The 135,790-nt window shown below is 44.4% G+C and overlaps 1 protein-coding gene across 4 annotated transcripts; it reads left to right on the top strand.

Moving 5' to 3' along the window:
- Positions 1–42,665: 42,665 nt before the first annotated feature.
- Positions 42,666–134,867, top strand: LOC143211045 (uncharacterized). Of its 4 annotated transcripts, none has more exons than XM_076428450.1 (8): positions 42,666–44,910; positions 46,494–46,550; positions 68,583–68,624; positions 103,029–103,119; positions 103,936–104,059; positions 133,090–133,264; positions 133,729–133,980; positions 134,696–134,867. In XM_076428450.1, exons 1-8 carry the CDS (start codon positions 44,445–44,447, stop codon positions 134,857–134,859), a joined length of 1,371 nt encoding a protein of 456 aa, XP_076284565.1. In that variant the 5' UTR covers positions 42,666–44,444; the 3' UTR covers positions 134,860–134,867. The 4 variants fall into 4 exon arrangements, with proteins under 4 accessions (XP_076284565.1, XP_076284567.1, XP_076284564.1 ...); XM_076428452.1 differs by having other exon boundaries at positions 103,930–104,059; positions 133,804–133,980; XM_076428449.1 differs by having other exon boundaries at positions 103,930–104,059.
- The last annotated feature ends 923 nt before the right edge of the window (positions 134,868–135,790 follow it).

Genomic DNA, 135,790 nt, shown 5'->3' with positions numbered 1-135,790 from the left:
GAGCGAAAGAGAGAGAGAGAGTCCCCCAAGCTGCCAGGAACCGCGGAAAAGAAGGCAACGTTCCCGCTTCTGGAAACGCGAAGACACAGCCTCACTGTTCCTTGATAGGTGACGCTAGTTAGGGTGCTTCTTTCGTCGCCGAGAAGGGTGAAAGATACCCTCCGGTGCCCGACGACTCTTGTTCTAGCGTTACACCCGAGGAAATTCTCCGTTAACGAGGTAGAAGACCGCCTTCGCGGAGGAAAATGGGAAACGAAGTTGCAAATTGGGGTTTGAAATTTCGTTAGCGCCGGTAATTGAGCCTTCCTGACGATCGGCGCGGGAACAACGGGGAGCTACGGACTCTGACGTGTCAGCTACGGATTAATACGTTTCTATAGAAAAACGTATTTAATTTAATCGTATGATTGCCTACAGAGTAGTGGTCATAGAGAAGACCTTGTTGTGGAGAGGAGAGATTTACTCTAGACAGGATATTCAAATCTATACGAAGGGTGGGCGATTTTGTGTAACTATGTAGCGAATTGCAATGTCATTAATACATCTTTAGCGATTGTAATAAGGTAGAATTTGTCTGTTAAGTGTAGCGGAGAAAGCTGATTTTACTTACATCGACATTTTAGAATTAATATTGGTTAAGATAGAATCTAATGTTGTGGGTAGTATGATACTACAATAGATTTATTAGTTGATGATTCTTGTATACTTTGTGAGACGTGTCGATATGTTAGTTAATTTTATTTATTGGGTTGGCAAGAAAGTAATTTCAGTATTTTAAGGTGAAATGAAACCCAATTTTGGGAAAATTTCCAAGTCTTATGAGCGCGGAATTATGAAGCTACGAGAAAGATGGACAATATTTTACTGATTAAAGTTGATTGCTTGAATAGAAAAATTGGGTTTCATTTCACACCTTAAAATACCGAAATTATTTTCTTGCCAACCCAGTTTCTGCAACAACCATATGTATACATGATCGTAGAAAGATTGTTCAGCCAGTGTAATAAATAGACTGCGGATTTTATGCATTTATGACAAAAATGGGTACGCACAATTTAAAGCAGGGGGCATGTTAAAAGTATTTAAGGACACCAATGCGTTACTTTCAGCCTAATAGGATAATTCGCAGAAGAATACCATTTTTATTTAGTCCTGTGTCTTGCAGTCGATGCAAAAAATTTTTTATTCTGCATAAAGATCCGCAGTCTAGTAATAAATGTCCATCGGACGACACAAGCCTTTGTCGCAGCTATTACCTAAAGAATGCCCGAGTATTCATAACGATTACGATCCCCGAATCCCCCGAACTCGTGTCGCGTGTTCACAATAAGATCTTCGCGTCGAACAGAATAAAATACAATCCGCATGGAGCAGCAACCATCATGGGCCAGCCGAAATAACAAGACTCCGGTTACAGCATCAAACACGACATCGTCGGAGATCGGGTATCGACAAAATTGTCACTCGTGGCCGACAGAGGAGACTCTATTTTGTCGCCTGGTGCGAAACGTTTGGTCGGCGAACAAAGGGGACGATATAAACGTCCGATAGCCGGGCACACCGGAAACCGAGCGAGCGAGCGATCTCGCGCTTTGTGTTGGCCGGGCCGCGGAGGGCACACGTGAAAAAACACACCGTGGCGGAGACAATTTCGAATTTGAAAATGTCCCACAAACACGATGGGTCAAGCCGCGGGCTCTCATTGTCGGCCACGAGAAGAAGCGGGGAGGCTCGAGGATTGAAGGGCACCGTGAAAAGGCTCGCTGACAAGTCCCCCGGGCTCCGTTTTGCCTCGGGTTCTTCTCAAATTTCAAAACTCGATTCTTCGACAAATTAGCTCGGACATTGAGGAGGTGGCAGACCCCTGACGGACCCGTTTCCATTCGATTATTCGCGTCCGTGGGACGTTGGCCGCACGTTTTTACGCGTCGGATCGCGAACACCGCTCGCCGCGTCTCTCCGTCTCCTCCACTTTCTGCCTCCGCTGTCCTCGAGCGGATCGATTGAAAAGGGACCGGGGAACAGCGTGTCCCGTCCTCTTACCGGAGACAGTATCTTTGTGCATACTGATGGCGACTCAAAGCGAGTTCTCGCAGTTTCGGATCATTGCGAACTCGAGACTGTTTTGGTTTCCCGACTCAATTTCGCTTAAGCTCCCTCTGCAGAGTATAACGAACGTGGGACCCAGTAAGTCGTACTTCTTACAACGCCGAAAGGTGAACGTCGGAGGAGGAGGAGAACGAAACCGTGAGCGGAAGAAGGATGAAAGTTCACTTTCCGGGACTGATACGTGATCTCGAGCGACGCGTATGACGAGTATCGACGATCGTGTTAAGCCGCGGCGTGTCGACGAGAAAATTGGAAAATCTCATATCCAGAGGGCTGCTAGGCCACTTCCGGTAAGAACGTTTTTCAACTCGATTCATGGTCGCTCCATTACCGTGAGCCAGATTGCACGTCTCCGAGGCGAGAGGGATCATAGTCGCCGGAGAATACAGGAGGGGTATAGGTTCAATCGCGACATCGACGAAAGTTGGAAATTGAATATCGGAATGAAGCCTGTCGGCCGTTAATTGCAGTATCAAGCTGTCCCTCTAACTGGCAATCTAGGAGGATCGAGTCCAGGCCCGAAGGAAGTCGAGCATTATCGCTAGTTGGCACGACGAGCACAATTAACAGCCCATCTGGAATAAATAGTGGAGCCGGAATAAATTCCAAGACGTCCGGTCCTCAGTCTTCGCTAATGATTCCCCCCACCCGCTTCCTTTATCAAATATTCCTCGGAGGAAATAAAAAAACAAACGAATGGACGACGATTGTCTGAACGTTTCGTCGCAGAGGATCCGGCCGTTCTCGCGCGAAATTGGTCTCGGAACGAGCGAGCATAAATTTTCGAAACGAAATCATTGTGGTCGCCAGCAATTAAATCAGCGGACCGAGCACGCGTGCCTGTGTACGCGTAGTTTTCTTCTATTTCTTCTTCTTCTTCTTCTTCTTCCTCCTGTTCCACCGTGTTCGTCGTCGTGCTCCTTCTTTTTTTTACTTTTTTACGCGACTACGTACAATTCGTTACACTCGCGCGCATTATGCGACGCAAATAAGCATATAAATAATGAAGTCGGCGATGCGCGACAATTTAATTACAACGTTCACGCGGATTTCTTCCCCCGAACTTACGTGTTCCCGGACTGGAACCGTGCAGGTTCCATCAGTAATTACGACAAAGACGCACAAGTGCTGCTAATGAACTCTTCATTCAGGGCCCGGACTACAAAATAATTTACATCCTCGGCCGGATGGGATGGAATTACTATCACAATAAAGCTTCTCGCCGCGCGCGCGCGGCGGCGGCGGTGAACCGAATCCCGTCGTTCGTCCGCGAATCCAAGCTGCTTTTTGAATAAATATTCGCCGCTGGACTAATTGGATGAAACGAACTTCCAACCGAGAGAAATCTCCGCCGGAGACCCGTTGTTTAGATTCCGTAAGAAAATGTTCGTTGCGTTTCTATCTACAAACATAAAACCTCGTGAAATCTTCCATTTCTCGATCAAAATATAATTCTACACGGTCTATTTTAGCGGAAGAACATTTTCTGTTTCTAATACCACGACGATATTTTCCTGATGCCACTGTTATTCTTGATTTGTAAGCGTTGTTTAGCTTATAGGAGCGAAAATGCGATTGAAACGTGGCGATATAGGTTCATGTTTTTCAACGTTTGCTGAATTAGCATGGGGATCTTTGTAATTTGTCGAGTTAGAGAGAATGCGAATACTACTTAAACTGTTCGGTGGGCGAGCAGGCCTACGTGCCGACGGATCACGGCTCCCGTCGCGCGGCAAGCGATTCCTCGGCCGAACGTTTGCGCGCTCTTCTACTATTTCTCTTCGTTCAGCTACTTTAAACGGAGTGTGAAAACTCTATCGGAAGCAGAACAATTAATATACCTAGTTATGATAAATATAACATAATTGTTTTAATGAGAATGGAATCGCTGAAGCTGGATTATTGATAGAAACGATTTCATCCCTCTCGTTTCAACACACCTAATTCCAATATTCATTCAATAACGATATTATTGAACGACACTTTCGAACAACCTCCTGCATGATTGTGTAACCAATGTCAATTGTTAAAATATATGTAAATATTCTGTTTTCAAGACTGTTTTCAACTCAATTCAACCATGTACTTTGCCACGTAGTCAGTAGATCGCGGATTTCATGCATTTATGGCAACAGTGAGTAGGTGAAATGCAAAATAGTGAAGACATTAAAAGAATTTCAAAATTTCTGCCCAATATAATGATTAAGAACGGGAATAAATTTTGACTGCAAAGCCCTTCGTTGTCTAGTAATTAGTACTCTCATCAAATCGTGAGTATTTCGGGCAAATCGATTCGCCAAACCAGCGCGAGTGTTTCCTTGGGCGAGTTCGTGTAAAGTTTATTCGATTTCCAGAGTTTCCGGGGAAAAACCCCGCACGTAACGATTTCCAGGACAAATTCAGCCACCAATCGAATTTCGAAAGTTTGATGGGCCTCCGTCGAGGCGACCTTTCTCGAAGTGCTCCGAAATTTTCATATTTACGACGTATTCCATTATGCGGCGGCGAGTTCCGGGCGGAGGCATCCCGCATTGAAATGCCGCTGGACAAAAGTTGTGTGTCGTCGCGGACGTGTCCAAATATTGTCGAGCGCAGATGTCCCGGCCGGCTTTTTACAATAAGAAACGTCCATTCAGGCCGCGTTACGCTCCAACTTTTCGAAACGTCGCGGAAAATATTTTGCTGGGAACCATTCCCCCGAGTTTTGATTGAGCAAAACTGTTAATAATGGACAGGCCAGAATCCTCCTCCACAGAAAAATCAAACATTCCATGGAAACTAAATGAAGGAACCGATCGAACTGGTAAATAGACGAAATCATTTCCGTGCACTTGATTCAAGTGAGTTTGGACAACAAAGTATTAGTAACATACAGATAAAAACCCTCGATTGCAAACGAGGAATTCTATAGAACTGTACAGAACGTTAAAGTAATGTGAAGTTGTCTCGACTTTTCCCTAATTCGTCTTCGTTCCTCTGTACAAACAGAGTCCAAAACCAATGAGAACCTGCACGACCATAAACCAGAGAGTAAACGATCGGAGCGCGAATTGTCGGCAGCTGCACGACCACCCGAGATTCCGAAAAAGGATCCCAGGGTCAAGAAAACAAACCGATCAGCCTACCGATTAGAGAAGCAGTCCTCGATAACCCACGGGAGAATCCGGAGAACCATGGGAAAGAAGCCGGTGGTCTATCGTCTACTAGACCGAGCGTGGAGCGCAGAAGAAGAGGAGGAGCGAATAAAAGATGAAAACCAAGCAGAAAGACAAAACAAACGCAACAAAAAGATGAGAGAAAGACGAAAAAAAAAAAAAAGAAACGGAAAGACATACCGATGGAAGGATCCTCGTATCAGGCGTCGATCGTTGTGCCCCGTTCCCCCCTCATCCGTGCAAAGAAAAGAGATAAACTGTCGTGGTGGGAAGGGTGGAGGGGAGAGAGGGATGAGACGGTGAGGAGAAAAACGAGAGAGGCGATCGGTAGGAAGAAAAAGTGAATAATCCGGCGTGTAAACTGTGCGTAACCTGACGCCACGCGCTGGTGGCAAAAAACTAAACGCAGAAAAGGCCCGAACTATTTCGAAAACCATAGCCTGCCACACGGTCACCCTCTCTCCCCCCCCGTATTGCGGCCCCACGGTCCCCTCCCCCGCTGGCTCTGCACCCCTTATCCCTGAGGCACACGTGCCCTCTCTCTCTTTTTCTCTCTCGCGTCGCGTCGGGTCCCCCCCCCCTATCGGTTGCCTCGGCGCTCGAATTGGTATTATGGTCGCAGCTCTCTCGAACCACGGTGTGCCGATGCAGTTCGATTCACCCCGCTACACGCCCCGTATATTTGCACATTTTCGTTCGATGCACTCGCGGTCCCATGAGTACGCGTCTCCAGCGGCCGTCTGCGTGCGTGTGCATCGATACAGATGCGGTAATGCAACGAGAAGGGGTGGAGAGGCGGCTACGGCGGGGCCGAGGGGGGGCGGTGAAGTGGTAAATTTCGAGCGAAAGGGTGACACGCGAGAGGGGCAGCGGAGGCGAAAGGAGTTTGGGAGGTTGCAAAGGCAGAGAGAAGAGAAGGAACGGTGTGGAAACACAACAGTAGGAAGGGAGAGGATGAAGGTGGAAAGAGAGACGGAGGAGAGAGGGAGAGAGAAAGGAAATCGGCGCGGAGAGCGAGGGGACAGAGGCGGACGGAGAAAGAGAGAAGGATACGCGTCTGCAAAGGAGAAATCATTAAAAAAATCCGAAAACAAAGGAGAGGGGGCGTGCCTCGAGCCAAGATGGCCGTGCTACTGGCGGCCCGGAGGCAGGAGCTTTTAATTAATGCAAAAAAAGCGAGGGGTGCGAGGCGTGACGGGGGGTAGCAGCGGCACAAGGGAGTCGGAGGAGTCGAGGAGCGCGCGGCGCCTCCCGATTTCTCCAGCCCTCTGCCTCCCTCGGTTTTTGCCCACCCGCCCACCGATGCAAAACCGATGCGGTTTTTCGCGTAAAAAAAATGTCCCAAAGTACCGATTGCTCGATGCACCGTGCAACCGACGAGATACACAGACACGACGCCGCGTCGCGTCGCGTCGTGCTGCGGCGATCGACCTGGCCAGGGCAGCCCCGCGCTCTCCCTGCGATAATAATCTCGCGCGCGGAACGACCGCACCTTTTTGCGCCGACTGTACCGTAATGGGGTAGATGTGTGCTTTGTGTGCACCAGCCCTTCGGGAGCGCCCGCGACGACCGGGTGGGGGGATATCCAAACAGGAGGTAGGGACATTCGTAATAACTCCGGGGGTAGAGTTTCTGTGACGGGAGAGACGCCCTATAATGGATGAAAATTTTTCGTGTAAACTCCCCGTGTATTCACCGAAACCACCCTTAAATCGTTCGACGATCATCGGGGAAAAATAGCAACCGCGCAACTTTCTTCGAGATTATCGTACAGATCGAACTGCTTCGTCCGGCGGATGTGTCCCTTCGTATGAAGGTACCCTTACGTCCGCGCAAAAATCAACATGGCAGTTGCACGCAGAGATGGCGGCCGCGGGCCGACGCGACTCCCCGTCTCGTTTCTTCCGTCCCCGCAATGCCGCCTCCAGGAAACACGATTATCCAATTTAAATGCGAAGCCGCGGGTTCACAGGCCCGCGAAACCATGTCCAGGGACCCGGTCGGATGCAAATTGCTGCTAAATAACCAGCTAACGAGTCGACTTACGCCGAATTTCTTCGGCGAACCGGTGACTTTCCGCTGCGAATCCGGACCTCGCGGAACCATCAATTCCCATAGAATCCACGGCCTAATGTCGTCGAGGGTGTTTCCTTCCGCTCACGGGGATAGAAGCCAAAGATTATCCCCTGTCGGAGCTTTTTTTGTTATGCATGAGCCAGAGATAAACGTTCTCCAGAAGGGTGGGCGAATGTTTACCGCGGATGATGGCGGAGATGAGAGGCGGGAAGCTTTAGGGGTCGAGTTTCTGCTTTTAGAAGCGATAATTTTTCCAGGGAAAATATATTTTTACCGAGACCCGAGCGCTGCTTTCAGAAACGATAAAATTATTTGTTGTGTCAAAGGCAGTAGCAACATCAGAAAATTATAATAACGCCAACAAAACATGTGCGAAAGGAAACAGTTCTTTTTAGTAGAAAATATCCTTTCAGAAAATTTCTTGATGATCTCATACGAGACGATCGGATTTTAATTCTTTAGTTTGTAGTACATTTATTATTTGAATATTGGATTGTTCTACTGTTTAACCCTCGCAAGACTAAATTCTATCAAATAGTTACGCTTCAATTTTTTCTTACATATTTTTCTAGTTGATTCTTTGAGATCAAGATTAACCTTCTTTTTGGATCTAATATAAATACCTAATGATTTGAATCAGCTACCGGAAAATTAGAATTTTGGTGGAAAGTCTGTAAGTCTGAGTCAAGGGCTGGACCCAAGTACCGCCATCCGTGGGTAAATTGTGGCTTCTGTAATGTGCATAAAATATTTTTCCTTTCATATGGATTGAGAATATACGATTTCAATCTTGAGTACTCATTCGTAAGCTCACTTTCCACCACACCCTTAACCCTGCAGTGATTTCCTGGGATCTACCATGACACCGACAAAAATTTCTGCACACTAATTTTTGCTGCTACATTGCTCAATTGCGAATATAAAGTCTATTTAACTTCTTTGAAACAACTCGGAGTTGTGGTCTAAAATACCTAAAACTATCTTAGTAAATTTTTACGGAATTTTCCGCAGTCTGAGTAATCGTGGTACCACTCAAGGTCTACGAAAATCATGTGACAATTCTATAAAATAATCCGAAGAAAAATTCCGAAAAATAATTCCGATATATCCAGAACCACTTTTCTGTAATAAGTCGTTTCAAAGTCGCTGCTGATAGGTGTATTCTAAGCCGAATAAAATCATAAAAATTTCATCGCGTAGCAGATTTGTATAAGAATAAACATTCTATTAGTTAACAAAAGTCGAACGACGAGGAACTGCTTGGAGATTCGCAAAATGGTTTCGAGGAAGCTCGCGAATATGCGTCTGAACGAGAAACCATGTCTCCCTCGGAGGCGTTCCGCCGTCCTCCATCTTTCTTTCCTTCCGGAGGAGAACGCGTTCGCCGTATTACGACCCTCGGCCCTCGTACTCACTATATCGCTGTACCGGGGGTTGTTTTCACGTGACCATGTTCAATTACTTACCGTACGTCGAGATCGACAAGGGAAAGGCGATGAAATTCCGGGTTCGAAGGCGGCTGCGTTGAGGGTTGCTAGACCGGGGCCATTAGTAGAAAAATATTTTCCAAGGGGCCGTTTCGAGTGGCACCAGCGTAAACCCTTTAGAGCTGCAACAAACCGACGGGGGTTATAAATGACTTACGTATCCAGACTCGAGGGCTTAATGGCAAAATGGCGACACGCGGAAGACGCGCCGACACGTCTTATCCCTTCGATGGCGGGTCCATCTAAACCCGCAGTTGAACAAATTTTTATTTTCTAATAGCCAATTCAAAAATCACCAGCTATTTTTTGATTAACAATCAAAAAAGTGGATTCCAAAATATGTAAGCAGAAGTTGATGTGTAAGAATTTGAGTGGACCTAGCCATGGCTGCCATAAAATGTGGCAGCCTAAATGAACGATATGTTTGTGCACTTTTTTACTTGTACAGCTTGTTGTACAGACACTCCAACAATTCAACAGTATGAAATCTGTCGGTATCGTTATTTTAAATATCGATTCTTCCAGCGAAGTATGTAGGAAAGTCCAAACTCTTCATGAAAGGACCTTTCAATGTCCAACCAAGCATATTGTTTGTCTTCTGTATAAAAACTAACAGCGTATTACTCAAATCATCTTATCAATAGATATACTTATGTTTGTTGTTTATTATAGTCCATCGAGTGTATCGCTACGGTGTAGAAAATCAGATATTATAAAATAAATAAATTCTACCCAAGAACAAAATGAATAAAATCGTATTAGACCAACTTTCTTCGACTTGCAAGGCGGATAACCATTGGGTACCAGAATATTATGCAGCAGGGTCTGCAAAAGTTGATATTGTTGAGCATGGAAGATGGAAGCTGAGAACGAAACAGGTTTCTCGAAGGGCGAGAACGACCAGCTATATTTTAGCATAAATTAGAAGCGAAGTGTGTGTATGCACTTTATTTCGATCGCAGGCTTTTAACTCTTCTACCCGCAAGGGAGCCATCTTCGGAGACCGCAAAGGGTTGGAGGAACGTATGCATAAACGGCGGCGATCACACGCGGCGAAGGTCGCGCGTTCTCAAGATGGCGACCGTGGAAGGGCTCGACGCTTTCGGAGGGCGCAGCGACGCCCTCGGGGAAGGATAATCGAATGCAAAAGCTGGGTGCGCTTCAGCGTGGCTCTGTCACCGATGAAAATTTCAAAGTGCATCGGCGCAATTGTTGCAGATACCATTAAACCTTAAACCCGATGGCTTCCACCGTTCTTTCTCCTCTCTCTCTCCCCACCCATCCCCCCTCCGCTCGGTCCCAGAAATAATAACGACACCGCGTACTTAACATATGCGCATAAATCTATTATTAAAATTCCCGTCCTTTGTGACCGGAGCCGTGTCTCGACATTTTTATTTCGCAGCCCGTACATATGGAGCCTTCCGTAGAATCCGTGGAGCGCATTAAACCGCCCGCGCCATCCATATGCCATCCGTTGCGACTCTAATCATAGCTATTATCGCGAACACGACACGACACCCCCGATTCCACCCCTCCTTTTAACCCGCCGTTCCATTATTCTCGCAACACGCGAACGTATAACGTTAATGACCCGAGGCGCGTTACCACGGGGAAGAAAAATCATGACCGATCCAGGTCCTCATGTATACGTATTACATCCCCAGCCGCCAGTTCAGTTTTGTCCCTTTTTCTTGCGTTTACGCGCAATATTGCGGAGGTCGATGATTTACCGAACGTCGAGGAGAAACTGCGGTCGCGAATTTTCCGAGGGGTACGTGGAAATCGATCGCGGAACTAACCGTCGCCATCGAGGAAGACGCGAATCGAAACTGTCGATACCTAGCACCTTGCACGAGTTCAAATTCAGCGTCATACCAACCTGAAATGGTTCTATCACTCGGAGAATTATCGAATTTCTATACTTCGATTTTTAGAACAGTCATCTTCCCCAGTTTCCCCTCGGGAACTTTCATCCCTATTTTAAAATTCTATCTTCAGAAGCTTTTATCGTACTAACTGCCCAGAACAAAGTCTCGGGAACTTCGTAGAATCGCTGACAGTCCGATTGTTCAAATTAAAAACGAAATTACTCGGTTCCGAAGAAGATATTCTAGACCTGTGGCTGCCTACTGTATGTTCTGAAATCGAGATCATACTCGAGGTTAGGTACCAACCGGCGAAGCTCGGGGCTTTCACGGTTATTAGGGATTACCGTGCAAGCTCTCTCTCGAATTTTTCAGCTGGATCAAGAATGTCGCAAGATAATCCTCGCCGGTCGAGCGAGGAAGTACATCGACTTCATCTCCGGGACTGCGTATCGCCGGTAAATCGAGAAAGCATCCTGTGACATCGTGAGGACAGGCTGCGCTGGTCCATGGTGGCAGAACGGTAGGGGGATGAGTGGTAGGAAATGTTGGTTCGCGGGATATCGAAGAGTACAACACACAATTTTCCTCGAACCACTAGCTCGCTACAAAAGATGTCTTCTGGTTCTGACAAGCATTCAGCGGAAAAGGCTGGCCGTGGAGGGTTAGGTGGAAGAGTTCCTTGCGGAAGCGAAAGGACATCGGTGGTATAGAGGTGCAGGAGGACAGCACCTTCACATTCCTCGGACGAGGGCACTTGACAATGGCCGGGACGAAACGACTTTTCCGCGTCGGACCTTTGACAACGGCGGGGCTCTCGTTTCTCCCGTATATATACCGCATCTCCCGCGCTCGTTTTATTCTCGACTCTCTCGCAGCCCACCCCATTGGTCTTTTATTCCAGCGGCGGGACTCGTTCGCGAAATTGCTGATAGAAATTTTAGCAATTTCCCAAATGGTCCCTTTCTTGTCGAGAAATCGAGCGGTCAATTAAAAGGGACGACCAGCTTTCCATCCTTTCCGCTCTCTTCTCCCCTTCCAACCCCTGAAAACGGAGGCTGGAGGTCTGCTCTCCTCCTCGGGACGAGCAGTTATAGGCGAAGTTATTCGTCTTCGATCCAATCCCTCCGATTTTTACTACCGCTGAAAGGAATATCCGTTACTTCGAGAATCCAAGCTGCGAGAATAACGAGGGATCTAGGCGTCCCTCCTCTCGATGCGACGATACAGTCGACAAAATTGATTCGCTCGCACCTACCACTGGTATTTATTTGATGTGACTGCGCTCTGCACGCAGCTTCCAATCCCATTGCGATGCCGAAAGTTGTTCGGCTGAATAAAGCTTAAATCTTAATACAGAGATTTCAGACTTTTTTCCATAGCTATCATATGTATAGTTTCTGGTATCGAGGCCGTTGAATGTAAGCTGTGCCCTTCCGAAATCAAATCAGGGGACACGTTGATACTCATCCCTGATGGTGCGATGATTCTTCAGTTAGGGAAACAATTCCAAAAGGACCGTCTCCGACAGTGGACACAACATTTCCAGCCCATCTTCTATTTCCATCTTCCTACACAGTAAAATGATAAGCAGTAAAATGATACATCAGTATATTTCAGTCAGTTCTGTCCTCCAAAAATGGGGAGCCATGTTTCTTGCGAGGCACGAACCTCGATCGCCAAGTTAGTAGAATTGAACGTCGAATAATAGGTGTGTACTCCGAAGGATCTTTAAACAATTTAGAAAGTAGTAGAATGTCGCCGAAGCTTGGATTTGGAATAGAAGGCCACGCATGACCAACGCAGATGATTTTCGGCCCCGTCAAAGGCGCAGGGAAGAAAACTTGATAAGGGTGGAAGGAGCCGGCCGGTAATAGCTTTACTGTTTGCAGCCAACGGAGCATACGGCCATTTTCTATCAAGAGTTAGCTCGTTAACGTTTAAGCGTAATTGCATCACTCTAAACCCGGTGTGCCCCGAGGGGGGTCGTAGTCGCCGGGCAAAGTCGCGTGAGTCATTTTGATTGGATCCAGAAATTAAGGGTTGGTAAAATGGCGCCCGCCACGAAACTGCCTGTGGCTACCATCCGGCCCACGACAATGCCCGTCAAGTATGAACGAGCGTCTTTGCAACTTTTCTAATTGCGATCTTGCTAGCGAGCGAGCGAGCGCCGAAGTCGCCGACACGGTCTCATCGTTTTTAATTTATGATTGTCGTTGATTTCGCCGACACCGTTCCCATCGATATTTTCCCAGGCTCCGTGCTGGCCGTCGGGGATAATTGTGCAATAATTACGGATTTCAAGGACGATCGGGCGTTTCCCAAAGGCAATTCGTCGGCGCGCGATAGCCGCTCGATTGATCACTTTATTCGGAATTGAATCGGACGCGCTCAGTCGAAAAACGTAATGGTCACTGAGGGGCTAGTTTTATAAGGTCTAGCGCGAGGAAACTGATGCTAGCAGTGGTAGCAACCCCACGAGAAACTAGCGAAGACTAATAACAAAACCTCACTCGCAACAAAACTGGTTGAGCAACCAAAGACTTCACAATAATTTACAACCTCGTGATATATGATTTATTAAATTTTCCAAAAGATGTAGTATGCCGAGACAGAAATTTCTTAAGTTTAAGTTGAATTTATGGTGCAAGTGGTTTCACAGACTTGGCTGCTCAAGTCATGCGGCTTGATGTTACATTATAAATAATTTTTTTCAAAATGCTGAAACTCGAAATTCCAGTAAGAAGTCCAAAAGAGGACGGGATATTTTCACAGGAAGGGAGAAAATGGCAGGCGGCAAATCAATTGAATTTATCTCGATCTTGTTCCGTTGCTGAACAATCGAATACCGCCTAATTCTCGAATCTAATGAGGTCGATAGCAAATTGTTAATAAAATGAGCGACTGGCGGGGGCGGAGAGGGGGGCCGAGGGAACAGCATGAAACGCAGCAAGACGTCGTCGTCGTCGAGGACTCGGTATCGCCGAGATATCCTGGCATTTTATCTCATTCGATTATCGGCATGCGGACTTTCGCGGCGTTATCGAATTTATTATCAATTTTCGACGAAACGGCAATTTCCCGTGGCAACGAAGCCACGACGGTGGCGGTTGCCAGTGATTCCCACCCTTTTTGCAACCAGGGGACTCCATTTCTATCTCCAGTCGACCGGAAGTCTCGCGCGAATGACTGCTCAGCCATTTCCGCACCAAGAAGAAATCAAATGAGGGAAGGATGGAACCCGCCGGGTATTGAGATGGGGGTGATGTTAGGGTGACGTGCTAAAAAGATAGGTACGGGGGGAGGGATAAGGGTCCCCTTCGGCGCTTCTCCGGCGTACCCTTCCAATAATTTTCGAGAATGTTTCACCGTTTCGTGTCCCCTCACCTCTGCACTTACTTACCCCCTTCTCTTCGGGCCGCCGTGACGCGTTACGTGTCCGGTAAAGCGAGAAATCCTTTTTCTGATCGTTAAGGATAAACGGCGGGTCGCGTCCCTCCGCGGAGGTGACGTTCTCCATGCGGCGGGATCGAGAAGGGACGAGGGAATTGCGATCTCTTGACGACAACACATCAGGCTCTTAGGGGCGCGTACAGTCAGCAGTTTTTTTATTTTGATCCCCGCTCGCCTTGTCAAATTATTGTGACCCTGGGCAGGCCAGCTTAGTGTCTCCTAGCGTGGCAGCAATGTCGTTCACTGAAGAAAATTGTGGACCTTGCAATAGATCAGCCATTGAAACTTTCACCATCTGAAAATTCCGACCACTTTCTAATTGATTCTTTTTTTGCAAAATTGTATTGGGTAAGTTACAGAAGCTCAATCGAACAGAAAACCTCAACAGAAAATACACTGTGCTGAGTCTGAGGAATTTTTCAAACTTGATTACACAAGATTGTTGGGGTGATGTTCTTTTTCATGAAAAATATGAAAACGACTAGATCATCAGCAGACTCTGGTGAAATCTGTAACATCGTACAATGTACAACATTGATCATACAGAATGACACCGACGATCAGACATTAGATTGCACATTCGAGTTTGCGCATACCATTGTGTTCAGCATAAAAGTGAGTAATCTCTCATTGACGTTTTCTGGCTGGGCCCAATATTAAAGTCTGCCTTTATGTTCACTCGTTCCTAAAAAGTTGTAACTTGTGTGTTTAAGGGAAACCAAAATGGTCCATTAACCAAATGGTCAACTGAACCCTCATGTTTAGTTTTGTAGAAGCTCCTCGTTCTGTATAATAAATCTCTTCTGAGATTTTCTCAATAAAAAAAAAGATCATTGTGGTTCACCTGTTTATGATGGTATTTGATTATCTATGAAAAGAAAACCATATTATATAGATGCGGTTTTTTCCTGTCATCCTCGCCTGTAATTTGGTGTTTAAAAATATTCTAAAGTTGCTGAGCATGTAACCAAGGCTGAAGGAAATTACACGACAACTATTAGTCTTCAAAGATCTGTATACATAGATTAAAATGCTCAGGCTATACAGAAGTATCCATATACAGTAGGACCTCGATTAACCGGATCTCGCTTATAAACAAATATGCATTTAAATATAATTATATTATGAAGAGAAATAAATTTTGAAGAATATGAAATTTATTTTGCAATATAATGTACATCTTAATTATATCCCTCACGATCAAGCCGGTCCTCGAATCGAGGTCCTACTGTAAATAAAAATATTAATGCTCGTCCATATATAAAAAATAAAATATGACTGAGATATGATCATAAAAAAAAATAATATTAAATATGTTTTACCGATATGGTGTCTGTTCCCATTGTTGACGTAAAAAAAATGTTAAACATTCGGATATTCGAAAGGTCGAAGGAACTTTCTGATTTTTCCGAATTTTAAGGAACTCGTTGGCGTTTATTTTCATTTGCGTATTCGTTTTCGACGAGGGAAATTCGAGTGACGATTGCACGCATCACTTGCTTCCTCGTTTCCCGTCGAACACAATACGAGCACAGTTGTCCAACTGGGATATCCTCGTGTGATAACAAGCTGCGAATAAGCTACTCTGCACCAACTTTAACGAGAATATCACCGGGAACGTGTTTAATAAAAGTGATTACAACTGGCCGAGAAGTTAAGTTGCTGCTCGTTCATTTCTGCTTAAATTCCATTAAGGAACTTCGCGAGGTGCGGAGTTTCCGCGGAATTGCTTTATTTGCTGGAAGTGTCATCTATGTACAGAAAGGTCTGCAATCTCATACAATTAAAAACGAGAAGCATCTTCCGTTCGAAAATAAATACACAGGCTTTCATGCTTTCAATCGCTTGTCGCTGGCTTCTTGGTAAGCATTATACCAAAGCCATAATGACAAATGGAAATCAAACCACAACCATAGCAATGAAATTCAATTTTTCCGAAATACATGTATTATCAAAATTAGAAATGATAAACGTTCATTTGAAAATAAATGAGTAAATTGATAGAAGTGAATGCAACTACAATAGTTTGCTTACACAGTTACCTTACAATTACACTACAAGCAATGAAACTTACTGGACAATTGCAACGTCTCCTGATTTTAATTTTCTGATCTGAAGGAAATGATTGGTGACCGTTCTAAACAACTTTTAGAATCCTTCGTACATATTAATCATTCCTACCAGCCTCACACTAGTCAACAGAGCACACCGCACACGGAATAGTAATGATCAACTGCTAAGGAACAATTATTTCTGGAACTTCCATCGCTGAAATCACGAGCGTTTGAACTAATCAGGAAAAGTAGAAGCGAAATCTGCTCCGTTCTCCAGGATAATGGAGCTCGCCGTAGTTCCCGTGGAATTACGCTAAAACAGGCAACCAACACGTTGTCGTGTCGCTACAAAGAAGAGCGTTCCATTCGTGAGAAGCATCGGATCGCGCGTATTCCAAGCAGGCATCAAGAAAAGGCGGAAGAGAAGCCATCCAGCGTGAGCGATCATTGAACTCAATCACGATCGATGCAAAGCCCCGGAGCGGCCCGTTGAATAACGATCCGCCACGGTTCCGCGACAGACCGAAAAGAGAGAGGGGAAGGGGAGAGAGAGACAGAGAGAGAGCGAGAACGAAAAACGAGAGAAGCGAAAAAAGGAAAAAGGGAAACACAGGAAAAGGGCGCCCGGACAAAATACCTTCCTAATCCATTATCGCGGGAAGCGCGCGTTCCGCCTAGGTTCCGTCGTGGCCGTCAGATCGGCCGTAGCTATCCTCTCGGTCGCATCTTGTGTGCATCGTCTCATCGTCTCGGGTATCGGGTACCGTCACGAAGAATCCGCCGCCCCCATCCCCCATCCGACTCGCTACCCCCCGCCCGGTGCATTTCTCGCTATCTAGCGCGAGTTACGAACTACCATGAGAGGAAAATGAGAATGCGAATGGTCGACGGACGGTTCCGCGTATACAGGTGGATAAGTACGCGTGAATGACACACACGTGAGCGGAAAGGGGTGGGTTTCCGCGTGAGCACGAAAGACGGAAGGTGGCTCCGGGGTGGGGATAACGTCGAGGGGTGGTGGGTTGCAAAGGGGACAGCGAGTAGAAGGATAGATGGCGTGGCGAGGGGTGGTGACGGGACGCGAGGGGTTGGTGACCGAAGGGAAGCCGGACGGGGAGGGGTGAGTCTGTGTGGTGGTTGTATACGCGATGTGTGCGCGACGGCTTGTAGCCGGGGAATAGGAATAGGAATATTCATATTCCTGGTGTTGGCACAGCCTGCGGGATATATATTCAGGGGCGAGTCACAAGCCCGCCCGCGGAAAAAAAGTCGACAATGCACCGAGGGGTTGCGATTTAAATGCAGTCCGCGGCGATTGGCGAAGCCGCGGGGTGGTGGGCGTGGCCGTCGTGCCTTATGATTTTATATGTAGCCTCTTGATAGCTCCGGTTGCCCTCCCTTCACCACCACCCCCCGTCCCCCGTCGTCCCCTTCCCGTACAATGTCGACCATCCCCGGCCACCCTCTCCGCCCCGCTGGCAAACCTCTTCCTCCCCCTCGCACCCCCCGCCCGTTACCCTCACACCCCCCCCCCCAAACCCCACCCACCGGCTGCATCCGCGTTCGAATGCATAAAATACACGTAAGTGCGAACGCTCTCTGTCCTCCTCCGACGTTTCTTCTTTCGATCTCACTTGGCTTGAGTGTAACGCGCGTAATAGATGAAGAAAAGAGCGGGAGCCACCCTCGGCAAGTCCACGAGAGGGAAAATGGAAAAATATTTTTCCATTTCACCCTTGCGATTCTGCACTTCGTCCCTTTCCTTTCCCTCCTTCCTTCCTTCCTTCCTATCTACCTTCATTTCTTCTTTTCCTCCCTTCCTTCCTTCCTTCCTTTCTTGCTTGCTTGCTTGCTTGCTGCCGCACAAACGCGCGCACACGTGACTTGCCATCCCCTCCATCTACCCTCAGGGGTCACTTCTTTTCGGCCGACCATACAGACGGACCTCGATTCCATGGCTTTCTCTCCTGGAACGATGATTTACCGCGATCAGACAACGTTTGATCAGCGAGCTCCTTTGATTCGTCTACTTTTGGCGCTGCTGTGGCGCTTGGTGTTACGTGCAGAGTCCGTGTAACTTGTCGAAAAAATCGATTTTTTTTGTGGTATTTTCTAAAAATACAGAACCTGCTTTCCCACAATTTATACTGACATTCATTGAAATGACGAAGCTATATGATGATTCTAGAGGGACGATTCTTCGGAGTAGCTGTGTCGATACAAAACTTTAGACGCGTGTTTCTCGGTATAACTGTTTCAAACTAGTGGGAAGTGTAACTCAAATATTTGCATATTCCTTCGACTGACTTTTAGAACAGTATCTTTAATTTAAATGCATTTTATTGCACAATAACAGTCGCTGTTTCTTTTCTGAAAAAATCGTATTTTTCTTCTGACAGCCACCATTTTGTTCTCTGGTGCGAACCATACCTGGACAGTTCTGAAATATGCGATCAACTTGAAACATTATTTCAGATTATTTTATAATTGTTTGTTCTGCAAAATTATATCAGCTAACCGGATAATCAGGTTTCAGTCCAGTTCATACTAACACGCTTTGTTGCATACCTATTATTCTGAGAAGAAATATCGAAGTAATATATTATATTCGAAATTGCTATTATTTCAAATAAATTAATAGTGTTTTTATTCTCATTTCAAATAGTCATTTCTTATTTCCATTTCAAATAAGATTTGCCCAGATATAGTGCGAATTTGGGTTCAGTGGAAGCGTTTCACATAAACTAGACTCCGGATTTTCTATGCATTTATAACAAAAATGAGAGGATTAATATATTATTTTCACTACATTAAAATTATGTAGCCCCTGTGCCTTGCAATTGATGCACAAATTTTTTATTTTGCATAAAAATTCCAAGTCTAATAATAACGAAATATTCTTAGTTTTCTTGTTATAAATAATTACAGTTTCAATTACGTTTTCATGACGCTTATATCTGTTCTACAATGTATACAACAGGCTTCGAGTAAATATTCCTCGAAAATTGGCTCCTCCTTTGCCGTTTACACAAGAATCCCCCCTTAAGGAACTAGATTTTAATGAAACACGCGCAGCTTTGTTATGGGGAACTGAGGGGTGGCCGCTGCGAAATTATCGGCGATGGCGGCCCCCTCTTGTCTGTTGATACATAGTATAGTCAACGTATAAATACGATGGTACTGAACGCTTCGCGGTACTAGCAGTCATATGGAAAATTTGAAAAATGATGCCATCTCGTATGTGCACGTACATGGCAGCTGTTACAAAAAAAACAGAAATCGCTTTGGAATTTCTTTCTTGTTGCAACGATTTCAGTACACGTCGAAAATAATACATCGGTGCTTTTCAATCCTTTTAATCTTTCTTCTGGATCAAATCGTAGCTACTTATTTCCGTCATAAAAGCATAAAATCCGTAATCTATTTATGTCACTCTTGATCCTCTAAAATTCGATAAAGTGCAACATACCTAGAACAATGCTTTAAAACTTCCAATGGAGTAAAGACATTTTCTGAACCCTGACAGCATCAAATTAGTCGAGGAGAATCAGAGGAGTTTATTTGAAATTTGCATGAGATTGCACGCAGTACTTTTATATTCTCCAATTGGCAATGACAGAACGTACGAACGTTCGCACGAGCCTCAGCCATTCCTCCGAATCATGGCCCGGACGTTTATTAAACAAAAGCAGAAATTCATATTCAGAGGAATATTAATCGAAATTGACTTCAACTTCCTATTCAGACGAACGCGTACCGATAAATTGACTCGCGAAAGGGGACAGAGCAATCTATAACGAAGAAAAAACCACTCGGGCAAGTGTTGGTCACGTTCGCAGCATCGGGAGGTGATGCTTCAGATGCCGGTGGGATAATGAAACTTCGCGAAAGTGTCGATAAAGATCGTTCGAGGGTCGGGTTCGCCATCATTTCCACCACATCCTCGCTTTTAACAAACCTATAAATTCCGATCGACCACTTGACCGGGGATAGAAGTAATACCGTAACGAATTTTCCACCTGCTTCCTGTCCCGTTCCACGAGCCCGAGCCCGATGTAATCTCGCTCTAGATAACGCAGAGATGAAGACCACGTGGCTCCGCCGCATCGATGCAGATTGCAGGCTGAGGATTAATAGATAGCGGGCGTCGAAGGGCCCTCTTGCTCCTTGTGTTTAGCTGTTTCAGCACATTAATATTCATACGGCCCTGTTCCACCCCCGCCTACGCAACCCTCGGCGAGATCCACCTCGCCCCGGCACACCCCCCGGTGAAACCGTCGCGTTTTACGACTGTCGAAGGCAGGTCGCGAGTGCATTTTTTTCGAAATTTCAGGGGTACACACGGCTGGGAGGCGTACAAACAATTTTCCCTCGGGACCTGGTCGCGCGCACTAGGAAAAAATCGCTGCTCTGTCAGAAACGGGGGTGGAACGGTCGAGGACTTTCGAAGATCCTGTCGATCGTCTCGCGTTCATGAAACCTGGATCGAGAGAGAGCTTGTAATTGAATTGATAAATTCACGTCGGACCCATCGCTGTTCCCACACGAATTTCTGTCGCCTTGCCAAAGACGCCGGGCCGGAGTCGCAAAGTTGAGCCTGGAAATGGAGGCTTTGCTGCAGCAATATGCAAAGGAAGAGTTGCCCATTTTGTGGAAAGCTCTGAACTTTGCTGAGAATAAAAGACAACCTGTACAATTATATTTATGCTTGAAAGACTTGGTGGAACGTCCTTGTCTTTTATATTACGGAAAACAGTAATGTGTCTCGTGTAGGGAATGGCGGGCTTCTTTACGCGGATATATTTTGTTCTTAAGAGAACTAATAAATTCTATAGTTAATAAATCCATTAATTTTTTAATGAATTGTTTTCTAAGGTACAGAATAATTCGGTGAACTAATCATTTCGACACATTTTCGAAATTGCAGAATAATACGAAGTACTTCCTTATAATAAAAAACAAATGATACGAAACTAACTTCTATTGATGTCGACGTTCTACTTCACAGATGTGTATGCACCGTGAGGATATAGAGATCTGTAATTTCGTTACTATTGGACAGCGGATTATATGTATACATGTAAGACAAACATGAGTAAGTGTAATTTAAAACGTAAAACATTAGAAGAATTTGAGAATGCTGTTATATTATTTTCAATCTATTAAACGTACTAAGGAAGAAAATAATTTTCTATTTCACTCCAGTTGGTTGCACTTTAAGTGAAAAATGTGTATTTTGCACAAAGATCTACTGTCCAATTATGACACAACTAAGTGAAAGAATTATTTGTTGAATTCGAAAGAAGATAAATTTCTATTTCACTCCAGTTTCTTGCAATTCAGGTAGATCATTTTTATTTTGTACATAGATTCGCTGTCCAATTACGACACAACAAAGCAAAAGAATTATTTGTTGAATTCGAAAGAAGATAAATTTCTATTTCACTCCAGTTTCTTGCAATTCAGGTATACTATACTATATTCTGGCTAATACTAGGACCATTTATCCGTCAGCGAAATTGAAAGGAGCTCGATAATCATCGACTTGTTTGAAAATTTGTGAACCGTGTTAGGACCATAAGGGTTTTCGGGTGAACTGAATCTCCAGGTTTCGACCCCCGAAGGCTGCACGCAACGAACCTGTCGAAAGAGACAACGAAGATCGACCGATTCGAGAGGTCCATGCTCTCCCACGTTTGCGGAAACTTCCCTCCCGACTTTGCATTCTTCTCATCGTCAGACACATCCTCTCCGTGGAGCGGGGTCGGAAGGAGTGTTACTAGCCTAACTAGCGTGCTTCCATGTATGACACTACACGTGTCAAGGCCACTAGAGCAGAAGTGCCAGAAGATTCACCGGGTTTGTTAGTAGAGGCCTGTTGCATCTTCGCTAGCCTCGGGCTACGCTGAAAAATCTCCGGAAAGCCTCGACTCACGAGAGCCAAGAAAATGCCGAGAAGTGCCAAAAGCAGTAGACTACTTCTCGTCCCCACTTGGAACATCTCGAGACACGCGTCGTCCAAGATTCTAAACTGTGATATGCCAGCCGAAAATTGTCGGGTTGCCTCGAGTGACTTCTTTCTGTCAGTTTCATGCAAACCGGACCGGCTCCTATACAGAGGGACATTTTCCGTAGAACGAGGACGGATTCGAAATCTATAAGCTAACTTGATACAGAAATAAGTTGACACAATGCAATTATTTGGACACTGGGTATACGTTGCACAATTTATTGTGGCTAGGTATTTGAGGTTCGAAAGTTAACTGTTAATTGAAGCGATCGATGGATAAAATTTCGAGGAAAAATATTATTAATCATTTAACTTGTTTCGGTATTTTATGGAGAACCAGGAAAAAAATTATTTTCTCCTGTTCAGTGCATTTTAATATAAGCGTGGTTTTTGTAAAGTTCGTTTTATATATCTTATTTTCTGCTTCTATTATCATCGGAAGCAAGTGTGTATACAAAATTTCAGCAAGATTGGACTATGGGAAGAGGTTTAAAATTCGATTACAAGATTTGACGCATACAACAACATGGCAAGTTAATATAAGCGTGGTAAAAAAATCAGGTTTCTTGACTCTGTGTCACTCTTGTAAAATCGTATTACTTTTTGGAATCTGTAGGATACTGTCTTAATAAATGCGCAAGTAATAATTAAAAAAAAATGGTTTCATTGGTTCAATTTTGCTCCTCACTGTATGTAAACGATACACAGGGTGCAAAGCGGTACTGCAGCGAAGTTTAGCACCTCTGAAACTCAGCGAGCTAACGAAATTCCGGCATTGTTCCATCGATACGTCGCCGGACAAAGGGCTCGTTCATCAAGCAAGTTCCTCAGAACAATTTGCCGATCGTTCGAATAATAAGAAAGCTGTATCATCCGGCAGAGCGCACGAAATCCCCCGCTCGTTCATCGCACGAACCCATTCAAACGTCTTCCACTTTCTAATCCCGAGACGAAAGCTTGAACGCCGAGCGGATCTTCTGAAAATAGAAAACAGGAAGAGCCTGTCAGCCGAACCCGGCAACCTTCGATCGCCTTTAAATGACTAATCAAGTAGTCAACCGTAATTATGTCTCGGCAGGCCTGTTACGACGCATCGTTACACCTCTCACGTCCTCGTCGCGGCGAGAATCGATCCCCGATCGATTATATCAAGCGTACACGGTCGTCTTCCATATGCCCGAACGTCGAGATTGACGTGGCATCTACGACGGAAATTATTATACAATTATCACTGAAACCCAGCCCCGGTCTCTTCTTATTAAACGATCAGAGATTGTAGTCTTGTTCAAACGAGTGATACTTTGGACAAGAAGTAGGTTCCCTCGAAATATTCGTCTCCTATTGTGTAGTGCTGATATAATTAATTGGAATTTAGGAGCTGGAGTGAGATCAGATTTTCTGGGAGTTCACGTGGATTTTATTTATTTATTTATTTGTTATTGATTTAAACCAAGTGGTTTATACATTGCTTCAAAATTTTTACGGGACATTGTTTGAGAAAATTCTAAATTATTTTCATGTTTTCACTTACTGGTACATCCTCCCATCTAGAGATGGAAGAATAATCGCGGTGCAGTAATAGGAAAAAGCGGATAGAGAGAGGATTGAAGGATGGCGTAACTCGCCGCTGCTGTCTAAAAATGATCCTTTCAATTATCCCGGCGAAACTTGTTAGAAAATCCTGAGAAAAAGAGAGGGGGTGGCTAAGAGAAGAGAAGAGAAGCCCTCGGAAGAGGGTGGGATCGAAAAGAAGAGGGGGTTGATGGAGAAAGGGGAACGGGGATCGTTCCGGTGCATTCGCGCCTTTTCCCCGAGCAATCGAGCCTGGAAGCGTAGCGGAGCACGTTGGTTCGCACCTGGCTCCGGGACTTTGATCTTTCGGCAAACATGGCTGCTGTAATTTCGTTGTTAAGGGGGCGTGGCACGCGTGATACCATCATCGGTGGTGACGAACCGGGGGTCGCAGCAAACAAGAAACGCGGTTCCTCCTCGGGGGCTCCGAGCACCCCTGTCGCCGGTAGGAACGTCCGAAACGCACAGGGGCGAGAAATTGTTCCTGGTGTTGGTGGATTGGTGGCGGATGGTCTTGCGTGGGTGTTGGTACCTGGCAGCAGCCACCGGGCAGGCATAATTATTTCTTAGCGGTGGCGCGGGCCCATTGCTGCAATTAAAATGCCGAAGAGAAAAGAACGAGATGCGGTAATGAGAGCGTTCCAAACCGGTGGGGTGGAGGGAGGGGTTGGGGGTGGATGGATGGATGGATGGGTGGGTACGCGACGTCCCATTAGATATTTCGATGTGTAGCCACGGGAAAATAAACCGAAATCGTTACGCGAATCATTATGGCCGGCTCTTTTTTATGCGCGCCACGGTTGTACGCGTTCGATGGGCGCAATGAGAATAATATCGCGGCGTTCGGGCCGCGCCGCGCCGCCCCGCCGCCGCCGCCTTTTTTCTCTATCTTTTCCCCTCTTCAAGCCGCCTTCTCCCTTCATCCTTCCGCCGTTATGCTCGTTCGAGCGCTCGTGAAACACCGAAACGAGAGCTAAATGCGTTACTGCGTACTCTTTGGCTTTTTCGTTTTTCTTCTTCTTCTTATTGGGCAAACGATTGGAACGGGGCGCAGGTGGTCGAAGATTACCGTCGCTAGTTTGTTAGAAACGAACGAACAATTAGGGAAAACCGCCACCAAATGTGTTACGCATGTTCCACGCACTTCGTCGTAATTGTGCTCTGCACTGCGTGATTATGTCGCAGGCGATGCGGATAACGATTCTTTAATCACGTAAGTGTTCCGCATGGTTTGGACGGGGTTCACAGCTTCAGCTTCCCATTCCTTCGACTAAATACACTGACGTGGAAAATTAAAAAATCGGTAAATTTTTGTTAAACAATTACCCATGTTCGAAGCTTTCCAAGTTCATGAAAAAACGTCGTAGAATATTCGTTCCTGGTCTCATTTTAAAGCTTGGGCCTTATACTTTCAAGGTTCATTATTCGTTCTTCATGTAAAGGTTCGTGTAGACGTTAAAAAATGTTTTTGATCGACAAACCAACGTATAATAGATTTGAAGATTAAAGTCTCTCCTTTAAAATGACCTCTCCATGGTCACTGTACGACTTTTTTCTTTTTTTTGGCCAAGCTTGCTTTGGCAATTTGTTGTTTACATATTTGGCTTCTGTCTCTTGCATGAAGACCAGCAATCTATTGTAATTGTATCAGTTGCCGATCCAATGGACTGAACTTTGAACAATCTGTGCCCACTCTTTTACTATTAAACACTGCCCTGCTCGCATTAAAACTAACAAACAACATTATTCTCGCGATCACACTGTATATCATTTGCGCGTACATCTATCATTCATATATCGAATTAAGAACAAAAAACAGCATCATTCTCGTGGACATATTCGCAATAATAATTATTCTAAATCATAGTTGCACCTCCTCTTTCTTTACAGCAGCGATCGGTCAGCTTTGAGCGTCCAGTTTTAGCAGAACTGAAAAATGAGCGTAGTGAAAAGCAGAAAGCGATGTCTCCCCTCTGTATACGATATATTGTGACACGGGATAGTGAACAAAATTACGCGATAAAACGGTGGAGGGAATATACATATCCCAACGTTCCGTCCAAGTTTCCCGACAGCCACCACACCCGTTCGGATTTTCGTGCCGATTGTCGATGTCGGCGAGCGCCGAGCGAATTTCCGAAGGGCGTGATTCGTGCATAAACGGGGGGGACGATGGTTTAATGAATGAGGAATCGTGACTGTCAAGGAATCGGGCATCGAATGATTTCGACCCATCTGAGCCCGGAGGCGGCCATGGGAACGCGTTGTCTCCGAATAGGGCTAATTACATGGACGAACGGGCCTCTGCGACTGTTGCCGTATCGCAGTCGAGCCTTAATTGGATCGTATAATGAGCGAATGACGTGACAATCTATGGCCAATGCTGGACGTACTCAGACCGAGATTTGACACGGATGCCAAATCGGGCCAATTCGACGACGCGACCGCGGTGATTCTCGTCTCTCGAACCGAAAACATTTAAAAATTTATTATAATCATTGGATATTGGCATTATGTTTAAAATAACGGTCTCCCTACCATAATCTTAAAACCTTAAAACACTGTTTCATCAATTTCTCGAAAATAAGGAATTGTAAGTTACCTAGTTTTTACATTCAGGCGGCGAATTATCCAAAACTTTGAGATGTACATCTATGCTTACTACGTCGATACATCGGTCCAATCACTAGCCGGGTCCCTGGCAGGTCCACCATCGCTATTTCCGCGTTTCTCGTGCCGGGAGTCAGCGGAATGGTTGCAACAGTAATCCTCAGACAATCCTGGAACGCGCCCCCGCAACGCGTAACGAAATCCCAACAAGTATCGCCGGCGATATTACGACAATGCGCTTCAATCGGATAGAACAGCGAAATCCCCATCGTGTCTGGAGACGCGAGAGCCAAGTGGACGGTGCTGCTGGTAACCGCGGGTCACACCCTCGCCCGGTAAGTCGCGTTAATTTCTCTTTCAGGAGAAAGGCTCTCTTTCACGAGAAGAAAGAGTCTCACAGCTAAAAGAGGGAAAGAGAGACAGAGAGGGGTGGGAGAGGAGGGCAGGGGAGGGGGAGGGAGGACGAGCGGATCTCGCGGCAGAAACTCATAAGTATATCCTGGGCTGGGAGGCGGTTTACACGCCGGATTGGCATAATCTCTCAAATGTCTCGTTTCGAGCGATCGCGCGATGTCGTTACGGGAGAAACGAGAAGGAAAGACACGGCGTGTGTCCCTGTGTTCACGCACAGCCTGTTCGCTCCTTCTAGATCCCTGTCCTGTCGGGACCGTTCGGTGTGTTGGTGTGCAAAGTCGACAGAGCCGCCTCCGCCGTCCGTGGAAAAGCGATCCTTAAAGTTTAATATTTAACGAGGGCTCGCAATCTCGCCTTTCGTCGTCGGCGTAGTCGGCCTGCTGCGTTATACTCGCGCGATCAGCCCGTCGAAAAAGTCGCATTACGTTAATTCCTTTTGAAGCCGTATCCGGTGCACCATTAAGGCCAGCACCCGCCCACGCGCCACAACCACCGACCCGATCCTCCTCCGCGAACTTTGATAAAACACCCAGAATATTCATCTTGGGTGGCGAGCGCGCGCGCGCGCACGTTTCACGGGCCGATTCCGAGTCACGGACTCGAACCGGGATCCACGATCCGCGCGAGAGACCCCAGAAATCGGCCTGTGCTCCGCCGATCAAAGGATTAACTCGCTCCGATTTCAACGGCCGTGCCGCGCTTTTCCCACCGAAAAATCGAAGAGAAATGAAAGGCTCGCGCGTACCGCCCCCTGGACGCCTAGCTGGTTTTTTATTACACCCTCGGGAATCGTTCTCAAGGAACACAAATGGATCGACAGGACCCGAAATTGGGAATTCGACGCACTATAGGCCAGAATCGCAAAAAGCTGGACAAAATTCAAGACGATGTTAATTATACGCTGTTATCAGGTTGGTGCACATGAAATGTCCGACTTTAGAATGCAACCGTGGCCTTGTGATCCAGAAATACTGTTTTATGCAAAATAAAAATTGTCCAAGTCAATTGAACGAAACTGAAGTTAAATGGAAATGTATATTCTTTTTAAATTATGTTGAAAAATCAGAAATGATATCAAAATGTCCTTAGATTCGTCTAATGTGTGTTTAATTTTGTATTTGACCTATTCATTTTTACCATAAATGCATATAATCCGCAGTCTATGCGCAAGATATGCTAAAATATGCTTTAAACCATCCTCTTTACATATTGTAAGCCTAACTTTAAAAACAAGAGGTACAAAATATGTTACTCTTCACGGTGAAAATTCGCCCATTTACATCTTTTTGCGGATTGTAAAATATTTGATTTCCTTCTGTCTCTGTTGTGAGATGTATTTCTTTACAATGTGACGTTACGAATGAAACATAATTTGTAGGTTTAAAGTGTGAAACAAAAATGACTGAATTATTATCCTAGTCTGATGGTTAAAGATCGTCGCTCTTTTAACAGCATAATTGCTGAACGACATCAGACCAGCATCAACGTAATCACAACTAATGAGATGAAAATGGAAGAAAGAGGAGGAACATATGAAATTAGATGTAATCATAGTTTTAACGATTGTTGATGACTACTGAGTCGGAGATGGAAAATGAATTTAATACACAGCGCAAGAAACGAGAGATTTTTCTTATTGACAATGATACTAAAATTAGTATAAAATGATACTAAGATTGTGTACCTAATTTATTACTGTCAAAATCCATGTCACTGGTGTCTTTTATATATTTTCCTTTTATATGTTTCTCGGCCCTTCACTGTTCACTGTAATTCTCTGCCACGAATGATCAATGATGTGTTAAATGTAGTTTAATGTAACAGTTTACTTGAGGATTCTTCCACTGAAAATAGTATGCTGAATAAAGTCAGTAACTGCATCGTTCAATAATATTAGTAATCTATTACTACCAGATAAACTCCGGATTTTTCTGCAAAATAAAAATTGTGTGTATCAATTGCAAAACACAGAAGCCAACTATAAATATATGTTTTTCACGAGTAATTTTGATGTAGTGAAAATAATACATTAATACTACTAGTATCTCTTAATCTTTCCACTATTTCAAATTGTACCTACTCATTTTTGTCATAAATGCATAAAATCCGCAGTCTACTAATAAATAAGCTTGTAATCAGTGATAGTGTAGACGTCAACTGATAGCGTTAAATATTTCGTGACACTCCGACGAAGTGATAATGAAGAAAAAGCACTTGTTCTCAGACGAAAATGCTTTTTTCAGGAACAAAGGCTTCAAACGTTCTCGTAAATGTGGACGTACGAGTATATTGCAGTCCTCGAAAGCCTTAAATCTAGACTCTTTGCCATCAGACGAGCTATAGTAGCATGAAAAGTGAAAAATACTGTTACCTTACCGCGACCTCACTCAGACGCGAGGTAAAGGATCGTATACTACAAACTAAATACAGAACTCTCTGTTCATAAAAGATTCTTAAAATTATTTGCACAGCAAGCATAAAAACATTCCCTCCTAACAGCTATCACATATTCCAACAGTAAATGAATATTCTTCAAAACAAACGGAAATAAGTAATACGAAATTGAGTTTCAATTACTTTATTATATGTATGTACCTCTAACCCGTAAAATGTAAAAATTAAATTGATTTTTAGGAAGGTGATACATTTAAAAGAAGTGTATTCTTTTAAATCAACTAAAAGCATGCATAAATAATTATTTCGAAACCCGCGTTTAAACACTTAATTACTTAAACTCTTACGATGCCTTCGTACACGAACGTGATAAAACGCTAACCCAAAATTAATTTCTGAACATCGACAGTCATTACCAAACTGTAGATTTTATACATTTATAACAAAAATGAGCAAATCAAATACAAAACAGTGGAGACATTTAACGAATTTAAAAATACTGGTGGGTTACTTCCAGCTCCTTAAAATCATTAGGAAAAGAAATAAACGTCTATGTACTTCTGTATCTTAAAATGAATGCAAACAATTTTTATTTTGCATAGAAATCCGCAGTCTAGTCATTACTATAACTCAATTAGTTACTATTAGAATCTCTCTCTCTCTCTCGTAATCCTTTATCCAAGGAAACTGAAGTCCCCTCGATTCAATGTTCGAAGAATTGTCGGTCTCTTCTTCATAGCTCAAAAAACGATTCTGATATGTAAACAGGATACTAGGATATTAAATGTAGCGAAAAATAATGCGTTAAAGTATCGTCAATAACCGAACTTGGCGGATGATCGACGCGCCAGGACGTTTCAATCCCTTCGTCGCGAACGATCAACCAGGTTTTCCCGAATCGACGCGAAAGAAATCGGATTCGCACACGTCACTCAGCGTCCTACGGACAATATTCATTTGCCGAACATTGAGGGGATGCAAATCGCGATTTTTGTTCCCGAGGATGCGAACGTTCCAGCCCCGGGGCGACGGAAGCGTGTGTCCTGCGAGTGTTTCCGGGCACAAAGGGCCGTGCCCGTGTAATTTGACGGGTATTGTAAAGGCCGCGCGCAACGGCGCGGCGCGGCGTCGCGACGCCGATCTTCGCGATGCGACGCCGAGCGCAGACGGGCTTCTGCAAAATGGTGAGCATTATTTCCCGCTCCGGAAACGGGAAAAGAATTGACCGGAATTCAGTTCGATCCGTGGCGCGCAGACGGCAGCACGTTCAGAATTACCGACTAGATGCATGCTGCCATCTGTTGCCCGTCAGACGAACCTTGGAAATCACTAGCGATTTTGGAAAAATCAACTAGATTTTCGAAAGTTCCGCACTCGATCGCTCGACAACCTTTGGGAAATGACAGGGATGATTAGTCGACTGCTCGCACGTCGCTCAGGGACCTCGTGATCGCGCCTAATCGCTGCCGTCAAGATGGTTTCCACGACCACCTTGACATCTATCCTCACACATTTATAAATTCTAGATAACAAATATTCATGTGAACTATAAGTTATATGCACTATAACTATAATTTATATGCAAGATAAAAATAAAATGTCGTTTCCTCAGTTTCGGTGTTCTAGTCCTTTTCTGGGTGAAAAATGCCGAAAGTGGAATTGGTATCAATAAATCTACAATTCGTAATGCTTTAGTAATCAATATACGGCTGTTACGGCTCGACAGATTCCGATAAAACTGTAGGCGCAATCAGCGATATCTCCCCGAGTAGAAAGGAACGCACGCATTTTCTTGGCGCGGCTCTCCCCCGGCTCACGAAGCTCCTCGTTCCGCGCAAGAGAATGCACTTCCACGCGTCATTTAGACGCGTTTAATGCAACGCATCTATCCAGAGAACTAAGAATGAGATACCACGGCGCCGGCCAGTGCATTGTGAGAAGCTCGAGTGGTCGCGGATACTCGAGGGCTCATGGAACGAAGATTAAGAGAGAAGGACTACCAGTTAGAGGCGATGACTGGCTGACTTTTTTGAGAGCTAGGAATTATCTTGTCGTCTTTCTGACGAGCCCTGGGTGGTCCGCGTTCCTTACCTCCGAATACCTCGAAACACCGGCAACCGTTAATAAATTATTGGATTAATGCGCCCCGGTGCTAATACTGCCTTCTCGATGCAAGAAGAACACGAATTAACGGAATAGATGCTTCTATCACTTTTCATTCGTGAGGTCGGACTCGAATACAAGTGGACGTGTTCGAATTTTGATGATTGAACATTATTCTGCGAGAACTGTCGTTATTCGTTTTATATTACAATGTCTCTAATTATTCTTAACATGTTCGCTACCAGTGTCAGACACGTGTAACAACCACGATTTTGCATATCAAACTAATTTTGCTTATCTTATAACTAGACTGAGGATGTCTATGCAATTTTCAATTTTTGTAGACGAATTTTGAGAGAAAGTGGAATAAAATATAATCTTATTTCCAGAGTGATACTAGCCTTTGCAGATCTGAAATAAATAAAAATTGTACTGAACTCTGTCGAATTTTATATTCCACCCTTTTTTGGGAATTTTTAGAAGCCAATGCATAAAGATCCGCAGTCTATTTATAACGAATACCATGGAATTTGAAGGGTTTATAACTTTTCTGTGACAATATATCTTTCTCGGTTTTAGAAGAGGCTCCGTTAAATTTAATACACACAATTCGAATGGAGGCTGTTGCTGAAATGAATGCTGGTAGCGAATGTGTCAATTGCAAGAAGATAATACTTGACGTTGAAACTGAATATTAAGATCTCTATAAAATTTGATCAAGTTTTTTACTGATATTCTAGTCGAAGGACTGGAATTAATAAGGCTGCGAGTAACAAAATGAAAATTTCGAGGAAAATCCATGTCAAACTTGTAAGATTGTCTTGTAATCAATGTTGCAACCAACTGAAAACTTGTAATCAATTGTCAGGGAACTTTGAGAAAAAACAATTATTGAAAACGTGGCTCTTATAGCCAGTTTTAATTCCAGTCTCTTCAATTGTAGATTCATCTCTGAAGTACATACCAAAATAAAAGTACATATAATAATTCGGAGAACAATGAACAATATCAACGACCAAGAAGAATGAAAATCTACTGTAGAATGTAAGATATTTGTCGTCACACAATAACCAAGATTTCTTGAATTTTTACTGTATTATTTATATCAATGAACGGCATGAAAGAGGAAAGAAACTATCCCTTTGATTCTAGCTTTTGTAAAACATATTACAACAATCAGAATTTGTGCTTGAAATTCAACGACAAATAGTTAACTTCGTACGTCTTACTTTATCAAGAGTAAAAATACTTTTCAATGTAGCGTGCAATTTTTTCGTAATTCAAAGAAGTGTGAAAATTTAAAGGTCCCCTACAAGTCTCATCTTCAGTTTCTATTTTCACATCCAACGTTACTCTAAAATAAATTTTACTTGAATATCAGTGACGTGAATGTCGTATTCTTTTTATATGAGTGAGAAAATGAATATATTGACGACAAGATTATTCAGTCTAAATGTTGCAGTGAATGAACGCACTTAAAAAAAGCTGAAAAATAACGATCTAATAAATGAGGAAGGTGAACAACCAATAAATTCAATTTCTATCGTAAAAAAACTCATGATTTGTCGACAGAATGTGACAATTACAATGATGATTACTAGACAGCGGATCTTTATGCAAAATAAGAAGTTTTTACCTGATTTGCAACAGACTGGAGTGAAATGGAAATTCATTTTCTTTCTTAATGTGTTTAATAGGCTGAATATAATACAAGACTATTTTAAAATCGTTCTAATATTGTCACTGTTTCACATGACACCTACTCATTTTTGTAATGATCACACCGCGGATCTCTATGCAAGATAAAAATTTTCTTCGACAATCACAGGAACCGTATGAAAATTTCTTCCCGTCTTTAACAATTTTAGTAAATAGAAAATAACATATGGACGTTCTTAAATCGTCTGTGCATTTTTACTGTTTCAAATTACATCCACCCATTTTTGTCAGAAATGCATAAAACCCTTAGTCTAGGAATGATTAATCAGTAAGTTTTATTTAGAGAAAATTATGATCGTTTAAAGTTACTGTTATAAATTATTTCATATGCAACCACCTAATAGTTTCCTCGAGTCGACTGTCAACGAACACGATCGACAACAAGTAGTCCTTGGTAAGAGTATCACAGTTTAACCAGACGCAAGAAGACAAACGTACGTACCTGACGAACACGTTCGATCGCGATGGTTCGATGCCATAGTTGCACAATGAGAAGACAGTGAAATTGATACTTTCTGGAACGACACTCTCGCGAGCCAGCCGCCGCGCCGAGTTGACACAGCCGAGTATCTCGACGGTATCGATAATTACCGACTTCGCGATCAGCACGGAGTTTCGTATCCATCGTTAATAATCCCATGCGGGTCGTCCACGGTGTGTGCCACCTGTATTTACTGGTCTCAGCAGATTTTAATGGCGTCATACCGCTCGCAACAGTTATTCAACCGAAGGAGCGGGACTAAGCCGAAAGAGATCCAGCTCGTTCGATGGAGAATCTTCTGCGGAGGGGTAGAGAGCACCGGGCCGATAGGAAAGCGAGGAGAGCCTCGGCTCTTCCTTCGGAAAAGGATACTTAGGATTAATCAGGAATGCTGTAATTGAATTTAACGTCCGAATTGAGTATTTTCGCTTACAAAGAGCCGAAAGAGAGAGAGTGGGAGAGAGAGGTGGGGGGGAAGGGGCTTCGACGAAGTCGGGGGCCGGGAGAAGTGGGGATAAGGTTGAAGAAGCGGCCGAGAACGAGGACAGGCCGTGTAATTGGAAAAGCTTCGGATTAACAATTTTGCAGGACTCGGCGAAAATGTTCGCGAAAAGAGGATTCCCGGAGCAATGAGATCCTTTCGTTCACGAGACCCGTAGGCAGGCACGGCCGCGACGATGGGCACAGTTTATCGACGATGGAAGTGGGCCTCTTCCGTGAAATCGGGTTTAAGAAATTCGTTTAAGGGCATTTTGCATCGATCAAGCTCCCTGCTATTCCCTTTCAAACGCGCTTCTTTATTTTCGAACGTCTTCTGGTACTAACAAGGAACCTCCCATCTCTTCTTTATCAATCTTAATAAGCTGTAGACAATTATAGTGACATTCTTAAATTCTTTCAGTCTCCATGTTTTAAATCTTCTTGTTTTGAATTTCAGCAAGTCATTTTTGTTATAAATGCATAAAATCGCGACATTTATTTTAGCAATAGCCTTCATCGAAACGTTTCTTTTTACATTGACATTTTGACTCCGATGTAGGAGTTCAATTTGAATGGATATTTTATAGTTAATTAACAGAAATTCTTGAGGTTCATGTAACTATAATAAGAATAAATAAGACAGCGACAAGTAAGTGACATAAAAGACTAATTACTTCGTGTTCTCGCACGTTCGCCAGACGAGCTGCGTTTCAACACAAGAATTTTCTATGTTACCATTAAAAAGCAAACAGGATATAAGAACGAACAAACGTAAGTTCCGCCGTTCCGCGAAAGTTTCGGGTCATTTAGAAGTTTCGCAGAGAAAGGTTGGTCGACGAGAAAGGAAAATGGAGAAACGACAGAAGAGCAGCAGTGAGTGTACCGTTGCGGACAATAGTTTAAGATGAAAAGGAGAAGAGAAAGTAATTATTCATTTTTTATGAAGAACATAAAGGAAATGTTGTATTGAAATTGCTATATTGAAAATTTAAAAAATACAATGTACAATGTACAATGTTAAAAGAGTTATCGTCTTTTTTAGAGCGTCCGAATATTAATTCGAGTAAGTATACATACATGGTATATATTTTCGGGAAAAATATATCTTATTTAATTCCCGCGTAGCAAGTGTTGTCGCCATGATGGACCGAAATACCGACGCTATTCATATTTATTAACACAAATGAGAACTGGAAGGAGCATATACATACATTTATTTATTTAATGTTGCTTCAAGATCAAAGGTCATTAGCAACACGTTACATTTTCTTACAATATTTTATACATATTAGTATCTTTGATATACTGGACAAGACCGGCGATATACTCCTCAGAACCTAACAGAATGAGTAAGGATCCAGGCAACTTAGCATTTTTTCTTTCATTCTCATATTTTTCGCATTCTATTATTAGATGATTCATGTTAACTGGTACTTTACATATATCGGAGATCGTGTTTTCTTTTTTATTTAACAAAAATGAATGGGTTATTTCGGAGTGCCCAATTCTGATTCTAGAAATTGAAGTTTGAATTTGACGCTCTACTGGACTTGCAAATTGTTGCCACTCAAGATCAGCTCGTTCATTATGATATTTTTGTATGTAGCAAATGAGAACTGAAAGAGCAGTGTATTGACATTTACGCCGAGAACGACGTTTGCCCGACAGAATTCTAAACAAAATAGTTATTATCGATAAATATAGTTTATCGATATCTTATCGGTACTCATATCGTTAAACGCATCTCTACTCGGGACCCGCGCGCGAGATCGTTTCCCGATCGTGTAACTCGCGTCTCCGCGGTAAAAAAAAAAAGGTGAAAACATCTACCAGGCGTTAAGTAGCGCGGGACTCGCGCGAAACTTGGTAGATCCGTCAAATTGCAATTACTGGCGTCGCGCGGGGAATTTCGATGGATCCGAGAAAAATGCTTGAAACCGGCGAGAATCTCGACCGTTGGCTGCCGCGCCAAGAGGAACGGGGGTCGCGCTCCCGCGAGATTAAGTCTTTCTCTGGTGCTTAACTTAACGGATTGTTGCACTTCACTAAATTCACCACATTGTGCTACGAAACACGGTGGCGAGCGTCAGCCAGCTAGCGAGCACAGAAGCGCAAATATCTTCATCGGACCAGATCGCGAGGCTTTAAGCCTCCTTCAGCGGGATTCCAGCCGGCGACGTGGAATCGCGACGACGCACGACGATTTTTTTCCCTCTCGCGGGAATACCGCAACGATAATTTGCAATATTTGCCGTGACATGTCGCCGCGAAAACTCGGGGACGCAGATGCCACAACCTTCATCCGTGATCCTCGAACGTCAGAGCCGCGAATCCGAACCCGTGGACCGTCATGTTGACGCTCGTTAATCCGCGAGCCTCTCGCAAAACGATACCTGTCGAACACTTCTGTTACGAAAGTATGTAATCGTTCGAGCCCTTCTACGAGCAGATAATCTTCACGATCTTTATATGAAATTCATCTAAAATTCAGTGGATCGTGTCAACACGTTATTTTCAATCCATTGAAATGATCAAGGAAAGAAGGAACTTTTTTGCATGAAGACACGCATTTTAGGGAATATGGTTCTTCTTAACATAAATTAATAACATTTATGCTTTGGAATACGAAGCATAATGAATCGATGCGTGCAAAAGCTGGAAACAATTTTGTTCGAATTAAAGCACCCTTATTTTTAGAAGAATATGTTGTGAATTACGAAGTTTACTATTACTAGACTGCGGATCTTTATGCAAAATAAAAAATATTCACGTTTATTGAAAGACACAGGAGCGAAATAAACAATTTTTTCATCTCATAATTATCTTGTTAAACTAAAATTAATACACTCATGTCTTTAAACCTTTTTAATATGACTCCTGCTTTAAATTGAGCGTACCGATTTTTATCATAAATGCATAAAATCCGCAGTTTAATTATTACTAATTAGAGTATCAAATTGTAAAATTGTTGCGGACCAAACTATTTTGTCATAAGATAATATGGTTTAGTTCTCGTTAGATTAAGTATTTGGCAATACATTTCTACATGCAATATCAATATACTATCTTCAGTTTTTTAAATATTATTAAAGCAAGAAATAAGCCTATGTGGTTTCTGTTTGTTGCAATTGATGCAGACAATTTTTATTTTGCACGAATATCTGCGGTGTAATAATTATTCACAAGAACTTCAACGTTGACAAGAAATTTACACAACAATATTCCTACTCTATTTTTATCATAGGAAATAGAAATAAGAAAAGAAATGAATATTTTTAGTGTCACCTCTGCGTTCTATGAATGGAGGACTTGGAATAAACTTGCGTACAAACAACACTAAAACTAAACCGCTATGAATAATCGCTTACCCAGACTGATTGGCATCAGAACCTTCCAAATGATCGGCGATACTGGGAGTATGGGCAAAGATCTATTACCAAGAAGCATAACGCTGGATATAAGTAATAGCAAAGTTGTTTTGTTAATCCCACTTAATTTATGTTTGGTTCTCTAACACTTCGGATTGCTTCGGAAGCTTAGGGGTCCACGGAAGGATATTGTAGTGTTATTATTTCGGAAAATTCGCTGGCACCGAAACGGTAGGTTTCGGACAGCGGCAGTTACACGGTAATAACGCGAAATTTCGAGGTACCCGGAGCATTGCTACTAATTTCATATTTCCCGGCTACGCTCGTCTCCAATTTCCTCTCGTACGGGATAAATGATCTCGACTACTATCGTAATTAGATAAATTAACAGAGCGTGAGTTGAGGCGGCGCGGCTCGGCGGCGTGTGCCCGTGCGCGCGGCGCACATGCACGCGCTTCCAACGAGAGCGGTTTGAGGTCTAGTTATCCGGGACTAGGATCGCTGCATGGTGCATCGACTAATTGTAAATAGCGCAGGGCCCACGAAATAAATGCTTGTTTGCGGGCTAACCAAAGGAATTTAATCAATTCGCGACGCACGTCTGCCCGGAACAATACATACAGCAGCGGGAAAAAGTTTAAGACAAGATCAATTACACCTTCGGTATTTCGCATGTTATACATACTACTTTACTACAGTTGATCTGTCATATTGTAGTAATAGTGCAGATGTACGTTTCACCTCTATTAGATTATGTATTTAATCAAACACATTAACTTATTGAAGTTTTATTAACACAACTATGAGCACACAGAAAACACGTCTATTTGATTTTAATATCACACGTCAATAGAGAATCATTCAGCCTAGAAAGCATTGAACGATACATCGAACAAATAACTAACGCGTTTATAAATAAACTGAACTATACAAATATTAAATCGCTCGTTCCTTGAGTGAAACAATAGATTCATTTTGACATATTTCAACAACCTCAAGAAAATCAAAGTTTGCGTCATTAGATTAAAATTTTAACTGGCTATGAAGAATTAACATTCGTGTCAGCTATCGCTTGTCAACAATTTTTCATTTTCTTTCGAATTCCACAAATAATTCCTTCACTTTATTGTGTCATAAGTGAACAGCGGATCTTTATGCAAAAAAGACATTTTTGATTTGCGACAAACTGGAGTGAAATAGAAATTTATTTTCATTCGTAATATGTTTAACAGGTTGAAAATACTGTAACAGTATTTTTAAATTCTTCTAATGTATTTTCTGTTTTAAATTACACCTACTAATTTTTATCATAAATGCATAAAATCCGCTGTCTGGTAATAAATCTTATTCTAAAATTTATTGATTGGCAACATATCAATAATTAATATAGTTTTTGTGTCGATATCTGTTGGTAACATATCGATAATCGATTCGCTCATCACTAGTCCCGAGGATCGTGTTTCAGGCCACGATACTGGATTACTTTGCCGATTTTCGTTTCATTTCGGAAATGTAGGACGGGTTTGTTGGCTGACGGACTCGCGGTGGCCAGGAATCAATCCTGCCGCGCTCCTCGAACATTTTCGCACGAAAGATCCTCGCTGATTTTCAGCCATTCTCAGTTTAATTCGACCAATGTTGAACTATACAGGGTGTCCCAGTTTTTCCGCTAAACTTTACCAGCATATTCTACAAGCAAATTAAGACAAAAATATTGTACAGACATACATAGGCTCTGAAATGCTTTACTGAAAAGGTGTAATTTGTTATGCCGAGGTCGTTGATTTGGTTGTTAGACTGCGGATGTTTATGCAATTTTCAATTTTTATAGACAAATTTCATGAAAAGGGAATGAAATAAAATCCTATTATTCATGGGAACATCCTTTGTAGATCTAAAACAAATAAAAATCGTACTAAATTCTATCGAATTTTAGATTACGGCATTTTCTGAAAATTTTCGTGAGCCATAAGATTTCATGTCAGGATGCCGCGAGTCTTTTAAAATCGTGAATACGTTGATGTGCATATTTGATTTATGGATTTTATGTGATATTAACCAACGACACCAGTTGATTATCATTTCATATGTTCGTTCACAACTTTTTAATAAAGTATTTAAGAGCTTATGTCTACGACATTTTTGTCTTATTTTTGCTTGTAGAATATGCTGACCAAGTTTGGCGGAAATAACCTGAGCACCCTATATGTATGCAGTCTCGTATTGTGAATACAATCAAGTCGTCACACATTATAAATAAATAAGTGGAAGATTGTACCACAAAATTTCATTTTTACTGTAATCGAAAAACTCATCATACGATGAATTAAAATAACAAAGAATATGATGATTACAACGGTGCTTAATGTAATGAAGAAGTTTTATTTAGAGAAAAGTTATGTTTGATTGAAATCGCATATTTAACAACCTAATATAAACGTGTATGCTTCGCAGCAACGAAATAAAATGTTTTCGCCAGCGAACGTGATAGTTTCGAAGCAGCGTTCAACCCTGAGGCAACCGGATTAAAAAGCATAGCGAACAGTGTCGCGCGAAGAAATTTAGTAATTGTCTATCTCGAAAGGAACTTTGTCCAATAAAGCGTGGCTCGAAACGTTCATTAATTTCTCGATACAAGCAACAAACGGGAAAGGGTTGGAAATGAAGAGGCTGCTCTTATACTTTTCCTTGGCCGAGAAGATGAACGCAGGAGCTCCGAGATGTATTTTACTGAAACAAAGCTCCGCGCGCAAAATCCCCGTGTCTGTCTCCCTTCCTTTTTCCTTCGCAATGGAAAGCTGCGCGAGCTTTTTTTGCCGATAAAAAGACTATCTCAGCTTCGGGTATTATGCTTCTTTGGAGTTATTGCTGGCAAATGTTGGACAGGCGTAAATGTACACGTGTCGTGGCGCTTTTCATCTGAAAATGCGAATGATAAATGCGCGCGACGGTTCTCCTTCCGCGGGAAAATCATCAGATAAGTTTCTCAGTGGAGCGTTTGGTCGACCTCGTGATTTCCCGTGCATGGTTGCTCCTCTTTTTAATTAATCCTTGTCGTTTCTGATCGTTATCCTGTCTTATGGTGCTCAAATTAACTTCTATTATGTTGGCCACGAAGTCTTCGGATTATTTTTAGAATATTCACCTTATCTGCAAAAATAAATGTTAGATCGTAATATGGGCGCTGCGAGACGATATTATTTGCAAGAATAAACGTTAGAACAAACTGAAGGCATTGCAGGGTGGTATATTATTTGCAAAAATAAAAATATTACAAGAACACTTTCGAATAGAATAAATAATATGTAAATTTTATTGTTTGATTCACGAAATAGACTTTTCCAACTCAATATTTACGAGTTTAAAAGCGTTTTCAAACACAAACCAGGACTTTATCGTGTGATCCCTTCGCGGACGGGAATTGAGTTTGCCTATTTTCCCTGAGAAACGAAATTGTGCGCTGAAGAGCTAACTACAGGGATTAAACGAAGGAAAACGTTTCGTGTACAGCAAAAATAGTTTCGACCTTCTTTTTAGAGTAATAATTTCATTAAAAATTATTCGCAGTGACAGAATGGTAAAACTGTACACGTTCGCTAAATTTTCAAAGCAGATTTAAGTATAGAATTTTGTAAAAAGTGAAGAATACTTAATTATCGTACAGCTAAAATATTGAGAAATTGCCTAGAAGACTTTTACTATTTAGTAAATAACTAAATTCTTCATCGCGAGGATTCGCTTTATTATTCCGTGGGAGCAGTGCTTCGGTTGGACCCTGATTTGTCATAAAGAGAGGCGAAACAGCTCGAAGCAGAGGTCGCTCATTGTCCAATCCGGGGTTCCCATCGAAGACAATTTCCTTCGTCTCGAAGACAAGAGAGATTCAAAGAAGCGGGATCATGGAGAAGATATAGAATGTCCAGGAGGAAGAATGAGCCCCGTGGTGGTGGATGAATAGGCGGATAGGCGTCGCGGCGCGGCGGCGGCTAGAGGGGCGAAGGAAAATCCTCGTTTCGGAAAATGGCTCAATTTCGGAACGTGGATCCGAGGACGGGAGGAACTGCCGGGAGTCTTTCGAAAAAATTCCCTCCGACACTATCGGAACACTCGCCGCCGGAGATCAGGAGTTTCCACACCCTTTCTGCGTTTGGTTCGGGCCACCCCCGCCACCTGGGCCCGCCACCACCATCAACGCCACCACCTTTTCCCCAAGTGGAATTGGCGGTGTTGAGCGTCGCGAGAGGGAACCGAGAAGAGTCGACCTTAAGCCGGACGGCCTTAAGGGCGTGTTTCCCCTGTCGGACGCAGACGGGTTGAGTGATAAATCGATTTACGTCCCGGCCAATGAGGGTTGAAAGTGGCGCTTTCTGATTGGCCGGTGCCGAGACCACTCCCACTCCGTTAATAAAGCCTCTGGGCGAAAGCCGGTTTCACCACGCCACAATTCCTGCGAGAATGATCCTCCCGAGCCGACGAGACTTCCGAGCTACGATTGTTTAGCCGACGTAAACAGACTTCTGCGCAAATTAATCGTCCTTCGCTGGATCAAGTTTGCGATGTTCATTCAACCTTTTTATTACTAATAATTTTAATTTCGGAGTACCTTCTTCAGGGTAGCCCGCGATATACAGCGCTTGATCCTCGACACTGAAGATTTTCTTCATATTTCTATGGATTTATTATTCTTGCTCTTATCAGCGGTACCTACCTGGAGCTACAGCAGTCGTGCTTTTGATCCAGAAGCTGAAACAATATTCATAAAACCGCGATCGGTACGTGTCGATGTCGAGAGGTGGCGCGTTGGCACGTAGAAGCCGCGTAATGCCAGATCAATGATCGAAAACGCGCGGTTCAGGCGGTAGACCTGTTCGGTGGCATCCTCTCTCCGGGAACGAGATCTTTTCCCCGTGGTGAACCGGTCTGTCGTAGGCGTAGCCGTTCGAGGCGTCGACTTCGGTAGACCCCACCTTCCCGCTGGTAACTAGGGCTATGTCTACCCGGCTGGCCGTCTCAAAAAACCGACCAATCCGCGAAGCGAGACGGCCACTGTCGGCGCGCAAAGTAGCGGAGGCGCCTTTGTCGCCGAGGGGTCGACGAGTGCAGAAAAGAAGGGCCCGGGTGGTGGGGTTCGCGTGTGCACCGGGCAGAAAGGGAGGCAGGCGGTGTGCCGTAGGGGAAGGGATCCAGGGGGAGGGGGCAAGAGTTGTACTCGGAGGTGGTGTGTGGGTTGGGTAAACGCCACCCTCCGCGACGGGGTGTGTGCGTGTGTGGGTGCGTGTACGGCGCACAACCGCCCCCGGGGGTTTCCCTTCTTCGTTGGTCGTCGCGCAGTCGAGCAACCCCGTGCTGCTCGACAGCTCAGTTGCCCATCGCCGCGACGACGACACGGTTGCGCCACGACGACAGACAGACGTCATCGTACCCGGGACAGAATCCCGAACACAAGTTGGACGCACACGTTTCCACCGTGGTACGTCTTTGCGAGTCCCCTTCCTCCGAATCGAGTCTCTCTCGAGTCAACGCGGTTGGCGATCCGTCAGGGATCGGTGTCCACGCGGTGCACAAACTGGTCCGATCATCGAGTACAGGATACACTGTCGGCAGATGTGGAGTTAGCCCGAGTCCGACGGGTCCCGTGACGTGCTACGTGGAACGAGTTTTCCGTGTTCTGTACCCATGAAGAGCCAGGAGTCAGAGTCACAGTGAAAAGAAACGAAAGAGGACGGATCGGAAGGATCTGTGGCCAGCCGATGGGCCGAGTTAGCTGATCGACGTTCTCCCGCGATCCCCCCGGACTACAAGAAGAAGAGAGGTCTGTTCCAAGTATCTGCGCCAGTGCGTTTCTGGTTCGTTGGAGGAAACAGCGCGCGCCGTGCCCAGGAAGACTCTGTTGCCCTTGAAATTCAATCCCCGCGCGAGTAGAATGAAAGGAAGCGGTTCCACGAATCTCCGCGCGCATCGCTAAGGCTCCGAGGAGAGTTTTGTTCGGTGAATGAGCTCGTCACGTGCTATCGGGAGAGCCTGAATAGAATTCCAGGCCGGAGATAATGTTCTAATTGTCGTCGAACGGGTTCGCTGGACACAACAGGCAACTGCACCGGCGGTTGGTCGAGCAGCGAGGAACGGCGGGAATCTGTACCTGATCACAACGAAAACATCCAGTCAACGAAGACGGACTCGGACGACAGTCAGTGTGACACTTAGTTAGACGCGTAGTTGATAAAAACAGTAGATTGTTGTGTTCTCGGGTGTGAAAGCGAAACGAAAAGGGTGTTTGCTCGATCGACGGAACGAGAAGAGCCGTTTTGTTTCCGGAGTCGTCACTGTCGTGTTGCCGTCGCTCGCCGACAGCCCCGAGGTGCCCTCGCCACGACGACGGGACAAGCAAGCTTCACTCATTACAACGAAGATTAATCGAAAACACGTCACGCTAACCACTTGATAAATCCACGCCGCTCAACGATTATCCCCATTCGAGGCGTTCCCAATGATGGAGATCTATGAGAACACTTAGGACCGCCGGCGGGTCCAACAACCTCCGACTTCTCTCTTTCCGTGCGAACTAGCTTGTATATTTTTGCGAACCGAGAGAGGCTCTGCGAACGGGCCTACGCTAGAATCCCGGAGTCCAGAGAAGCCGACATCGAGCCACGTCGAGGACATTGGGAGCAGCGTCGCTAACCGTCGGACGACGCGACCCCGTCGACCGTTATGCCAGGGCCTAGCCGCGCCACAGGCTTCGTTCTTTCCTGTTTGTGTGCCCCCTTCGATCGATCCTCGATCGCCGATCATCGTCTCCGTGCATCAAACGCCCCGAATTGATCAACGAATATAAACTATAAATCGTCGCCGCGCCGTTCGAAGTAGCCGAACGTTAGCACCGCGAAGATAGTTCCTAGGAGGAGGCGAAGGAGCAGCCGCGCTGTAATCGAAACGCAACGAGTAGCATTACCAATCTGATTGTCGGTGGTTGGTGATCAAGACAGATTAGAGGTGTCGATAACGTCACAAACGAGAACACCGATTAACGAGATTAGACGAGCGGAGGATGTTGTTTTGAGCGGAGCAGGATCGTCGAGGATAGTACAAAGATGCCGCAGCGATCGCCGTTCGCGATCCAGGAGCTGCTGGGCCTGAACGGCGCCGGAAACGGAAGCGGCACCGATCGGGGCTCACCCCAGGCATCGCCGCCGGCCGGCGTCTCAGCGGTCTCGTACGCGCCAGCGGCGCCTCATCACAAACTATGGGACTATATGCCCAGCCTGACGAACCATCTGGGCAATCTGGGGAATCTTGGGAATCTGGGCAACCTCACGGCCTCGCGGATGGCCTACCTGAATGCGCAGGCGGCCGTCGCCGCTGCTTTCCTGCCGCCGCCCCACCCCCACCCAGCCCACCATGTACCTCATCATCAGGTACATCAACCGGGACAACTTCCGGCCTCGCCTGCCGGCGTCAACGTGCATCCGGCGGCACACGCGCAGCACGTACTTCCGGGCACCGCCGTCACCGCGAATCATCATCAGCACAGTCCGACTCAGCACACGCCACCCCATGGTGAGTCCATAGTCTCGTCGCTTCTTTCCTAATTGGCCTCCGATAATTCGATACCTAATGCCTCCCACACCTAGCTTCTGCCACGAAATTCAAGAATCTTGAACGCCATCGGACGATCCGTTATCACGTTCACTGCCGCGTAAATTTCGTGTATTTCATCCCTCACAACCCTTGAATATTTCATTTGTATAAAGGAACAGAGTTACTAATAACTATTATTAGCTGCTTGATAAGGAAGTTTCAGTCGTATACTATGTATACTTCAGTTCATTTCAGAACGAATAGATCGATATATTCGGTGTTACTAATTTTATGACAATCGGTTTGGTCACCAGTGACCATCACAGCAGTCAACGCGTTATACATAGATCTTAGGGCAGTGTCTAAACTTAGACTGGTACTTTGAACATGCTTTCTCACGACGCACACTGTGATATTTGACACGAAGATAGGGAATGTCAATTTTTTACGTTTACATAAGCTGTAAAGCTGTAAATCTTATTATTACTTAAGGTTGTTAAATGTTTGATGAAAAATATGTGCAACATTTTTTTTGGTCATTTGTACATTCATGAATCGCTGTTAAGAAGTTTTATAGCATGCGTTGCCTTTCCGATCATGCTATAACGCATTCTTAAATTTAATAGTAATTTTTATGTGTAGTTATGAGTAGTTTTTTGCAGTGTGGATACTTTTATGGTAAGTATTACACTACATTTTCCAACAATTTCCAGTTTGTTGCCGTACTTATTTGCATAGTTATCAATATTTTTAAACAATCAATAGTTCAGTCATCTTATTTAGGATGTTAAGACTTCATTAAAAATTTTTTTATTACCTTTTTTATTAATAATTTGGAATTTTATTCCAAATTCTTCCAAGTTCACGTACGCATATATGATCATTCAAAACCTATACAAATTTTTTGTTGTTGCAAATATGCATGGCCTAAATATGAATTAAATAATAAGGAATAAATTTACGATTTTTGGTAATTCAAGAAAAAAATGTTTCAAACAAAACTTGATCAGTGCTCGGAGGGCCACAAGTTTCAATATAAAAATTGGAAAATTTTTTAAACAAGAAATAAAAGTCCTTTTAATTGCCTAAATAATAAGTTAATGTAGCTGACGAAATGCGAATTGAACAACTCACTATAGCATACCTTTAAATCTACAGTAACAGCAAGAATAGTTTTTTCCCCATTTTCGAGTCAAACACCACACAGTGCGACGTCTTCTTTGTGTTGCAAGCAATTTAAACCTCGCAAAGCAGATACTTTCGACGATTTCACAGCAGCAGTGGTCAGAACCATTCAAATCCTTACGCATCCTTTTCTAACCCATTTCTGAGCGCATTCTTTGAGATTAACCCTAAGAATACTAGGGGGCGGGGGTGTCCACGAGCCCTCAGCTTGAAGGATGTTCGAATCACTAAACCTGTAAACATTCCTAAATATCGTCAATTATATACTTATAAAAAAAGGTCCGTTGTTCGAGGGTTAAACATCTGTTTGTTTGAACAGAGGAAGAAAAATTATTTAACCTTCTGCGATCTAGAGAGTTCTATCTCTTTTATTTCAGAACTTGCTACATCCTACAATGTAACTTTACATTCATCGATAATGCCACGATTACATGGTATGTAGGAACAATACTACTTAATTATTCTAAGTAGGTTAGTGATGTAAATTAGTCGAATAAGTAAATGGTTTTGTGAAAATCAATGTCCAGTCGACGTAGAACGAAAATTGGCTTAAGGGATGAACACTTTGGCCTGAAGCAGACACTGATTATACATTATGTCAGATATCGAACGATGCCGATCAAAGAAAGTTCTATAAAATGTTAGGTTCGCTTTATCTAAACCATAATAAATGTTATTATAATTATTGTATCGACGGTTCAACCAAGCAGGCAAATAATTGACTTACTTTGAACGAAATGACTGAATTGTTCGTCCCTTCTACATGAATTTTCACGGAAATTAGCAAATAATTGACTTACTTTGAATGAAACGGCTGAATTGTTCGTCCCTTCTACATGAATTCTCATGGAAATTAGTGTAAAAAGTATGAAGAATGTTGTACCAGAGTTTACAGTGCTCTGGTTGGGCAGAGTACCGTTGAAACCCGCTTCGAGGGAATGAAGCACGGCACCACATAGTGATTGTCGTCCTAGCATGAAATAGGACTCGCGACCTCGCATACCCGGGACGAATGTTTTTTGGCTGACGTTGTTTCTAGAGTTGGGATCGAGTTCAACACGCAGGGTGTGAAACCGAGAGAAGCGTTCAATCCTTTCCTTTCAATCCAAGGGCAATCCAAGCTCCTTTCAGGACGGGCATTGAACGCTTCCTGTTTCTGCCTGGCACTGCAACGGTACTTTCGAAATTTCTTTCTTTCGAACTTCTACGAAATTAACGTCGATGAATTTCCTCGCAGAAGACGGGCAAATTTGCGGCCTACCTATCGAATCAACATCCTGAAACATGTTCGTGTTCCCCTTCATCCTTAGAAAACTGTTACAACCTCCAGGCCTGCAGATTGTAATTAACTAGTCAATTGAAATGCCTCTTCTCACGAATAATTTAGTTTGTGAAACTTTTATTCAATTTTCTCGATTACAACTCAACGAAAATTTATATAACCTGCTTAAACAATCGTGTCAATCGTGTATGACCAACATGATGACAGTCGATGTGTTAACCCTTTGCACTCGAAGCAATTTGAATTCCAAAATCAAGATATTTGTTTGAACCCAGATCATTATTGTTCTATGTAATCTTTTTGACATTGTGCACATCAAATTGAAGCTGTTTTCTTATAATAACAGTTGAGCTTTTTACAATTTATAGGATACAGACTTTAATGATATTAAAGCTGTTTTGAGTAATGGTATGGCAATTTTTAGTGGCGCCACAGACTCGCCATTCGAGTGCAAAGGGTTAAGCTTGCTGCGGTCCTCGCTTGAGCTCAGTACATTTGAGATAATATTTTGTATCATTGTTTTTGTACCGTTCTAAGACGAATTATACTTAGCAATTCGGGGACTCGATTAAAAAAATTGTATTAGAGGAATTGAAGCACTAATGGGTCAAACGAAAGCGGAAGAACGATAATGAATTAATCCTCGATTTCCCGGCAGACTTTTCACCGAGCGGAGCCCGTTCCGTCGAAAAGGTAACGCGTTAAGCTGTTATTAACGTTCTACCCGGAAGAAAAGGCCGTCTCTCTCTCGAATCGTTTACGGACGCAAATTTTCTCACCGTTTCTTTCCAGCGAATGGCGTATCGCGCCGAGGCGGACGGTGCCTCGCGACGCGTGACGCCGTCATTATCATTAAACCTCGGCCCCCGCTTATTTATAGATGACGATTAAGATGACATTGTTTCCTCCGTCACGTCGTTTCACTCGCGAGACGTGGCCCCCATTGTCCCGCGACAATTAGAACCGTACCATTTATTCCGCGAACGGAGCCTCCTAACTGTTTCTTTCAGCGGGCCCCGCTGGCCGAAGAAGAATTAATAATTAATTTTACACAAACCGTGGCCCGGTATTGTCGCCGAGTAACGAGCAACCACTTCTTTCAATCTTACACGTTCGTTAAGACCTACATCTTGGCCGCGACCGAAGAAACGGACCCTGTTCACGGGGGGAACAAGGATCGGCCCCCGGCCAACCTCCGAGTCGTTAACCCCGCGCATCTAGACGGCGAAATTTACAATGAAAGTGACTTGAACTTTTCAAACGCCCGGCCTAGCCGCCTACACACCACCGCCCCACCGCACAGCCGCGAAAACTCCTTTTTAAAACTCCTTTGCAGCGGCGACTCCGCGACTGGCCGCGAATAAAGCCCCTCGAGAAACCAATTAAAATATACACCGTCGCTAGAAAGTTTCGAAGCTGCTCTTTGAATGTTACCGAGGAACGGGGATGTTCAGTTCAACTCCGTAATTCGCGGCTCACCGCCGACAACAACACTCTGCGACAATAACGATGATCGATACGCGAACGTTAAAAACATTTTCACGATACGCTACGCTTATAGTATTATTCGAAAATCAGACTTGAACTTCCAGGAAGCGATTCTGGAGACTTCTTCATTGCAATTTATCACAGTCCCGCTGATTAATCCGCGACACGTATAATTTTATCCAAAAATTACGCGATTTAAGTCTCCATGAAGCTGTTATTACTTCTGTCTGCTACGATTCTACTTATACATAGATTTCTTCGTTACAATTTATATATCACAATCCCATTTTTAAAATTTTTTAAAAACTAGGCGATTTCAATCTCCACGGGTCTGTTATTATTGTTATTAATGTTATTGCCATCTGCTGCGTCCATTTGATCGACGCGCAACCGTTAAAAGTCCCCATTTACACACCATACATAAGTATAATTTTCTTAAAAAATGACACGACTTAAATCTGCATGAAGCTGTTATTATTTCTATCTGGATTCTATAGATCTCTCTTGGTTACAACTTTTTACAGTCCTGTTTGCACTCGTTACCTTGGCTTCTATTTAATACTAATTGGAAACGAGAATATCCAGAAGGAAAATCTTCAAAGGCGTCTTTTCAAGGGGATTGCGCTTTTAGAAAAAATCCTTGAGCAAGTCTAAAAGACTTAATGTTTCACCGGCACCTTTTCACTGGGCTCCGCGTTGCCGAGCGTAGTCGGACAGGGCTAACGACGCACCGATGCGCCGTAATAACGCATTGATCGGCAATCACCGGGATTGCGTTTCAATCTTCCGACTCGTCGTGAACGAACGACCCTCGGCGTCAGGAACGGTGAAGTAAATTAATAGGCGTATCGTCGCCCCGGCGTGAAACGAGCACTTAACGTGCCACTTACGGCTATCGCTTAACAGAGAGCCACTCAAGATCGTGTTACCGAAAATCGACGCGCACCTTTGTCGCCGTCGCCTCTGTGTATGTGCACGAGCGAAAATTCCATTGTGTGAGGTTTTCAGGACCCGTTTTTCGGGGAAACGGGCCAGACGCAGCTGACCCCGCCGCGCGCCGCGCCGCGCCGTGGAAATCGAATTTCGTGGACAAACAGCACGAGAGAGAGACTGTGTTTGCGATGAGGCCGTAATGCGACACCGGCGAACGGGAAATTGGACGTTTAATTATCGGGACTCCCGCGACAACTCCCGACGAAGACGCCGACGGAGGACAATCGACTGAACGATTTGAGTCCGGCGTGTTAGCGTCAGTTAGATGGAGACGGAGAGGGAAGAACTCGAGGGAAAGAAAGAGGGCAGGCCTCTCCGCGCGCTCCGCTCTGGGGTGACTGCACTGTGGGAATTGAATATTTTTGTCAGAATAATCCCCAACGTTATGAATAATTAGTGGTATAATGAGTTGAGTGTTGGGCAGACCTGCAATGTCTCACCAAAACACAAAGAGCCTCGACAAAACGTAAAAATGGCCGCACTCCGGCAAACTGTTCTCAACCTGCACCGAGTCACCGTGTCGCTCCACGCCTCGTGAGAATCCGTTTCTCCCCGCCTTTCACTCTGCAAACCATTGTTTATAAACATTATCGATCGGAAACCTCTTCGAACAGATACATACCGTGGATTTCATTATCTTCCGTTTATAAAATTATTGACACGATCGCTTTCTCCGCGGTTCGCAAACAAAAGACGAATTATTTTTCGTTCACTGATTGCTTGCAACAAAATGTGTAAAAATAGTTCTCCGAGTTCATTGATGAACGTGTTTGTCTAATATTTTCGTGTTCGATTTTTCTTATTCGATGTAGAGAATGGGGTTAACAATGCGCAGAGTTTGCGCGAACGATGACAAAGACTGAGGCGATATTTTTGGTCGAAGTGGCGAATCAGCGCGACATGACAGTGTGACGACGACGACGGCGTGGCCGTGGATTTCATTCGGTAGAACGAATTTTGAGAACGATTTTCGGGTGTCGGGTTCCCGGTGCAGCACAAAGGATCTGCCCTTCCATTCAAACGTCACTCTGGCACCTCGTCTTACAGTACAGCATTTATTTGGCGCACTTCATTCGTCCCTTTTTGTCTTAAATCTTGGCAGCAGACTTAAAGACGAGAGCACACAGCCCCACGGCCAACTGCTCGATTCTCTCCCGATAATAAATTATATCGATCGCCGTGGGATCGATTGCGCGTCGTCACGCTGCTAATTCGTCCTGGGCCCGCCTGGTTTGAAACGGGGCTGGTATGGCTCTGTCTGGCTCGCTCGTCGATCACGAGTCTTTTGTTCTTCGCGCATAATGGACCCTCCTGCGCCGAAATCCGGGGTAAGAAGCCTCGGAACTTGTTTGCACACTTCACCGGGCTAACAAATTTCGCTGTCGCCAGGCCAATCAACATTGATTTTGCAACTGCTTCGCCAACCCTTAAATTGTCGATTACAAATTCGTCCGCGGATCTTTCCAATAAACTTTTCATCCGGAAAAAGTTCCCGACGTTGTGTATTTATTTGTTCTTTTTTTCGAAATTCGGATTTACAGGATTTGGAATGTATATTTTAAATAAATCTTCTTGAATCTGTGTGCATAAACAAAGACACAAATTGTTATAGCTTATTAGTAGACTTTGCGGATCTTTATGCAAAATTTTCTACCTGAATTGAAACAAACTCAAGTGGAATAGAAATTTATTTAGTCTGTTTAATAGGTTAAATTTGTATTATGTAACAATGATCAACGTGCACATTGCGAAACTTCTCGAACAAGTAAATACAACAAAGAATGCTGAGAATAAACAGAGTTATTCTAGTAGAACCGCGCATCAAATCGCAGGTTCACGAATAAGTTTCAACTGGATTCGATGGCCAGGCGAAAAACCGCAACAATGGCTGCTGGAGGAACGGTTGGAGAGGGGGCAAACGGTGGGAGGATTAACTACGAATGATCAATTCGCCGGGCGCGACGTTAATCGGTAGCAGGAAGAGAGAAGAAACGGCGACGCAGGATCCACTGCGATCGCATTGTCTAAAAATTCCGAGATTCAAGCCGGTTCGGTGTCGCAGCTTTGCCTTTTCCAACGGTTTGTGCGCTGTTTCGTCTCCTTCTCTAGCTCGCTTGCCTCCTCCCGGGTTCCCTCTCGGTCTCTCTTCGGCTGGCTCTGCTTTTTCGGTTCGTTTGAAGTTGGCAATCAACTAGATTGCCTATCAACGCCTGAGAAGTCTCCTTGCACACTCCCGTCGGTCCAGTCCTTTTCTTGCTCTCCCTCCTCCGTCTCCGTTACACCCTCACACACGGCCACGCGACGGCGTTGTTCCTCGTTTATGCCCTCCTCGGTCGCGCTGTCTGTCCTCTGCAAGCGATTTTGTATACGTTCGCCCTACTCCCCTCGCCGTTTCCCTCTTTCTCCCGCTTTCACCCTGGCGCGGCGCGCGCGGCTGCTTCTCCTCTCTCCACGACCGCGTCGGTATCGTCCCGGTAACACATCTTTGCAAGCGATTCCGTAAAACGTGGCACAATCGGCACGCCATTGTTCCCCTGTACTCCTTTCATCCCGGGGACGGGGAAAGTGCAAACGGTCTTGGAACGGCGCGGCACCAGACGCTCCGTGGGCCCGCGATTGCTATTCTTTATCGCTGCCACGGAACCGAGGACAGTTTACGAATCGACGCGGTTCCTAGATTTTCGGATACCCGCGCGGAAATACGAGCGAAGTCTACGTAGACGATTGGAAGTCTACCAGCTGAAATTTTTCCTCTATAAACCTCTATCATTTTCAATGTGGCAATCTGAGATCGTACAATCTTGAACATTCTTCATGGAAGAACACTTCGCTGACCGGCGATTTGGACTCAAAACCAGCTCGTGCAGTGAGAAACTGTTCTTCATTTAAATGCAAGATGAATGTCTTGTCTTCTCTCGTCAAATCTTATCAATGGAGCTTTTTTCGCAGCTTTTTTGTGAGAGCAACAATCGAACATAACAACGCGAGTACATTCGTGACCGTAAATAAGATTGAAATATGAAAATTGTACATGTTTTAATGTCCTGATTAGGACAAACTTCAAAGTCGCACATTCTTAGCTGTCATCTGTACACGAGCATTGCATATCTTTTAATTTCTCTGCTGGCACAGACTCTCAAGTTGCACAGTATTAGCTACCTCATGCACGAGCGTTGAAACAGGGAGGCCTAAAAGAGTCTCAGCTGAACTCATGTTCCAATCCTATGGGATTAGACTGCTACAGACCCCAGTTACGAATCCTCTAGACCCGAAAGATTAACAAAATTCGCGATATTCGCGTCCGAATTTCGGCTTGGCGAGCTCTCCTGCGGACAATGAGCGAATCCCGCACAATCTTGGCTACCTTCAGTTGGTACATCGGAAGGGTTGGTTGAAACGCGGCGAAGATCGTCGAAGATCGACAGGATTCTCATCCAGATCCGTCACGCCCTTGCCGTTCACGGTTTCTGTCAGGAAAGTCTCGGGAAAAAAGGGCGAAATTCCTCGCTACCCCAAAGCTGGAAGCAGGGTGGGCGGATGGCGATGCTGGAAGCAGTGGATAAGGGGTGCGGCCTGTAGGCGCAGGTCGATACTGATTAGTACTTCAAAGCGGCTTGAACGCGAGCCCCCACGCGCGCCCAGGCCTCGACGATGGATTCGCGACAAAGCAAGCGACGGCACTCGAGCGAAAAATCTTGAACAAATTAGCGGATTATGAATTCGCCCGGCTTTGTTTCCGGGAAAGTGGCTGCGGACCCGGGTAAGAGAGAGACTCGCGAACAAGAACCGGCCCTCTCCGTTCACTGGCGCTATCGGGTCCGCCGACGCGCGGCGACGACGCGTTTACGCGCCGCGATTTTGCGCGATCACGTGTACAAGAGCCGATGCAATTCAAATTTTTTACCCCTTTGCCGCTCGATATTGATACCGCGAGGCCGAGCCGAGCCGGGCAACGCCGCTAGCGGTTTCGCTCCTTTGCCGAGGCGAAACGCATTTTATACCGTCTCGTGGCTTTCAATTCGATCAGCGAAATCTTGCTGACTCCTCGCCCACCGACGTCCTCGTCCCCTCCCGTACGAATTCACAGATCCGAGTTATTCGCAATTAATTTTGACACGTATGGGATCGAGGATGTCGCGCTCAAGATTACGTTCCCAACCCTCGAATTGATGATTTGAGCATTTTTTAGCGAACGGTTTTGTGCGTCAGATAACGTTCTTAGCCCCTCGTGCACCATTATTCTGAAGATTTAAGATCTTTTCAGCGAAGGGTTCTATTTACTCGACTTTTATCGACTGCTATTAACAGTGCGCGAAGTTATGTAATTCTCCGTTATTATTGAGATAACATTCTTAACACATTACCGACCGGTGATTATTGCATAATTTTGAAAAATCTATGATTGGCTCAATTGTACAGCATTGCTAATGACTAGACTGCGGATTTTATGCAGTTATGGTAAAAATGAGTGGTTGGAGTTTAAAACAGTAGACAGTATTAGTCATTAGTCATAGACAGTATTAATCAAAGTATTAGTTGCAGCTTACGAACATTGTTAAAAAATGGAGGGAATTTTTATATAATCCTTGTTTGTTGCAGTTGATGCAAACAATTTTTATTTCGCATAAAATTCCGCAATCTACTAATGGCCGTCGATGTTGGAAGCAACGTTAACATTCAAATAGAAAAAGAGAATATATTGCAACTTTGTTGGCGAAAATTAAAGCGGTGGACAGAGCGAGACGTATCAAATATGCGCCGGCGACAGTTAATTGATCTGTCGCGAAAGTATTGCAGGACCGGTGCGCGCTGGCTGGCGTCGGTGGCTTATGCAATTGCGAATGCAAATTAAACGAAATTAAACAGTTAATTAAAGTACCGGCACCCCCGGGGAGAAGTTAATTGAGATTCTTGGGAGATTTGTCGCGCGGAATGTCTTAATTTAGTCCCTTAAGCGCCCTAACTCGCCTTAACAACTTAGAATAATTGGATAACACTGCCAGGGCGTGCTCACCGTCAGAAGTAGGAAAATTCAGACTCTCTCGGCGCGGAGAGAGACGCCTCTCTCATTTTTTCCCCTTCTTCCTCTATTTTCTTTTTTCTTTTCACCTCTTCTTTTTTTGTTTTTAAACGCGTCACGATTCACCTGCACGCACCCTCACAGTGATACACCCTCCCTCTTTCTTTCTCACTCCAGGCTGGTGTCCTCTTCATGTGCCTTGACTTACTTAGTTCGCGTCTACCCGTGTACAGCCTTGTTCAACGACGCTGGTGAAAAGCGCTTCTTCAACAAAAGCGGATAAAAAAATCTTTTCAGAACTTCTACTCCAAAAGCTGTCACAGAAATGTTGTTGTCGCCCTGCGTTGGTGGTCGCTGGAATTATTTTAATTCGCACGAAACTGTTGTCTCGGCTGTGTGTTCCGATCGTTATTCTAATTTAAAAGATCCGATTTTGAAGAAACATAAAACGACATAGAAATAGTCTAGATGTTCTCATCTTTAACGACTAATTTCATTGTTAAATTTATTATATTTTGAAATTCTAACCTTACAATTAAAATATTGTTATAGGTTTTTCTATATTTTTTCATTTATTTGTCGTTGGGCGAAACGGAACTTTTGACTATTGACACAATACCTCATACAATACTTAAATGTTTAGTAGTTGATTAGATACCGACACATCTATTAATGTAAAGAATATTTTAAATAATGGTACATCTCAATTTTCAGCGACGCCTCAGAGGCACCACTCGAGTACTTATTATATCAGATGATTGCATAAGTTCGTGCCCGATTTGAGATTAAAATTCAATGGTTAAATTTTAAAGAATACAGCTTCATTAATGAATTATATAGTCCCCATTCTTTTGTAATTGGAGAAATATAATTTTCGTAACATAATTGGTTTCTTTACACTCCGCCGTGCAGTACAGATTGCGACATCTATGAAAATTGTGTGTGTGTGTGTGTGTGGACACGAACTTATGCAATCATCTAATATGATTAATGGAATTGTCAGTAGTCGTGCGTATATTCTTATATTTTACAAAGCTGCAAATGTCACGGACAAAACTGTAGCCTCTATCGATATTGTGGTCTAGATTGTCTGTTACGATTCGTTGGCGACCAGATTCATACTGTTCCAACGAGTCGAACGAATTACGCGCGGACCGAGCGATGTGCGAAAGGAGGAATCCTCGTTTTCCCATCGGTCGGCTGACCGCGATGTTCTCGACCCGGTCAGAAATGATTTTCTCTCATTACACTCCAGTCGCGGTGTCAATCATACGACCCTCTATCGACTAATCGTCTAATCGCGTAATCCGCTCGAACAAACCAATCCGGCGAATACGAGGGAAACCTCCGCCCTGTGCCCGATCTTCCGCCCGATTGCCAATGGAAAATACGAAATGGCTATCCGAGTAAGAAAATTGATTTGCTCGGTGCATTGACATGATACCAGATACATAGGGCGGTCTACTTGTCATTCACAGCTTACGTATTCGCGTGATTTGTCGCTTGCTCACTCCGAAAACGACTTGTACAGTTAAAATTTCTGAAATTCTTTTATTTGTTCAAGGAAATTCGAAAAAATTATTTAATACCGTTCTTAAACATTAATTAGAGAATAGAAACAGACATCTTTGACAGAGATTGATGCGTTCATTGTATTTTGCAAAGTTATGACAACTTTTTCAGTAACTTCTTTGTAAACATGTACCGTTTGACCGGTGAAATCAATATTTCTCTTGTTCCGAATTTCGTAAAATAAAAAAAGCCATCCTACGGTGTTCTACAAAGTCTGCTCGTTCCACTAAAAAGTGTGAAATAAAAAATTTTTATACAAAAAAAAAATTGAACCGACTTCGAAAAAACGCACTAAAAAGTATGAAATAATTTCCATTTAATTGATGTGAATACACACGAAGTTAAATACAATACAATTTTTTCGGAGGCGGCGCAAAATTGACAATTTTCCAAATAACAGATGTTAATTTGAAAATCAGTTGAAGATAGATTAATATGTGAAAGCATGTAGAAGAATTTAAGGATTCTCGTAATTTCCAGTGTCGAAAATTTGCAATTTTGCGCCGCCTCCGAAAAGATTGTATTGTATTTAAGTTCGTGTGTATTCACGTAAATTAAATGGAAATGATGTCATACATTTTAGTGCGTTTTTTCGAAGTCGATTTAATTGTGTTTTATAAAATTTTTGTACGTTTCAGTTGTGTTATTAAAAGAAACTTTTGGGACACATTAAAATAGCTAATGATTTGAAATGCCTGGCAGCAAGTCAGTATTTGGATGGCACCTTTCTAACCCTCGGTGAAAATGTAAGAAAAAGAACAGGAAGAAAAGATCGGTCAGATACGGTGTTAAGTTTCGTCGGGGGCGTAGGAATTTTGGCCAGGCGTTCTTCCGAGTGGTCTTATTCGAAAAACAATCAGCTCGAGCGGTTTCCTCCGAGCAATTAGTTCCAACCTGATCAGCACAACGAGTGACCGGAAATGGCGCGCAAGATCGACGCCGGGCGCCGCGTCGGCACGTCGAAAATCGTAGTGTCTATCGCCTAGGCGTGACCGTTACTCAATTATTTAATTTCGTGGAGCGTTGCACCGTGTCCGCGTTCAATGGAAAATCCGTCGACGGCCACGATTATCGACAGACAAACGGTATCGATCTACCCTCCTCCCCTCCCCCCGCGGAAGTCATGCGCGCTAACAGGCTGGGTAAGCATGTTTCACCATAGCGTAAACTTTCCGAGGCATTATTTCAAGGCAACATGCACGCGCTGCGCGAGCGCGCGCGCGCGCCTCTCTGTCCACTGTCATCCGTAAGTTAGCGAGCACCCGTGTCGGCAATTGTAAAGCAACAACAATTGATAACTATAGAATTCGGTAAATTAGACGGCAAAACAGATCCTGCACGTTACGCGGCTAACGAGGTCTATCTTGTTATTTCGCGGACACGCGGAATTCTCTATTTGCCGCATAAATCGGTTCATTGGCAGTGAAACTAAAGAGCAATAAATGCGAATGATGAATATTAGTTTGAACGGCGGCGGACCTGGGCATGGAACGCAGTCTTTCACGGTCACAAAAAATAAACACAATTTAAATTAAAAACTTTAGAAGATGAACATTTGTTTCCAAAAAATTTTGCAGAGGAGATTATTGGTGGAATGTTAGATTTAGATCATGATGTATGGCGTAAACCCAGGTTGAAATCGGCAAAGGATATGCGCATATCATAGAATTAAAAACTGAAGAAAAAATAAATTATACTAACATTTTTTATACTTGAGTTAATTTCGGTTAATCGGGTAGGTGTCCAAACAGTGTTAGCCCAGGGCCCCAAGGTTAACGGTCCGCTGCTGGCGTCGTAGTACATTACATCCTCGATTATTCGAACTAAACAGTGAAATTAATCATTAATTAATTACAATGTCAGATTAAATCTGTATTGGTGTGTTAAGTACGAGCTGTTTCACTTCATCATCACTTCGACATCAGGCTATTGTAGTAGGTGCTTCGATAAAGAAACTCGTTCGAAAATTTCGCGGAGGAAAACATTAGGATCCAGTCGATTTGACTGGAGTAGAACATGTAAAATGGAAGAATTCTGAATAAGTACTGTTTTCATTTTCCTCGCAGTTAGAGGGGAATAAACATTTACGTAACTGTGAATCTTTTGTTATGCATTGTTAATTTTTTACTTCCAGGCGGTTTCAAAAAGGACCGTTGTTAACAGCCTTCTTTTCATTATATGTATTATATATTTGAAAGCTTCGCAGTCATGTATATTACCATCTGTTCAGTAAATGATTTCTAAGATAAATTTGGTTAGTTCTAATACATAGTGATGTTTATGCTGTCTCGGCTGCGTGCCACTTCTAGCATCACTAGTCGAACGGAATCCGATCGAAAAAGGATCTCGATGTAGGAGCATAGAATGCATGATTGCGCGTTTATTAAGAGCGCGAATGCTTAATCCATCAAAAATCGTAGACTCTCCTCTCGAAGCCATAAAATTGCTTGGTTATTTGGTCGCCAGCCGCGGCGCAAGGGTAAAACTCATCAAGCCGATCATTAAAACTCATCGGAATTGGAGGAGGCCAATTAAGCGCGACTAACAAAAAGTTCTTCTGCATTATGTATTTATTTCTGAGCACGAGAGATCGACTGTCGTTCCCATTGGTGGCAGCAGTCAGAGAGCGCAACCCTACCCGCTCGGCGTGTATACATAGATAGGCGACTATCAATCGGCCTTTTCGCGCCCACTACTCACCTCGTAAATTTTCACCCTTTGACACGCGCCTAATACAAGCCCCTTCGGGGGGAGGCTCGAGCCTCGAAGCTTGCCTGTCGTTGTATAGTTGGTGGCAGTGTGTTCCGCCGATGGTGGCGGTCGACGGCGGCTGCCTAACCCCTCTGGGAGGCTGCGGGACGTTAATGAAATAACACGGGAATTAGTCTCGGACATTACCGGCAAACTATGTCCATTACCGTGGGTGCCCTGTGCTCGTACCAAGCGCCCCGGGAAACTTTCTCCAGCTCCGATATTCCGCAGAGTTTCCGGCCATGGTTTCTGCCAATCGCGGTACTACCAGTTTGCGAGAGGATCGCTAATTAGTGGGTGACGATTAGTGGATCGGCTACCGTTTCGTCCCGGAGAATCGTCGGCCGCGATCGATGCTCGATGAAAATTAAGGGAAATTGACCGTAATTGAAGTTACCGAGGATCCCGACTCTCTGACTTCCCAGTCGGATACCATGTCAGTCCTCTGGCAACCTGGATGATGTTCCGCTCGCAGGTCCTGTATCGCGTACTGCGGGATTCAGGTGGTTAAGGCTAGAGCCTGGTGTAAAGCAGTGCGTCACTGGGTCAGGGTAATTGAAAATACGCTACCGACCTCTCCAGTTTCAAGTCGCTTACGCGGTCTCGGCGCTATGCTGCATCACGTCTCTTTCCACCGGCGTGCATGTAACTAATTTCACACTTCGGCCTGGAAAGTAGGAGGCGAGTATAACGCTCCTCGACGAGCCTCTTTTGTCCCCACGTGTGCAGGTCCCTTCAGAAATTCCAGTGTAAATCTCGCCGCGTTGCTTTCTTCTTTCAGTTCTTTCGAATAATTCACTGTCACTCGACGAGGACAATATCGATAGCCGACCACGGATTAAATCTTCTGATCAATGAACGAGGGGGGTGTGTTTTTTTTTCTAAATGCAAAAGTCAAGCCCCGCCAGGGCCACACGCATTCACCTGTATCGCCTATTCGAAGGATGAATAAGAATTTAAAACTTTATACGAATTTCAATTAGAAGTTCGCGGCTGGAACGGTAAATGGATCTCTGAAGAAACGTGAAAAAGTCGCAAATGGGACACCTGAATTGCGAATGGAACGTTGATGCATCCTCGACACCCTTTTCACACACTGGCTGTCGCCTCGGTCGAGGATGACGATACCTGTTTATACGTCTGGATCAGACCGTTTCATACTAAACCCGATTGTGCTCGTACAAAATAACGAGGACTTCCCCATTCTTACGAGCATTTCTTAGTTCGCTTAATTAACATCCACTTGGCACTTTAGGGCCAGCAACGGAAAGACCGGGGTAATGTTTTGTACGTTTCCAAATCCCCTTTCGGATTAGTGCGTTTCTTTAACATCAATTCAATATTGAATGAGTGTTATTCTAAGGAAATGTACACGTATCATCAGCCTATCGTTTCACAATATCGGAGGGGTGATTTTAAGCGTGTGGATAATTCACAAAAATAAATATCAATATCTATTAATGCACAATATCAGAAAAGTTTGAGTTTCAATTTAATTTCACAAATAGATTACAATGTGCAGAGGGTTAAGCCTAACAATGAAAGAAATTTATTTTAAATAGAAAAGTTTAAACGTCGACCAAGTTCCTTGGCAGAAGAATGTAAGGAACCTCGAAAAGTACTTAATTAATCGATGTGGCCTGTGAACGTTTATTTATTTATGATTAAGCTATAGGGTACACTACATATGATAACGTAGTACGAGCTTTCACGTTTAAGTCATGTCCATGTGCGAATTTTCAACTCTTCAGGGACGTACGTGGCGAAGAAGTAAGTGGCCAAAAGCAGTGAATATATTCCCTACAAAATCATAATTTCAAAGAACAACCCACTTAACAAAGCGGATCTTGAAGAATAAAAACTTACACTCATTTACTACCGTTCGAACAGGATCCACCGTGACAAAAATAAATGTCCGAATCGAGCGAAAGAGCTGCATCATGCACACGCGATAAAAACTACAGCGACCGCGTGTCAAAGACCCATTTTTCAGGGTGGACACGTCGAAAACGGTCCGAAACCGTTCGGCGGTGTGCGTGTTCGGTTGGTCCTGTCTCGATGCGCTTGTAAAAGCGTGTGCAGGCTTGCCAGTGCTGTATAGGTGCGATGCGTGTGTACACCGTCGGTGTCGTGTACCGTGCTTTCAAGCGAACGACCGTAAGTCGCTCAAATTGGTATGGATTTCCAGTCCAACACCTCGATTGTCCCCGGTGAAGAGTGCTTCGCGAGCATACATGAATTCACGCCTCAAACACACGGTACGCGTCGCGTAGTCCTCCGTTTTCCCTATCCCTCTCGCTCCTTCTCTCTTTCCTTCTCCTCTCGTTTCTCACCCCGGCTTCTTGCTCTTCTTTCCCTCGTCGTCGTCACCCCGTTCTCTCTCGCTCTCTCCGTCCTGGTCGCCGATCTTTCTCACTTTCTCGCTCTGGAGAGGTGTCGCGAAGCAAATCTTGCCCGGCGCTGTGTATGAATGGGCACCGGGAACGCGCGAGTTCACACGCGCGCATGTATGTACGTGCACGCACACGGCCGTGGTACACGCGTCTACACGCGCAAGTGGATAAATACGTGCACAGGCCGGGCAAGCCACGAGGAGACTTGATTGCGTGCCGGTGAATGCGTTTCCACCCGTTCTCTCTAAGTAGCAGCTCATTCCGCGATGCTTGCTCTCGCGACTTGGAAAACGAGAGAAGCCAGTAGCTTCTCTTCGTGGTCGGAGCTCTTCGGAAGCACAAGTGCGTGCGTTACGTGCATGCGTGCGTGTGCCACCGCGACGCGTCCTCCTCCACGTACCCACACACACACACGCACACACACAACGCGCGCCGCGCCGTGTGCAACGTCGCCGTCGAGCGACACCGATCTCGAGATATAGAGTTTATTTTTTGTTTTTATCCTGTCGTCGACCCGCCCTTTTCATCAGCCGCCGCGGATACTCCTCCTTTTTGCTATTTACGCCCGGTAATTATTTGTCGTCGAGTCACCGGGGCCGATTACCGAGTGCTCGTTACCCGGCCCCCCGGGCATCGAGAATGCACGGCCACCGCAACCAGCCGTTCTCTCACGAGGGCTAATTACTCGTCTCATGCTTCTTTCGTCTAATTTGGAAACCTGCCGCGGAGATAGGGCCCAAGTGTTCCTCAACTTTCTGACGAGCCCTGTCTCGCCGGCTAAGTTCGATAGTGTTCGTATTCCGTCTATCTGGCCGAGAAACTGCACGAGTTGCCTGGAAGATTCGAGCCCAACCGAAGGAGCTGCCGTCTCGTCCACGGTGCTATTCATCATCTTCCTAATTGGATGCGTACGCTGATCGCGTTAGCTACTCTACGACTTGCATCCTAATCCAAAAAACTATCTGCATCTGCGACCACTAAGTTTCTTCGCACCCAAAGGTCTTCATCAACGGGGATCGACATTCTTCGTAACCAAAAGAGTCAAACTTAATCGATAAAGCTATTACAAGTGGACAATGCAATTTATTCAACTCGTCCACCGTTGCAAATGGCTCCGCACTACATCGTCCGAATTAGACGCGCAGCCTTAGTGCTTTGTAGCTGCTTCTTGCGACTAGAAGAGTCAAGTATCTCGGTTATATGTCGCATAATGGGACGAGGGCGCTTCCTAAAAGGCTAGCCCAGACTACGTTTCATAATTGAGGCATTGCCTAGTGAACTTCTTTCGTCTAGCTTATACTCTCCGACTTTCTAAGACCTGAGCCACGCGAACGGTGAGGCTTATTTGTGAGTGGGACCATCATTGGACATACCTGCCTACCTACTACCTAATCTTCTAGGATTACCAGAGGTCGAGGAGCAGTGTCCTGACAGATCAACCTTGTCACACTCTTTCAGAACCCTAGTTAAGTGAACCGATTGGAAGAACCTCTAGAAATTGTTGTGCGGTCTATTATACTCCTGACATCATTTATTTTTCATTAGGATCCTATAGTCTACTTCTATAGTCCGATCTCTGGAATGAATTCGTTGAGTGAAGTTGGTGTCGTCGAGCGTCAGTGTCCAGGATCAAAATTACGAGGAGAACAAAGCAAACGGTTGAATACCTTAACCAGATGCACCAATTGAGAAGCAGTGATGCAATTCATCTGACTAGTCACTTTTTCGTCAACATTCTCGGCGAGTGTGGCTCTCGGTGCTCCAACGAGTGGCTATAGCACCCGAGCGCTGACGAGTCACAATAATTTGATAACTGTTCAGTTGGTTAATTAAGATCTGTGGTCGGTGATCGTTGAGCCGGAAGGTGAACAGAGTACACTTTAATGCTAGAAGTGCCGAGCAGATTGCGTACTCTTGTATGTACATCGGAAAGGGAGCGTTTTATAGTATACTATGCGCACGAATCAATTAAAAACAGTCATTGTATAGCGGAGAATCTCGAAAAGTAGTTCTACTGTTAAAAGTGAACCTCCCTGCGACATATAGCGGTATCATTAAACACACTTTACAATCATACAGCACAATATTCACAGAATACAACACTTTTCTTCTGCTGAATTGTTCTTGCCTTATGATTTATTTTATGGCTACGCATTCTTACGCTTATGGTTAAGTATTTCAGCGTTAAATCTGAGAACCTGAAGAGCGGGGACGACACAACAAATTCGCAGTTTGCACACGCGACGAGAGGAACGGTCGGGTCCCTGTTCGTCCGGTGTGCTGGTAAAATCCAGGTGACAAATGGCGGAAACGAGAGTGTAATCGACGCTCGAGCTGACTCGACTCCGTGTCGAGGGAAATTGCACACGTTTGAACGGATCACGGGGGATCACGTCCGTGGCAGAGTGAATGGGCGCGTTCGGTTTCGGGGGGAGGGGGGGGGCAAGAAAAAGGGCCGTGGAGGAGGGCAACCGGGCAAGGACGTCTTTCAAGGAGTAACCACAAATCCTACTATAATACTAATAGGCCCATAATAGAGTCAATAGGGCTTAGCCGCGCGACGACAATGAGATCTTGTCAAAATACGCCGGGTAACACGAGACCTAGGAAGTGGATTTTTCTCAATGGAAGGCCCATGTCTTGTCACCAGCGTGGCGCGACCCGTGTACCGTATTGTCGGGTTTTCAACAAAATTTGAAACCTTTTCACCGGTGGACGCGGATTGGGGTTTAAGTTTCACGTTCCCGGGAACGGAGGAACACCGGGGAAAAGCGGAACACACCGATGGGGATCATAATGCTCCGTGACACGCGTTCCGTTCGCCTGCCTTCAAGTGAACAGCACCGAGGATGGATTTCAGCTGCGAGCGCTCCGGAACGATACTAACTTTCAACAATTTACAGTGGGTGTTATTAATCTCGTCGGGGACGAATTTTCTGAAGCAGAAAAAAGTGATGCGTAACCATTTCTTGCTTGATTAACATATTTATTGATGCTCTTTTTTTATTTCATTACATGTGCCTCACTGTTAAGATGTTCTTATCGTCCGTCCTAGAGGTGAATCTACAACTCTGGGTCGGTGGACGTTTGCAAGAGAAACTTGCCGCAAAATTGTTCATAACAAAGAAAATTGTTGGTAAAATTTGTTTTTACATCAACACCTTCCACTCAACCAGAAGAGAAAAGGTTTGGAAGTAGTTGAAAGTAGTGTTGATGTAAAAACAAACTTTAACAACAATTTTCTATGCTGTGTACAATTTTGCAGAGGTATAGACTCACCCCTCGGGGATGACCATTACCTTTTACATCCAAACAGTGAAGCTGTAAGCTTCCGACAGAAATGGCGTTAGCAGTATTTCTGTTGGGAATTCGCGGAAACAGGCAAAAAATCGTTCGGTGCGTGAATCGGCACGAGGAGAAGGTGTCGCCGAAACGGTGCTCCATATTTCCCGCGGCGCGGTTCTAAGGCTTGTTAAGTGTTCCGACGTTGGAGCGTACTTTTCTGGGTTAATTTATCAAACAAACGCGCAAACTCGGCGCAACCTCGGCATCCCCATTTTAAGACGGCGGCTCGTTAAAGTCGTTTGAGGGTGGAGACCCGCCGCCAGCCACGGGCACACAACTACAACTACAACTTCAACTTCCACTACACTCGGGCCCGGGTACGTTCCGGAAATCGCGAACTTTGCGTCCCCACCAAGCCGAGTCCGCTCTTTATCGCTTCGTCGACCGAGAACGGAGACCCTAACCTTCTTAGAAATGCGGGAATCTTTTTCAACCCCTGTTTTTCAAGCCCCTGACGAGGTCGGACGAGTTTATTAGAAAACGCCTCTCCGACGAAACGTCTTAATAGACACGCAATTCCGCGTGCTGCCTACGCTCCGTGAAAGGATGTCTGACTGGCTATCGCACGACTCTATCACGAAACGAGCGAAAAAATATGTATATGTATATACAAACGTATGGATTTGTAGTGTGTCTATCTACATGCACGCACGAAATTATGCGCGTGTGTACAGACACGCCAGTTAACCGGGGAACACCACGTCCACAAAGTGGATTCAGAATCCGGTCGCGCGATTAACGGGCGGATTTGTTGCGTCGCGCTCGCGCTGGGCAATTAAATCCGTGTGGCAGAGCTAACGAGTGAGACCGAACGAACGTCTGCGCCCACCAAGGATCCCAGCAGGTTTTCAAAATTGCCTCTAATTACGAATATCGCTGTTGTTGCCGCGATGAATGCCTCGCGGGCTTGTCACCCGTTGCGCGGAAATTATGGGAACGTAATGATCGTGGGGCAACGGCGACGTTTACCGCGCTTTTTTGTTAGTCTCCCTATTATTCGGCGAATTATCGGTGACACGGTATCGATGTCACCGTCGACCAACTCCGCGGCAGGTTAATTACCAATCTTGGTCGAGGACTTTCACGCTACTCCACCGTTTTCTTCAACGGAAACAAATTAACGACCCCCGAATACCAACCCCCCCCCAAACTCCGAAATCATTTCACCCTTTTACATTCTAAAAATGATAACGAAACTCTGTTTATTCGAATATGTTTGAATGGAAAGGAATTTCAATAGGATTTTCATTAATTATAGTGGAACAAAAAGCTTAAAAGTTGCCTTTTGTATAATAATTCTAAACGAAATCATTGGATTACATTGCTAGGAGTTATTGGTTCACGATTTGAGTCGCTGTTGCTGTTGACGAATCTTTTAAAAAATCCTCAGCCAAAAATTCGCCGACAGATAGCGCTTTAAATAAGTTCAACATAAACGTGCGTCCTTTAACATGGATTTTATGCGATGACTACGGATTTTTATGCATTTATGAAGAAATTAGCTAGGTGAAATATAAAACAGTAAAATAAAACATGTATTGATTGGTCAATACGTCGATCGATGATTCGATTCGTTCTTTCCAAATGTTCACGTTGCCTCGGTGTCTTGTTTACCGGCATGAAAGCAACACGTGTTTCACTGTTCCAACAAATTTAAAAATTCTTTTCCACAAAGCAAGTGGGTAATAGTTTTTTCCTCAACTTAGTTTAACACGCAGTATAATATTATAATATATAATAATTTACAGACGCAATTATTTCTTGAAAATGATCTAAATTAAGATCGAAACGAAAAATAAAATAAAATGATCAAACCAGTGCGCCGATAGCATTAATATATGTTTTATTGACAACTCTACGATCGATATAACGAAATATTTAAAACAGTAAAAGATGAGAAAATTTTAAGAACATTGTGATGTTGCTTTTAATCCAACGAAATCAGTAAGGGATTAGATCAACTTTTATTTTACTCCTGCTTCCCACAATCAATGCAGAGCATTCTTATTAAGATCCGCGGTCTTCTGATGAAGTATTAAGAATACATGTATATTACTTTGCACCAACTCTACCTACTTCCGTTAGTATACTTGCTAATCGAGCATTTAAAACGGCAATTACGATATAAATAATTTACTACGACCAAGACGTGCGAATTTCTGGCAGATATCTCGAACGGAGTTGCTTAAAACATTCATTATCGCGCAGTGGAACACGGAAGATCGATTCGAAATTAACTCGCGAATGTAAAAGATAGTTTTCGAGTTCTCCTGATAATCATTCTAACGAGGTGACCTGGGTCACGTCTAGCCCCGCGAGCGACAGAAGCCCCGGCGCTTTTTTTACGCGAGATTTTAATTAATTAAATTACAGTTAATTCTCGTCGAGTCATTAAGGGTAGTGCATTCGGCGCAAGCTATAGCGCGCGAGAGAACGCGTCTCTCTCTCTCTCTCTCTCTCTCTCTCTCTCTCTTTCTCTCTCACCGGATCCGAAAGCCCATTGAGACTGGATGAAAAATGTCTTACTAGGCGCTAATGAAATAATTGTCGAGTTAATTTCGCGGAGCCGTTAATCAGGGTCGAGCGCCGAGGCAGCGTGCCACCCCCTTCGAAGCGCGTTTCCCTGAATTCTAGTTAATTTTTAGATGAAATTTCATTTCGCGATACACACTTTTCCTTCTTTTTCTTGTTTTTCTTTTCTTTTTTTTTTGTACTCCCCATGCAATTTGTTTCGGCGCTTGCATTCGTTATAACGACGGATAATTATTGCGATGAATATTTGCGAATGTAATTTGAGTCGGGGGCTGCTGCCGGGGATTGCGTGTTACTGTTTTCGTGGTCAATTAAAAATTTTTCAAGTAACCCCACCCACGCCGTTGCCTCGCTCGAAAATGATAGAAAATCCCGTTGCCATTTTATGATCACTCGTACATAGCGTTGCCAGATCTTCTATATTTGATATGAGTCTTCTATATTTGAACTTGATCTCCTGTATCATATTTGAATTTTCAAAAATATCTGTTTGAATAAAAACGTTTAAACTGTGTTGTGTATCTCTTTTACTTGAACTCCTATATTTTGAGCCTTTCTCATATACATATACATAATTGCAGTTTTCACTACTTCTTCTATATTTGGATAAAACATTTCTGGCAACCCTACTCGTACACCACTGTTCACCCCGATCTTGACGGAATAAACTTTCTATAATAATTGTGTCACGTGTAATTTTTCAACATCTTGCATTAATGTAAAATACCACTGGAAGTTCTAGTTAAACTACAAATGTCATAAAGCTATTATGTAACATAAATTTCCTTTTTACCACGCTTATATTAGCTTGCCGAGTTGTCGTCGTTGTTGTTGTATGCGTGAAATCTAGATGAGCTAGAGACTTGAAGCTTTAAACATAACTCAGAACTGGATGACAATGCAATATTAAAAAAAAACAAATTTAAAAGAAACACTGTATGTTCAGGAGAAAAAACATTTTTAATATTTACCGTTACACCTCGTCGTCGAATCTTAATCTGGCGACCCTGAGTGCGAGGTGCCTTAAGTACTGTACCATTGAAACAAATTTGAAGAATTCTCCAGTGAACTAACGCATTTTCTGTTTCAGGATTCTCCCAGTCGAAGAGTTCGTTCTCAAACCCTAGTCCAGGTGAGAAATTCACGATACGTAAAAGAGTGTAAATCGTCGAGTAAACAAATTGCGATAATGCAGACGAAATCCACAGAAGAAGGTGCGCAGTTATCTCGAGGATTTGTAAAATTCATTGGCTGGGGATAGCGAGGAAATCCCATCGTGTCGTGTACGGTCGCACCGATAGAGTCGTTCCGCCGAGTTCATACAGATCGAGGAACTGTGTGTCCATTTTCAGCCGGGAGAAAGATCACTTTTTAGAATTTTACGGGACGGATCCATAAAGTCGCGCAAACGACCGTGCAGCGGTTACGACGTGCTTTTCGCTCGAGTTCCTCGACGCGGTCTACACTTGATATTTATCACGGGATCCAACGTTCTCGCAGGACGATCGTGTACTTTACAATAATTCCCGTCGACCCTTTTCAAGCTACGAAACGGTTATCTTTGGTTACATATGCGGCGAACTCGGCGGACTTCCGCGAGCAGTAGACTGCGGACGTTTATGGAAATACAAAGATCTCAACTTTTAGACACGATCAAATCCTTAGTAAAAATGTCCACTGAAAATATTCTCGCTTCACGTAGCATATACAGTGGGTAACGAAAGTATTCGTACGCCTTTCAAAAAGAGGATAACTTCTTTTAAAGGGCGTACGAATACTTTTTACGCTCACTGTAAATATTTCATTTCAAAATTGTACATATCTATGTAGTTTCATTTCGTTTGTAATTTATTGAAGTGGTGCATGAAAGAACTATAATTTGTTTGATTTCTTCCAATTTGTCTGGAATAAAGTAGTTTAGACCAGAGTCGCCTGGTTTAGTCAAAGCATAACCCATTCAAGTGATTATAATAATAGAGAGTCATGTAAATAATTGGATAAATATAATTTAAGAATGTTCTGGAGGTACAACGGGAGACAAAAGTACTAGAAATTCGAAATCCATCAATATATTGGCAATGAAAACCATTCACGAGTATATTTTTGTTCTTGAGTGTATTTCTTTCTTTTTTTCGAGTTTCTAGTTGCATTTTTTCAAGGTTTAAATAGAGTTCAAAGTGGAACTTTATGAATTCTCCATGAGAAGACATGCAAAAATAATTGCTATAATTCTTAAACGGTGCAGTGAATCGAACCCAAACTTTGTTAATTGCATTAATTTAGTAAGAATTATATCTTGTCGAATTTTCCAAAATTTTGTTGCGTTTTTATGTACCTCCAGAACATCCTTAACGAACGTGCTTCTTGAATATCTTGAATAACAATTGTGCAGTATGCTCCGGCGTCATCGACGACTTTTTATCGTTGTTTGAACTGCGAATATAAACTGTGCACGTTATAGCTTCAGCATATTGAACGTCATTTTAGTCGGAAAATATTTAAATCATTCATAATTCGAGGAAATGAGCGAGATGAAATATTCCATTGTAACGGAGTGCTGACATTCTAATACTATGCAAGAAAAGGGGCTATTAAACTGATCAGAGCGAATTAATAAGCATGAGGTATCACATTCGGCAGCGTGTAGCGAACATTGCTGGACGGATTTCAGCAGAAATCAGCGCGCGAATTCGCAAACTCGCCCCCGTTAGCAGGCACTCGTTCCAGTCAGTCATCGCGGAGTTATATCTCCGGCGATGACGTCATGCGGGGAAGGATGAGCGTAAAAACTGATTACGTATTCATACCGGCGATGATTCCGATTTTTCCGAGCCATTAAGCACCGCTAGCCCGACCCGCAAAGCGATGTCGCTCGAAACAAGGGACGACAGGTTGAAAATGATTACTGTGGATGACCTTCGCGTCTAATGGGGCTACGCTTGGTGCCCTTCTCTGCGGAGTTTTTGCTGTTCATCGTTCGTGCGGTGTCCGTGCGGTCGGGAAACTGTGGAAATTGGATCGGCGACCGGGGGGGAAAACAGAAAGAAGTCTTCAGGTACGAGCAGTCGTGTATAATTTCGCGTGGTCTCAAGTTTTCCGGTCGACCCCCGGGCGACGATATTAAGTTTCTTGTCAAAATATTTCGAGAAATCGGGGCTGGCGACCACACCCTCCCCTATTCGGACGGTAATCGGTAACGGGAGACTTTCCTTCCACCGAAACACGATTCCGCGTCCACGCCCACCACTAAATTTTAAATAGATCACTGCGCCTCAAAGTGGACAGGAGCCTTTCGAATCCCTTACAATCGTGTTCTCGACACCAGTCAATTATGGGGCGAATTTTATCGAGCATCTTCCTGCCCGGTGCATCCTGGAAATTGATGAAAGCAATACGTTAGCATCGACGAACGTGATTTTCCCCTAGAGCGAACAGTTTTTATTATTTACACATTGTCGAAATGGTAATTAAACTTCAAAACTTTCCTTCGACTTGGGAAGACAGAGGAAACGTCATTTAATTCATTTATTAAGCAACGTTTAGAGGAGTCAATGAAATACTGCCAATGGTGGCTTTTCAATATTGAACCATACGACTTATTCAATCTTTTTTAGAGGACAATTAGTTCACTACATGTCGTGAAAGAAAATTTGGAAAATATTCCAATTGGTCGGAATTACAGAGAAGATACTGAAAGGCGTAAATTTGTAATTTTACAAATAATTTTGTTAATTATATATATTCTGAAATTATACAAATCAAATTCCGGTCATGGTATCCGAAAAATATTTCAGTGACTTACAATTGCCCTACAACATCGTGTCAGACTCGTGATGAAGATTCTGAACAGAGTCTAATCAATATGTGTGTTATGAATTTCCTTTACACCAAGATTAACTTCTATTTTCTTTCTGTTAATGTATAGTCATTGGAGAACATGTATCCATACAATAGATATAAATTTTCTCCTACAAAAAGAGTTCCAATCACCGAAATCGTGAAATAAATCGTAGGGGTTGATCAGAATAAAATTTGCGTGAGACTCATTGATAACTGGCATTCGTCTAACAATAAGTAAATATTCACTCTCTGAACGACTGTTTTCAAAAACATTTCAGAAGTAATATATATTTTGTTTGAAACGTTGATCGCGTGGCTGACTCGTCCTTGTGCAGGAAGCGGTTAATTGATTGAAGCGTCATCGTCGAGACGGTCCATCGAGAGATGGTAAAAATAAAATGCAGCAGCCGCGTTTATCAAAACGAGAGGGATGCGGCGGCGGGGGGTGGTAAACGTCCTTGGAATACGGGGATTTTATTGGCCGGCGTTTTCGTTGCGTCAGCAGGGAAACGAACGGTTTGCCATCAGGATTACGAAGGATTCCGTGGAGGACGAGAGGCGTCCGTAACGAGCAGCTTTCCGACAGAATTGGTTGTTTTAACAACTGCGCGCCACTTTGAGCCGCTAGGTAAGAGGACCTGTGTCGTGGGACGTGGAAAAGGGTACGTTCGAGTCGGTGGAACAGGGTTTCATGGATGGCGGGGAGGGCGGAACGGGGGGGAGGGGAGGGAGGGCGACCGACAGAAGGAAGAGAGAAAATACGCGGTTTTCGCGAGGACACGCCGTCGTAATAGTCCAATTTGCCGGCAAAGGAAAATACCGGAGGATTCTGGGAGCAAAAGGAGACTGGCACGACCCCCGGGGGTGGTACTAGCTCCGCTCAGAAAAGCCGGCTGGAAAATTGGAGACCCGGCGAAACACGGAGCAAGGGAGCCTTCTCTGTGAAGGACCTGTTTTCCGCGCGAGGAGGGTACCCTACTTTCCTTCAGCCTCGGTTTACGAGCTGACGCGATGTCAATTATACCGTACGGTGGCCCCTGAAGAAAATGCTCTCCACGATGATGGGGACGGCCCCGATCGTAAAGTGGAATGGGAAAGATCCTATCAACATAATATTGGAGAGTTTTTCCCGTGTCAGTGCGTGCTACTCGTTTCATCGAATACATCAGCCCTGATAGGCTGTTTATTCGCTCCTGTATTAATCTCGCTCGCAATAAACGCCATTTCCAGATCGTGGAAGTTAATATGTTCCTCTTTTATCCAACTTCTTATTGCCGACACGGATAACCAAGTTTACAGCCATCGTTCAATTGGTTATTTGCATTCGTTAGTCAATTTTTACACAGTGCTTTTAGCATTGACTAGCTTTTTCTTCTTCTAATGTAATTCACAAGTTCGTATTGCCACTACTCATAGCTAAATCGTCTTGATAAAATTCCCAGAGTCTTTTTCATGTTTCTGTTACGAGTGCTTCGTTTATTCGCATTCATTGGTGAATTATACGTAGAATTTGCTCAACGTCTTTCTTTTAGTATTAACACATTCACTGTCACGTTGGTCATATATGGTTTAAGTACTTTGTTCATGACATACTCGGGCACGCTGACTTTTATTAGAACTTGTAGCATGTGGGAGGGTTGGAGAACTTTTTTATCGTTCTGAATTTTCCAATTTCACTTACCTCAACTGAACTAGTTTGAAATTGTGGGATTTGTAGGCTGTTTTCTTACAGCCAACGTGTTAAACGATTTTAAGTACATTTTAATTTCGACAGTTGAACTTGGATTTTCTGTTGCAAGGTAGATTATTGTGCCTCAAGGAATTTTTCTGCACGATTTTATGCATTTATGACAAAACTGTGAATTAATCAATAAAATATATAAATTCATTTAATTTCTATTTCTCGTAGTTGGTTTAGAAAAAATTCTCATTTTGCATAAAGATCCGCGGATCTTTATTGATCCTCAAACATTTTAGAATATGTCAACAGAGAAATATCTGTTATCGATTAAAGCGTCAGTACAAGGGATGGAATCTTGTAAATTTCGAAATGTTTTGTGCCGCGGACTATTGTTACACGCCTTCGATATTTTTTCACTGGAAATACTTTTTACATTGTTCTGTTTGTATGCCCTACGTCGCACCGACGCGACGCGACGCGGCGTCGAAAAAATCTGCTGGGGAAACGGGCAAACTGTGTACACACGGCACGGGAATATTGTACCGGAAATTTTCCTCTTTGAACGAGATGCATTTCGGCATGTAAGGGCGAAAAGTGTCTCCAGCGGAGCGCTTTCCGTGAAAATTCAGTGCTCGAGTGCCGGTGAAATGGAATTGTATCGCGTAGACCTCCGGTTAGTTAAACTTCGCGAGCAACGGAATGTGAATTTTTCTCTACGCAAATATTTTGCCGGTTCGACGGTCGTTTTGTAATTTGACTACCGATGAAACTTCTACCGAGAAAAATCGCTAGCTACGACGAGCACGACACACAGCCTGGCGTTTCTCTCGACGAACTACCTAATACTTGAATTAATTCAAATTACAATCATCCAGAGACAATAGTCAGGAAACGGGAAGATACTAAATTGGGTGCAGCAACTCAATTACGGTCGACTGATCAACGTAATCGAATTAATCGCGGAAAATTTGACGCCGTTTTTTCTCCGGATCGAATCGCTGGAAGAATTGTATTATCGTTGGTTAATGAACCCTAATTACTTCGAGTCGAACTCGCTCGATCGACTTCTTTCCGAAGTAATCGTAGAAACTGTTCCGCTTCCTCCTTCGAAATGAAATCGCCAGTTTTCGTATTCGCATCATGCAAAATCTCGAAGTACCAAGTTAGTGATCAAGTAACCAAGAAATTGGTTAGACGAAATATAAAACAGAGAAAGATTTAAAAAATTCAAGAATGTTATAATGTTGCTTTCAATGTAACAAAGTCGTTAAGGGATCAAATCAATTTTTATGGTATTCCTGCTTCCCATAATCGATGCAAAACATTTTTATTTTGCATAAAGATCCGCAGTCTAGTGATCGCTAACATCAAATGATTTTCTATTATTAATGGAGACCTTGGAAATTATTTCGTTGATATCGAAAATATAATGTAAATAAAGTTAGTGTGATAACGAAAAAGCTTTATTATAATTTTGTAAGAGAAGGGTTGAGTTTAGCCCCATGGTTTCTGTTGCAATTTTTAACCTTGCGCGGTGAGTTGAATAAGAAAAAATTATTCACCTTTCGACCTTGAAATCAATTTTACACCCTGTACAGAAGCAACAGAGGCAGTGTTTGATTTGCCTTTCTACTCTGTATCCTCGGAGATGTGCTTATCACCAACATAATCGACGAAACTTTGGTCTCGACATAAATATCTCAGAAGCACCGCCGTCGTCGTCACAATATCTCGTGCCTCCTGAATTCTTCAGTCTTTACAAGGCATCTCCGGTGTCCGATCCAATCATCTCATTTCCCGCGGTATCGATTTCACCGCTCGCTAGAAATTTCCTCTGTGAAAAGAAGCGGTCGAGACGAGCCTGCTCTCTCAACAAACCGGAAGGGAATCACGAAATTGAGGAAGACGGAGGAAAATGGAGGAAGCTTGTCGTCTAGTTTTGTCGCGTCGAAGGTACACAATCAGAAATCCGACGAAAACTCTCACGGTGGATATTCTTGCAACCGATAGGCCCACTAATCTTTGTGACCTGAAAACAACAACAAAATCTCAACTATCCTACCACTGTGGAGAGAAAACAGTAAAGTATCTGCTCAAAAATTAACACCTAACGATGTAGTTTACGGTTTCAGTGATTAGAACTCTTTTGTAGTTCGTAATTTCTTTAAAAAGGTTCTTTTAAAAAGTCCAACGGCGTTAAGTCGCATGATCTGGGCAATTATTGAATTGTTTCTCGGGCTGTCATTATTTTGAAAATATTGCTCATCAATGAAAACGCGTTATTCTTTCGTGTAGCACTCCATTTTTAATAATCCCTGAACTGTCAGCTGTCACGCTGTCTTTTTTTTCGTTGGCAACACTTTACCGCACAAATGGCGCAAGATTCAAATCTCGCGTGAATTTTGGGACATCCTTTATAAGCAACAAAATTAACAATTCCACCGTCCGAGGGTTAAATGGCGGTTGCTTCCGACAATCGCGAGAATCGGGATCCGATTAAAGACCAACGGAAGTTATCGAGACATTCGGTGCGTCAGAGTCGTCGAACGGAACTAGAGACGAAGGAAAAAAGAATTGGGACAAAGGCGAGACGGAACGGAATGAAAATCGGGGCCCCTGAACACAGGGAGAAGGAAAGCTGGAGAGTATTTTTCCTCCCTGAAAAACGAAGTGCATTCAGGCACGAAGGAACTGGCGGTTGATTAATAGAGCCGCTCGACTCGGGAGCTTTACAGACATTTTTGTCGTAAAGGGCTCCATTTCAAAGAGCGCCACCGCTCAATGCGGAGCCGAACGTTGTTGACTATTCGCGAAATAGTACGCGCGAGGCTCGTTCGAGATCTCGAGAGCCCCCGCTGGCTATTACGATTGAAGAGTATTTGCCGGTGAAATCCCCTGACCGAACAGAAGAAACTTTTCGAAGCATGGACCAAGGAGAGCCTTGGCTCTCGAATTCGCGATTGCCAAACCGAGGAGACGCATATACTTTCTTATCCGAAATACTGGATTATTTACCTCGAACTCTGAAGCGAACTCGTTCCCATAAACTACAATTCATTTACATTCTCACAGAGTGAACAATCGCTGCACAACTACTTTTATCAGTATCGTAGAACCTCCGTTATCCGAACCTCCGATGTTTTACGTTTTTAATATCCTACATCCTTCAGATGTCAATGGCTCAATGGAGATCCACATGCGACGCATGTGATTTAGGCTTTAATGTCGAGGTGAATATCTTGAGGTACAATCATCGAAACCACATAGTTATACAGGTCGATGATTTTGTATATTATTAGACTGCGGATGTTTATGCAATTTTTAATTTTTGCAGGCAAATTTTTCCGCCCTTTTTTGTTGAAAAGAAGCGTACAAACCATACCCATAACGTGTAACCGTTTTCCAACAGTAGATCGATCAACTCAAATATTTAAAAGTAATTTTTACACAAAATGTCAATGTTTTCCTCGCACCATAATTAATTCGCACTAGAACTGACTTCTAGACCACTGTGCGTCCCCTGAAATATTACATAAATATTATTTTTTGTATTTCATATTTCACATACGCTCAACAATCACATTCACGATTGCGATCAAATATTTTCTGCCAGGGTTGGTGCGCACGATTCCGTGTACATATTTCGGAAGTGTGGACACGCCATAAATGCATGTCCACTCGCAGTCTACTAATAGGATACTAAGTGGGTAATCCTGTCGCATTGTATCACGGAGGCATCCCGAATTCTCGTTGGTACGGATCGAACAAATCCGCGGCTAAACGGAGATGCGAGAGCGTGGGAGATTACGGGGCAAGATATTTCATTAAAAATCTGGGTGGCGATAAAACACTGTGGTGGAGCGAGGTAAATTGGGGCTAACTTGCGACTCCGGCGCTGCGTCTGGTTCGCGGTGGAAATCTCGAGCGAGCGGCGTCGTTTCAGCCGGAGATTTCCAAGCTCTCTCTCGTCCGTTGAAAAGGAAAAGAGCGAAAAACAATTTACCAGATCGCGCGGAATTGTTCGCGGCTTCTCGTCGCGAGGGTGAACGGACAAAGGGGTTAACCAGCGATTCCTCGCCTTGTCGCGAAAGAGATCCTCCGCGGGTGGAGAGCGGTAAATCGTAGGAACGCGCGGCTTCTCCGCGTGCTTCTTTCTTGCTTTTTCTCTCTTTCTCCTTCCTCTCTCCTCTCTCTCTCTCTCTTTCCTTCTATCTCTTTCGTCACTCGTGACCGATTGTACCTATCATAGTGGCTCGGATGCGCGTGTGTTCCCATACATCTCCTTTCATTCGAGAGACTCCAGAAGCGAAGTGGGTGGACGATGTGTAGTTGGGGTGTCGCTAAAGAGGCACGGGGCGAGAAGGTGGAGAAGGAGAAGGGGTTGCCGGCTGAGAGTAGAAGGATGAGAACAGGTGGAACAGAGACGTCGACGCTGGCCGGAGAAGGAGAGAGAACGAGGAAAATGGTGGTGGTGGTGAAAGAAGAAGCGCAAAATAAAGTGTGCGAAAGAGAAGGACAAGGGATGCGAAAGAGAGTGAGAGGGACGAGATCAGGGGGTGAGAAAGGGCGCGAGAAGGAGAGACGAACGAGCGAGCGAGAAATGGGTGCCGAGGGCTGCCACGTCGGAGGAGGCAACAAAGATATTAATTAAGAATTAACACGCGTACTGAAACCGCCCTTAATTAGTAACAGTCAGTGCCTGGAGCAGCGGTTTGTCTGCGCGAGCCTGTACCAGCGCGGGTGTGCAGGGTAAACACACGGCGAATGAATTGTGATCAAAAACATGCCAGCGGATAACATACAGATCCGAGCCGCGAGAAATAAAATTCAGCAGGTCGACACGCGCTCGCTCGCGATACCTGGAATTAGGGGGTTCGAGGAACCCGTTGGTTTCCGCGATGGCGGAAAGCAAGCTTAGAAGCGCGGCCTGACAGAAATTGTATACATATACGCAGCCCCGAGGAAAAGGTGGCCGGCAAACGAAGGCCACACCACAGAAAAGCAAAACCGTCAAACGGTTTGCTCGCTCGTGTCATGAAACATTTGCTTTGATTACTCGCTGAAGCTCATTAGCACTGTAATTAACGTGGAACGCGTGCGCCCGAAAGCAAATCCTTGCGAGCATAATAGGATCGAGAATTTCGACGTGGACTCTATCGCGGGAGCACTCCTGCCCGCATAGACTTATCGCTTCCGATTGTTGCTGCCGACCTATTCACGGTTTGTTGCTAGAAATCGGCCGCCGAAGCAGATTTTAAACTTTGCTTTCTGTTGAGCAAAGATGAATTACAATATCGCGATAAAAATTCGTTTCTACAAGTGGTCACATGGTTTCTCACGTTTTCCCAGTCAAAAGTTCCAGATATTTGCTCGGCACGAATTAAATAATAATTTGAATATAATAAATGAAAAATGTGCAATGTTCAAAATCGATTCACACAAGAATACCTGCAAAAAATGTCGATTTCTCAAACGATAAAGGTGGCCTACCCGGTTAAGCCAGTCTGGTCGATTGTCTTGGCCGGGTGATGCTTCCTAGGTACCCATTGGTCGTCCCTTGAAGTAGTCGGGATCGATGCGTGTACCTATTGCGTGCGTAGCACGTGAAATCGTGACGTCACCGTCCGGAGGCCATTTTGACTCAGCTGGTTCCGACAAAAAGCGGCTGGAATGGCAGGACGCCATGTCCTGCGAGGCCGGCGCTGCACAATGAACAATGATCAGTGCCACGCCACGTATGTGCGTACATGCGACGGGCACACACCGATTAACACTTGCGAACGGAGGCGCGCACAATCGTACTCGGCGTGCAGAAATTTCGTAGGTAACCCTTTCCGAAAGGCGGGGATCGCTGTTGTGTAGGTAGGCTGCACGAGAGCAAGAGAAGGATTCGCACGGGATGGAAACTCGGTGAAGCAGGAAGAAACTGGGGGAGTGGAAAAACAGGGGGTTGATTCGCTTCGTCGGGAAATATTTTGACAGGAATGGGCGTGGTGGTAGGTGGTAAACCATGTGCAGCAGCAGCTTTCTTTTTCATCCTTGGCAGGTTCGGTAGAAATTTCTATTCCATTGTTTCTCCTTCTTTTCCACGGTCCTCGGGGCCCCTTTTCATCTCGTGTCTGTCGATCGGGATGGGAGTTTTCGGTTTCACCCGTCGCGTCGCCACTTTAAAGCGATACACGGCTGGCGGACGAATAAATATTATGCGGCTGAAAAATGCGCTTTCGAGTACAACCAGGCATCCTCGACTCCTTGCGGCAGGATTGTGCCGATGAAAAGGGGGTAGGTCGCGGGGGTGGCAGTGCGAGGAGAGGCCCTCTCGCTGCTGTCGTTCGCTCGCTCACTCGCTCGCTCGTTCCTGCAGATACAGTGGCTACATTGTGGGTTTAGAGGCGTCATTGTGCGACGCCAGCAACCGGGCATTGTCGTCCTTTTTTCGAGGGCCGGAGATTCACACCTTTTCACCGGTGCGATTTTCCACGATGGGCGCGCGTTCCATTGAGCGGAAGAGGGCGAGCGTCAGAGCCCCGTGGATGGGACGACGACTGGCTCTCTCTCTCTCTCCCTCTCTCTCTCTCTCTCGGCTCGAGTTCCTGACAGCACGACGAGGATGGAGAGAATCCGAGTGGCAGAGATACAGAGAACGGATAAGAACTAACGCCGAAGGAACGCGCGGATACCAGTAGGAACCTCCGAGCGGATTTGTCGCGAGGCCGCGGCGCAACGGGGGTTACACGCGAGCGTTTTTCTTTCGAACCGGCGGCGTCGATGGGTCGGTTGGAATGAGAAAGACAATGGTGCCCGTTTGAAACGGGGTGTTGAGGATGTGAGAGCTCTTCTGGATTAAATTTCTTATGGCTCCACCTTTCAAAGACAGCCTTGCGAGCCTCGCCAACGGGCCCGTTCATGCGTTCCTTCAATTGAAGACGCCACTGCCTGTGTCCTGTGCAATTGATATCGGACTCCATGTGCTCGATGACGAAGCTGGTTCGTGATGAACCGGAATGAATCAGATTGTTGCAAATGTCCGATTTTACGATGTTAATATTAAAGAGCGTTCGATCAAGAAACACAATTAGAGTTTGCAGGTTTATTATGGATCACTTTGAGCTATAAATCCTCTATCTTCAAAGTTTTTATTGAAATCTTCAATCTAAGTATATCATCTTCAAACTACATCGAATAATTCTGCAAAAAATAATCAAATGTGTAGGGGTATGTAGAGCATACATATATGTTTGTTCTTCATCTCTAAAACCCTCAATCTTATGATTTACATGTATCAGATCTCTTATACACATGCAGTTTTAACACCAACTTCTTAAATAATATACTTATACGATTTTAGCAGTCTTAAATAGTACTTGAATAATTTTATTTGATTAGTTATATCATAATATTTAACAATATGCCTTTCTGGTCGCTCGCAAACAGTGTGTCACGTAGCTCAGCAGTATCTCGCCTTTGCATTATTTATAAAACGAGACTGTACACCCTGCGAACGGTGCGCGGCCGAAAAATTTCGCACTTCGTATCGCGTAATTAGTTTCTCGATCGAACGAGTGGATATTGAAGTAGATCATGTTGTTAATAATACAGTAATCGATGCAAGGGTCGATACTGCCGAACCGTCGCCACCGTCCCCCTACCCTGGATCCGTCGGAGTCCGCTAATTGCACTAATTTCAATAAATCTCCTTCAAGAAGGTGTATTTCCCGGGGACCTTATGAATTTGTAAGCAAAGAAATTTGAAAGGTTGCCAAGTCTCTCTTCTGGAAGGGACAATTAGACTCTTCTCGTCGACCTTGAGGGGAGTCAACGAGACGTTGAGGAGTTTGTCCGACCGATCGTTAAGTCACCTCGTCTCCGTTCCTCCGTCGACGTCCTTTGTCAAGATTAGAGAACTTCCCGGTGCTTCAAATAATGCCTCCATTTACCAATCCGAACTTCGCGCGACACGGCTCGAACATTCGTTTCTACTCGCACCCTGTACACTTCTATTGTACCAGTGCGTTCCTACGCGTTTTGCCATCGGAATCCATTACTCTTCGCTTGGCTCACAGCAATCTGAATTTTTACCCCTTGTCGCATTAACGCGAACAAATTACATTCTAAACACTGAAGCAACGTTTCCGCACCTTTACATATGAAATAATAAACTTCATATCACAAACAAATCTCTTTATCATTTACAAGAGAAGAAATGGAGCAATTTATTCGCTGCTTTTTGGCAAGAAACGCATATTTTAAGTGCCTCGATATAGCCATCATATCATTTTCCTTGTTCTCTTCAAGTAATTCGACTAGTGGCCGGATTAACTCGCTGCCGTGTGATTTGTCTCGCGTCTGCACTGATCAGAAGGAGAAGAAAATGAACGCTTAAATACTAATTGGGTGAACAGAATTAAAATGAATTCGACTCTCCAAAAAATGAATTTAAAACATTTAAATATGAATCACTTATAACTAGACTGCAGATCTTTATGCATTTATAGCAAAACTGAGAGAAGACGAAATTGAATATCTTTGAAAAATTTTAAAAATTGCAGCTGTCAATATATGACTTCTTCTCTATTAAAATCATTAAGGGAAGAAATAGCATTCAATTTGGTTTCTATTTCTTGCAATCGATGCAGACAATTTTTATTATTTTGCATAAAGAGATCCGCAGTCTACTTATAACACTTAAAGTCTCGTAGGTGTCCGACTAGTCCGACCACGAGTATGACGAGCACAAGGTGTGTACAACATCCGTTCTGAATGAATTTTTGAAGAACGCTGCCCTGCTCGTTTGCGAATCGCGAGCTGCTGATTACTTAATTATTTCCTGTCCAGTGTCGCTGTCGGAACAAGAATCTAGAACGGACGTATTCGAAACTTTCGATGGAGCGAACTCGGCAACAAAAGTTTCGCGGTGTGACAGCCGGGACAGGGGCGAGGAGCGGCGTGCCGTGCCGTGTCGTCGACTAAATTTAGGTCGACATGTGCGGACGTAAGTTTGTCTGGCGCCAGCGAACAAAATATGTAGTTCAGCTACAAAAATATTGGGTTACTTTGAAAACAGCCGGCAGTCAACACTTTCTTGAAGCGTTGCATGTGTCTCGAAGCAGGCTGCCATGCCGCGCCGGTCCTCGGTGGTCGAATTAAAACGAGGTTCACGCCGAGTTTCCGTGAGAATCGCCGACGACACCTCCGAGACTCGATGGAATCTCGAACGAGCCCTCGATCGCCGAGCACAATCAATCCACGCGAAGCATAGATTCCCTCGAAGATCGGCGAAGCCTCCACAACTATAGGACAATTAATCGCGCCATTGAGCGATCCGTGTTGCCCGTATTATCGAGTCGAACATATGTAGATCGCCACTCGGCGAATAATTATGAAATTACTCAATCGCGAAACAATTTCGCGAGCGCGTAGCCCCGCTTTTCATTTAATTCCCGATGTTTAGCCGGTCTATTTTCAAAGCGTGCTCGCGCGGCGTTGTTAATCCGCGTCACCGAATCGATTCGACCGAGGAAACCTCGCCTCTAAACGCGAAATTATGCAAATTAATAAAACCTGCTACCGTACGGTCCGATTTTACGCGCGTTTTCTGTCATGTTCACCCTTGTTTATTAACGACACCCGTATATTGAACTGCCACAGGAACTGCCATGCTGAATTTCATATTCTGTCCTTCGTTAATGAACGAGCCGACGTGAAATTTTAACTGCATAGAAATCGATGAAAAACACAAGCATCGGAAATTGTTTCGTCGATCTATCCAACGTGTTACTAACTAGAATGCTGCGTCCAAAAATCACTAATTTACTGGCGCTTAACAGATGTCCATATCAATACTTAAAATTAAGATCTTGATTCGAAAATTGCATATATGTAAAATAAGCGAGTTTCGTTTATAATCATTTTACTAACTTCTGGTTTCTAATATTCCTCAGAGCATGAACCTAAATATTTAACCAAATTATTAGTTTCAAAATTCAACCACGTTTCTAAAACATAAAGCGCAGGTTTTGCATTGTAAAGTGTTGCCATAATTAATCTTCTTATGGCATTTTCATATTCTTACAAGGGAAGGACCCCAAGTGTCCGACTTCGATGGTATATGGATCCCTAATGATGTCTGCAAAATATTAGGTGTAGTTGCTCAATAGTTTTAAAGATATAAACAATTAAACTTTCATACCTTGTTCATATACTATGATTTGCATGTGTAAGCAGGTTGCGTGAAAGTTCAATTGTTTATATCTTTAAAACTATTGAATAACACCTAATATTTTGCAGACATCATTAGGGATCAATATACCATCGTCTCATAAAAGATTATCAAAATCCAAGTCGGACACTTGGGGTCTTTCCTTTGTTAGAATTGTCAAATAAATTGGAAAAAATTCCATTGATCTGTTTCAAATAACTATGCATCCCGAAAAAAGGATGTATTTATCAGAATATGATTGTCATCAAAATTTCTTCACTTGTTCCCTATAATGTTGAATAAAGATTAGCTCGTTGGTCTCTTTGCAACAAATTTCTAAGAGTAAAAATTGATGAGAAAGAAATAAGCCGTTTATGAGAACTTCTCCCCTTAGGCGATCGAGTATCTTCGCTCTCGATAAGTTACCTTATTTTCGGGCAGAAGTAACAGAACGCTCGGCGCTCTCCAATTATTAGAACCCCAAGCAGTGCTGTAACAAGTTTGCGACCCTCGCGTCTCCATCGAGCGCAGATTTGGAAGGGGTTGCACGGCGGAAACTCGTTCGACTACGCTGCTGCCACGCACATGATCGCGCTAGTCTTATGAATACCGTAAATTTTACCGGCAATTCTACCGGGTCATCAGCGTAAAATCTATCCCCGTTGATCGGTGTCGACAATGAGCACACACGTGAACCCGGAATTCACATCGGAGACGTGAGCGAACCGTCTCGAAGCCGATCCACTTTCCAGCCCCCTCGATCTAATGACCGTAAGAAATTCCGTGAAATGAAAACCCTTTTCAGCGAGGAAATGAAAATTCTATGAATCAACATTAGTCTTTATCTATTCTGAATATACATAATTAATTCGTAACTCGTTTTAGGCGAGCTTTGCCATTTCGATGAACTCTTTTGCGCTCACCCTTTCATTCAAACATAAATCATTTCAACAATTTACCAACTCAAAACCTCTATTTATAAGTTTTGAACGGCTGTACTATATTTAAATAAAGTTGGAATAATTTTGAAATAATTAATTTTTATAGAATGTGAAATGGCAAACAAGTAATCGCAGACTTTGAACACATCGATCACGGATAATACGTGTTTAGACGGCAGCGATTTTCATTTTGATTTATGTGGATCTCGAGAAGAACAATAGGGGTTGAAATAAGAAGAAGAAGAGAAGCTATTAAGAAAGCGACATTCGACCTTCGTCCTCGAAATCGCAAAGAAGTAGCCGCCAACTTTAAGTACATTAATCAAGAACAAGACATATTTAGAACGTAGCGATCTTCATTCTGAATTACTTTTATCTCTCGAGGAAAACAATAGGGTGAATTGAGAATAAGGAGTTACTAGGAAAGCGATATTCGATTTTCATTCTCGAGGGAAATAAACAGAAAAATTCCAAATTGATTAGAGAAAAAGTAGTCTCTTTTAAATACGTTTATCAGAAACAATACATATGTATTTAGAACGTGGCAATCTTCGTTACGTAATTTTATGAAGCAGCATCATAATTTTCCATGCATGTTTGGCTATATTTTAAGATGAAACAGTATAATTGATTTGCAACTATCATCACTATTATCATTTAAATTATCGTATGGTTCCAGCAACATATTTTACTTCTCATGGCTGCCATATCTCAATAATGGGTTGATCAATCTTCATAATCTGACAAGCTAAAGTAATGTCAATATCAACGATAGTTTCTTTGTGGGTTCTAAAAGATGAGCTTTATAGCTCAAAAAGTGATCTACATAATAATAAACCTGTAAACTGTAATAGTATTTCTCGATCGAGAACATTGGCATTCTAAAATTGGCTTTTGTAAAAATAATTTATTATATGTGCATGTTGCTCAGCTTACAGTCAGCAAGGCACTGTCTTCTGTTTGTTAGCATGCCTTGCCTCGAATATCTTGGCAACAGCCATAGATTATAAACTACATAACAGTTCGGCTGTAAATTATAAACTATTACACAGCCTAACACAATCTTTTAAAACAATCGATTTCTGACCCATCTACACGAGTCCGGCCCCTTAATCGAGCGGAATAGGCTCCGGAGAGAGCGGCATTCGACCTCCATTCTCCGCGAAGAGCAAAAATTCCTCGTCAGTGAGAGAAAAGAGCGTTGTCAGTCGTCGCACGGAGGTGGAAGTGTCCCTGGAGGTGTGCTGGAAGCGGTGTCTCGTCCATGTCCGCGGGAATAAACTCGCGGTAACGGGTCCTCTCGAAATCGACGTGGCCGGTAGGTTGCCGCGCGGTCGCCGGAGTAAATTTTCCAGGATGCTGCCGGCAATTTCAGCCGGTCATCGGCGTAAAGTCGATGCTCATTGTGAGCCCGGGGCTGGTTCACGAGGATGCCAGCAGACAGGAGAGAGAATACGGCAGGCCGCGCCCGGTGGGTGGACAGGAGGAGGCGTCCGGTGGGTGTAGAAGTGGTGCGCTGGGTCGTCGTCGGAAAGAGAGAGTGAGAGAGAAAGCGAGATGGCGGGAGGGGAGGAGGGAAGAGAGATAGAGAGACAGAGAGAGAGAGAGAGAGAGAGGAGTTAATGGGGACGAACTGTAGAAGTGGCTATAGTCTAGAGCCGTGTTAGGGCCAGGGCCATTAAGCTTAATGACATAATGAAGTAAATGGCTGTGCATGCCATGCCACGCCGGAGACTATAGCTTATAACCGCCGGGCCTCCACCCCCGCGCAATATACCGCGTGCCTGGAATTCCTGACTTATGCCGGCACTGCCCAGTCGAAAGGGGTAGCTAGGCTATGGGGGTGTTTCCGTTCTCTGTCACTCGCCCTGCAACTATCCACCGACAGTTTCTTTCTCTGTTTTAAGCCTTCCGCCGGTTCGGCGCGGCGAACGCAGTCTACATGTGTGTGCGTGACACTTTCCGCGTCTCCCTCTGTCTAGCGATATCTCTCGGCAGTCAGATGTCTCTGTTCATCTATTCCCCTGGCCTTCTTCTCTGTCAGTATATTACATAAGGGGCGGCCGGGATGGGCGCGTTGTTGCCATCGCTACACGTGCTGGAAGTGAATTTATTTCGGGAATTGCCAAGGCGTCGGCACCACTCCCTCTCTCTCTCTCTCCGTCAATCTATCTCTCTTCCTCTTTCTGTCTTTCTGCTTCTGCCCGTGTCCCTCGCGATCCGCTAAAAACCGCGTCCCACCGGCTAACCCTCTTGAATTTTCCGCGAGGACACGTAATTATGCGTTTCGTATGAGATCGAGCGCGGAGCCCGAAGTCTGAAGTGTTTAATGTAATTTAGCGAAACGCGGAGCGCGCGGCCACACGGGGCGGCGTTGTCTCTGGATGCCATACTTTCCTTTCAGCCGGTTCGAGGCTTTTCGAGACTTTGAAAGCTGCTTCGCGCCCGTTGGAACGCTCGCGTTAATCACACGGAAGTGCCTAATGCGCCGCCTGATAGCTGCAATTTCAGTATTAATTGGACGCGTGAATGGCACCGCGACGCCCTGCCATCCGACGTTCCTGCTGAACCAAGCTCTCGCTGCCCGATGCAGCCGAGCTTGCGCCAGGTACAGCCTGCCGGAGACACGTCGACCAGCTTCTGCGGAGCTGGGTCTATTATACAAGCCGATTCAATAACGGCCCGGGAAAATTTCGGGCGAATTAGAAACACGCTCGAATCGGCCCTGCTCCTATCTCGACGGTATTTCTGATCGTGGTAGTCCACTAATCAGGCAGTCGAATTGTATACGAAACCGCAGACTGCTAATCGGGCGGTAGAATAATATTCAATCAGTTTTCTAGGTACAGGAAATAATTTGTCATTGTAGACTTTGAAGCTGCAGAAAGTTTCAGGCGTGATTTTCTTCATTCATTCTTCATTCTTTTCTTCATTCGTCTACCCTTAAAATCCTTGGGATATTTTATTAGTTTTCCTACGAGCAGGAAGTGATTGATCATAATACACTTTGGAGGTGCAGTAAGCTCTGACACGATTTCCTTTGTTCTAACGTAACCTGTTACCTACTTATAACTACCCTTAAACTCCATCGACATACTTGTGGAAATAGAAAGATGATAATTATAGAGATACACGATGACTGCAGACGCTCTTAGTTCCTCAAGTGACTTTTGGGTAACGAGTAGAGGATTCTGTGCATTTATGAGAAAAATTAATAGATGAAATTTAAGAAAAATTTGAAAAATCTTAAACGATGATACGTTACTTTCATTGGCAGAAATTTCTGATCGGCTCCTGGCTCTCGCAAGTGATGCAGAAGACTTTCATCTTTGTATGAAGATCTTCTGCAAATATGAATTATCTTCAACTTCTTTTGAACATCTCCGACTAGAAATGTTTGTAGTCTCCAATTACAACCGTACAAGTACTTTATTTTCACATCTCCGCCGATCTAGTTGTAAAATCCTCGAGCCCGAGTTAGTTCTGAAGTGTCCGCAAACCGAAGCTAGGACGGGACACTGCGAACTCGATCTCGACAGCAATCCTAGTGTTCAGCGAACCATTCTATCGTTCGTAAGTCCCTCGTTTCGGTTCCCTGTCTGTTTATGTTGAGAAGCCTCGAAGAAACGGCCGGTGCAATCGATAGAGGTCTCGTTGCTCACGGTGGACAACCGACGACGTGGTCCTTGAACATCCCACAAGAGGAAAGGGCAGTGGCACAGTGAGCATCGGAACAAAGTACGGAGACTCGGTGGTAGATAAAAAAACGCGTTGTTTTCGGGCAATCAACACTTCGCCCATTGTACCCGGCTGGCACCTGAATGCCGGGACATCATAATATTCACACCATTCGTAGAGGGGTCGAATTACGAGAGCATGGCCACCGCGACACGGAGAATGGTTCGAGACAAGCGTGAAAACACGTTCCTGACCACGAGGTGCGAAAGCAAAAAGAAGCTCGCTGAAGACCGGGGTAGTCGAGGGTAAAAGAGTCGAGAAGCGCGCTTCCGAGAAATACGCCCACGAATTCGTTATTCCTCCTTCATCGGTCTCTCTCTCTCTCTCTCTCTCTCTTTCGCTCTTTCTCTATTTCTCTCACGGTTTCGTTTCCTTCCACGGCCGCGTCCTATTCATTAATTATCGTCGCTCAAGGGGACCGAGGGGCCTCCGATTGTGAGATACAGGATCGATGGAACACGTTTCGCGGTAATCGTGATTAAGCCGCCCGAGGTTTTCGCGAAATAACCGGCCCCGGGAACTGGTTTCACCGAGAACTTAATTACCGGCTGTATTATACGGGCGAATCGACGGCTCGAGAAACAACGTAATTCCTGATGCTTAGAAGAAAACCCACCCCTGGACCGCCCGCGCCGAGACCCGCCGCTGAACCTTAATTATTCGTCTTCGTTAACGCTGACGGGCACCGAAGCTGTATCCGAAGAAGAAAAACTATACTTTTTGGAATTTATTACTTATCAATAGACTGCGGATCTTCGTGCAAAATAAAATTTGTCTGCGTGGTCATTCTCACTTTAATTATTTCTACATCGTTATTCTTACACTCTTTTGAACTCTTACTGGTCCAAATTTCATCTACTCATTTTTGTCATACGTGAAAAAGAGTCTACTTAACGAAACAAACAACTGCACCGTGGTAACTAGACTTTCTATAAATCGAAGATAAATATAGTTAATACAAAGATTATACTGATGTAGATTAGATTTAGATTGATTTTATTTAGATTTTGTATGGCTCCTATTGTAATGCGTGCTCTATTAACGATATCTATACAATCATTTCTTATGAAATCATTTTTATTATTCCAATAATTGTAAAATAAAAAGTTTGGAACCACTCACTTTGACTGGTGGTGGTAGGTTTAGTGCTAAAGCTTGCAGCTTCCCCTTTCGAAGAATATTGCTTATTTTCCTTTGAAATATTTTCATTAATTATCCATGTTTCTAAATCTCTGTAAAAACATTGGAAACTTGTTTTCGTGGCAGAATTCACCGCAGATTTGAAGATTGAAGCCTCCCCTCAAAGGGGCAACGTCTTCACTGTCTCATAGAATAAAAATGAGGAACAAGTTCGGTCGTGTACTTTCATCGTGTATTACTGCAAATTTGGCAGTACACCTTTTATTCCAAGCTTAATAAAACGGCTGCAGAAACGATAAAAATTCTGAGGGACCCTTAAATTGATAGCATTTTCGAGGGAAAACATCTCTACCGTTTTCCAACGGTTACATATCGTGCAAAATTGTCTCACGTAAAAACGAATGCTAGAATTGATGAAAGTCTTTGCAATGAAATACCAGGTTTAGGTCGTACATTTAGTTTAAACAAAATTACCGCTGTCTAAAATGGACGATATTTCGCAAATCGGAAATTTAGTGTTGAAATACATTCTGGATTGAATGTATGTATTTCGTACACATGCAGTGGACATGAATAGTACGGATCGATACGTGTCGAATTAACAGGAGAAAAGGAGAGTACCGCGGAGATAAAAAGGCGCAGAAAATGATGCGAAACGCACGAGGCGAATCGGTCGATTCTCCAGAGGGTAAACGATCGAACCGGTCAAATTAATTCGACCCCGAAAACATCGTGGAAGCATTAGCAGCTTACCCTAAGCTGCCGCCGGTCTGTTACAAGTGTTTTACAGCGTGTTACATGGCGCAGCAAAACTACCCGGCGCGGCGGTGAGGGTCCCTAATCTACCGAAACATCCCCCGGGATGTATCCAAGCATCGACTGCACTCGGATACGCTCCATTCGCCCTTTCGGCTATGTAAACGACCGCGTTACATGTTTCACGCGCTCGATAAATAATTCTCAGCCTGATGCATTTTTCAAGTGCGCTGGCATTCTGCTGGGGACCCTAAGAACTGCACAGTCGGGCTGCTAAAGACCTTCGGCCGAATTAATATCTGATGTGTAACGACTATTTTCTTCTTAGGAAGAATCGTAGAGAGGTGTGTATCTTTTTCAACGCTGTTATCGCTGTAAATATTCGTTGTAAATTCATATTGTCATACGGATATGTAAACAGACACTGTAAGTAGGACTGAAAAGTTCCTTCAAATGATAAATAATAAACCTGTAAATCGTAATATTATTTCTTGATTAAAACAATTCGTAACATCTGAATTCTGAAATCGGACATTTCATATGCAACGACCTAGTTATGTATGTACACGTAGTAAATATGTATGTATTTAACCCTTTGAGGACGAATGTTGAGGACGAATTCCTGAAGTTGTAAATGCATAATTTAATTATCTCTATACAGGGTGTCTCAGCTGAAGGAGGCCACCTAAATATCTGTCCATTTCGTAAGACCTTGATCCATAGTCTAGTTTTGTGAGGAAAATATCGTTAGTATTTTAGATAATCCTCGCAAGGGGTTAAATTAAAAAACTTCACTTCTGTAGTAAATATTAAAACTGATTCTAATATTTGGTAGCTACACCGGTGCAACTAAATTAAACAACTTCACTTCTGTAGGAGATATGAAGAGTGGTTTGAATATTTGGTAGCTACACCGCTATACAACTGCTATTAAAGTGATTTTAATATACCGCTAGAAAATACGACGATCGTGGTAACAAATTAATAATAATAACCAGTATTTGGAGTAGTCCAGAAGCCCTGGACGTTTCGCAGAGCCGCAAACCTGACTCCATCGCGGAGCGACGACGTCAGAGGAACGGGTAAACTAGCATTTGTCTCGTTAATCATCCGGCTGCTTTCACGGGCTGGCTCGCATTTACGTAGTTCTCCTTATAAAATGGTAGCCGAGGGTTGTGGAGGGGAGGCGAGGAAACCGCGTCTCGCGGAGCGAGGCCAAGACAAGTCGTCTCATTCACCAGGCGACGAGGTAATTTCTCGATGAATCCACGAAAGGGCATTTATCCGTTCGTTCTCCGGCCCGCGAAAAGGGGCGGAAACGAATTTTCAATTACGACGCACAAAGGCCCGGGTAATTCGCCGGGTTTAAAACGACTTCGCGGTGCATAGAGGCGGATAGGGCCGGGGGGAGGGAGGTGGATGAAGAGAGGAGAAAGAGAGGGAGAGAGAGATGGAGGGAGAAGTACGCCATGCAAAGATTTTCAAATTAAATTTCGAGATTAGTACCCTGGTTTAATACGGACAAGTGACGGCAGAAGACGTCCCAGGGGTGTGCTACGTGCTACCTTCGCCCTCCCCATGGGACACCATACACACGGGCCACACTGTGTAACAACGTGACGGCGACGACGTTCCGACCCACCCTCTCACGTCCTCCCAGCTCGTAACACTTCGCGCGTTTCCATTTGCTCGATGCAAACTCCTCGTTCCCTTCGACGACCGGGACACGGTCTTCCACGGTTTCCTGCTTGTCCCGTGTCCGGTGTTCAGCTGGACGCAATTTCGACGAGTTGCGGCTCGCTGTGCCAGATGCGGAGGGTGTCGAGGACACTGTGCAAACAGCACGCAGAAAATTTGCGAGCGTGAACCGAGTGCGGGACCTCCCCCGAACGAGATCGAGCCCGCGAGGATGCTTTCCGATATTATTGGCTCGGACTTTCTGTTAGCACTAGTCCTCGTTACGCTCGGACGCTTGAACCCCTTCAGGGACGACGCATAGTGGAGTATTTGATCCGAGGAAGCGGTGGCGTTTTTTAAAATCGTATAGATTATTATTCGTTTACAAAGTTTCGTGTGACCTTGGAAACCTGCCCCCAGCTCGTTGAGAATTAATGAGCTTCTCGAGGGTGGTAGCAATTGACGAGAAGCTAGCTTATTACAGAAAAAAAGAAAATTGTCGTGTTACATGTTACATTATTTCATTCGTCTTTCCAATCCCTGAATACAATGCGTCACTGGGATTAACAAAATTATGATCAAACTCTTGATTGTTTTATCTGTTGTTATGCATATATGTTGATGTTCAGTACAGAACTATTTCAGTTATTCCAATTGAATAAATGTTTCATTTAACCTTTTCCACATCAACACCAAGCACTATGTTCAAATATAAAATCAGTTCCTCGCTTAATAGTTCGTTGAAGATAAATATATAAACATCAGTTAGATGAAGAAAGATTAGATGAAGAAATTAAAATTTGAATTAACTAATTCAAAAGAAAATATTCGGCTGTTAAGTCCATATCATACTGGCTTCGTCATACAGATTTTTTATATTGATTAAAATTCAGACATCCTTGCACGTAATTGTTTCTCTAATTGTTTTCTTAAATGTTTATCATCGAAAAATCAACCCAGTAACTGTGATTAACGATGCATCAGAGAACTATCAAATAGGGTCTCGGTGACGCCTCAGTTCGAACCACAGATGTCTGATCATGAATAACCAGAATCACTGAAACTATGTGAACTATTGTTCGAGCGTCCCAGTCGCCTGAATCGCGATGTCCCTGGACAAGTTTCGGACAAATGGAATTTCTACTATAGTATATATCTTTGGTCAGACCCATCGCAGCACGTTCCTCGATTCTATAATATCGCAACCTATCAATTTCTCGAGATACGCCATCTATGCCACCATTCAACACACAAACAAATCAAATGAACGATTAGCTCTTTACGAACAAGATCCTGTACTGTAGTTGCCGATGGATTGACCGAATCTATTTTCTCTACAAATCAAGCTTATACAGGGTAAACAATATTTACAATCAAATAACTTTCTGAACCCTCATACGCTCGTCAGACAAAAGATCCTGGAATAATATATCACCCCTTCGTAATTCACATTTTAAATCTACGAATTATGCTGCAATTGTGACATCTCAAAGAAATACGTTTTGCAACCCAGACGAGAAGAATTCAATCATTTTACAATATGTAAAAAATGGAAAATGGAAAATGGGTGAATTTTCACCGGGAGAAAAGTATAAGGGCTAAAATTGTACCAAACGGCTTAAGGTTTTTTTTTAAGATGTTAAAAGGATTAATTTATTAGGTAACGCATAAATAATTTTTCTCAGAAATTGGTGATGGTCGTAATGATCGATATGGAAAGATTTTGAATTACTTACCGTATTACTTTCGCCCTGAAGTAAAGGATTTGAATTAAAGGATAGATGTTTCGTAGAATGAATACAGTGACCCCGCGATTGATGTGACTTTCGGGTATGCGGATGATGTGACTTTTTTATCCCCACTACTAGAAAGTTTAAAATGGGGTTTTATGGCAACGTTGTTTACCCAGGATCGTCGTTTACATTTGGAAAAGGTTACCCAAGAAATCTATGTTCGGCACACGTCAAAAAAACGTAGTACCATTTCGTTTCCTGAGACTCGATACTCGAGACTCGCAACAATCGCGGGAACACTGTACTTCGTTGATATTATCCGAAAACAGTTGTTCTGAAAGGGTTAAATCTCGCACGTTCGATCCATCATTTCATTAACCATCTCCTTGGATCCGAACGGAAACGGAGCACAAGACGTGGCAGTTCTTGGGTTGTGTGCGTCGACGTTGGGTTAAACGCGGGCCCACGGGGTTCGGGCGGTTCGTAGGCGGCATCGACCAGGATTAGAATATCAATTATCGAAGAAACACGGGCCGGCGGGTTCTAAGAGGTTTCTATTAGGTGCGAGCAGTCTGGCGCAAGGCAACCAGCCAACGAAGGCAAGTCAAGGCAAGGCAAGGCCACGGGTTTAAGGTCTTAACAGCTACTAAAGCAAAAGCTCCTTCTGTCTCGCTCTTAAGCACGGAAAACAAGCCGTGTTAGACGAAGGGGTGTATTGAGGGCCGCCATTGGCTATCCAGGCTCCTTTATTGCCGGTTGCCTGGTAACCGGCCTGCCACCAACACACACCGATGGCAACCACCCCTGTGTATCCACCCTGGAACCCGAGCAGCATCGCGCACACCCTCGCTTAGGAACAGCAACTCGCAACCACCACCACCGTCTCTCGCTCGCCACCCTCTCCGCGATGCTCCACGAGGCTCTCCCGCACACACACGCTCTCGCTTCCGCTACTAACACACACGTGCCTCGAGTTTCCGTCGACTTCTCGACACGGGAACACACTCGCGTAAGCGACCGGTCGCGCGATGGAATCTTCGTGTAATAGCCGCGGCTCTGACAGAACAAGCGCGCGCTCGCGAGCCCGCTCGTGTTCATACATGCACACGCGCGCGCTCGCGAGCGCTCGCTTGAAACAACCCCCGACGACGTGTCTCCGAGTGTACGTACGCATGGCGTGAATATATTTAGCGGGGAAACTACCACTGTTTTCGCGCAGGAGAGGGTGTTTCGAGAGCCGGCTCGCTACTCTCAGGCCCGGTCCCTCTGTGTACGCACAAAGTCTGCGCTCCTGGTCCGAGCCGACCACAAAGTTTTCTCTGATGCCGCCCGGATTTCTTCCTTTAATCGCCGATCAGGGGTGCGAGCACAGGGATACTTTGCCGGGCGATTGTGCACCGCGACGCTCGCTGCAAGATGATCGCCGCGCCAAGCCGCCACGCAGGGGGTGTGGAAATTGGTTAGGGCGAGCATGCTACGCACCGACGCGACGCTTGACTTTGTCTTTCGGGTGTATGGTTCCGCCGCTCGACGCCTGAAAACGCTGGTGCCATGCCGCGCCGGTGCGCCTCCGAGAGGGAAATATTTCTGGAACTTCGGTGTCGTTATTGAGAATTCGTGTAGACGGTGTTCCGACGAAACTCCAAGTCGAATAGGGAACAGAAAGCACCGGATAGATGAGCTGCTAACACTTGAGGTTCCCTTGGAATTTAATCCGCAGATTGTACGTTGATATTGATGACTGCGGATTGTATTTCTGGTAAAAATGGCTGGCTGAAATACTGTGAAGACGTTGGCTTAGACACTGCTTCTTGCAATTGATGTAAACAATTCTTACTTTGCGCCAAGATCCGTAGTCTATCGATGACAATGACGATAGAAACTTTCCACTCGTGAACAGAATATAATGTTCGAATCATCGATAATAACAGGTATCCAGTATTCCAACAATTGGTGCGAAACTTCGCTAAACATTCATGTTTACACGGTCGTTAGTTTCAAACAAATTTTCTTCTTGGGAATTATTTTGTCAGTACAGTAGTCGCTCGTTAAGTGAGATACAGTGATTCTGGTTAGGTGAGAACATGGACCGAGCAGCAAGGAGAGCGCACGCCTGATTGGCTGCTCGATAAGTGTAAATCCCGCCTCGAAAGTCCCGAGCCCTTTCACTCACCGAGTGACCACTGTGTTATCGATTGTAGGGCGATCATAAGTACATAGATCTTGAATGTTGTATTAGCAAATACAAATGTATAAATATTACTTTCATTGTTGAACGTTGCACATACCTATGGGACCCTACACAGAACTAAATACTGCAGTTTCTGTCCCTAATAACATCTCCAAGTTAGCTACTCGATGATCGAAATTTGTAGGGTGGTTCTATTTCTTAAAAATTAATTTTTTACTATTCTAAGAGCTTGCAAAGTTTTACTTGCTTAGCTAGTTGAGAGATTTGTCGCTCTTTGTGATCATTTCATCAAACTAAATAGGAGTACCAGATTAGAAAAGCAGTTGCAAAGGGTGCATCATTCTAAATTTGTAACCGGAGCTGTTCTCGATTAACCGGCCAACCCTTTACAGTCGCCCAAGCAATTTCACCGTTTTCCGAGTAGGAATAATTTTCAAAGAATCGATTACTATACAAAGGTATGAAACAAATGTTCACGGAAACATAACAGCCGTTCGTTTAATTCTTCCACTCAGCTCGTCAGCACACGAATTCCGGTCCGCGAAGGGTTGAACCATAACTTTCCTAAACAAGCTGCTGTTTGCTCGCAAACGGCATGGGCAGCTTCAATGGCTAGATCCTCAAGATATTCCTTGGCAATCAGGAGCAAATCGTCCAATCAACGCCTTCCCGCGATGCCCCGCATTCAATCCAATAAATCATTCCGGCAGGCTAGCCGAGTCGTCGTGACACCGTCGAATCCGGTCATAATCTTGCGGGTGCTCTCGTCGAGGAGATTAAAAACAATTGGTTCTGAAGTGGCTGTATGCGCAAATACGTCGGCGTCTCTCCCCAGCCCAAGGTCCCGAGGGAGGTTGCGACATCCCACGATATTCGAGAGCACTACGAGCGGATTAGATCTGGGACAAATTAGAGAGGAGAGTAAGAGAAAGAGCGAGATTACGGGGGGAGAGGTAGGGAACCAGTGGTCCTGGGCTGGGCAAACCCCGACCCGAATACAGCAGGCCAGAGGGCAAACGCGTTTCCCCGTTGGCCCCGTAATAGCTAACTGGATTTGATTAATCGATTCGGTTACAGTCTCCACCTTAGCCATCGCGACGCTTCCTGTCGCGTCTAATATCGATCATTCTCGCGCGAGGAGCGCAGAGCCCTAGCCACGCCGCGCCGCAACGGCGAAAACAAGCCGGGGTGAATTACGATGTTTTGCGATCGTTCTTAGGCGTTCTTTCCCGTAGATTATGCCACCGGAACCGTGTCCCCGTGCGCCACGCCGCGCGCCGGCCCTCTGTATCTCATTTCCAGTCGTCGTCGTCGGGAAAAATATTGCTCGCCGAGTCCTGGCTCCTCCGCGAGGGAAAGAATTCAAATTTTCCTGGTCCTCCAGGGAGATTTCGACATCGAGAGAGATGTATTAACTTCTTCACGTCTGAGAATCGAACACCGCGGAGAAGCTGCGGAAGAAGCTCGCCATTGTTCGAATTTGTTCTTGACCGTTCCGAAACATTTTTCTTGAATATGGCATTGATCGGATTGCACTCAAAATATTAGATCATTGTTTCACTTTATACGATCAACATTTTTTCTGAGCGAACCTCTGGAAGTTTGTCTAACCAGTTGGCAGATCAAGATTGCATCTACCAATTCACTGTACCTTTGTAATTGAATTATGAGCTAGTTTATCAGAGCTAGTTTAGCTAGTTTAGCACAACTACGATTCTTAAATATGCTAATAAATTCTTCCATGAGCAATTTCAATCGCTAACCAATAATACGCCGTGCAACGTGATCATTTCCAAGCTACTCTTCGAAGTATTTCCAGTAGGTAAACCCTTTACAGTCTTCTGTCGAGCTAGATTTTTATAGAAATGATTTATATCGCATTCATCAATGACACCACAACTACGCAGTATGTAACAGCAGTATTTCATAACTGTTCGACACAGATCAGTAGATTTGCATATAGGGATGCAGTTGAATTGTACATGTAATGTCGCAAGCAAGTTCGGAGAAGAAAGAGGGGAAAAACTCTCTTGATTTCCGACGGACGCAACCGAGTTGTCGTTGGTTTAAAAAATCCCGTGGCGCGAAATTGCGTGATGCTAATCGAACCTCGTCCACGCTGATATCGAGTCGATATCGACTCCCATGTCGTCCAAGAGCTATAGCCTATTGAACAATGCGAAATAGTGGAGCGAAGGAGTCTCGAACACCGCCGCCTCGGTTTCCCTCGGCTGATTAGCGCCTGCCATTCGTGATCAGGTTCTTCGGGGATCGTGGCAACCGACGGTTCTCGGTAAATAAGCGTACTTAAAACCCCGGAAACAGAAAGCAATGCGCAGCCGCCGGGGTGGTGTAAAGAGGCCTCTCTACGATCTCGAGGAACAATGGATCGCGCGAGTTCCGCGTGTTGTCTTCAAGCTGCGCGAGCCTCAAATATTTATTTTCCGCGCGAGTCTGACGATCCTTCTAGTCGAAAGCAGACGTTCGCCGAAAACGAGGCTAAACGCGTGGAACAACCCAGGTCCAAGTACACGTAACGATGCGTGATGATGATGCGTAAAGTCGTTTGGAGTAATCTCTTCCTTTGCGACAATATTCTTTGTTAAGGAGTTATGTATTCACGAAAAACACGGACCAATCACAGCGCGGCTACAGCAGACGGACTCCGGATCGGCGACAGATCCCGCTGAACGCGGTGTTGGCATTGGTCGAACAGGAATCTGCTCCCCGTAGCTGTGCTCTGATTGGTCCGCGGTTTTTCATTAATAATTCCGTAACGAAGCCGCGGAGAACATTTTCGCAAAGGAAACACTTGCTTCAACCGACCGCGTGCTTCATCCCTTCCACGGAAATACAACATTTTTGTTGTTCTCAAATTCAAAACAGTGAGAACATTCCGACAATTTGAAAATACTATTTTTCACTCACTAAAATAATTCAGAAAAGAAATAACTATGTGTAGCGCTTGTGTATTATGTGGAATGCAGACAATTTCTATTTCGTCTAGTTATAAATAATTCCGCGATTTCTCATTTGGCGAAACAAAGGGTAGACACGAAATTTTCTTGTCAAAATACAGAAAAGACTTCTCGTTTCCAAAATCGGTGTTCAACGATGGGGGGGGATGCTTTGACACTGTAGAAGAAGTTCACCGGCAGAACCATCATATTTTATCGTCTCAATGAAACTGACAGACTAATTCGACGATCCTTGTCTCCGTCTGTTCCCATTCGGTCGTCAATTATCCATTTGCTCTTGGCGGACGAGCTGATAAATAGAGCGAGAGTTATTTGATAAGCGAGCTGAAAAAGCAGCGGTGTGTCTAAGAAAATGTTGGATAAAATTAAGCCAGGAGCTCGCCTGAATCGGCTGAATGCCACCGACGCTTCCTCATTAAGTTCTTCGTCTTGGCTGCGTGGAAATTCTACCTCCCCCTCAGGGCGTGCGCAGATCGGTGACGTGGATGATAGTGTCAGTAAAATACACTCGGATGAAAAAGGCATTTGGTCTATGTAGCGCGCGGACTCCTCGTTGATTCGGTATTAATGGCGTGACAAGATTTTGTTGTATTATCTGAAATCAAGGTATCTTACCCCTTTCGTTAATGGATATCTGATATATATTTCTGTAGTACTTTTATTAACCCTCAGACAAAAGATCCTAGAATAATATTTCACCCCTTCGTACTTCACATTTTAAATCTACGAATTATGCTGCAACTATAGCGCGACATTTCAAAGAAATACGTTTTGCAGCCCAGACAAAAAGAATTCAATCGTTTTACAATATGTAAAAAAGGAAAATGGGTGAATTTTTAACGTTACAATAATATCATTGTAGTATTTCATTGATATAGATGCTGTATTGTTATTATTCTGCGAACAATGTACACATTTCTGATATTATTGCCACTGAATGTACACTATCAATACCTGCAGAGCAGACAGTCTTTTGACATCGAGGAGCCATTCCCGAAAAGCCGGAAAAGACAATGCGAGCAAGCGCGAGGGTGTGGAACACGTACCAGTGACGGCCAACTAAGAACAAACAATGGTTTTTGCAAGCAGCATTCGCCATTCTTGCGAGTTGTGTGTCCTTTGGCGTGGCCGCGTAGCTGCTCGCCTCGAAATTCGTCGGAATTCCGCTTCTTTTCACTCTTTTTCGGGCTTCTTTACTTTTTTCGACGCCCACGCGCTCGGAAAACTAGCTTCGACCGTATTTCCTCGCTTCGCTTCCCCTTCACGGCAGAGTAATTCACGCTGTGCAACTTTTATTCTCGCCAACTTATAGCGTGTTCCTCCTGATGGAATAAAAGAGCACAATAGGCAAGCTTCGCTAATAACCGGCGTGAAACAGCCGCAACTTTTCATATGAGTTTGACGCAACAGAATAACATCGCAAGACTTCACCCTTATCATTCAAACTTTTGGGAGTATCCTGAATTGTCTGGATCATCATTCCACAAGCTAAAATAACGTACAGCATCGGTATAGCGACCTGTATGTTTGCGGAATATCTATAAAATGATTCTCAAAAAAACTATTCACATTTGTCTAACATGTTCCTCCAACAGAGTTCGTCAAATTCCCGGGAACAGTTATTACGAGTTTGGAAAAATTGAGCAGCCATGGAGAGGAGAGACAGATGAAGAGAGAAAGCGTCGCGCAGTCCTCTCCAAAAAAAAGAATAATGGAACCGGGCTGTGCAAAAGCGCGCCGCGCCCGTGGCACAAAGCGGCGGGCTCTCTAACGGGTATCTAACGTTTCGCGACAAGTCCCAGAAATCGCTCAAAGCATGTCAAACGGTCTGCGACTCGGCCGGAGCTTTTCGCAATCGGCTCGCGGCGATGGCTCCGTCTCCCCTCTGGCGGCGTTCAACGGAGCACAAGGTGCGTTAAACGCGCGCACACGCGCTGCCACAGGTGTGGTTGCGAGCTAATGTTGAGCCTCGGGCATGTAGCCGTGCATCGATGCAGCGAGGCATGCAGGTAGGCAGAGAGAGAGAGAGAGAGAGAGAGAGAGAGAGAGAGGCGGCCTGTGGCTCTTCGCGTAGAAATCATTTCCGTCGAAGAAGTAGGACGAGGCGAGGGGCGGCGCGGCGGCGCTCGCACGCCCGTGACGTCAGCAATGCGTTTCGGGGTCCAATTAGTCGAAGGACACGTATAATTGGAATTAAGCTCTTAATTAATAGTTAATTAGCCGCCGGTAGTGCCGGCACCAGCCGATTGCCAGCGCCGGCAACAACTGTAGTAACGAGTTAGCCCCGGGGAGAGAGGGTTTCATTGTGGAGCGTGGCGTGCCTGCGCGCGCGCGCCACGGAGCCGGTTCTCGCTCGTTAATTCGAAATTAATTTATAATTGATAATTATTTTCGGGCCACGGGTCCCGCCTGCCCGACCTGCCCAGCCCAGCCTTTCGCTTCTCGCGGAAAATTACCATTTATTCGACGCCCACGCATCGTGCCCGAACGACTCCAAATATTCAAAGAAAGGTAGCACCGGCGAAATTCAACCAAAATCCGTTTCTCTCTTTCTGTCAGTTGCACGGGGGAACACGGACATTTCATATGGAAATCCTAGCGGAATCATAATGCTAGGAACTGCGGGGTAGATAACGATCCTCTCGATGCTTCCGCGCGGTTTGCGGCGGCTCTATCGAACTGGAAGCCGACGCACTGCTATCGATAACAGATTTTCTAGCTGCTTTCGCCAAGATATGAAGTAGCAAATTGTACGCGCAAACGTTTCATCGGAGTTATCATTTTCTGGCAGCTGGTTGACATTATTAGCTATTGATTTGGGCATGTCAAATTGATTTGATAATGGTAAAGAAATAGGATTAAAGACATGAGAAAGAAAATTAATTTATAGTACGCGAATCTCACGCAACATCAAAATTGCCTACATTGGTTGCAAGACGCAGGAATCAAATAGAAATTCGTTCTTAAAAGTTAATGTAAAAGGCGCCTTAAAAGTTTTAATAAGGACAACAACATTATAATTAATGTTGTATTCAATCGATCTAGCCATGATTGTCATGAAATCATACAACGTAACTCGATTGGCCTTTGTTTATGAAGATTTGTGGTTAATAGTCTCAGTTTGATGCTCAAAGTAATGTAATGAGATTGTATAATAAACAACGAAAATTAATAATACACTTGCTCAAACGTTGTAGCTTGAGATACTGTCCAAAAATCCGTGACAAATTGCTGAAACTTACAGCCCCACTCGGACAATAATAAAGAATGACAAGTTACAATTATAACTATATTTTAACTTGATTAAATTAGTAAAGTTTATACGGAGAATCTCGTGTCCGCCATTACATGTTCCATGAAAAATAAAATAAAATTCGTGGAGCTTCATTAAAGCTGCTGTTTCATTGGTCACATTGTATCCTCTGTCCGCCGTTTAATTACTATTCTACAACTTTTTTAAGCGCGGGGCGATAATTAATGAAAAGCACGGAGAAAGAAACGAAGAGGATAACACAAAGGACACGCAACTGATAAACATATCGAATAGCGAAATATTTCCGGAGCTAAACGAGATAATTCGAACGATGGCCGCGGCAGCGAAAAAAATTTGTTTAATGGTAATAAAATCGGAAGGGAGAGAGAGGATTGATGAGAGGCGAACGTGCGCGGATTCGTCCAGCATAATTTGCGTGGGATGTGCGCGCGTGGTCCCAATTCATTGGCAAGTCAGGTATAATGGGTAATTTGATCCGCGAGGTGTTTGAACGGCCCGAACAAAGCGGCGTCTGTAATTATCAATTACGGCCACTGCTATGAAATAATGAGCTCACAGCCCGATGGAGCATTGCCGTCCGTCAGCAACGCGGATTTTTCACGAAAGCAGATACGCCCCCCCCCCCCCGCACCCTATCCTATTATTCCTACTATGTTGGTCTCTTTGGAGTACACCGAAAATGGAACCCGATAGAAAATGGAGGAAAAAATTCGCTCGCTAATGAAAACTGCAATGACGAACTGATACCATTAATTTACGCTTCCGCGTTCTGCTATTAATCGGAAAGTTCTACAATCCTGACAATAATGTGCTCGTGAAACTAAAAAAAAACCATTAAATCTAACGTTCACTATGGCCGCCACAGCTGTTTGTGGTTTGTACACAGGACAACTCAGATGACTTTTTAGCTCGATTCACCAGATCCGTTTACCACCACTTACACAGGGTACATTGTAAATATTAGATCGTTCCTATTTTTTTAACACTTTACCTACCGGAAGCCTCTTAATAGGATTTTCAATAATTGTGCTGTACAAAAGAAAGCATAGTAATCTTCTGTTAGATTGCAATCTTAAATGAAACTATTAGATGACGTTATTGAGGGCGACTTGTTAATGGTACAGCAATTTTTAGTAGTGACTCCGAGTCATTGCACTAATCTTGAAAGTTAGAAAGACTCTCCAAATCGCAGCAACTTCGGTCTGTTAAAAAGTAAACATTAGAATCGCAGCACTTGAGCTTCGTTAGCTCGTCTAGGTAATTCAAGCGAGAGCCTGATTGAATGCGTGTACGAATATCCTTCTTTCGAAAGGATACGAGTTCTTATCTGAAACTGAATGCTCATGCATGGCACTTAGAGAACCGCTAATGTGGACTGCTCTGTTCCAGGAGTCGGGCACAACATAGAGTCGGGAAAGGATTTCACGGTCGACGGTCTCTCCGGTTTCAGCAAAAAGAAGAAGAAGAAGCGCCGTCATAGGTGAGTATCTCACGCGAACCTCAACCGTGAATTATTCCCGCGACCGTACCCGCTGCTGCGCGCCGCGCGCGTTCTTCTCTTTTCGAAGCACGCGACCAAGCCGCCGCCATTAACTCTCGGCTCGCGCCATTTCACAAAGATACAACGTCCAAGGCAACGCGTGTGTTTAAAGATTATCGAGGAACAGTATTCGATTTGTGTCTAACAAGAAGGGGCCTGAAAGAGAAGAATGTTAAGATGACAGTCGCGTGCTACACCCTGTATATCATTTCCGATTTTTCATCGTCTAATTGACGAGTATTTCCAAGTGACAGACAATCCGAAAGCGATCACACCGTTCGCCAATAATTGCGTGCCAGACGGATGGAGGTCGTCTCGGATGATCGTTAAAAAAAAGTATAACTATCGCGTGGAATCGATTTGATCGGGTGTTTCGATCGTCGCAGGACGTAAGAAATATTAACGGTTCGGACAAAGGCATACAAAAATACAGATTTCAGTTAAACCCGCACAAAATTGCGGAATATTTCCGTTGATCCAATTTCTTTATTTAATCGAGAAGCCTAACAAAAATTATCCTTTAATATTGTCATTATAATATATATAATTATAAATAGTAAACAAGAGACTTACTCCTCCAGATATCTGTGAATTCGATTATTTGCGGATGTCTTTTAACAACACTTCGAGTTACGAGATTTAAATGATTTGCCGGTCGATGATGCTACTTTTTCTCAGTTCAGCTACGAGTGTATGCTAGGTTTAAGGGAAAAACTGTAATGGCATATAACTAGGTTCATACGGTTGTTGCTCCAGGACGATCTTCACGTCGCAACAGCTGGAGGAGCTGGAGGCAGCGTTCAAAGAGGCCCATTATCCTGACGTCTATGCTCGCGAGATGCTCAGTCTCCGAACCGATCTGCCCGAAGACAGGATACAGGTGAGCGAAAATCAAAAGACCTATGAAACCCGACCTCGCGACCTACGAATCAGAGAGGCCCGATACCCACAACCACCACCAACATCACCTTGTGAAATTCGCAACTCAGAGGTATCGTGTTTCCACGCTCACGAACCCCCGTGAACCGATCGAACCAGTCAAAGGATACTTTCTTCCATTTCCTACCATTCATTCGTTCAATCGGCTCCTACAACTTATTAGTCGATCTAATCGGCGCTGCGGTCTGAATCATTTATTCGAAGGTGATCTAACGTTTATAATCAAAATAAAGACTGAAAAGACGCAATCACAAAATTGAGAATTTAACTCTAGATGTCTAATCATTCATTCAATTAATAAATTCTGTTTCGATAGAAATGTGCGAATATTAAATATAAATACAATAGTAAATATAATTTTTACTAGATCATTGCTTTTTAAAGTAGGGGAAACGGGCTCGAAAAACGGGTCGAAAACTGCGAATAGTCCTGAAAACGTGGAAACTGAGTAGCCGGTAAAAATTGTAAAAAACTAGAACCGATCGCGGTTGGTCGGTTGAAAGGCTCGAATAGCGGCAGAACGGGCGCAATTGAAAGTTCTCGTACGATTTAACGGCGCGCGTTTCGCTATTTATGATGAAAATATAGATTGAAGAATGGAGGGTAGAGTGGCACGCAACCGCGGAGCTCTTGGCAGTTTGTTAAATTCATTTCCCGGCGAATCGTAATGGCGGAGGGCGGATCGTGAAGTAGACACGATTAAATGGGTCCATTTTCCGCGGTGAATCGCATCGCGCGCGTTCGAAAGTGCTTGTTTCGAATGACGGCGCGGAGAGCAGTGTTCGCTTATTAAGCCGGCCTCGACAATGCGATTTCTTCCGCGTCGGGTCGCCGGCCGCGGCCGAACGAAAATTCCGAAGGAGGATGCATAATGCGAATAAAAAAAGGCCGGACTCATTTCCCGCCGCGTTGAAGCCTTTGTTCGCGCCCGGGGAATAGTTGGCGGACATTTTGCGAGCCTCGGAACGCATAATTCGCTATTAAACCCGCAATCCGCCGTCCTTCCTGCTCCCCCTCCGCCCCCCTTCAGGCTCCCGGTAATTTTGCGCGTTAACGAGAATTAACAACGTTACACGCTCTTTTCACGACGATCGCCCGCCCGCCCGCCCGCACGCGCACGGCGGGGGCTACATAAATCCACCGGAAATATAAAGCTTCGATATATTCCGGCGCAATTAAAGCGCCCGTTGTTCCGTCGCCGATAACGCCGGTTCTAAAATTATATTAACGAGGATGCTTTTTGCAAACAGATTTAACGCTCGCCGGTTCGTCAAACGGAATTATTATCAATTAGCGAGCGGACGGTTCTAGTTACGTTTCCCCGGAATTATGCGGCAATACAATGAATTATTTTCCGCGCGCCAACCCTTTCGTTTCCGGATAATATTATGATCCGAGATGATCGAGGAACGTTATAATGATTGCGCGACGTTGACACAATCTGTTCCGGGTGCGAAATCTGGTCACCGGCGTAATTAAACGATCGCTAAGATCAAGAGAAACCGCACAACCGTAAATGCACGATCAGATTTCTACTTTGTCAACGCGAAAGTTGAGGAAAAGAGCCAGCCTGATTTTGTTTTGGCGGCGCAGGGGCAGCGTCGTTGCGCCAGATGCGACTCGCAACAAGATCCAACAGGCTGCTAGCCATTTTAATCGAGGCCTCGCTCGATCCCATGGCGATATCACGCAGAATTATCGGCATCGTTGTGCAAAGCGACGAAAGAACAGTCGCAAATGAAAGGGGTAGGGAGTAGGGGTACCGTCGGTGGCATGTTGTCGGGGGTGGAGAGTGGCAGGACCAAAAGGCGCGACCATAAAAGGGAGAATTTTCCTGGCTGACGGTTAGTTACCGCGGACCGGTGGAGTACTAGCCTGAGATAGGTTTCCGCATGGCGGACCCGGGACAAGCTTCCCTCCCTCACCCCCTTCATCCCCGTCCCTTTTCCTCTCATCGCGATTCACCCTTCAACCCCCGCCCGAGGCCTCGTTCTCTCTCTCTCTATCTCTCTCTCCTTCTCTCTCCTTCCGGGTTTCACGCCTGTATGTCGCTCGAACGACATGTGTGCGCGGTCCGAGCTCGCATATTGAGATCGTCTGCGGAGAAAAATCGCTAGTAGACCGGCGGAATAACAGGGTAGATAGATGGATTAATTCGTCGGCCGTGTGTGGAGGTTCGTTTCGGATGTAAAATAGAAAATTTGGGTCGATAGTGACGCGGGAAGGGCGGTTTGAGCGATTGCAGAGAATCCGGACGAGTGAGAGTAGAGAAATTGAAAAGGGGGTGGATAGGTACTGCGGATTTACTAATTCCGGTCATTCGGCGGATCCTTTCGCGAGCTCCCATTTTCATATATTACTTTATTGATCGCGGAACCGTGGACAAATACGTTTTGGTTGTCTTGGCAATTAATAAAAATCCACTGTCTAACGACAATAGAAATGTTTTTCAGTATTTCCCGATAAAGATTGTGAGCGACAGGAAGAAGTAGAAGATAGGTATCATCTTGCCACAGTTATAATTAGGAATATGTATACGAACAAGCACAGGGTGGTCCAAAAGTCACTAGACCAGTTAATCTTCGAATTAATTGATCAATTAATAAATGTGAGATTTTAGAAGATGAAAGGGTTGTTCCATTCTAAAATGGTGTAGTGAGTTTTGGGGCCATTCTGTGTGAAAACCTTAGCCTCCATCAGCACAACTTTAGAACATGGAACATCGATCACTTCAAACAGACAATACAAAATCACCCCTGAAGAATAACAAACAATTATAAATTCATAACCTTTTACATTACATGCAATAAGACAACGAATCGAACAAAGTAATCGAAATATCATGTCCGTACCTTGGGAAAGCATCAAAACGGAAAACTTTGGATCAACCCCTAATCAATGCGCAAAGGCCGACACGTGAGGGCGGCCGCGCGCTAAAGCAGCCGCGCGCGTACATGAATGACCAGCTCGCTCACACACAAGCCGCTGATTATATTTTGATATAATTCGAGGGTGGTGAAAGGGGTTTGCAGGGTGGTAGTGGGCCGCGAAGCAAAGGTGGTAAAGGAACCGCTAGAGGAAGTGACACCAGGGGTGGCGAAGAAACGCTGGGGATGAAAGGGACGAAGACCGGTCGGTTAGGTGGAGGAACGTGGCGCGTGAGGAAAAAAGACAGAGTGCTGGTTAGAGCGAGGGAGGAAGGAAGGGTGGTAGAGAAAGAGAGAAACATACGAAAGAGGGACCGTATGGTGGAAGGGGTAAGGACGTACGGTTGAGTCGCGCTTCACGGGGTTGTTGAAGGTTCGTGGCTGAAGCGTAGATACAGGCGCGTACACACGGCGATATTAGAGGGAGAGAGAGAAAGAGAATGAGCGAGAGAAAGAGGGAGAGAGAGAAGGATAGGGTGATAGAGGGGGAGAGTGAGAGAGAGAGGGAGGGAGATTGAGAGAGTGTAGCGGCGGCGTGAAACGACAAAGCGGCCATTGCAGGATGGGTGCGGTCCCGCGGGCCAATCAGAGAGACGAGTCGCGGACCGGTCGGCCAATCAGGCCGCGCCTTCCACCCGTCTTTTGTTTCTAAATTTGCGCGCGCGGCGGGGACACAATATAACGAGCGCGGGGCGAAAAGAGGGGTTGGTAATCGTTAACGGTGATATTTTTGTGTGGGAGTGCCGGCTTTCTTCGTCTTTTCTCTACCTCTTCTTTCAACTCCCACTCCCCTCGACTCCCACGCCCTCCTCTTCCTTCTCCGATCCCTTCGCTCCTCTTCACTCCTCTCCCTTCTACCCCACCTCCTTCACCTCCTCCTCTTCCACATCCCTCCACCATTCCTTCACCCTTCTTCCACGTCTCTGTCCGATTCGTTGCGGCGTGAATCTCCTTCCGCTTCTCGATCTAGCCGTCCCCCCCCCGTCCTCCTCCCTCCGTCTCACCGTAGAACTCTCTTCGTTCTTGCTCGGTTCCTGCCTGCGCCCCCGCGGGCTCCGTCGCAATCCACCCCCTATTTCTTTCCTAATTTCTTTGTAGCTTCTTTCTACCGTTTGTTTCACGCGCTTTTTCCATTGTTTTGTTTGTTGTGTGCGCGCACACCCACGCAACGGGCGCCCATCAAGGCCGCCGCTGCGGACTGTTTTCATATCGATTAGCGGCATTTTGGAGATGGTCGATGCGCTCCCCGAACACAGCCACGATTATCGACGGACGTCTTTGAGATCCGGCTCATGCGATCAGAGATTATACGAACTCTGTACGAGTTCGCTTTCTTTCGGACAATTTTCGGGCACGTTCTCGTACAGTTTTACTTATTTCTTCCTCGCCACAGCTTTATTTCTGCTCGTTAACTTTCATGAACGAACTCTATTTCATTACCCCCAGCAGTAAACGGCTTTTAAAGTGTTACGACCGAGCTTCGTTAACGTTGAAAATCAATTCTCGCATCCGCTTCGCGCAGCGTGAGCAAGAGACGACATTTGTGCTTCGTTGCCGACTTTGCTCGCATTGGCAATTCTACTTCTGAAAAATTCAAAGAATCGTATTGAAATGTGCCTTTGGAGAATCTGTAACCGAGAAACTAACCACAACTTGGAAACATTAGAGTGTTGAATTGAGAAACTGAAATATGTACATTTCAGGATGTTGAGGTCGAAACGATCCAGTCTAAAATTGTAACAATCGTGATGAAAAAGGATTACAAAGGATAAAATAGAGATTCACTTGCATGTATTAATGAGCGGAACGATTTTATAAAGTCCTTTGCGGACGCAGTCGAATCGTCGGAAGGAACTGACATTTCATTTAGCTTTCGCCTCGAAATTTCTCAATAAGATACAAGTTTATTTAATTGCGCCCATACGCGTTTAACAAAAGCTCCGAAGTGCTCTCATTGACAGCTGCCGAGCGGTGTCTCCGAACCGTATCGAGCAGCCAGCGTCGAAATTTCGAAACGGAAGACCGGAAAGGTCCGTTTCCTCCATCAAACGGAATTGCCGCCTCCAGTCGACCGGTTCGTCAGTGGCCGCTGTCAAGCGTTGCGTGCTGAAGTTGTTATTACTTGATTGAACGAATGGTTCCGAACGAATTAATTAGTTATGCTCGTTGAGTTCGCCGCGGACAACGCGTTTGACCATCATATCGCAGGATCGAATCGCGTGTACCGACACAAGACCCGTTCGAAAGGCCTCTGTATTATAGGGGCTCCGTTCGAGCAAGGAGAATCCGTATGGAACGTCGTCTTTGACGAGGTGCTCGTTGATTTCTGGTATTAAGAAGCTTTCTCATCTCGAGGGGGACAAAGGCATGGAAGTTGAAAAGAGTCCGCGGGCAGGGATAGCAGGAAAAAGAAAGCGACTTCTTCCAAGAGTAGACAGGACACAAAGAATATTTCTTCGAGTCTCGCGACGAAATGAGAAACTTCCGAATGTCGTGTGCAGAGGCAGAAGAGAGGATACTCTCCTACGGCATTCATTCCTGTAACAATGCTCAAGCTCTCGAGATATCCAGAGATTGGAATCTAAGATACCTCTTCAATTTTTTGATTGTTGATCATCCGACAGTGGGATGTTGAGCTGCAACAGTCGCCTGCAATTTCTATAAAGGCCTCGGACGAATATCTGTTATATCATTTGCAGGAACATAATTAATTTAGACTTCGTAGACTCCTATCGATCTTCGGTAACTAGCTAGAAAAGGGAATCCTCTCTGAGTCTCATACCTTGAAGTATGCTGTCATGATTTGGAACAACTCTTCTCTATGTTTTTGAGTTCCTACCAAGGGAAGTCCCTTCCAAGGGAACCTAACACAGATCTAACTAAAATTCGTTTAAAATGGCGGAGTTTGGTGTAATGCAGTTTTCGTACAAATATGTACAGGGAATGTGCAGGGAGAATTTGTTCAAAACCATATGATAACTCCAGATAACATATTTGAAGCTCATCAAAATCGATGAGGAGCACCTTTTGCAGCCCTTAAATGAAGTTTGGTTAGATCTGGGTGTACACTGGGGCGAGGTGTACATAGTAGGAAGGGTGGAGCCCCTTATATTTAAATTTCATAAATATCGGGGAGGAATTTTGTAAATAATTAGCCAATCTTCTTCCTAGATGTTCGATAATCCCATGAAATTCGATAATTTTGGATGATCTTGTTTGATCTTGTTTGTAATTTTTCAAAGGTGAGCGAGACTAAAGTTACCTGCCATCGGTTCGAAATCATTTCTACATCGCCTCGGTCAAATCGAGGTGTCGATTATTCTCTCGATTTAGTCTTCCTCGTCATACGTTTTCCGAAGCTTTACATGTTACACGTCCGGGGGTGACAACGCGAAGAAAGAAAGGCCGGAACACCCCGCGGCGAAGTTAATCGAAATGTCTTCGGCAGACCCCCGGTCTGGTTGCTCGCGTAATTGTGCATACGATTCGCGCGTGCGACAATATAATTGCGCTTCCCCGCAGCCGATTCTATCCACGGGCTCCGACATTTTTCTCTGCGAAACGATTAAACCCAAGCTGCGTCTTCTGTGAGCCCAAAAAACGAATGAAGTTTCACTTACAGCTTCGCCGCTCTCAAATTTTCAATAAAAACCAGTCTACACAGCACGCAGGTTCGTTCTAGAAAATTACATGATGCGTATTGTAAATTAAGGAAAAGTTCTCGGTTAAAAAATCTTGTTATTACATGTTTGAAAATATTTTAGAACCTTGGGTTTCATTGCCAATATATTGATGGATTTCGAATTTCTTGTACTTTTGTACCTCCGGAATATCCTTTAGAATTTCTCTCTTTCTCCAATAATGTTAGAATGTTTAAAGTACAATATCGACAAACCTAGATGTTCTTAATTACAATTCCTCATTTTTGTCTGAACATAGAAAATAATGTTTCCTGGTGATTTTTCCGGTAAGGGATGTCTTTTCGCGAACAACGGGAGCTCATTCTTCCAGAGGCGATTGCTTCATGTCGGTTCTTTCCGACAGGATCTGTGGGTTTCTTGGTGAAAGAGGCTCGTCGTGTCGCAAAAGGAGGAAGGCTGATTCCCGAATCCACCCTCTATAGGAAACAGCAAAGACCGATCGACTTGACTACTCGTTATCGCGATCGCTCTCATACTCGCGAAATGAGGCTGCGTCTGATTGGCGCGCGGAGTCGTTCACAAACGGACGTAATTTCGGCGGCCGGAGGGTTACGGCTTCTTAGGGGGGGTGCGAAAATTACAGACTGCCCCGCCACACGTCCTTTTTACCGGGATCGATATGTACACGCCGAAGGGGGTCCCACCTAGCGAAGTGTTTTGGACAAAATGACACCACGAATCACTGTTCAATTACTGTTTAATTTTACACGGCGGCGCTCGGCGTCGGCAGCTAGGCGTGCAGGCCGCTTAATAAATCGTCGACTGTGTTCTGGGCGGACGTCGCCATCCTGCCAGCGTGTGTCCCTCCCAGCTGCGATTCCTCACGCTAATCCTGCGAGGAACACACGATTTTAATTCGGTAATACGCGGCCTGGATTTATCGAACGTCGACCGTGCCTTTTGTGGCTTGATTTGCGAGGGAATCGCGCATTCACTGTTACACTGTGTGTCAACGTCGCGTCGCGCACCGAGCCCCTGTAGGGGTTGGTTTGCATGCTTCAGCTTCGGACAAATTAATCTTGCTATTTTGCATTGTCAACGGCGCAGAAGCGGATCGCGAATTGATTACCAGTGCGAATTTAAGTGCTAGATAGACGAAGAATGTTTCTGTGCGGTGTGTCCACCCTTTGCGCGATAAAATGACCGGCTCCAGAACAATTTATTCTATCGGGGAATCATTTGTTCTCTATAGTTGTCGCTGATGTTTGTCAAATACGTTCGACCAGAATTATGAGAAGAAAACGTTTAAACGGACATCGAAGATTAATAGTAGGAACCATTACTTAGGAATTTAAATCACTGTGTATACTTTTTCTTTTCTTGAGACCATTCAACAAAGAGTTCAAACTTTTTGAAAGAATTTTAAACGAAATTTTAATAGTATGTGTGCTAGATAAAATATTAAAAAATCTTTTTAAACATGGGGTATGTGATCCCCAAGGAATAAAAATTAATTCTTATTGATCTGGTTACTCTTATTACTTAACCATTAATGGACGTAAAACGCCTGTCAGAATTTTCCTTGTCTAACTGCATACGAACGCTGATATGTTAAATAATTCTCGCACGAGCAATGCAGGGGTGAATTTCATGAAGTAGTGTGGTTGCTTGCACTATCCTCTGTGTTAGACTTTTGGATTTATGCACTATAAATCCTTGCACTTAACTATTTTATAGGTACAAGAGCTGCAATTACAAATAACAGGGTCGCGAACGAATAAAGTTATTCAATGGTTTCTCACGAACACATCTTTGCAGTTTCGATAATAGTAAGATCTAAGATCCACGATAATTTGTTCTCACTGATCCAGTAGACCAGGTGGTCTTGAACGAAATCGTGCCCAAGAATGAAGCTCCGAGATGCCAATTCGGTCGCGATTCACAGACAGCGAATAGCATAGAACGCTAAGCGAGCTCTAGTTCAAGGAAAAGGAATCATCCTCTTGCATCAGACAGACGTTTCCCGGTTGAAGCTATCCGGGTAATGAGGGCCGAGACTCCCACGGGCTCGTCCGAAAAAACAACACGCGTATCCGAGCGGTAAGCAGCCCATTAGCGAAGAATTTTAACGTGGCTCACACAATCGTTGCGTGAGAGGGAGCGAGAGAGAGAGAGAGAGAAAGAGGGAGGGATGATGGAAAGCCAGCCGGCTGGCTGTTGCCCGCAAGAGAAAAAATTTGACTTCAAGTAGCGACGAACGGCTAGCGAGACGCAAGTCATCCACCGGAGCTCTCTTGAGGGTTCTCAGCTCGGACGCTTCCACGTATGTTCCATGACAAAGGTTCCACTGAAGGAAGCCCCCTTCCTGACAACAGGGCCCCATTGTCAGTCCCCGTTTCAGTCCAGGCGCCAATGAGGATTCGTTAGAACGAGCTGCCAGGTAGGAGACGCGCGAGCCGACTCGTGTCTTCGACATTTTCATCCGATCGTGCACGATCATCGCTCGATCCCTCGATAGGTACGCTCGAAAGCGGTCCAGTTATTGGGTCCAATCACTGAACCTGCGATTCGAATTTCGTCCGCGCTACAGCACTGTTCGAACTCATCTGAACGCAGCATTTATCCGAGACTTTCACGGGTGGCCACGTTGTTAAGCTATGCTCACACGGAAACGAGACCGACCAACTTTTAAGCGATGTTGCACATGCAGTCAACTGCAATGTCCGAAATGAGACTTAGGTTTTTCAATTCTTTCAAGATTCACATTTAAACTTGAAATCCCCGCAAATTCAGTTAAAAATTAATTTATCCAAGATTAAATTTATTCTAACAATTTCATTAAATTAGATTTTTCAATGCACCACGCTCGTTATTGCCAGACAGCGATATCTTCATGCAAAATAAAAATTGTCCTTATCGATGGCAAGAAATAAGAATTAAGTAGATAACTCTTCTATGTTTATTCACTTTACTAGATTGGAACGTTCACAACGCTGTTTAAAGTAGACAGCATAATAATCAAAGAATCAGTGACGTTTTCCTCCTGAATTGTTCGAATATTTCCTCTAAAGGAAACAAGAGGTATCGAACGAGTTGAGCAAAATTAAATCGATACCTTCGCAGACTAGCACCCATAGGTTTGTACATAGGTTTACGAAGCCGGTGTAAACAATTTGAAAAACGTCGTGTGAAACATTCTTCGGGCAAAGTGTTCTTCCGCGTTAACAAATGAAGTTTTTCCCGGGGCGCATTATGATACGAAGAAAAGGTTTCACGCGTGAAAAATGCTGCGAGAAACGTAAGTGCATAAATGCTGCAGGCCCTCGCTCGTTCATTAATACATGAGGAAGAACAACTCGCTGCGCCCAACAAAATGGCGTTCCTTTCGAGAATTTCCGAGGAGGGACGCCACGCCGCGCCGCGCCGCGCCGGCAGCCGAGCGTGTAGTAAAGCATCGCTCGTAAAACAGGATAAGAGGCTCGTTTCGAACTCGATACCGCTCGACAAAGATACTCGATTCCTCGATTACTTTCGTCGAACGTTCTCCGTCGAACGAGAAAAATAGTCTGCTGTTGCTACTGAATTATGTGGAAGATTCCGCCGGTTGTAAACGGAATATCCTCCTTTCTTACAACCGCGAAGACGGATGTGGTGGCTGTCAGCGTGCCAGATGGGGAACAAAGATGGCTTCGACGTTGCAACTTTCGAACGATTTTCCTGGAAACTTGCTAGACATATTCGTACCGTAGACAGGGTTCTAACAATGGGCTAAAAGTTGTTTATTTGCGGACAAAGGCTCGTTAACGCTAATGCTGTCACAGCTCTGACTTCGGATTTTCCATGGACTTTTACAATTTTTCTTAAATCTTTTAGAATGGCTTGATATTCAACTGAAATAAAACAATTGATTTCGATCAGCGGATGAAATTAGAAAAATAGTTATAATTCGTAATAATTAGGTCCACCTAAAAATTGAAAGATATGTCAAAACAAATTACATGTGTCATGAACAGACTGCGGATCTTTATGCATTTATAGCAAAATTGAGTAGATGGAATTAAAAATTGTTGCAACATTTTTAAAATTGAAGATGCCAATATATGATTTCTCCTCTATTAAAATGATTGAGGGAAAAATAACATGCAATTTGGTTTATATTTTTTGGAATCGATGCAGGCAATTTTTATTTTGCATAGAGATCCGCAGTCTAGTCGTGAAACATTGATTTTTATTGAAGGCTTCGCAATTTTGCGTTACAATACACTTACAGCTGCATCTGCCAATAATTACCGTTTAAATATTCACTTGCTACCATTATTATGGGACAGAGAGAGTAGCTATTTAGAAGGAGTGTGTACGAGTTGAACATTTTTATTGACACAACAATAGACGATAGTTTAATTTATAATAGACGATAGTGTTCGAATATTCTTCACAGTCGACGATTTTTGTCCTTATGGCGGATAGCGTTGCCTAAATTGCTGCTAAATGCACATTTGCGACGTACAAACATCAATTCTTCACAAAAAATAAAAATTCTGGACCCGTAAATGTAATTTTTAAAATTGTCTTAACCCTCCGCCGGCGGAGCCTGGGTCCATTTTGACCCAGAGAATCAAAATCTGTTGCACTAAGAATAATAAAAAGACTAACGTGTCTACAACAAGTACCTTTAAAGATATGTTTCAAGAAATTTTATAAACAAAGCAGTGAATGGTCCTAAACATTTCGAGGCTCGGTATAAACTCGTCGATTCGCACAAGTGGCTGCAACAATTTGCTCACCCGCGGTACATTCTTGTTTCCCATAAACGCACAAACGTCGTCCACAACAATTGAAGAGGCCGTATAAACGTTACTTATCCTGCTCGTCGGATGGCGATAGATTCAACCGGTATTTAGACCGATTACGGTATCAAAAGGTGTCTGAGAATCACAAAAGATCATCGGAGCGTAGGCGGGACGATGTCTTCGGGCGACACTCGTGTCGTTCGCGCGGACAAGCAGGAAATTAAGCATTCGTGCTTCAAGAAGGAAAGTAATCGGCGAAATGAAGCATAATCCCCGGCGGCATTACGAATTTTCATTTTTAATTCTCTCGTTTCCGCGCGTGCAATTCGCTGCCGCGGGAGTGGCGCATTAACCAGGCGAGAAGAACAAAACCGTTCCCCTACCTCTCGACCGCTACCAAAATGGCCCGCGACAATAGCGAAGACGACGTCGGTGTCGCACAGTGGGACGTGAACGCTTATTTCCTTGGACAACCAAACGATGTTTCATTAAAGAGAGTATTCCAATGTTTTATTTTCAGAAAAATCAATTTTTGTCTGCAGAAGGATTCGTTTGAATTCGTAAAATTAATGCAGTTATTGGCGAGTTGAATCTTTGAACGTGTTTTCCTCGAAACCACGTTTTTCGAACCAATCGACGTGAAATTGTAAAAGCATCGTTTGCACATAGCCAGTAATCGCACGAACCATCATTTTTCTGGCCGACCCATGATTTTTAAAACAGAAAAAATATGTATAACTCGTCTAATTTTGAGTGTTATTATTTTTTAAAAATCATACATATACCGTAAATACGAACAAATGTATCTGTAAAATCCCAGGGCAAAGGGTTCAATAGTTTTTCTGAAACAAAATTGTGTTTGACAAGAAAAAGAGATGTCATTGAAAAGGGATTCCAGTGAATCATACTGGATGAAAATTCTCCATTATCCATCGGATCGGTTAAAGTAAAGTAACATCGTCAGAAACAATTCAAAAAGCGAGATCGATGGAGACAATTGGCACGTCCAGTTATTTTCGTAGCTCGTTGCATTGTGGCGTCGCGTCGCGCGTCGGTCGGTGGACGCTGAGCTTGAACTGCATCAAGATCCATCGTGTTCGCACAGAATGAAATCACTGGATGCGAGCGAGGGTCCTGGACCGGTCGTTTCGAGCGATGAACAGGAAGAAAGGGAGGAGTGCTGAAAGTTTGGCTCGTTTCGAGGATATAATCTACCCGCGCGCCGCGCTGAGAAGAAAGTAACGAGGAATCGAGTTACGCTCGCGGCCCCCAACCCTGCACAACCCCGGGCCCCCAACCTCCGGAGCCTCTTCAACCCTCTTCCGCTCGACTTCGATCTCTCCTTGAGGCTCCTCCGTCCATCGTGGCTCGTCCTCACCCGCAAAGAAGCTCGGCTAAGAAAGGGTAATGGCGCGGAAACGGCTCAAATGACCCGCGAATTTTCACCGGACGAGTCCTCCCGCTGCTTGTGTTTATGTTTAATAGGCGTCCCCGCGTCGTAAGTCGACGTGAATTATGCTGCCGTATTACCATTCCCACGGGTTTATGGAAATCTCGGCCGCCGATTCAACTACTGATGTTGCACCGCTCAATGATCGGGGTCTGTTTCACAGCTTCTTCTTCTTCTTCTTCTTCTTTTCTCGCGGGTGATTAACTCTCGTGTCAATTTCACATAGTTTCAACAGACGTCGAACAGATCCAGGGTTACAGACGTTCCATCTAAATTTTAATCTTCTAGCAACTAGTTTGAATTTATTGTTCATTTATATCAATCCTCGAATGCTATCCTGGGATATTCCGTGACTACAAGATTTTCTTACTGCTCTTCGCTGATGTATTTACAATTGCAAATATGAACGTTTGGATTTTGTAGCCCTAAGCTACCTTGGAAAACCTCAGTAACTAGTTACGGAATTTTTACGGAGATTCTAATGGGGCAGATCGCATTCTGAGGAAACAGTATCTATGTATTAGGTTGGCAACTGAGTTCGCGACCTCCACATTTTCTCAGACAAAGTTATTTATATATATTTTTTAAGCACGCATATTTTATATCAAATTAATCGAAAAATTCAGAGCTTCCCAATGATATGCAGTTCAAAAGGAACGGTCACTGAATGAGGTTATAATGATACAATAAAAGAATCACGAAACAAAAGGTCGCGAATTTAGTCGCCAACCTAATATAATCTATTGCCATTTTAAGTCCAATAATAAGATCAACATCGATCTCGAGAAGAAATGGATTTGGAAGTATATGTATAAAATAAGAATTTGAATGGTCCTAGCCACGACAGCCATAAAATCATAAGAATTGTCGTACATTTAATTTTCTAAATTACAAACAAATAAGGTAATCACCGTAGTAACAAAATATGGTTATTATTTTTATTCTTCCCCAGATCAGAGGATTTTGATACCCTACGTCCTTGTATAGCATGACCAAAAAATTGTTTAAAGCCGTTACACATATGTACCTTGTATGTATATCTTTTTTATTTGACAGTAAATGTACAAACAATTATTTTAATGCCTGTGTACGCATACTGCTACAGAAAATACATATACACAGTCGTTTTAAACAATTTCTTGATCGCAGTATACATACTGTGTCGGGTTTAGCTTACCGAAGAAAATATCTCCAACATTTTAAGGTTTAGTTATTTATAGTACAAACATCAAGGAATTAATAAAGATGAGGGACGTATTAAGTCAGGAAATCGATGAATTGTAGAAAGGAAGAGAGAAGAATGGTCGAGTGATATCCTGACGAGGATGAGAGTTGGAAGAAGTGAAAATTTGTTTGTTCTAACAATTACCGGCAGACAGGATGGAATTATACGATTACTAAAAGGCGGCGGCACGGCGGTTGCCTGTTATTTCAGTTCTAAAGATCGTCACGGTGTTTTCTGAAAAATTCAATTCTTCGCCGGCGAGGCACGACAGGTGGATATCCTGGATAAAAGGCTGAGAAGGACTCCAGTTCGAGTGTCTAGGGAAGACGTTAACACGTTCTAAAGGCCGTGCTAACGCTGTGTAAACAACGCTCAGCTCTGAAATTAGGCCCTCTCGGCCGGCTAGAATAAATATTTTCGCGTCGAACCATCGTTAACGGATTACGAATATCTTCTTTTTGTTGAACCGCCGAGGATCCGGTGGAGAGCGTCAACGGTGACTTCGATCTCAAATTATGTGATCAAACGGAGGGAGGACGATCCTGATAGTCATTGATTTAAATGCAAAACCCTCTGCGGCTCGCGCGCACTTATCGAGGACCGAGTGTGAACAGTTTTGGACCGATGTTACTGAAATTTGACACGTCGATTGACACTGATGATTAAAACTGAAATAATCAATTTAGGTGTTTCTCAATTTTTCGTAAAAATTAGATATTAAAATACTTCGAACGCATATCGACGTATTTAAATATTTATACTGTAAACAGGCAGATTAAGGTTTACAAGGTGAAATTCTGGAAACGAGATGCTCAAATATTTTAGCTCCAAACACAAATATTTGTACATTTCGAGTTCGAAGTTTCTATACACATATTTGCAAGTTAAAATATTTCATTTCAAGTTTTAAAACCTTTATATTAAATGTACGAACTGGGCGAAAGAGTAAATTGGTAAATTGATTTTATGGTGGAATCAATATTATATTAAATAATGAAATTGTCATCGAAATTATACATAATTTATTTCACATACCAGCAAATATACATGCATACATTTCTCTTTAAGAAGAATCTTTTCATGAAGCGAATCCAGAAAGAAAACTGTCGCGCGTTTATGGAAATTATATTAACACATTACCCACCGGTGATTATTGCATAATTTTGAAAAATCTATGATACATGGCTAAACACTTTTTAATGGAACCTTCAGTAGCAACAGCCATTTTCATTATGAACTGACAAGTCACCCACAATAACGTCATCTAATAGTTTCATTTAAGATTGCAATGTAAAAGAAAATTTCTATGCTTTCTTTTGGTGCAGCAAAATCGTTGAAAATCGTGTAATAGGCTTACGGTAGGTAAAGTGTTAAACTGAAATGTTTGAAATGTTAAATCTGTGGTTGTCAGGAAAAACGCCGCTTGTCACAATTTCAAAAGATTTGAGCTTACGTTTTAATTGAACTTTATAGTATAGGATTCACGTATTTACCAGGAAAAAATGTCATGAAAATAAATTGGAAGGGCTGAAAAAAATAATGCAATTGAACCGATGTCCTACGTCAATAGAGACAATATCTCGGAAGTGAAAATATGCGACGTGCGACGTTCTTCCTGACAACTACAGAAATAGCATAGCAATTTTCATTTTCACGAAGTGAATCCGAAAGGAATCTGTGAAAAATCCAGGAGAGTACGTATCCGAGTGCACGTGCACGGAGGTGTAGCAGCGTCCCATAAATTACAGTGAAGCTTCTCTATCAAAAACAGGAGAGAGGGCGTATCAGCGAATCCGACAAGAGAGAAATTTCGTTCGGAAAATCCATCGCGAAGGGGCGAGGAAGCCGAAAGATCGTCGCGGGGTAGGCAGCGCTCGGCGAGTCGTCGTCGGTAGGAAATTTCGTGGCCCCGGTCCGCGTGCCCAATTATTGATTTTGTCTTTTCGATGGCCACGGCCGCGACAGGAAAGCAATGCACGCGCACACTCGCGCGGAGAGGCCACGCACAGAAGGGGGTTTCGCGTGTGTGCTACGCGCCGGAGGGGGTTACAAAGCTACGGAACGCATTAAATACTCGAGAGCGCAGTGTCCTCGGATGAGCTTTACTTGCACCCACACCAAGCTGAATCGTGCCGAGCCGAGTCGAGCAGAGCAGAGCGGAGCAGAGGAGAACAGAACAGAACAGAGCAGAGCAGAGCCAAGCACAGCGAAGCCGTGTCGCACGGTCGCACGCGCGCACAAAGACGGGGCCTAAATTGATTGCGTCTAAAATCCAACGAGCTTTCTCGGCTTTTCGTTGCCAGCCACGAGCCGAGGACACAGCCACGAGCGGCCCGGCGAGCTTACGACCTTTGTAGCCGAGCGAAGAGTGCGTTTCACAAAAATATAACCTCGCAGAGAGGCCTTTTCTGTTTCGCCTCTTCCTATTCCTCCTCTTTCTTTTTCCCGCCTGCCCCCTTGCCGCGACCACACTCTTCGCCTATCTTATAGTCCGAATGTATGTGTCACTCTTTTGAAAACGGATCACCCGTACGAGGGGATGATCCAGCCACGTCTACGCCGCCACGATACGTCGGTTTTTTCCGAAAAACTGCACCCCGATCGACGATATCGAATGTCGACGCGGTGTCGATAACCCTCGCGCCTCGTTTAACCCTTGGTGAGAACGGGCATTTCTCCGAAAAAATTTTTCTGAAAATCGATCGTGTACAGGGTGTTTTCGGTAAATTCGACCAGTGTTTTTCTCGTAAATAGTAAGTACTATATGTATCTCAAAAGAATTGAACTTACACAGTGAAAACAACTTTTATATTTACATTGTTTTTTGAGAAACAGAGGTGACCTGCAGCTTATCGAAATGTTCAATCTACATTTTCCTCTTGTTTCTGACCTTGTACGACCTTGAGGGCCATTGTGTTACATACGAACAAAGTCGTCTTTATTTACGCTTTCATATAACATTAAATATAGGATTCCATTAGAGGATTAACTGTCGCACATTTCCCGAATGAAAGTTCATCAATTTTTAGTGTCTAGATTCTGCCAGGTCATATACAAATTGTCTTCCACCCTATAAATATAAATTGGAACACCCTAGAGTCTTGTTTAACTCCTTGCCCTACGATTTATTTTTCGATTTCAGTGATCAAAACTTTTTTGTAGATCGTAATTTCCTAAAACAGGAGAACATTTATATCTATTGTATGCCTACATGTTCTCCAATAGCTGTGCATTAACAAAACCAAAATAGAATTTTAATTTTCGGTTTAAAGGGAATTATTAACACACATTTTTATCAGAATCTGTTCAGAAAATTCATCACGGGTCAGACACGATATTGTACGGCAGGGGTTTAATATCATAATTTAATTAATAAAGTTTTTATTAGAAATTCCAGTTTTTGGAAATTGACTCTTTCCGAATGATTGAAATTATGAAAATGTTTGACTAAACTTTTTTCTCCATTACGGCACACTCTATCAGAAAAATCGCACGAAATCCGTATCGATCCTCGAATTTAACCATCCCGATGAAACAATATTAATGCACAGCGTTAAAGGATCATTGTCACTGAATCGCTGTCAGTCGATAACGCATTAATATTCATAAAACCTCGCCACCAAACTAATCGCGCAAGCTTGAAATTTTATGAAAATCACAAAACACTGAACAGCAGTTCGGATTCAACGGGCACGGGCTCGCACAATAGAATTTCCTCGTAAAGAGAGGAGTGTAATCACGAGCTGGCCCAAGACTAGTTAACCCGTTTCGGTCGAGTAGAATTATTCGATTAATTAATTCGCATGCAATTACCAATAATCCCCAGTTTTCCTCTAATACGAGCGAGAGAAGGCGAGCGTTATCGGGGCGGAATCGCGAACCCGAGAGAAACGCGGGCAGAGAGAGAGAGGAGAGGAGAGGTAGAGAAGAGGTTTTCCCGTGGAAAACAAAATAAAAATCAAATTACGTATCCCGGTAAAAATACGCATCGTCGGCTGATCAAAAGAAATTTTCCACGGGTCGGTAAACCTAAATGGTGAATCGGCCCGAAAAAACACAGGGGCACGGGCTCGCTGGGACGCATAATTTCGTTCGGCCGGTTTTTTTCGGCGCAGCAGCCACCATTTTTACGTATAATGGCGCACAATTACGCGGCAATCCCATGCGTTTCCGGATAATCGGATTCGACGAGTTTTTGTCGGACTAATTGATCGAAAAAAGGTTCCATCGTTGCGCGCGACTACTTTGCGCCGAGAACCGGGTCATTCGATGCCCACCCGCCCCTCCGTGTCGCCCTCTCTTCGTCACCCCACCCCAGAAACGATCATAATTGCCGACAGATCGAATTAAAGTCGAATTATAGGATTTCCACGCGTGATTCAGCGGGCAACAATTCCCAAGGGGCCTTGGCGGGGAACGTTAATAATCCGCTCGTAAGAAGCGACCGATCGTTCGCGCATAAAGCCTATGGTGCATCCTCGAATCCCATAACCGGTGGACCCTGCGACCCTTCTAATAGGGTTGCGGCCGGTGGCGCGGCGTCAACCTCATGAATTTTCTATCGCTCGTCGTCAAATGATTAAATGATCCTCAACGGCCGAGGGTGGCCCTCTGACTTCTCGCTGTCTAGACGTACACTGACAAGTGGCGCGCACGTCCCCATAACATCCCCGCGAAAAACCTGATAGGGGAGGCCAGGATCAGTATCTTCGATCACATTCGCTCGATAATGTGCCACCGCGCTGCGGCGTCACGAGTGTTTTCCTAGTTAACCCGTTTACCCTGCTACGTACTTATAGAATGTATAGTTCATTAAGAAAAATTTGCTGACACGCTCGCTCAACTTTTGAATATGCATGAGAATCCCATATATGGAGCAGTAGTAGCAAACCTTACAAAGAATCAATTTTTGTTGCATTTTTATTAGTATTATCGTCTCCATAGCTCCAATTTTTAACAAATGTTATATCCCGTGTTTTGACAAAAAACAATACTATTCCAATGTACAGGTCACAATAGTTGCAACGAACAAGGGGTGCTTTTTTATTGTACAGTTGTAATCTCTAATAAGAGGTTATTCTGCAGTCTGTATTACACGAACAAGGGGTTAATGTGTCCCCTAAATTGACGCAACGAAGAAAAGTTAATGCACAATCAGGGCCGGCCTTCTCTATAAAGGGGCCTGGATGCAAGAAACCTTTTGGGCCCTAAATTTTTCGTAAAGTAAAAGAAATCACAAACACGACCATATATTACTAATGCATGTTTATTTAATGCGTGATTTTGTTTCTGCTAATACATTAATTACTTCAGAAAGATTACATTATTTTAGTTCTTGATCATGTTGGGGCCTTCTCAGTCGCGGGGCCCCGGTGCATAGCATCCGCTGCACCCCCCAGATGGCCGGCCCTGTGCACAATAGAAAGATGAATGGAAAAATTTGGGTTTTGCTAAAAATACAGAAAGAAATGTCAAAATAGATTGTTCCTCGTGTTCGTCTCAAGTTGCACCGTGTAGGTATGTAAAAACAATGGCGCAAAATTGATACAGAGGACAGAAACGAATTAAGTGATCATACCCATTAGAGTTTAATCGAAACATCAACCAAGTAAAATCTTGAAACTGTGCCAACCGCTGACTTCGCACGAACATCACCGGACTGCGTATCGTAACGCAATCCTTCCAGGGACAACTGCCACCGAAAAATGCAAACGTTCAATTCCCAATGTTCGTCGACATTTACCTTTCTGGAGTTAGGTACGCTGTTACAGGAAAGTAATCCTATAATTGTGTGCACTAATCACTTTGGGTGATCATTTTGGGTAAAACGCACATGAAAACAATTTGTGTGCGGTATCATCGTGGATGAATCATTCAGGATGAATATCCAAAATGAAAAGTCAAAAAAGGGGCGAATTTACACTGTCTCTTTTGAGAAACATTTCCTAATTTTGAACGCCCGTCTCTCGGTACCTATTGGGTCAAAAAATACGTTGAACCAGTGAAATTTGAAGGAAATTTAATGCTCTTTTCAAAAATTAAAAAGAAAAAGGTCGTAGGACCCATAGTTTTTGAGTTATTGACGAAATACCAAAAATAGGTAACAGATATCGTGGTTTTTTCCCCCTCCCCAAGTTAGAACAGGGTCCTCGAGGTCAAAATCTCAGACTCGACTCCCCAGAGTACCCCCAAATGACGTGCCAAAATTTCATTGAGTTCGGAATACATTCCAGATAGACGCCCTTTTTTTGACCTGGCGACTGGACTAATAGTGGACTGGTAGAATTAAGAACCACACGGATTAAAGTACAGTCACATTGATTACATTGTATATCTCGAATACATGTTCGAAATTGGTAGTATGTATTATCTTAATTTTGACGCGGCAAGCAGTGTGTCCAGTCGCTTTCGCTCGGCAGTGTACATCCGCAGTGAAGAAATGTAAATTCGCCTTTCCACCGGGGGCCCCGGGCAGCTTCGACGCGTTTCTTTGGTCGATGATTTTCGGGAGCGAAAGGAGGCCGGGCGAAGCTCGTAAAACCGGCGGCAAACAAAGCGATGAATTCCGGCTGGCCGCGTTCCACCCCAAAAATTGACCAATAACGCGCATCTCGAGTGTCCCCGGCAGTTTCCTCCCGTGCCGCTTCGCACCCCCTGGCCCAACGGGTGGCGAATAAATAAGGTGGTCCGCGACGGGTATCGGGCTCCGCGGAATATCCAGCAATTTGGGCGTTGCTGGATTGTCAACGGGACCGCTTATAAATTCTAATAAACCCCATTGCGCCACGGTGAAATCTGGCGGGTACGGGCGGACGGACGCACGGTCATGGCAGGGGGGGGGGTGGCGGCGGTGTAGCGAAACGCGAACAAGAGGATACAGGCTACGATGCGGATATAAATCTCGACTAACCGAATTAAGTTAGAAGCATGGGCCGAAGTTTCGCCACGCCCTCGCCGCCGATGAAACGCTATCGAAGCCCGGCGTCTGCGTGGTGAAAACCGTGGTGAGACAGGAGGAACTGGGAACACGTCTGCGTCGAGAGCGGGATGGAAGATTAATTAATGTGTCCTTCGCCGTCCCGTTTAAGGAAAATGGGAAACGAATTGTGCGGGGCTACGATTTCCCGCGGTGCACCACCTTCCCAGATTTTCTGACGTGTTTCTAGATTTCTTTGGGCGAACGATCTTCGTCGGAAAGTCACTGCCTTCACGATCATTAGACTGCGGATTTTATGCATTTATGACAAAAATGAGTGGGTGCAATTTAAAATAAAAAGGCTACATTCCAAAACAGTTTGGTAGAAAAATAAATCTCCGAATGAAGAATATTGATGATACAATGATGAATAATATTTATCTCAGATGGTGGTTAATACCTTAGCTAAGATTTCCCTAGTGAGGGGGGACGTAAAATCCCCCCTACTCCTTAACAAAAAAAGGACCATTCACAGAATTATTTATTAAATTTTCTTAGCTCTTCTCATAATGTAATTTCCACTTTTATAGCTATTTACAATAATCTAATTTACAATAATACAATTTAATTGCCAGAAACTGTGCAATGAAATAACGATTTTGATACTTTGGGTTGTAATGGTACAACGATAACAATAATGGTACAAATGATAATTTGTAATTATCGTCGGAAGGTTAAATATATTTCTTCTACGTATAACGAACAATTAATAAAAATGTGCGTTGAATAATTAATATCGATATATCGTCTGTCATCCATAATGTTTAATTCCGCGTTCGTATTCCTCTCTTTAAATTCTTAAGAGATATCGCGGGTAGGTTTTAAAACGATTACGGCGTTACTGTGAAGCTTCCTGGTCTAAACCGCGTCTAATACTATTTGAATATCGCCGTGTAGCTCGTAGAGAAGCTTCATTGAATTCCCCATTAACCCGTATACCACACAATCGAGCACCCCAATCACATGATTCTCTGTTAATCAATTGATCAGTAGGCGGTATTGTAGGGGATGTCAAGCCGTTTTGGAAAATTGATCAGCGACGACGTTTATCTGCGAACAGTACCTATTACCGGACTTGGGATTTTTACTTTGCAATTTGGAAACGCGAATTAGGCAAGCCTTGACGTGACATCCAACGAAGACTCCAATTATTCTCAATCTATTAAAGTTATTAAGAGACGAAAGAAATTGTTTTATCTCACCAAAAACAAAAAAGACGCGAAAGTAAAGTCAAGGTATTGTTGACTACCCCCTAAAAAGATATGTATCACTTGACTCAGCATAATTATTGAATAAACGTTTTACCAATAATTTCAATTCTTGCACGGTAGTGTGCCCGCGTTCTCACTTTCCGAAACGGTGGACTCGAACGAAGCGCAAAAGTACATCGCGAGCACATTTGCCGGGACAGAGTCGATATTAATTCACTCACGAAGTTCCTTTCGTCGGGGGACCAAGTCATGATTAACGTTCAGGACCCTCGTGGTCGTCGTTCGTCCAGCAAGTGTCCCACCTAATGATGTTCCGGCGCGTGCCACTTCGCAGCATGGGGTCCCATCCCCGTGGCCGAATCTCCCGGACCGAACCGAACTATTTGCCCGACGATGACCAACCCAGCCTAGCCGAGCATGCTTGTCCTCGCATTACGCGGCAAACAAGTGATGCGTTTCCCGGGGGTTAACGCGAGACCTCGCAGGTCCGGCGCACCGCACGCGCGTTACTTATTGAAGAGATTAATTGGCTTACTGGCTCTCCCCGAGCCGGCTTGTGGGAAACTGTAACCATTATTCGGCCCGATGATCAGCGGACGTCATATTAAATGATCTGTGCGAATATACGACACTGCAGGACCTGCTGGGGGCTTGTCCTAACGCGACGCGAGATATTGAAATACGGCGAAATTTCCTCGTGCAAATCGATTTATCCCTGGCACCGATTCATTCGTTATTCATGAGTAAAATTGCGCGTTCCTTGCTTCGTGAGAACAAAAGATTAACCTACGACGATCCAGGACTCTTGTCAGCTGCAAGACTAATTGTAGATTTGTCTGAAGGCTTCTCTGTATACAGTGAACATATTTTATGACTTGTTATATTTGCTCGAACTAGAATAGGTTTTAGTCAGATTACTTAGACTGTGGGACAAATTGTACGATTATTAAAAGACAATATTGTTCTACTATTCTCTCGACTTATTCAGAATATTTCAAGGGAGAACACATTTAGCTTCCGTTCCTTACAGTCGAGTTCGACAATCTTTGTTTCGTAAAATTCAAATACAATCTTTCTTATCCCCTTCTTTTATAATACAACAATTTGTCGCGGTGTAGTAGGGTTCAGGATCGGAATATTGAGTGTAGATGGGACACGTAACATATTCCGCGGGAAGGCGTGCGAGACGGAAAATAGCGGGAGCGGAGAAAACGTTTAATAAGCACGTAACAGGCATCTAATACGTCCCGGTATCGGGCTGAGCTTTGACGAGCGCGGAGGGTTCGTGCGGATCGGGCGAGCGGTTAGGGGATAGGCGCGGCAGGGGCGGCGGAACTCGATATCTCATTATCGGTCGATCGTAAATTGAAGTTACCGGTGTGGAGTAACGAGATCTCCAATTATCCTCGGGACAGTATCACCTTCCGCGGCCGTGTATAGGTGTTAGCGATCCACGAGCTCGAAGGAGGAGAAAAGTATTCGGCGATGGATCTCTCTCTTGCGCGAGATTCTTAGCTCCTCCGCTCCGCCGCCGCGCCGTCCGTCCGGCGGGAATGCTCGGATTGCGAAAGACAATGTCGGTCGAGCTGCTAAGAGAAAAATAACGGTCTCTCGTTGTCTCGCGTTCTAGCTGGCAATTTCGTTCTCTCCTTTCCTCGCCGCGCCCGGCTGTCTCTCGCCCGTGGTCTTGTATCGCGTCGTCGCCGTCGTCGCGGGGTGGTTCCGCGCTGCCTCTCTTCACGGCGGAAAATCAAAAAGCTTTCGGTTAGGTAGACCTTCGAGGACCCTCGTCCTGCTAGTACCTGACGGCAACTCTTCAGCCTCGGTTTCAATACATCGTGCTGGCATCGAGCTCGAGTGTTGCAGCAAGAAGCAGGCAGGTGGGTGCTGTCGCCTCGTCCTCTTTATCCGAGCGTCTCTGTCTTCCTTTCTCACCCTGGATTCCCCTACCCCGTTCATATCAGCTTCTCCTTCTCCCGCTCTTAACCTGGCCCCTATCTCCCTCTGCCTCGTTCAACCACTGTCACCGTTGCGTCGTCTCTTCCGTCTGATCGCTGGCTATCCCTGACTTCGCGACCGTGTCTCCCTGTGTATCGGAGTATTGGTAATCCATAGGAAGCTACCCGCGGGCCCCTCATCTCCACCCCCCAGGCCGACATCACCCTCTTTGCTTCGCCTCGTATCCCTCTACACACCAACACCAGCCCGTCCAACTTGGACGCCGCTAGTATATTCGCTTCAGAGTCTCTTTCTCTCGTCCCTTGTGTCCTCTTCTCGCCGTGGTATAGCCTAACGCGTTTCTCTCCTTCTATCTCTCCATGCCTCCCTCTCTTTTTCCCTCTCCGTTCCCCTAACGACTTTTCCGCCTCTCCCCGTCTCGCACTTTATATATCGGCTGTCCCTCTCTCTTTATTCCCATTCCCATTCTCATCCTCTTGTTTTGGTCCAATAGTCAGTCGCCGGTCTGATCGATGATACGCCAACAGCCAGTACTGCGCATGGCCGACTAAATACAAACTCACTCCTTATTATACCGGGTGTGCCAATAAAGGGGGTGGCGGGCCGGAGAATGGGTAGGACGAGGGGAGGGGTCGGAGGAGGAGGAGGAGGAGGAGGAGGAGGACGCCGAAGAAGGAGAAGGAGGTGGAGGTTGGAGGTGGTGGAAAAGGAGGGCGAGAAAGCCCACCGTCGGAGTTCTCGCTCCTTCGAGCCGACGAACGCCACTATAAAGGATCCTCTTCCTCCTCGTTGCTGCTACCGCTGCTTCCTCCGCTGCAATCCAACCCCCTTCGACCACCCCTAAACCCCACACCCCTAACTCGAGCGACGCCTATATATCACTTCTGTCAGGCGTGCTTCGGTGTCTCCGTCTCTTGGTAAGCTATTCCAGGATGCCGAAGGATAATCCCGGTACGCGATTTCCGATCCCGAGCAGCTATAAAGGACTCATTGGCGATGGACCCGGAGCTTTCACCAACTCCAAGCTTCGCCTCTCTGTAGGATTCCTCGGCTCGTTTTGCCGGGCTCCGCTCCCGAAAGGGTGCGATACTACTTCCGGACACTGTTTCATCAGACAACGTCACGATCCTCGCGCGTAATCCTTCTCCTTCTTTGTCCTTCGCTGAAAACGCCCGATCCCGTGCTCCATTCTCCGAGCTACGTTTTTATCTGGGAAAGTGCCTTCGCTCTCAAACAAGCTCGATTGACAGCTCATTCTGCGAACCATGAAATGTGCATCTGCCAGCGGAATCTTTGGACACAGATATTGGATGATTGGAAAGTTCGATTTTCAGAGGCTTCGAGATGTTCTTTCAAGAGAAACCGTGCGATTTTTAGAAAATTGGAATCCATCTGCATGCGAAACGTTGGAAGACAATTGTAGAAAATGGTGGTTAATCATTAGACTGCGGATCTTTATGTGAATTCCAGTTATCGTGGGATAAAGACCAAGTCCAATTAGATCACTCCTTATGGTGAGAGTGGAGTAGAGATGTCATCATAACTACTATGAATCTATAAAACACATATTTTAAATTTTCGTTCGGCAAATAAGTTCGTTCGGTTTTTTAGAATGGAATAAATCACAAAAACCGAACGAACTTATTTGCCAAGCCAATAGTTGTAAGAAACAACTCACTATTTTTCTTGTAATTCAGAATATGTTCATCGCATATCATCTATTATAGTAAACTAATCCATCTAGTGTGGATTTTATACAAAACCCGTTCGTATAAAATTGTTATTCTGATTTAAAGTGTGTGCGCCATCAATTACGAGACTGACTTATATCGAGGCGAGCGTTAACGATAAGAAATCCCATCGATCTACGCGATCCCGAAAAAATGGAAAGTAACTGTAGTTAGCTGGTAGGTAAACGTTACTTCGAGCATAATGATTCGACGAGCAAATGAAGACGGGCGCGTCTAGAGGAGAACGCGTGAAGGAAATGGGGTGACGGAAGCACACACAAGCAGTAAACCCGAATCACTTCGCGTGCTGGAAGTCCGTTTAAACTCGTCTTCTTCGTTTCACGTCCCTCGAACGGAACATGTTCCCGCGCGCGCGATGCTCTCGCGAGCTCGCTCGGAAATCGAGTAACAGCTTTATGATCGGTACAATGATTTACGCGTCAGTGAATAGAACGGCTGTCCTCGATCAATGAAATATTTCCTGCAGGATTCTCTCGTTCCGCGGGACCATTACCATTTCCGCGACAAGCGCGCGCTGCGGGCCGCAGCCTCTAGTCCCTTTTCATTCGTGCACGTTCGACGCGTCTGCTTTCCGTCCTCCCGGGGATGACGGACTATTACGTTCGATTACGCGATCCCGGGGCTTCTGGAACGGATTGACGGTGTCAAAGATTTCAACCGGAGAAAATTGAAGGATCGAGCTTCTTTCAACCCCGTTGAACCGACGGAGTTTACGTTCTCGCCCGGCGAAATGAAAATTCTTTTGTTTCCGCGCGTTTCAACGTTTTCCACGGGCTCTGTAGGGCGGGAGGGGTTCTCGGGGCTGGCAACGCGGCGGCGGGAAATAAAAAAAAAACATGGCCGGGTCCGTTCGATGGCTAGGAGGAAGATAATTTCGGGGTGGCAGCGCAAATTGACAGGGCAACGGGTTCCCATTCACTCGAATTACGTTCCAATTCTGCCGGTGACTTTAGCATTGTTGCTACAAATTGGTACACGCCCTGGCCTCCGGCCGCGCACCTCCGCCCCCCTCTAGCCTCTCCATAGTCCCGCCGTGGTGCACACGTCTCGCAAATGATGCGTGTGCAGGCCTTTTTAAATAACATCCTCGGACGATCACGTACACCGGCCGCCGGAAGGAGTCGGGGCTCGTGCGTGACGGATTGGCTGCTGTCGAACGAAACTGTTGCGAAACGTTTTCGATGCCCCTATTCGCCGGCCGATCCTTTTGCACGGAATTTTCGCCGCCCATAGGTTTCACTTGAAGTTATTGCGAGGCTCGATGCCGCACGCGTTTTCCAGAACGTTTTGCAGAGAAACGTGTCGACTTAATCTTGCGAAAGTCAGATGGAATCTTTGAATCTTGCAAAGTAGGATAGAGTAGGGCTGGAAGTCCTGAGCGTAAGAAGTCCCGGATATTTTTGTTTGTTTAAGGTCGAGTAAGTTTGCCGCATGCTGTAGGTAGTGTGGGGGATACTGAAAGAGACCATAGAGACGTTAATTAACGTTTACCAAGAATAGGTGCCCCCAAAATGTAGTATTTCCTTGAAAGCGGCGATTCCTGGGGAATTTGAAGTAACTTTTCTCTTTGCAAAGATGTTCTCCGCGGCTTTGTTAAGGAGTTATTAATGAAAAATACGTAGCAATTAGAAAGTGGCTACAGCGGACGGTGATTGGTCTGTGTTTTTCATTAACAACTCCTCGCCAAAGCTTTGGAGATCATTTTCGTGAAGGAAAAAGTGACTTTAAATGACCTCAGGAGCCACATTAAATATACATTCTACATTAACGAAACAAGTAAGGTGGACTGGGGTAAGTCCACCCCCTAGTTTTTGCAAAGTTGGACTTGAAACTGATGTATTTTCAGTCTGGTATGTAAAAACTTAACGCTCTTGGTATCAAACTCTTGCCACAGTTATTACTAGACTGCGGATCTTTATGCAAAATAAAAAATGTTTGCATTGATTGCAGGACACAGGAGCCAAATAAAAATTGAATTCTTCTTTTAATTATCCTATATAGCTGAAACTGATACATTGATGCCCTTAAATATTTTTAACATGTCCACGGCTTTAAATTGTGTGTACCCATTTTTGTCATAAATGCATAAAATCCGCAGTCTAGTTATTACTGATGAATTAGTATTTATGTAGGATTCTAATTTTGCTTGAAAATTATCATTTTATCTGAAAATTATCAGTTCAGTGCCGAACGACTAAACATTCGGATGACGAAGATCGACGTGACAATGACCAATTTCACGGGTTCGATTGGTTTACTTAGTGTTAGTTCACGACGCGGGAAACTTGGAAATCGAGCTCGTTAAAGTTGAAACTCGTTGCGAGGGGTCGAACGCGTCCCAAGGAAGCGGCACGCGTCGCCGCCCTAGGTGGTCCGATGATCAGAATCGTTAACAAGTAGCCTAACGGGACGGCGAACCACGAAAAACAGGATAACGAGCCCCAAGGTGATCGTTTAAGCGTAATAGTTAACTATGAGCAAGCATGGAACCGCGTGCACGTAACCGATCGCACGCCATTGCGTTCCAATTAGGAGACAATGATCATTAAACGGGCAAGTGAGTCGAGACCGTGCTAGAAGATCCCGCAGGAACGCTACTTTCGATACTACAATAATAAAACATGTTCTATACGTATAATTTTATAGACACATACAAAACGAGAAGATTAGAAACACCACATAGGAAAATGTAGAAATAAATAGGCTGGTGTTCACACGAGTCACATGAGTCAAACTGTACCCAATTTTTCGTCCACATTTCTTTTTAAAAGTCGGAGATGTTTATACATAATGTGATCGTTGTTACTGTCTATAAAACACTACTGCGAGTAAAGCAATAATTCACTTGGAAATTCCCAATACTAATACCTCCTAATACCTAATACTTCGTGTAACATAGTGAACATAGGGAACATAGCGAAGAATCGAATGAATCTTTAGACTATTCATTTTCACAGGACCTCGAAAATATATTTAGTTGACTGAAATCAATGTTGACTTTGTCGGCAAAATATTTTATACGCGTGCTTGTTCTGTCGCAGGTGTGGTTCCAAAACCGGAGAGCAAAATGGCGCAAAACCGAGAAGTGCTGGGGCAGGAGCACCATAATGGCGGAGTACGGGCTCTACGGAGCGATGGTGCGACACTCCTTGCCGCTTCCGGAAACCATCCTGAAAAGCGCCAAGGAGAACGAGTCGGTGGCGCCGTGGTTGTTGGGTAAGGACCATCAACAATTTCATTTCTCGACGTTCCAAACGATTTTTTGCATTAAGTTTTGCTAACTTCGCGCACCTGACCTTCAAATTGAAAACAGAAATTTTGTTTTGAACTCGAATTCTTGACTAGGTTCACCCGCTAGCTGTAAAATGGTGCAAATGTAAAAGAAGCAACGGGGAGCATTATTAAGAGCTAAATATGCTATAGTTCGTGAGTGAATTTTGTGTAGGTAAGGCCGCGAATGAGTTTGTAATTATGAAACGGAAATGCAAGTGAACGTAAAAATTGAGTCGCCGGTGGCATTATTTTGATTGAAAGCTAAATTGTCAATGGCGCGCGGAGCCAGCAAAGCTTAATGATCACGCGTAAAGAAAAGAAAAAGAGAAAAAAAAGAAAGAAAGAAAATAAGAGTGGAAGAGAAGAGGAGCAAATCTCGATTTTATTTTTCTGTTCGTCTGTATCAGCTCAATCATCTAAGACGAGCAGCTTTAGTCAAGATATCGAAAATAATCAAGAACTGATTGACTGTGGCCCCGCAGGGATGCACCGGAAGTCAATCGAAGCGGCGGAGCATCTCAAGTCTGGCGGCGAGGACAGTGGAAATGACCACAACGGAAGCGGAAGCAGCCCCCATCACAGCCATCACCAAGGCGGACCGACGAGCTCCGAGAGTGGACAAGAAAGCCAGGATGGCATGGGACCCTCATCCTCGTCAGGTAACATTTCTCTCACGCTAAATTAATTTCCCGAAAAGATTTCCAAAAACCAGCACAAGAATTTTCGTTGCATTTGACAGAACGAGTGAATATCAAAGAATCATCTTCAAGGATCTACGGATCCTTGTGCAAAATAAAAATTGTCCGGGTTATTTCAAAATATACAATAGAAGCCACATAGATATTATCATAGCAGCATTTTGAAACTTTGAGGAATTTGCTTCTGCTTCGAAGTTCCGTAAAATAATAATTATAGCATCATTTAGATAGACTCGGCTCTGTTTGTCTGATAGAATTTGCAAAAAGAATGTAAGGGACATTAAATTCGTGCACACAAATTAAGGAACGCCTCTTCTCAGTTCGCGATACATAGTTGAGCCATTGCATGAGTTAACAGTAAACCTACCACGGGGAATCAAATGACCCATTTCTAATTTTTTTGAAAGGTATTTTCATGGGAATTTATACATATAGTAACAATCGCACAAAATAGAAATAAATTTAATCTTGTAATTTTTATAATACTTTACACATCAGTCGCTTTTGATGGTCGGTAGGTTTAGTGTTAATAAATGAATGATATGAAATGAAACGGGAAAGAGCTAGGGGAACCCTATGCTACGGAAATTCTGACACAATGGTGGCCAGCTATGTAGACAAAATCGGAGGAATTCGGGTCCAGTGTACTAACCGGGTGAAATCTCGAATTTCGCAGGGATGGTCCAGGACACGGAGCAGCTGAGGAACGAGAGCATCGCCTGTCTGAGGGCGAAAGCGCAACAGCATCAGTTGCAGTTGAGCCTGCAGCCAACGGCGGCGCCGACCAGCACCGCGTATGCACCGGGCCCCCAGACGAGCACGCTGCACGCCTCGGTTTAATCACCGTTTCGCCTCGTTTCCTGTGAACCAGCCAACCTGGGAAATGTTCGCAATACCTGAGTTAGTCTATTTCCGGCTGATGGACCGCGGTGGAGCCAGGCGACTGCTTCGAACGAGTCATCAGCGTCTCTCCGATCAACCTGTCGAGCAAACGAACGAAAGAAAACGGTTGCGTGTCTCTGTAACGAAGTTCGGGAACCCGTTGGGAGATCTATTGCACGGACACCGGTTGTCAGACGATCATCGGATCAAGAAGAATCGTCGCAGCTTCACCCGTGAACGGTATCGCGTAGCAGAATTCGAATAGTCGAGAGACTGAATCGGGGTGAACAGTCTGGAGCTGCCTACCGGGAGATGTGGAAAACGGCACACATACACAACGAACACGTCGCCATGATCTGATTGGCTGACGTCATCGAAGCGATCGCGAGTGTCGCGCTGCTGGGCCTACGCTGTTCTCGCGTTTCGCGTTTGTCCTCTCCTACGGAATTGAATCGGAAACGGAAACGGAAACGGAAACGAAAATGGAACGAGCAACGAGAATCACACTTCGAGTCGGTCCTCATCAACGAAAACGGTGGCCTATGGACGGCCGGTACCACGGCGAAGTCGTCGATCCCTCGAACCCGCTCGCGAATCACCAGAACTGCGTCCTCGCGGTCTACCCAGGCGGAGACTCGGTCTCCAAGAGGATTGCGGAAAGCGAATAACTAATTAGAAGCTGTAGCCGCCGCTTTTCAATAGTCCGCGCGCCTGTGTAGCTCGTACTACACATGTATATCCGGTTATACAGGCGACGATTGTAAAAACATGTAATCGTGTAATAGCGAGCGCGTGTTCTAACCCGGTGAACGACGAGCGCCCGTTCGCGTGACCGTCTAACGAAGATTTGCGCCTTTAGACCACCGATAACGACTTGCAACGAACGACT

This window comes from Lasioglossum baleicum, chromosome 7 (genome assembly GCF_051020765.1).
Source record: "Lasioglossum baleicum chromosome 7, iyLasBale1, whole genome shotgun sequence".
In the NCBI taxonomy this organism is placed as follows: Eukaryota; Metazoa; Arthropoda; class Insecta; order Hymenoptera; family Halictidae; genus Lasioglossum; species Lasioglossum baleicum.
The sequence above is the reverse complement of the archived record's forward strand: the minus strand, read 5'-3'. Positions and strand labels throughout refer to the sequence as shown.

Excerpts from the sequence above, each read along its gene's own strand:
- LOC143211045 (XM_076428449.1), top strand. The coding sequence starts at position 44,445 with ATGCCGCAGCGATCGCCGTTCGCGATCCAGGAGCTGCTGGGCCTGAAC. Across the intron at positions 104,060-133,089 it reads TGCCCGAAGACAGGATACAG|GTGTGGTTCCAAAACCGGAG; the intron begins GTGAGCGAAAAT and ends GTTCTGTCGCAG. Across the intron at positions 133,265-133,728 it reads GGTGGCGCCGTGGTTGTTGG|CTCAATCATCTAAGACGAGC; the intron begins GTAAGGACCATC and ends CGTCTGTATCAG.